The following is a 144,179-nucleotide window of genomic DNA, read 5'->3' as shown; positions in this document are numbered from 1 at the left end:
CACCTTTTCTTCTAAAAGGGCCACTAGTCTACACTTCTGACAGGTGAAATTTGATTCTTCTTCTGGTCGATCTGTGAACATGTAGCACATGCTGCAGCTCACCATGTAGGTTGTCACATCTGCCATGTTGCTCCTAGATCCTGCTGACTTGCTGTGTGTTTTCCTTCTTGTGTAATCTACTCAGCCAAGCTCTCTTGCAATAATGTCCTACAGGCAAAAATTTGCGCGCCGTAAGGCGCGTGGTTTGGTGATGCTTTCCAAGCAGCTGGTCCCGGCTGTACCCAACGATCTTCTAGCTTAGGGAGACTTTTCGCTTTTCCCAGAAGGCACCTGGAATATACAAATTAGCCTCCTCAAGCTTGAATCCCTGGCTCCCAGTCGCGCCCTTGAGTCTCAAGCAGCATGCGTAGCATCTGTTTGAGGGTACCATTGAAGCGTTCACACAAGCCATTTGTCTGTGGGTGATACGCACTCGATACCAGGTGCTTCACCTGCATTCTCTTACAGAGAGCCTCCATTAGGCGAGACATAAATTGGGTCCCTTGATCAGTAAGCATTTCCCTGGGAAATCCTACACGTGAAAAGATAGCCAACAGGGCATCCGCCACCTTATCTGCCCTAGTTGACGACAGAGCTACTGCTTCTGGGTACCGGGTAGCGTAGTCTACCACAGTAAGGATGTATTGCTTTCCAGAGCTGCTGGGGACGGCCAGCGGGCCTAAAATGTCCACCGCGATCCTCTGGAAAGGCTCCTCTATCACTGGCAATGGGATCAGGGGAGCCTTAATAGCAGGCCCCGCCTTCCCCACTCTTTGACAGGTGACACAGGAGCGGCAGTAGTTTGACACATCTGTCCCCATCTTAGGCCAATAGAAGTGTTGAGACAGCCGGGCCTTAGTTTTGCTGATCCCCAAGTGTCCAGCTAGCGGGATCTCATGGGCAATCCGCAACAACTCACCCCGGAATTGCTGCGGGACAACCAGCTGTCTTTCCCTCAACCACTCCTTTTGCGATTCTCCGGGTACTGTCTCCCGGTACAACCTTCCTCGTTCCCAGAACACCCTCTCCTTATCAGTCTCGGAGGTGGGCGTCTCGGCGAGTTGCCTCAAACTCTCTAGGCTCGCATCTGTGTGCAGAGTGGCCTGAAACTCCTGGCTAGGGGAAGCCAAAAGCGACGTCAGGGTCCCTTCCCCATGGGAACCCTCTTGGATCTGCTCTGGGTCTACCTCTGGTTCAGTCACAGTGATGACTGAGGAGGGTCCGGAAGGCAGACAGTTATCTGCGTTCCGGGCACTCTGACTGCGGGTGACAGCAGCTACGTAGTCTGTCTCCCCGGGAGTTTCTACAGGCCCATCAGCCGGCGCTGCTATGGGCTCTACCTCCCCATCCACCCCCAACACTCCAGGGGCAGTGCTACTTATGGGCTAGTTACCTTCCTCGGTGGCACTGGTCACTTTCATGGCGTCACCTTCCTCACGGTTCCCATGCATCTCCCCATTTCCTGTAGCACCGACACTTGCCCCTGTTAGGGGTTCCTCAGCCGTCTCACTCCGCAGAGCGACGTGGCTGGGCACGCCTGTACCTATGGACACATTAACCTTCACAGAAAAATCATTATCAGGTTCAGCTAGCACAGGTACACCATTTTCACCATCAATCCTAGGAAAAAAATGGTTATTAGATGCATCATTAGAAGATAAAGCATGGTCAGGTAACACATGCGATTTCCCATCATCATCATCATCATCATCATCAGGGTTAACGTTACCCTTATTAGTAGATTGGGGAGGGGTGTCAGGGACGTAGTGTGCAAGCAACCTCCCCAAATCAGTTCCCAACAAAACATCAGTGGGCAAATTATCAGACAGCCCCACTTCCTTCACCGCACTCCCGGCACCCCAATCAATAAAAACCCGGGCCATCGGTAAGGGACAGCTGATGCCCCCAATCCCAGTGACAGTTAGGGTTTTCCCTGGAATGATTTCTTCAGGGGCCGCCAGTTCGGGTCGGATGAGGGTTCGTTCAGCCCCGGTGTCTTTGAGGCCTGTAGCAACATGGCCTCCCACAGTGACGTGCTGTACGTTGTCACACACCCTCCCAACCACACCACCCACCAAAAGAACTGCTGCATTAGGCCCTGGGGCCTTGGCTGGGGTGTTCTTCTGCTTGGTTGGGTAGGAGGGACTGAGATGACCAGTCTGATTGCAGGTGTAACACTTGCGAGGTTCGGTGGTAGGTCTGGTGCTGTTGGCCACGGGGCCAGGACCTCTGGTGTGTTGGCTGGCAGGGATACTGGCGTTGGTTGCAGGCTTACCCCCTCTCCAGCTGGTGGTGACTGGCTTCCGCACTTCCGATCTACGGTTGGCCTCATAGGCATCGGCAATCTGCGCTGCTTTCGTCACATCTTTGGGTTCTCTGTCCATCACAAACTGTCGCACCTCAGCTGGGCAAAGATGAAAGAACTGATCTTTGATCATCAGGTCTCGCAGCTGTGCAAAGGTTGTCACTGACAGGCCTTGGGTCCACTGGTCAAAGTGGGTCCCCAGTCCATGCACCACATCACTGTAACTGTCGTGTGGGCCACGTTGGAGGGTCCGTAACTTTCTACGGTACACCTCGGGTGTAAGCTGGTACTTGGCTATCAGAGCCTGCTTGATGGCCTCATAGTCACCATCTTGTTCTTGAGGGAGGGCAGCAAACGCCTCCAGAGCTTTGCCTCTCAGCCCTGGTGTCAGGTACGGGCCCATTCATCTGTAGGCAGCCGGTACTGTCTGCAGGCTTTCTCAAAGGCCCGCAGAAAAGTGTCAAAGTCTCCGTCCTTCTCCATAACAGGAAAGTGATCGGGCCGGAGCTTAGGTATCTGAGCGCTGCTGGGCTCACGTCTCTGGGCGGTGGAGGGCATCTGTTGTGAATTCTGTTGTCGAACTCCCTCCTGTGGTCGTGAATGGTACTTTGGCGAGTTCTGTCCATGGACTCCCTCTGGTGGCTGTGAGTGAAGCTGCTGCTTCTGAGGTTCCTTACACAGGTGACGTGGTTTATCCTTTGGTTGGCTGCTCTTTTTAACTCCACTCAGATCGTTACTCCATGCCAGCTGTCAATGTTCCTGCATTGGTTCAGTTCGCTCTTGGATCTTTCTGGTGACCTGTCTTCTCCAGCAGAAGCTAAGTTCCTGATAGTTATTATTTGTTCATTGTTTCCTTGTCCAGCTGGTTATCATGATTTTGTCTTGCTAGCTGGAAGCTCTGGGATGCAGAGTGGCATCTCCGCACCGTTAGTCGGTGCGGAGGTCTTTTTGCACACTCTGCGTGGTCTTTTGTAGTTTTTTGTGCTGACCACAAAGATACCTTTCCTATCCTCTGTCTGTTTAGTAAGTCTGGCCTCCCTTTGCTGAAACCTGTTTCATTTCTGCGTTTGTGACTTTCATTTTTCCTCACAGTCAATATATGTGGGGGGCTGCCTTTTCCTTTGGGGAATTTCTCTGAAGCAAGGTAGGCTTTATTTTCTATCCCTAGGGCTAGCTAGCTCTTAGGCTGTGAAGAGGCGTCAAGGGAGAGTCAGGAACGCTCCACGGCTATTTCTAGTTCTTGTGATAGGATTAGGGCCTGCGGTCAGCAGAGCTCCCACATCCCAGAGTTTGTCCTGTGTGAGTTTAACTATCAGGTCATGCTGGGTGCTCCTAACCACCAGGTCATAACAGTACAGCTGGCCCAAAGTATTAATGCATCTCAATAGAGGGATAAGAGAAGCTCTGAGACCATTTTTTTTTCTTTGCACTGTGTTTTGTCTTTCTTTTCCTCTAAACCTTTGGGTGGTTCAGGACACAGGTGTAGATATGAACATTCAAGGTCTGTCCTCTTGTGTGGATCATCTCACTGCAAGGGTACAGGGTACAAAACATTCAAGATTTTGTGGTTCAGAATCCTTTGTTAGAGCCTAGAATTCCTATTCCTGATTTATTTTCTGGGGATAGATCTAAGTTTCTGAATTTCAAAAATAATTGTAAACTGTTTCTAGCTTTGAAACCCCGCTCCTCTGGTGACCCCGTTCAACAAGTAAAAATCATTATTTCTTTGTTGCGTGGTGACCCTCAAGACTGGGCATTTTCCCTTGCGCCAGGAGATCCTGCATTACGTGATGTTGATGCGTTTTTTCTGGCGCTTGGTTTGCTTTATGATGAACCAAATTCAGTGCATCAGGCAGAGAAAATCTTGCTGGCTTTGTGTCAGGGTCAGGATGAAGCGGAGGTGTACTGTCAGAAGTTTAGAAAGTGGTCTGTGCTTACTCAGTGGAATGAGTGTGCACTGGCGGCAATTTTCAGAAAGGGTCTTTCTGAAGCCCTTAAGGATGTCATGGTGGGATTTCCCACGCCTGCTGGTCTGAATGAGTCTATGTCCTTGGCCATTCAGATCGATCGGCGCTTGCGTGAGCGCAAAGCTGTGCACCATCTGGCGGTATTCTCTGAGCATAGGCCTGAGCCTATGCAGTGTGATAGGACTTTGACCTGAGCTGAACGGCAAGAACACAGACGTCGGAATGGGCTGTGTTTTTACTGTGGTGAATCCACTCATGCTATCTCCGATTGTCCTAAGCGCACTAAGCGGTTCGTTAGGTCTGCCACCATTGGTACGGTACAGTCTAAATTTCTTTTGTCCGTTACTCTGATTTGCTCTCTGTCGTCCTATTCTGTTATGGCATTTGTGGATTCAGGCGCTGCCCTGAATTTGATGGACTTTGAGTTCCCCAGGCGCTGTGGTTTTTTCTTGGAGCCCTTGCAGTATCCTATTCCATTGAGAGGAATTGATGCTTTGCCTTTGGCCAAGAATAAGCCTCAGTACTGGACTCAATTGACCACGTGCATGGCTCCTGCACATCAGGAGGATATTCGCTTCTTGGTGTTGCATAATCTGCATGATGTGGTCGTTTTGAGGTTGCCATGGCTACAGGTCCATAATCCAGTGTTAGATTGGAAATCTATGTCTGTGTCCGGCTGGGGTTGTCAGGGGGTACATGGTGATGTTCCATTGTTGTCAATTTCGCCTTCCACTCCTTCTGAAGTCCCTGAGTTTTTATCAGATTACCGGGATGTATTTGAAGAGCCCAAATCCGGTGCCCTACCTCCTCATAGGGATTGCGATTGTGCTATTAATTTGATTCCTGGTAGTAAGTTTCCTAAGGGCCGTCTGTTTAATTTATCTGTGCCAGAGCACGCCGCTATGCGGAGTTATATAAAGGAATCCTTGGAGAAGGGTCATATTCGCCCGTCGTCGTCACCATTGGGAGCAGGGTTCTTTTTTGTGGCCAAGAAGGATGGCTCTTTGAGACCTTGAATTGATTACCGCCTTCTTAATAAGATCACAGTCAAATTTCAGTATCCTTTGCCGCTGCTGTCTGATTTTAAAAAAATTAAAAAAAAAAATAAAAATTAATTAACTGGTTCATGCAGCTTTACATGAACACCCAAGCCTTACACTATGGCTGGTCCGAATAACTATAGCAATTGTTACCATCCACCTCTCGTGTCTCCCCTTTTCCTCATAGTTTGTAAGCTTACGAGCAGGGCCCTCACTCCTCTTGGTATCTGTTTTGAACTGTATTTCTGTTATGCTGTAATGTCTATTGTATGTACAAGTCCCCTCTATAATTTGTAAAGCGCTGCGGAATATGTTGGCGCTATATAAATAAAAATTATTATATTATTATTATTATTATTATTTGTTTGCTCGGAATAAGGGGGCTAGTTGGTTCACCAAGATAGATCTTCGAGGGGCGTATAATCTTGTGCGAATTAAACAGGGCGATGAATGGAAAACAGCATTTAATACGCTCGAGGGCCATTTTGAGTACCTGGTTATGCCATTCGGGCTTTCTAATGCTCCATCTGTATTTCAGTCCTTTATGCATGACATCTTTCGAGAGTACCTGGATAGATTCATGATTGTATATTTGGATGACATTTTGGTCTTTTCGGATGATTGGGAGTCTCATGTGAAGCAGGTCAGAATGGTGTTCCAGGTCCTTCGTGCGAATTCCTTGTTTGTGAAGTGGTCAAAGTGTCTCTTTGGAGTTCAGAAGGTTTCATTTTTGGGTTTCATTTTTTCCCCTTCTACTATCGAGATGGACCCTGTTAAAGTTCAGGCCATTTATGATTGGACTCAGCCGACATCTGTGAAGAGCCTGCAGAAGTTCCTGGGCTTTGCTAATTTTTACCGTCGCTTCATCGCTAATTTTTCTAGTATTGCTAAACCGTTGACTGATTTGACCAAGAAAGGTGCTGATGTGGTCAATTGGTCCTCTGCGGCTGTAGAGGCTTTTCAGGAGTTGAAGCGTCGTTTTTCTTCTGCCCCTGTGTTGTGCCAGCCAGATGTTTCGCTCCCGTTTCAGGTCGAGGTTGATGCTTCTGAGATTGGAACAGGGGCTGTTTTGTCGCAAAGAAGTTCTGATGGCTCGGTGATGAAACCATGTGCCTTCTTTTCTAGAAAATTCTCGCCTGCTGAGCGCAATTATGATGTTGGCAATCGAGAGTTGTTGGCCATGAAGTGGGCATTCGAGGAGTGGCAACATTGGCTTGAAGGAGCTAAACATCACGTGGTGGTCTTGACGGATCACAAGAATTTGACTTATCTCGAGTCTGCCAAACGGTTGAATCCTAGACAGGCTCGATGGTCGCTCTTTTTCTCCCGTTTTGATTTTGTGGTTTCATACCTTCCGGGATCTAAGAATGTGAAGGCTGATGCTCCTGTCAAGGAGTTTTGTGCCTGACTCTCCGGGTGTTCCGGAGCCGGCGGGTATTCTTAAAGAGGGGGTAATTTTGTCTGCCATCTCCCCTGATTTGCGGCGCGTGCTGCAGAAGTTTCAGGCTGATAGACCTGACCGTTGTCCAGCGGAGAGACTGTTTGTCCCTGATAGATGGACTAGTAGAGTTATCTCTGAGGTTCATTGTTCGGTGTTGGCTGGTCATCCTGGAATCTTTGGTACCAGAGATTTGGTGGCTAGATCCTTTTGGTGGCCTTCTTTGTCACGGGATGTGCGTTCTTTTGTGCAGTCCTGTGGGACTTGTGCTCGGGCTAAGCCCTGCTGTTCTCGTGCCAGTGGGTTGCTTTTGCCCTTGCTGGTCCCGAAGAGGCCCTGGACGCATATTTCCATGGATTTTATCTCTGATCTCCCTGTTTCTCAAGGATGTCGGTCATTTGGGTGGTTTGTGATCGCTTCTCTAAGATGGTCCATTTGGTACCCTTGTCTAAATTGCCTTCCTCCTCTGATTTGGTGCCATTGTTTTTCCAGCATGTGGTTTGTTTGCATGGCATTCCAGAGAACATCGTCTCGGACAGAGGTTCCCAGTTTGTTTCGAGGTTTTGGCGGTCCTTTTGTGCTAAGATGGGCATTGATTTGTCTTTTTCTTCGGCTTTCCATCCTCAGACTAATGGCCAAACCGAACGAACTAATCAGACTTTGGAAACATATCTGAGATGCTTTGTTTCTGCTGATCAGGATGATTGGGTGTCCTTCTTGCCTTTGGCTGAGTTCGCCCTTAATAATCGGGCCAGCTCGGCTACTTTAGTTTCTCCTTTTTTCTGTAATTCTGGTGTCCATCCTCGTTTCTCTTCAGGGCAGGTTGAGCCTTCGGACTGTCCTGGTGTGGATACGGTGGTGGACAGGTTGCAGCAGATTTGGACTCATGTGGTGGACAATTTGACATTGTCCCAGGAGAAGGCTCAATGTTTCGCTAACCGCCGGCGCTGTGTTGGTCCCCGACTTCGTGTTGGGGATTTGGTTTGGTTGTCATCTCGTCATGTTCCTATGAAGGTTTCCTCTCCTAAGTTTAAGCCTCGTTTCATTGGGCCATATAAGATTTCTGAAGTTCTTAATCCTGTGTCATTTCGTTTGGACCTTCCAGCTTCTTTTGCCATCCATAATGTGTTCCATAGGTCGTTGTTGCGGAGATACGTGGCGCCTATGGTTCCCTCCGTTGATCCTCCTGCCCCGGTGTTGGTCGAGGGGGAGTTGGAGTATGTGGTGGAGAAGATTTTGGATTCTCGTGTTTCGAGACGGAAACTCCAGTACCTGGTCAAGTGGAAGGGTTATGGTCAGGAAGATAATTCCTGGGTTTTTGCCTCTGATGTTCATGCTGCCGATCTAGTTCGTGCCTTTCATTTGGCTCATCCTGATCGGCCTGGGGGCTCTGGTGAGGGTTCGGTGACCCCTCCTCAAGGGGAGGGTACTGTTGTGAATTCTGTTGTCGAACTCCCTCCTGTGGTCGTGAATGGTACTTCGGCGATTTCTGTCCATGGACTCCCTCTGGTGGCTGCGAGTGAAGCTGCTGCTTCTGAGGTTCCTTACACAGGTGACGTGGGTTATCCTTTGGTTGGCTGCTCTATTTAACTCCACTCAGATCGTTACTCCATGCCAGCTGTCAATGTTCCTGCATTGGTTCAGTTCGCTCTTGGATCTTTCTGGTGACCTGTCTTCTCCAGCAGAAGCTAAGTTCCTGATAGTTATTATTTGTTCATTGTTTCCTTGTCCAGCTGGTTATCATGATTTTGTCTTGCTAGCTGGAAGCTCTGGGATGCAGAGTGGCATCTCCGCACCGTTAGTCGGTGCGGAGGTCTTTTTGCACACTCTGCGTGGTCTTTTGTAGTTTTTTGTGCTGACCGCAAAGATACCTTTCCTATCCTCTGTCTGTTTAGTAAGTCTGGCCTCCCTTTGCTGAAACCTGTTTCATTTCTGCGTTTGTGACTTTCATCTTTACTCACAGTCAATATATGTGGGGGGCTGCCTTTTCCTTTGGGGAATTTCTCTGAGGCAAGGTAGGCTTTATTTTCTATCTCTAGGGCTAGCTAGCTCTTAGGCTGTGAAGAGGCGTCTAGGGAGAGTCAGGAACGCTCCACGGCTATTTCTAGTTGTTGTGATAGGATTAGGGCCTGCGGTCAGCAGAGCTCCCACATCCCAGAGTTTGTCCTGAGTGAGTTTAATTATCAGGTCGTGCTGGGTGCTCCTAACCACCAGGTCATAACAGGCATCCCCCCCTGCCGGAACATCTCCAGTTCATGTGCTCGCTGGGCTTGGCGCTCGGCTCTCTCAGCCTCCCGCTCGGCTCTCTCAGCCTCCCGCTCGGCTCGGGCCTCTCTCTTGGCTTGCTGGGCCTCCTGCCGGTATTGCTGAATCAGCTGCCGACGTCCCTCTAGGTCATCTGCGGTGCATTGTTGCAGAGCCAGCTGCAGGAGGAGGTCTGCACCCCCCTGGTTGCCAATAGGGCCCGTATTCAGTGGTTGGACCTCTGCTGCAGCACCATGTTCGCTGGTGCTGGCTTCTGTGGCCTCTGAGCTCTGAGAGTGGTCTAGAGTGGCTTCCCATTGCACCAGATCTGTGACCAGTTGGGCTTTGTTTTTGCTTGCAAAGTCAATGTGCTGTGACTTGCATAAGGCAACAAGGGTGTCTCTGGTCTGCTTCTTATAAAAGACTTCTCCCAGCACAACCAAGATAGGACAGAAAAACGAAGAGAAAGGGAGGGGACAATTACCAGTACGCAATTGTCTCAAGACTAATAAAACACTGAGTTCCTTCTCCAAACTTATTTGCACAGAGTCCTCGCAAGAACTCTGCAAGTTTTTAGTGAGAGGAATGATTGCTCAAACCAAATCACTAATGCTCTAATATCCCACCACCTTGCCACCAATTTGTCAGGAATCCCCTGACCGCTGCCACCAATTTGTCACGATTCACACCGTGACCGTCACCCCTACGTCACGGGTCGGGGTGACTTTGGGCCAACAGACGGCTATCACATGTGCAGGGGGGCTTATCTTAGTTATCCCTCCACTGCTAACAATGTGATGAGAAAAGACACTCAAGGCTATTGACCTCTTAGTTTACAGCAGGGGCTTATTGTAGGTATCCCACTGCTTTTCAATATACCACGAACTGCAGGGATTTATGTATATCCCGCTTACAGTTCCACTTAAAACTTGCAGCTCTCTGGCGCCCCCCTTACTCTCAGGTCAGATTAGGTACTGCATCCTGGGTAATTAGTTGCCAGAAAGGCTGCCTGCTATGTACTGGCTATTGGGCACGCTGCAGCGACGCGATAAACTACTCCCACTTAGGCAGGATCAATAATTATCAACGCCGCAGTCGCTACAACACCACTCAACTACCCAGTACAGAATGTATGCTGCCACCAGCTTCGATTAAACGGGTCCAAAGCTAACCCAACACAGTAGCGTATTTCCCTTCAGAAGACTTAGGGTACGTTTAGGGCATGGAGAATGAACTAATATTAAATATTATATCCCATAAAAATAAGGCAGTGCTTTATCAAAAATATTTTATAAAGATGTTACAAATGAGACAATTGCAAATATGTACAAGGGTAATTATAAAATAAACAGGGATTAAATGAGAAAAGGTAACACATGTTCTCAGTTCATTACATGGCAGGCAACCATACGTCCCAGCTCATTGGACGTGCTCAGGGCTTCAGGAGAAGACACGAAGTCAAGAAGAAGACTGAGCTGGGGATCGTGGCAGACAGTTATAGCTTCAGCCTGTGACATCCCAGAAAGGGGTTGGATCACCTCGTCCCTCCTACCTCTTCAGTTAACTAATTTTATCCTAATCCATATCTAATTTCAGTAACTCCGCTACAAAACATGTCATAGTCATAACAAACCCATCATTCATCTCGGATTAACATGAACATTCTAATGAGATCAAATATGTCCTATCTGGGATACATATTTGCAGAGAAATCCCTACTTCTTTACCAGATGGAGTTAGAAGCCCGTGTTTCGAGGGATGGGTAGGTCCACCGCGTGAGATTAAGAATATATATTTTCGTGTTCGTAACGTAAACGGTTTGCATAATATCTTACAAAAACAAAACAAAGAACTTCCATGTGTTCAGAGACTTAGAAACCAGTTCTAGCTGGAGGAAGATTCTCACCTGGTCGTAAATACCTTTCGGCCATAAAACTCTTCTTCCCCCATACCTTGGAAAAGACAGCTCTTGACTGAGAGAAAGGGAAGGGGGGCTTTTTAGCCCGCCCTGCTAACAAGAGAAACTACTTATATGATATTTCATACCATATCGTGACACTGGACAATATACTACGTGGCTGGACAATATACTACGTGGCTGGGCAATATACTACGTGGCTGGACAATATACTACGTGGCTCTGTGCTGTATAATATGTCGCTGTGCAATATACTACATGGCTCTGTGCTGTATACTATGTCACTGGCCAATATACTACGTGGCTGGCCAATATACTACGTGGCTGGACAATATACTACGTGGCTGGGCTCTGTGCTTTATACTACGTCAATGGGCAATATACTACGTGGTTGGACAATATACTACGTGGCTGGGCAATATACTACGTGACTGGGCAATATACTACGTGGCTGGGCAATATACTACGTGGCTCTGTGCTGTATACTACGTCGCTGTGCAATATATTACGTGGCTCTGTGCTGTATACTACGTCACTGGGCAATATACTACGTGGCTGGGCAATATACTACGTGGCTGGGCAATATACTACGTCACTGGGCAATATACTACGTGGCTGAACAATATTCTACGTGGCTGGGCAATATACTACGTGGCTGGGAAATATATTATGTCACTGGGCAATATACTACGTGGCTCTGTGCTGTATACTACATCGCTGTGCAATATACTACGTGGCTCTGTGCTGTATACTACATCGCTGTGCAATATACTATGTGGCTCTGTGCTGTATACTACGTCACTGGGCAATATACTACGTCAATGGGCAATATACTACGTGACTCTGTGCTGTATATTACGTCGCTGTGCAATATGCTATGTGGCTCTGTGCTGTAAACTACGTCACTGGGAAATATACTACGTCAATGGGCAATATACTACGTGGCTCTGTGCTGTATACTACGTCGCTGTGCAATATGCTATGTGGCTCTGTGCTGTAAACTACGTGACTGGGCAATATACTACGTCGCTGTGCAATATACTACGTGGCTTTTTGTTGTATACTACATCGCTGTGCAATATACTATGTGGCTCTGTGCTGTATACTATGTCTCTGGGCAATATACTACGTCACTGGGCAATATACTACGTGGCTGGACAATATACTACGTGACTGGACAATATACTACGTGGCTGGGCTATATACTATGTGGCTGGGCAATATACTACGTCACTGGGCAATATACTACGTGGCTGGACAATATACTACGTGACTGGGCAATATACTACGTGACTGGGCTATATACTACATAGCTGGGCAATATACTACGTCTCTGGGCAATATACTACGTCGCTGTGCAATATGCTACGTGGCTCTGTGCTGTATACTACGTCGCTGTGCAATATACTATGTGGCTCTGTGCTGTATACTACGTGACTGGGCAATATACTACGTCACTGGGCAATATACTACGTGGCTGGACAATATACTACGTGACTGGGCAATATACTACGTGGCTGGGCTATATACTACGTGGCTGGGCAATATACTACGTCACTGGGCAATATACTATGTGGCTGGGCAATATACTATGTCGCTGGGCAATATAGTACGTGGCTCTGTGCTGTATACTACGTCACTGGGCAATATACTACGTGGCTGGACAATATACTACGTGGCTGGACAATATACTACGTGGCTGGGCAATATACTATGTGGCTGGGCAATATACTATGTCACTGGGCAATATACTACGTGGCTCTGTGCTGTATACTACGTCGCTGTGCAATATACTACGTGGCTCTGTGCTGTATACTACATCGCTGTGCAATATACTATGTGGCTCTGTGCTGTATACTACGTGACTGGGCAATATACTACGTCACTGGGCAATATACTACGTTGCTCTGTGCTGTATACTATGTCGCTGTGCAATATGCTATGTGGCTCTGTGCTGTATACTACGTGACTGGGCAATATACTACGTCGCTGTGCAATATACTACGTGGCTTTGTGCTGTATACTACGTCGCTGTGCAATATACTATGTGGCTCTGTGCTGTATACTACTTGACTGGGCAATATACTACGTCACTGGGCAATATACTACGTGGCTGGACAATATACTACGTGACTGGGCAATATACTACGTGGCTGGGCTATATACTACGTGGCTGGGCAATATACTACGTCACTGGGCAATATACTACGTGGCTGGACAATATACTACGTGACTGGGCAATATACTACGTGGCTTTGCTATATACTACGTGGCTGGGCAATATACTACGTCACTGGGCAATATACTACGTCGCTGTGCAATATACTACGTGGCTCTGTGCTGTATACTACGTCGCTGTGCAATATACTATGTGGCTCTGTGCTGTATACTACGTGACTGGGCAATATACTACGTCACTGGGCAATATACTACGTGACTGGACAATATACTACGTGACTGGACAATATACTACGTGACTGGGCAATATACTGTGTGGATGGGCTATATACTACGTGGCTGGGCAATATACTACGTCACTGGGCAATATACTACGTCGCTGGGCAATATACTACGTCGCTGGGCAATATAGTACGTCGCTGGGCAATATACTACGTGGCTGGGCAATATACTACGTGGCTCTGTGTTGTATACTACGTCGCTGGGCAATATACTACGTGACTGGGCAATATACTACGTGGCTGGGCAATATACTACGTGACTGGGCAATATACTACGTGGCTGGGCAATATACTACGTGACTGGGCAATATACTACGTGACTGGGCAATATACTACGTGACTGGGCAATATACTACGTGGCTGGCCAATATACTACGTGACTGGGCAATATACTATGTGACTGGGCAATATACTATGTGGCTCTGTGCTGTATACTACATAGCTGTGCAATAGACTACGTGACTGGGCAATATACTACGTAGCTGGGCAATATACTACATGACTGGGCAATATACTACGTGGCTGGGCAATATACTACGTAGCTGGGCAATATACTACGTGACTGGGCAATATACTACGTGACTGGGCAATATACTACGTGGCTGGGCAATATACTACGTGACTGGGCAATATACTACGTGGCTGGGCAATATACTACGTGACTGGGCAATATACTACGTGACTGGGCAATATACTACGTGACTGGGCAATATACTACGTGGTTGGGCAATATACTACGTGGTTGGGCAATATACTACGTGACTGGGCAATATACTACGTGGCTGTGCAATATACTACGTGGACATGCATATTCTAGAATACCCGATGCGTTAGAATCGGGCCCTCATCTAGTTTATATATATATATATATATATATATATATTGTGGGAATATAGCTCATCAGGGATCTCTGCTTTGGCCCAAGCAGGTGGCTATGGAGTCACAACGAACAATAGCAGGCTAGCGAGTTCCACACAGGTATGTGTCAGGTGTATTTATTGTACACATTTGCCGTACAATGTTACATGTGCCAAACATGAAATAAAATGTCTAAGGCCGTCTGGCCACTAACTAACAACAAGATACTAACTGCAAAATACACCTATACAACAAGAAAGAAGTTTGTGCAACCTTACTGTGTCAGCTCCCAGACCAGCAGATGAGAGACTGAGATCCCAGCAGTTCCTTGATTATATCAGCTGAAGCAAAAGCTGGATCGTATGTGTGGAAGGGAAGCACCAGAGCTTTCAGGCTGATCACTAAAGAAACCAGGACCGGATTACAGAGAAATAAACAGCTTCACAATCAATACCGTGATACATATGAAATGAAACGGGGAGAAACATATCTGTTTTCTAGTACTTCTCCCCTTGGCACCTCACATACCCCCTTCCTTTGTTCGAGCCTGTAGGGTCGGACACGATGAGTCACTAAGCAGTGTGTTCTGGATAACGCATCTGCATTCCCGTGCGCTGCGCCTGCCCTGTGCTCAACGGAAAAGTTAAAAGGTTGTAATGCCAAGAACCAGCGTGTCACCCTCGCATCGCCCTCTTTTGCGCGGGACATCCATGTTAGGGGTGAATGGTCCGTTACTAGCCTAAATTGGCGACCTAGTAAATAATAGCGTAAGGTGAATAGGGCCCATTTCACAGCCAGGGCATCGCGCTCAACCACGCTATAATTCTTTTCTGCCCTGGTAAGCTTCCTACTCAGATAGCTTACTGGGTGTTCCTCGCCATTCACTTCCTGTGACAACACTGCACCGAGGCCGACACCAGAGGCGTCCGTTTGGACAATAAACTCCCGTTTAAAGTCAGGGGCAACCAACACTGGTTGGTCACAGAGGACCGTTTTCAAATACTGAAAGGCCTTCTCTGCTTCTGTATTCCACTTTATTGTGATACATTTTGAGCCCTTGGTAAGCTCTGTGAGAGGGGCCGCGATGGTGGCAAAATTTTTAATGAAGCGCCTATAATAGCCAGCGATCCCTAAAAAGGCTCCGACCTGTTTTTTGTTGACCGGTCGTGGCCAATTCTGAATAGCGTCCACTTTATTGGTCTGTGGCTTTACGACTCCTCGCCCTATGCTATATCCCAGATAGCGAGCCTCTTCCAATCCCAAAGTACATTTCTTAGGATTGGCAGTTAACCCAGCAGTTTTTATCGAGTCTAAGACGGCTTGTACTTTTGACAAATGTGTGTCCCAGTCATCACTAAAGACAATGATATCGTCCAAGTATGCGGACGCATACCGGACGTGGGGTTTAAGGACAATATCTATTAGACGTTGGAAGGTGGCTGCAGCACCATGCAACCCAAATGGCATATCACGGTACTGGAACAGTCCCTGGGGCGTTACAAAGGCCGTTTTCTCTTTGGCTGAATCCGTGAGGGGAATCTGCCAATAACCTTTTGTTAAGTCGATAGTAGATATGTACCTGGCCGAACCCAGTCTCTCTATAAGTTCATCAACTCTCGGCATCGGGTAGGCATCGAATTTTGATACCTCATTTAATTTCCGAAAATCATTACAAAACCTAATAGTCCCATCGGGTTTGGGGACTAGCACGATTGGGCTAGCCCAATCACTCCGGGACTCTTCAATGACTCCAAGTTCTAACATTTTCTCGACTTCCTGGGCAATGGCTTGTCTCCGAGCCTCCGGAATTCGATATGGTTTTAGTCGTACACGGACCTGTGGATCAGTAACAATGTCGTGTTTAATTAAGTGAGTACGACCAGGAAGCTCTGAAAAAAACTCTGCGTTTTTCTGTATAAATTCCTTAGTCTCTCGTTTCTGACTTTCGGATAGTGTCTCTGCAATACCCACCTCTGGCAATGCTACCTGGGGGTCATTTACCACAGATGGGGGTGCCCTACGAGGTCCATCATTAAGGGTGGCTTTTGTCATTAGACTCTCCCTATCCCGCCAGGCCTTAAGCAAGTTTATGTGGTAGATTTGTTCGGTTTTCCTCTTGTCTGGTTGATATATCTTATAATTCACTTCACCTATTCTCTCCAACACCTCGTATGGGCCCTGCCACTTCGCAAGAAATTTATTTTCTACAGTGGGTACTAATACTAACACCCTGTCTCCGGGTTGAAAGACTCGTGTTTTAGCCGCTCGGTTATATACCGTGCTTTGGGCCTGTTGCGCACGTTCTAAACATTCTTTAACTATTGGCATGACCGCCTCAATTCTATCTTGCATAAGCATTACGTGTTCAATTACACTGCGATAAGGAGTCACCTCTTGTTCCCAAGTCTCTTTAGCAATATCTAACAGGCCTCTAGGACATCGCCCGTAAACTAACTCAAAAGGCGAAAAGCCTGTGGAGGATTGGGGTACTTCCCGTATAGCGAACAGGAGATATGGTAGGAGAGCATCCCAATCCCTCCCGTCCTTATCTACCACCCTTTTCAACATTCCCTTCAGGGTTTTATTAAATCGCTCCACCAACCCGTCAGTCTGAGGGTGATATACTGAAGTACGCAAGTGGGAGATTTTTAGTAGCTTACACAAGTCCTTAAGTATTCGAGACATAAAGGGGGTTCCCTGATCTGTTAGTATTTCTTTCGGAATGCCGGTGCGAGAAAACATATTAACAAGCTCCTTTGAAATTGCTTTCGCATTGGCATTCCGCAGAGGCACTGCTTCAGGGTAACGAGTGGCATAATCTAGTACTACCAAAATGTACTGATGTCCCCTGGCAGATTTAACTAATGGACCCATTATATCCATTGCTATCCTCTCGAAGGGCACCTCTATTATTGGTAAGGGCACAAGGGGGCTTCTAAAATGTGACATAGGTGTGGTCAATTGACACGTAGGACAGGACTGACAATACCGGGTCACGTCCCCCCCTAGACCCGGCCAAAAGAAACGCTGCAGAATACGGTGTTTTGTTTTTTCTCCGGCCAGGTGTCCCCCCAAGGGATGTTTATGTGCCAGTTCCAAAACTACCTGGCGAAAGGACTTGGGCACCACTAGTTGCTCTACCTCCACCCCCCGCACTTTGTCTATATGATACAGCATACCCTGTTGCACAGCTAGGTGTGGGAACTCATTTTGAGCCCCTGGGTACAATGGTCTTCCCTCAGAGACCTTAACATTTTCCCATGCCCTTGCCAGAGTAGGGTCCTGGTGTTGAGCGGTCCCGAACTTACCACGGGCCACCTCAAGACCTGGCATTTCTATAGCCTCCTCTAGTTCACTTGCGTCGCCTGCATATACAGCCAGAGGTGAGTCTACAGATTCTGGAGTTACCTCTGAGATGGACTCCCCCCCCTCTTGCTGCAATAGCTCAGGGGTTAGCCCCACGGCACCCTCCTCAACTAGAGTGCTCATGCCATTTTTAAGGTTCCACAAGTCCCAAAATAAGGGAAAGTCTCTCCCCAATATTACATCATGTCCCATAGACTTTAGGACTGCCGCTTGATGTCTTTTGGTTCCTACTGGCGTGGCAAGGGTGACCCAGGCAGTGGGGTAGTTTTTTATATCGCCATGGATGCAACTAATGCCCAGGGTTGAGTTCGTTAGGGCTCTAGGGTCCACCAAACTGGCATGTACCAGAGTTACTTGACTGCCGGAATCCAAGACGGCATTCACACTATGGCCGTCGACCTCGAGGCAACACACGTGTCGTTCATTTCCTGTGAGGACCTCTGCAACACAGACTGACTGTACATATAACGAAAGGCGTCTCATAGCGTTACAGTCCATTGGCTCTGTAGTCATTGGGCAGTTAGATGCTACATGGCCAAGCCCGCGACATCGCCAACATTGTATAGGTCCTTGCTTCCTCGCCGGAGGCGCCTGATAGGGTCTGCTGAATTGCTGTGAGACTGTACCGCCTCCATAGTTCTTTGTGGGTCTGCTACCCTTTATTGCAACGTTCTCTTCTTTTGAAGATGAAGTAGGTCTCGCAGTATTTTCTGGCGATTTCTTGGGAGCCCAGCGAGTTGATAACGTCCCATGGAGTAGGCTTTCGGAAGCATTGTAGCGTTCGACCATATTCACCAACTGGTCGGCTGTATATGGGTCACCTTGTCCAACCCACCTCTGTAACTTAGGGGGCAAGGACCGCAGGTACTTGTCTAGAACAACACGTTCCACCATCTCTGCAGATGTCAAAATCTCTGGTTGCAGCCATTTTTTTACTAGATGGATAAGATCATGCATTTGTGAGCGGGCTGGCTGATCTTCCACAAAAGTCCATAAATGTACCCTCTGTGCTCGTACATATGTGTTTACTCCCAGCCTTGCCAGGATTTCGCTTTTTAATTTGGTATAGTCCATAGCATCCACTCCACTTAAATCGTAATAGGCCTTTTGTGGATCTCCACTCACAAATGGCGCAACCACTTCAGCCCACGTGTCCACCGGTAAATGCTCACGTTCTGCAATACGTTCAAATACGGTGAGATACGCTTCTACATCATCGTCAGCAGTCATTTTAAGCAGGGTTTTTTGTACGGCTTTCCGTGCACCAGCAACACTTTGTGCATGATCCCTCTCATCTCGGGGCTGCCGAATCAAAGCCTGCTTTATTGCATTCAACTGCTCTTGCTGAATCTGGTTTTGCTGGTCCAGGGCTTGCTGGAAGTAAGTATTGGTCTGCTGTTGTTGCACATTTGCCTGCAATAACTGTTTCACTAGTTCCTCCATATTACTGGACTCTTGGCTCTTCAAAAGCACATGAGCTTTCAGCCAGGACATACACAGAGCACTTTATCTGCAGTCACAGTCCAACAGCCACTATGCCCGCATTCTCCACCATTTGTGGGAATATAGCTCATCAGGGATCTCTGCTTTGGCCCAAGCAGGTGGCTATGGAGTCACAACGAACAATAGCAGGCTAGCGAGTTCCACACAGGTATGTGTCAGGTGTATTTATTGTACACATTTGCCGTACAATGTTACACGTGCCAAACATGAAATAAAATGTCTAAGGCCGTCTGGCCACTAACTAACAACAAGATACTAACTGCAAAATAAACCTATACAACAAGAAAGAAGTTTGTGCAACCTTACTGTGTCAGCTCCCAGACCAGCAGATGAGAGACTGAGATCCCAGCAGTTCCTTGATTATATCAGCTGAAGCAAAAGCTGGATCGTATGTGTGGAAGGGAAGCACCAGAGCTTTCAGGCTGATCACTAAAGAAACCAGGACCGGATTACAGAGAAATAAACAGCTTCACAATCAATACCGTGATACATATGAAATGAAACGGGGAGAAACATATCTGTTTTCTAGTACTTCTCCCCTTGGCACCTCACAATATGTATATATATATATATAGTCTCGAAAAAAATCCGGCACACTGTTTTTCCAAACACGGTGAAATTTATTAGAAATGTAAATTTATTTCATTTCGTATTCAAGCAAAATGAGCACAAAAAGGACCAAAAAGGTACATAAAGTAGGTATCAAGATCCACATGAGGTAGGTATCATATTTCTCGGCCTCGACCAATCAGCGACGGGCACAGTATCGACGTAGAAATCCCGCGCCTCTGATTGGTCGAGGCCACCAGGCCTCGACCAATCAGCGACGGGCACAGCGACGATGATGTCATAAAGGACGTAGAAATCCCACGTTTCTGATTTAGCAACGGGCACAGTATCGACGTAGATGTCATAATAGTTACCATGGCGACGATGATGTCATAAAGGTTGCGTCGACCAATCAGCGACGGGCACAGTCTGCCGCGAATTCTGGAATCATCATTGTCCATATACTACGGGGACATGCATATTCTAGAATACCCGATGCGTTAGAATCGGGCCACAATCTAGTATTAATATATATATATATATATTGTGATGCAGTGACCCCTGTAACAGGTAGGGGGCGCTGCATAGTCTTCCCAGTATGCGCACAGAGGTGTATTGAGGCCGTGAGAGTGCTTGCGAATCACAGGCATGGATGTGATGATGTGACAAAATCCGGCATTGTGGTGAATGGCCGATATATGTGTCGCAGAGGAGGGGACTCTGCGCTGCCAGTCTGAAGTTTGGTTGGTGTGCTGGGACCTGTAGTCCCACAAGTAAATATGTAAGTTCTAATGGGAGATTGGCAGGGCTAGTCGTGAGAGATGGGAGGGTCAGACTAGACACACACACCCACACTCCCACCCAGGGGAGTTGTTTAAGGTATATAATGTGACCAGGGTGTGGGTCACATGGTCCCTGTGTATGAGCCTGTGTATGGTCGCTGTGAGTGACCTGCGTGGTTCCAGTGGAAGGTCCTGGAGAGCCTGTGTGTTGGGAGGTCTTGGGAGTAGGACCGGATCCCTGAATAGCACACTGAACCACCTGTGTTGGACGAGGTCCTGAATAGCACATGGTGGGGCTTTGGACCTGGTGAGCCGGGTGTGTTGAATTTCCTGGGAGTAGGAGTTCTGAAGAGCACATGGTGGGCTTTGGACTTGCTGGTGGCCTGGGGTGTTGGACGAGGTCCCGAATAGCACCTGGACAGGTCACATGTGCGGTTCATGTGGAGAAGCAACCGTCCTTCGGTGGGTCTGGACTGACTAAGATATGCCGCCAGGCAAGTTGGTGATTCCCGTGAGGCAGCTTTCCCAGAGGACTGACAAGGAGTCAGCAGGTGGAGCAGGAGCTCCCGTCAGGTACTTGTACAGACTTCTGGTACTTGTGAAATGAACTGTGTGGTAACCCACGGCAACTGGTCAGGGGAGGACCAGCGTGTTTAGTTGCTGCAAACCTGTAATGTTGTATGTTGGTGCCTGTTGTGCTCAATGGACATTGGTGAAGTGTACGGCATACGGACACCCATGATACTGGGTGAAGTGAGAGGCCCAGCATGTTTCGTGTCTGTGAAACAAAGCCGTAAAAGAAGTGTTTAAGTCAAAGCTGCAAGTTAATATCACCAGTTGGTGCCTATTGTGTTTGATGAATCTATAACATGAACTGTGCATAACCCGGTTTATGACCCTTTAATAAACCGTATGGACTGTTTTGTGTTCAAAAATCGTGCCTGACTACGTCAATCCCGTGCCAAGAGAGTGTCCCCCAATACACTTAGTGAGAGCAATCTTACTCTCTCTCTCTCTCTCTCTCTCTCTCTCTCTCTCTCTCTATATATATATATATATATACAGTACAGACCAAAAGTTTTGACACACCTTCTCATTTAAAGATTTTTCTTTATTTTCATGACTATGAAAATTGTACATTCACACTGAAGGCATCAAAACTATGAATTAACACATGTGGAATTATATATTTAACAAAAAAGTGTGAAACAACTGAAAATATGTCTTATATTCTAGGTTCTTCAAAGTAGCCACCTTTTGCTTTGATGACTGCTTTGCACACTCTTGGCATTTTCTTGATGAGCTTCAAGAGGTAGTCAACAGAAATGATCTTCACTTCACAGGTGTGCCTTGTCAAGTTTAATAAGTATTATTTCTTGCCTTATAAATGGGATTGGGACCATCAGTTGTGTTGAGCAGAAGTCTGGTGGATACACAGCTGATCGTCCTACTGAATAGACTGTTAGAATTTGTATTATGGCAAGAAAAAAGCAGCCAAGTAAAGAAAAATGAGTGGCCATCATTATTTTAAGAAATGAAGGTCAGTCAGTCCGAAAAATTGGGAAAACTTTGAAAGTGTCCCCAAGTGCAGTTGCAAAAACCATCAAGCGCTACAAAGAAACTGGATCACATGAGGACTGCCCCAGGAAAGGAAGACCAAGAGTCACCTCTGCTTCTGAGGATAAGTTGATCCGAGTCACCAGCCTCAGAAATCGCAGGTTAACAGCAGCTCAGAATAGAGACCAGGTCAATGCCACACAGCGTTCTAGCAGCAGACACATCTCTACAACAACTGTTAAGAGGAGAGTTTGTGCAGCAGGCCTTCATGGTAAAATAGCTGCTAGGAAACCTGTTATGATCTGGTGGTTTAGGAGCAACATGGAACGAGCTCTGAAGGAAGTGGTATCTGTACTGACCGCAGTCCCTAAGCTCAACACAACACTAGAAGTAGCCGTGGGATGCTCCTAACTCTCCCTAGGCACCTCGTCACAGCCTAAGATCTAACTACCCCTAAAGATAGAAACAGGAAAACTATCTTGCCTCAGAGAAAATCCCCAAAGGATAGATTAGCCCCCCACAAATAATGACTGGGAGTGGAGAGGGAAAAGACATACACAGAATGAAACCAGGATGAGCACAGGAGGCCAGTCTAGCTAGATAGATAGGACAGGATGGAATACTGTGAGGTCAGTATTAAACACTACAAAAATCCACGCAGAGATTACAAAAATCTCCACACCTGACTAAAGGTGTGGAGGGTAAATCTGCTTCCCAGAGCTTTCAGCAACACAGAGATAATTCATACTGATAAGCTGGACAAACATAGAAAGCACAGAACGGATAAGTCCACTATCTGTGGACAGAAAAGAGCAAGCAAGGACTAAGCTTTGCTGAACTGGTCAGGATAACAGGGAAATCCAAATGTGAATCCAACCAGGAACCATTTACAAGTGGCACTGGCTGAAGGAAAGAGCCAGGCATAAATAGCCGAGCAGAAAAGACAATCAGAAGAAGCAGCTGCTGACAGCTAAATCCAAGGAGCAGCCATACCACTTGAAACCACAAGAGGGAGCCCAAGAGCAGAACTCACAAAAGTGCCACTTACAACCACCGGAGGGAGCCCAAGAGCGGAATTCACAACAGAAACCTCTGCTAAGAACAGGCAACAAGCAGAAGAGACTTGCTTGGGCTAAAGAACACAAGGAATGGACATTAGACCAGTGGAAATCTGTGCTTTGGTCTGAGGAGTCCAAATTTAAGATCTTTGGTTCCAACCACCATGTCTTTGTGTGACGCAGAAAAGGTGAACAGATGGACTCTACATGCCTGGTTCCCACCGTGAAGCATGGAGGAGGAGGTGTAATGTTGTGGGGGTGCTTTGCTGGTGACACTGTTGGGGATTTATTCAAAATTGAAGGCATTCTGAACCAGCATGGCTACCACAGCATCTTGCAGCGGCATGCTATTCCATCCGGTTTGCATTTAGTTGGAGCATCATTTATTTTTCAACAGGACAATGACCCCAAACACACCTCCAGGCTGTGTAAGGGCTATTTGTCCAAGAAGTAGAGTAATGGGGTGCTATGCCAGATGACCTGGCTTCCACAGTGACCAGACCTGAACCCAATCGAGATGGTTTAGGGTGAGCTGGACCACAGAGTGAAGGCAAAAGGGCCAACAAGTGCTAAGCATCTCTGGGAACTCCTTCAAGATTGTTGGAAGACCATTTCCGGTGACTACCTCTTGAAGCTCATCAAGAGAATGCCAAGAGTGTGCAAAGCAGTCATCAAAGCAAAAGGAGGCTACTTTGAAGAACCTAGAATATAAGACATATTTTCAGCTGTTTCACACTTTTTTGTTAAGTATATAATTCCACATGTGTTAATTCATAGTTTTGATGCCTTCAGTGTGAATTTACAATTTTCATAGTCATGAAAATACAGAAAAATCTTTAAATGAGAAGGTGTGTCCAAACTTTTGGTCTGTGCTGTATATGTATATATATATACAGTGCCTTGCAAAAGTATTCGGCCCCCTTGAACTTTTCAACCTTTTCCCACATATCATGCTCCAAACATAAGGATGCCAAATGTAAATTTTTGGTGAAGAATCAACAACAAGTGAAACACAATTGTGAAGTTAAATGAAATTTATTGGCTATTTTAAATTTTTGTGGAATTCAAAAACTGAAAAGTGGGGCGTGCAATAATATTCGGCCCCTTTACTTTCAGTGCAGCAAACTCACTCCAGAAGATCATTGTGGATCTCTGAGTGATCCAATGTTGTCCTAAATGCCTAATGATGATAAATATAATCCACCTGTGTGTAATCAAGTCTCCGTATAAATGCACCTGCTCTGTGATAGTCTCAGGGTTCTGTTTGAAGCACAGAGAGCATCATGAAGACCAAGGAGCACAACAGGCAGGTTCGTGATACTGTTGTTGATAAGTTTAAAGCCGGATTTGGATACAAAATGATTTCCAAAACTTTAAACATCCCTAGGAGCACTGTGCAAGCGATCATATTGAAATGGAAGGAGTATCATACCACTGCAAATCTACCAAGACCAGGCCGTCCCTCTAAACTTTCATCTCAAACAAGGAGAAGACGGATCAGAGATGCAGCTAAGAGGCCCATGATCACTCTGGATGAACTGCAGAGATCTACAGCTGAGGTGGGACAGTCTGTCCATTGGACAACAATCAGTCGTACACTGCACAAATCTGGCCTTTATGGAAGAGTGGCAAGAAAAAAGCCATTTCTTAAAAGGTATCCATAAGAAGTGTTGTTTAAAGTTTGCAACAAGCCACCTGGGAGACACACCAAACATGTGAAAGAAGGTGATCTGGTCAGATGAAACCAAAATCAAAGTTTTTGACAACAATACCAAACGATATGTTTGGCGTAAAGGCAACACAGCTCATCACCCTAAACACACCATCCCCACTGTCAAACATGGTGGTGGCAGCATCATGGTTTGGGCCTGCTTTTCTTGAGCAGGGACAGGGAAGATGGTTAAAATTGATGAGAAGATGGATGGAGCCAAATACAGGACCATTCTTGAAGAAAATCTGTTGGAGTCTGCAAAAGACCTGAGACTGGGATGGAGATTTGTCTTCCAACAAGACAATGATCCCAAACATAAAGCAAAATCTACAATGGAATGGTTCACAAATAAACATATCCAGGTATTAGAATGGCCACATCAAAGTCCAGACCTCAATCCAATCGACAATCTGTGGAAAGAGCTGAAAACTGCTTTTCACAAACGATCTCCATCAAACCTCACTGAGCTCGAGCTGTTTGCCAAGGAAGAATGGGCAAGAATTTCAGTCTCTCGATGTACAAAACTGATAGAAACATACCCCAAGTGACTTGCAGCTTTAATCGCAGCAAAAGGTGGCGCAACAAAGTATTAAGTTATAAGGGCCGAATAATATTGCACGCCCCAATTTTCAGTTTTTGAATTTCCTCAAAACTTTAAAATCACCAATAAATTTCGTTCAACTTCACAATTGTGTTCCACTTGTTGTTGATTTCTTCACCAAACCATTACATTTGATATTTTTATGCTTGAAGCATGATATGTGGCAAAAAGGTTGAAAAGTTCTATAATATATATATTTCATACAGAGCTTGATAGCAGAATAGCCGATAATTCATTTGTCGGCTTTTGCCTAATCATTACACAACCCAACAGTATATGAGACATGGTTTACATACTGTAAACCATTACATATCCATTAGGTTTATATATGTCCCTGACTAATAATGTTAGTAGTGTGTGTGTGTGTGTGTGTGTGTGTGTGTGTAAAATTTTGGAGCTGTAGGTGTTAAAATAAAGGATTAACTCATGGAAAAAACTGGCGTGGGCTCCCGCGCAATTTTCTCCGCCAGAGAGGGAAAGCCAGTGACTGAGGGCAGATATTAATAGCCTAGAGAGAGACAATGGTTATTGCCCCCACCCCACCCCCACCCGGCTAAAAAAAAATCTGCCCCCAGCCACCCCAGAAAAGGCACATCTGAAAGATGCGCCTATTCCGGCACTTAGTCTCTCTCTCTTCCCATTGCCCTGTGGCAGTGGCATATGGGGTAATAAGGGGTTATTGCTATTGTAAGGTGACATTAAACCTGGGTAATAATAGAGAGGTGTGAATAAGACACCTATGCATTATTAATCAAATAGTATGAAAGGGTTAAACACACACACACATTAAGAATAAAGTCTTATAATGAAATAATGAAACACAGAGGTTTAACATCTTTATTATCCAAGCGAAGCCCTTGTTGTTCTGTAAAAAAAATCCAAAATAAAAAAGCAACAATATCCTGTACCTGTCCACTGTACAGTCAAGTCCCACACTGCAATCCATCTCAAGAGGTTAAATAGTTTACAACCCAGAGCGGTGCTAATGCTACCGGCCATGCTGTAAACCACAGAGGAATGAATGAAAAGCTGCCTGCGCAGCCTCCCCGCATGACCGGACATGAACTCATTAGCGTGGGAAAGTTTCTGAACATTTTACCACGCTGTCAAGTTCACCGGGTCATCCACTCCAAAATGGTAACAATAAAAACGTCAGCTCAGCATGCAAAAAATAAGTCCTCACCCAGCTCTAGACCCTGAAAAATAGAAATTCTACAGGTCTTGGAAAATGGTGCAATTTTTTTCTTACTAACTTTGGAGTTTTTTTCACCACTTAAATAAAAAGAACCTATACATGTTTGGTGTCTCCATACTCATAATGACCTGGAGTTAGTGAGTTGTTAGTGAGCAGGCGAAAAGATAGGTCACCCTCAGAGCAAGGTGATCATCACCAGGTGTGTGTGTGTGGGAAGAGACCAGGAGAAGGGAGCAAGTTTCAGAAAGAGAGCTTCAGTAGCGGCCGTGTTCTTCCATAAGCAGGCAAGTCGTGGCACCTACTTTCAGGAACTTTGTTAGTGCTAGCCAGACCTGGAATCTGCCATGAAATAAGGCAAAGTCAGCTAGGCTGAGAGCATGTTACGTAAGGTGGAAGCCGGCGGAACTCCCTTACACTGCTCTCAGTAAGTGTAGTTAGGGTGCAGTGGTCACAGCAAAACACATTGACCCATGTGGCTCTGCACCAGAAAGATGGTTACCCAATTTGTCCTGTTATTCATCTGTAACATTCACCAAAAGTATTCTGCTGCCGTACATGAGCACCAAGAATGTGCCTTTGTATTGTGCAGAAGAAAACAACAAGCCTATTCCCTGCTACCCTTCGTAAGGTTTACTGTCAGCAAAAAGGACTTTACGAAATTCCCTAATGCAATGGTTAAAGGGGTGTAAAGAAAGTCACCATGTATTTCACATGATGGATAGCCCCATTAGAGAAGTCTCTAATAATGTTATACTAATTCCCATCCAGCACAACATCTTCTCCATTGATAGCTGGGACAGAAGGTCCTAGTGGCCCAACCCCTATCTGTAAGACCCTACATGATATATGATATTTTCCCAAAGGGTTAAACAGCAACCAATTTGTTTCCAGCTGTGTCCCTTTTTTTCCCTTTTTTGTTTCTTCTGATCGATGAGAATCCTGGAGATCAGACCATCACTGATCTTACACTGGTCGTGTTTCCTAAGGGTAGGCCATCCATTAGAAACCTTGAAACCCAATCTAAGGAGTATTTTCACTATAAATAAATAAAAAAGTGTATGTAAGACAGTGGGGAAGGCCTCTATCAACCCGATTAGGCCCCAGAGACCTTATTCTGGGAACCTGATGGGATGTTCAATGGCTACGAAGGACCCATGGGTGCGAGGGCCCAATGTTGAGGACAATTTAGAGTTTCACAATGGAGCACCTCTGGATTTTTAAATATACCCCTATCTCCCAAAGTCTTCCAGAGAGCAGCAGCTTGTCCGTGACACACATATAGAGCGTTGAAGAGTCTAGCTTGAAAAGGATCATGGCTAATGGAAAACATTTTTATTATTGTTATTATACACTTTTATAGTGCCATTTATTCCATGGCGCTTTACATGTGGAAAGGGGGCAAATATAGACAAGTACAATAAACATGAGCAAAAACAAGGCACTAACAGGTACAGAAGGAGAAAGCTCTTTTAGAAGAGTATTAAAATATGTGTACAAGTGCTTCCTCCTAAGGTGTTAATAGTGTTGCATATAAGCGCACTTTTGCCAACGTGAGCAGATAAACTAAATTAATGAGCAAAAAGGAGGTTTATATGCTCTACAATTAACTGGTGCGTATATATGTCCGAGATCTATCATGCTCTCCTGGGTTTCTCCCAAGGATAGGGAGATGAGACGATTTTGGCTTGTCCTGGAGATCTGGCGTGTTCTCCTGGTTTTCTCTCAAGGATAGGGAGATGAGGCGATTTTGGCTTGTCCTGGAGATCTGGCGTGTTCTCCTGGTTTTCTCTCAAGGATAGGGAGATGAGACAATTTTTGCTTGTCCTGGAGATCTGGCGTGTTCTCCTGGTTTTCTCTCAAGGATAGGGAGATGAGACAATTTTTGCTTGTCCTGGAGATCTGGCGTGCTCTCCTGGTTTTCTCTCAAGGATAGGGAGATGAGACGAATTTGCTAGTCCTGGATCCACCCAAGGTGATGAATCAGCTGTAATTGATCCATGCTTGATCTTCCACTAATTTGTGTAGGCAGCGTGCCGGCCGGTCATGTCTGTCCTCACACTAGTTTGCAAGAGTCTGCCGTCCTGTGTTTGTGTGACGTCACTGAAGCCGCAAGCTTTCCTTCACGCAAATGTTGAGAAAGTCCAACTGTTCCTCCAACTCGTTTCAGAGGTTACGACCTCCTTCACCAGGGATTACATGCACAGGAACCAGCAGGTCTTATATAGATCAGTATGTCTATTTATTGATGTGATATGAAAATTACATTTATAGAAGGCAAATAGTTCTATTTCACTATTCAGACCATATGGTCTTAATGTATTTAATAAAAAAATCCATTCACCTTATTTTCTCGACATTGTGTGAATAAAATTTCCCCTTTTTTTTTTAACATTTTCTATCCAGCATGGGTCCAGGACAGCTGATTCACCGCCTTGTGTGGATCCAGGACAAGCCAAATTGTCTCGTCTCCCTATCCTTGGGATAAAGCCAGGAGAGCACATCAGATCTCGGACATATAGAAGCACAGGTAGGCTCCCATAGGCATCAGTTAATTGTAGCACATATAAACCTCCTTTTACGCATTTTTAGAAGAGTGCCTTCACACTGCCATCAATGTCCTCCCAAAAAGTATCCCAAAAAGTTTGCAAGCGCTATTTATTGGGACATGAGATAAGAAAAACATCAGCCATGTTTTCCTATCCACAACATCCCCTTTAACCTCTTCATGACCTTGGGATTTTTCGTTTTCCGTGTTCGTTTTTCACTCCCCTCCTTCCCAGAGCCATAACTTTTTTATTTTTCCATCAATTTGGCCATGTGAGGGCTTATTTTTTGCGGGACGAGTTGTACTTTTGAACAACATCATTGGTTTTAGCATGTCGTGTACTAGAAAACGGGAAAAAAATTCCAAGTGCGGTGAAATTGCAAAAAAAGTGCAATCCCACACTTGTTTTTTGTTTGGCTTTTTTGCAAGGTTCACTAAATGCTAAAACTGACCTGCCATTATGATCCTCCAGGTCAGTACGAGTTCATAGACACCTAACATGACTAGGTTATTTTTTACCTAAGTGGTGGAAAAAAATTCCAAACTTTGCTAAAAAAAAAAAACTGCGCCATTTCCGATACTCGTAGCGTTTCCATTTTTCATGATCTGGGGTCGGTTGAGGGCTTATTTTTTGCGTGCCGAGATGACGTTTTTAATGATAGCATTTTGGTGCAGATACGTTCTTTTGATCGCCCGTTATTGCATTTTAATGCAATGTCGCGGCGACCAAAAAAACGTAATTCTGGCATTTCAAATTTTTTTCTCGCTACGCTGTTTAGCGATCAGGTTAATGCTTTTTTTTAATTGATAGATCGGGCGATTCTGAGTGCGGCGATACCAAATATGTGTAGATTTGATTTTTTTTTTATTGATTTATATTGATTGGGGCGAAAGGGGAGTGATTTAAACTTTTATTTTTTTTTATTTTTTTCACATAACTATCCCGTCCGAGGTCAGAAAGGGGTTAAAAACTTGAATGTGTGATTTATGCTTCATTGTAGTGAATTTTGCTACATGCGGAGATTGGGTGTGGTAGTTTCCTGCAGTCATATGGGAAAATATCCCATCAGTCATAGAGGTGTCAGTCTGTTTGTAGCTATTTATAACATGGCAGCAGCGGGACTGATAGGGAAGCGATTGTATTGCTCATCCTACTTATAAAACCTCTCATTTGTTAATGAGCTGGAGACATGACATCCGTGTGTGACGGGACATTCTGAGATAAATTAAGGCTGAACAATTAGCTGGGATTGTTTCAGAGACTGTATGATAATGGTATTTGTCAGGTATGATTTGCCTCTCCTCTTCCTTTAGTTGTGCAGCCTCCATATTTAAAAAGAAGCTATCATCAGAAAATCACCTATTGTTTAAATAAATGTTTTTCTTTGTTATTTTTGTTGATTTGTATTTTTGTAATTTCTTTTCTCACAATCTGTATTTAAAATAAAAAATAGAAATCTAGCAATTTTCTCAGTGACCACTGGGGCTTTTTTAGACTCTAACTTTCTGTTGTTTCAGGAAACAACACATGTATATAGCTATAATGTTTAGACTCTGATCCTATCTTTTATATTAAAGCATCTAATGAATGCGTAAAAAATGTCATTGTGAAGTTGGAAAGAGCAGAATCGGCTGAGATATCACATATTGTGATTGGTGGATCCTGTGTTATCTACTATATATAGAGGTGTTATCAGTCATTGTACAGGAGGAGCAGGAGGGGAGCTGTGACATCACCTATTGTGTATGGTGGATCCTGTGTTATCTGCTGTATATAGAGGGGTTATCAGTCATTGTACAGGAGGAGGAGGTGAGCTGTGACATCACCTATTGTGTATGGTGGATCATGTGTTATCTACTGTATATAGAGGTGTTATCAGTCATTGTACAGGAGGAAGAGGTGAGCTGTGACACCAACTATTGTGAATGGTGGATCCTGTGTTATGTACTGTATATAGAGGTGTTATCAGTCATACAGGAGGAGGAGGTGACCTGTGACATCACCTATTGTGTATGGTGGATCCTGTGTTATCTACTGTATATAGAGGTGTTATCAGTCATTGTACAGGAGGGGGAAGATGAGCTGTGACATCACCTATTGTGAATGGTGGATCCTGTATTATCTACTGTATATAGAGGTGTTATCAGTCATTGTACAGGAGGAAGAGGTGAGCTGTGACATCATCTATTGTGAATGGTGGATCCTGTGTTATGTACTGTATATAGAGGTGTTATCAGTCTTACAGGAGGAGGAGGTAACCTGTGGCATCACCTATTGTGGATGGTGGATCCTGTGTTACCTACGGTATATAGAGGTGTTATCAGTCATTGTACAGGAGGAGGAGGAAGTGAGCTGTGACATCACTTATCGTGAATGTGGATCTTGCATTAGCTACTGTATATATATAAGGTATCATTCATTGTACAGGAGGAGGAGGTGAGCTGTGACATCACCTATTGTGAATGGTGCATCCTGTGCTATCTACTGTATATAGAGGTGTTATCAGTCATTGTACAGGAGAAGGTGAGCTGTGATATCACCTATTGTGATTGGGGGATCCTGTGTTCTCTACTGTATGTAGAGGTGTTATCAGTCATTGTACAGGAGGAGGACGTGAGCTGCGACATCACCTATTGTCATTGGTGGATTCTGTGTTATCAGCTGTGTATAGAGGCTTTGTCATTCTAATCATGTCTCTGCTGATAATGAGCTACCTGAAAACTCATCCGACAGCACAGAAAATTGAAAGATTACTCATTCATTTTGTTTTTGTTGTTGTTTTTTTTTTAAAGTAAATATTGTGATTTGAAAAAAGCAGAAGACACCTGATTTAACAAGAAGTCATTATTTATAATAGCTTCCTTGGGGGCAGCACGGTGGCGCAGTGGTTAGCACAGTCCTGGGTTCAAGCCCCACTAAGGACAACATCTGCAAAGAGTTTGTATGTTCTCTCCGTGTTTGCGTGGGTTTCCTCCGGGCACTCTGGTTTCCTCCCACATTCCAAAGACATACTGACAGGGAATTTAGATTGTGAGCCCCAATGGGGACAGCAATGATAATGTGTGTAAAGCCCTGCGGAATATGTTAGCGCTATATAAAAATAAAGATTATTATTATTATTTTAAGGAGTTTTTATGTTCTACTTAGGTTTTTTCAAGTTCCCTATTTTTTATTGCACCCGCTGAATGACAGCATAATTGGTGATTGAGATGTACAGTGCAGACCAAAAGTTTGGACACACCTTCTCATTTAACCCCTTCATGACCTTGGGATTTTTCGTTTTTCCGTGTTCGTTTTTCACTCCTCTCCTTCCCAGAGCCATAACTTTTTTATTTTTCCGTCACTTTGGCCATGTGAGGGCTTATTTTTTTGCGGGACGAGTTGTACTTTTGAACGACATCATTGGTTTTAGCATGTCGTGTACTAGAAAACGGGAAAAAAATTCAAAGTGCGGTGAAATTGCAAAAAAAGTGCAATCCCACACTTGTTTTTTGTTTGGCTTTTTTGCTAGGTTCACTAAATGCTAAAACTGACCTGCCATTATGATTCTCCAGGTCAGTACGAGTTCATAGACACCTAACATGACTAGGTTATTTTTTACCTAAGTAGTGAAAAAAATTCCAAACTTTGCTAAAAAAAAAAAAATTTCGCCATTTTCCGATACCCGTAGCGTCTCCATTTTTCATGATCTGGGGTCGGTTGAAGGCTTATTTTTTGCGTGCCGAGATGACGTTTTTAATGATAGCATTTTGGTGCAGATACGTACTTTTGATCGTCCGTTATTGCATTTTAATGCAATGTCGCGGCGACCAAAAAAAACGTAATTCTGGCGTTTCGAATTTTTTTCTCGCTACACTGTTTAGCGATCAGGTTAATGCTTTTTTTTAGTTGATAGATTGGGCGATTCTGAGCGCGGCGATACCAAATATGTGTAGATTTGATTTTTTTTATTGATTTATTTTGATTGGGGCGAAAGGGGGGTGATTTAAACTTTTATATTTTTTTTATTTTTTTCACATTTTTTTTAAACTTTTTTTTTTACTTTTGCCATGCTTCAATAGCCTCCCATGGGAAACATGCAGTGATTATTGGGGTCTATACTACCTGCTCAAACAGTGTGGACGGGTTGATGTGCGGCCAGAATCATAGGCCCCCCCCTCTGTATGCTGTTACCACGGGAACTCTCACCCACATTACAGGAAATTCCGAGGTGAGATCGTTCCAATTATTTTGGCACTTGTTCGCATTTACTGCATCTCCATATGACAGGTGGGGGCAGCTGACATGCGATAGGTCACAGATATATGAACCTTGTGATTTATGTTTGTGTTCAAATACTCCCACACAGGAGTGTATACTATACCCCCTGGTTTGCTGACACACTAAGGTGTGTTTAGAAACTTTGGGGGTTGGATTTTGATACTATTGGGAATCCTTTTTTTTTTTGTGGAGTCTTCTATGTTTTTTACTCAGTTGGACATACCAACTTTTTAGTATATATGGATTAAAAGTTAATTTTTATACTATTGGTCACACCCTGCTTCCGACATTATATTAGACTGGTGCATATTATATATTTTTTTTGAGGCTAGAAGCAGGCACAACGCGATCGGCTCTGCTACATAGCAGCGATCTGCTGTTCGCTGCTATGTAGCTGAAAATCAGGTGTGCTGTGAGCGCTGACCACAGGGTGGCGCTCACAGCTGCCGGCGATCAGTAACCATAGAGGTCTCAAGGACCTCTATGGTTACAATTCTGAAGCATCGCCGACCCCCGATCATGTGACGGGGGTCGGCGATGACGTCATTTCCGGCCGCCCGGCCGGAAGCGGTAGTTAAATGCCGCTGTCTGCGTTTGACAGCGGCATTTAACTAGTTAATAGGCGCGGGCAGATCGCGATTCTGCTCGCGCCTATTACGGGTACATGTCAGCTGTTCAAAACAGCTGACATGTCCCGGCTTTGATGCGGGCTCACCGCAGGGGATCTGACAAAGCAGGGGATCTGACCTCGGACGTACTATCCCGTCCGAGGTCAGAAAGGGGTTAAAGATATTTCTGTATTTTCACGACTATGAAAATTGTACATTCACACTGAAGGCATCAAAACTATGAATTAACACATGTACATACATGCACATATACTTAACAAAAAAATGTGAAACAACTGAAATTATGTCTTATATTCTAGGTTCTTCAAAGTAGCCACCTTTTGCTTTGATGACTGCTTTGTACACTCTTGGCATTCTCTTGATGAGCTTCAAGAGGTAGTCACCGGGAATGGTTTACACAGGTGTGCCCTGTCAGGTTTAATAAGTGGGATTTCTTGCCTTATAAATGGGGTTGGGACCATCAGTTGTGTTGTGCAGAAGTCTGGTGGATACACAGCTGATAGTCCTACTGAATAGACTGTTAGAATTTGTATTATGGCAAGAAAAAAGCAGCTAAGTAAAGAAAAACGAGTGGCCATCATTACGTTAAGAAATGAAGGTCAGTCAGTCCGAAAAATTGGGAAAACTTTGAAAGTGTCCCCAAGTGCAGTGGCAAAAACCATCAAGTGCTACAAAGAAACTGGCTCACATGAGGACCGCCCCAGGAAAGGAAGACCTAGAGTCACCTCTGCTTCTGAGGATAAGTTTATCAGAGTCACCAGCCTCAGAAATCGCAGGTTAACAGCAGCTCAGATTTGATACCAGGTCAATGCCACACAGAGTTCTAACAGCAGACACATCTCTACAACAACTGTTAAGAGGAGACTTTGTGCAGCAGGCCTTCATGGTAAAATAGCTGCTAGGAAACCACTGCTAAAGACAGGCAACAAGCAGAAGAGACTTGTTTGGGCTAAAGAACACAAGGAATGGACATTAGACCAGTGGAAATCTGTGCTTTGGTCTGATAAGTCCAAATTTGAGATCTTTGGTTCCAACCACCATGTCTTTGTGCGACGCAGAAAAGGTGAACGGATGGACTCTACATGCCTGGTTCCCACCGTGAAGCATGGAGGAGGAGGTGTGATGGTGTGGGGGTCCTTTGCTGGTGACACTGTTGGGGATTTATTCAAAATTGAAGGCATACTGAACCAGCATGGCTACCACAGCATCTTGCAGCGGCATGCTATTCCATCCGGTTTGCGTTTAGTTGGACCATCATTTATTTTTCAACAGGACAATGATCCTAAACACACCTCCAGGCTGTGTAAGGGCTATTTGACCAAGAAGGAGAGTGATGGGATGCTACGCCAGATGACCTGGTCTCCACAGTCACCAGACCTGAACCCAATCGAGATGCTTTGGGGTGAGCTAGATGGCAGAGTGAAGGCAAAAGGGCCAACAAGTGCTAAGCATCTCTGAGAACTCCTTCAAGATTGTTGGAAGACCATTCCCGGTGACTACCTCTTAAAGCTCATCAAGAGAATGCCAAGAGTGTACAAAGCAGTCATCAAAGCAAAAGGTGGCTACTTTGAAGAACCTAAAATATAAGGCATATTTTCAGTTGTTTCACACTTTTTTGTTAAGTATATTATTCCACATGTGTTAATTCATAGTTTTTATGCATTCAGTGTGAATGTACAATTTTACATAGTCATGAAAATACAGAAAAATCTTTAAATGAGAAGGTGTGTCCAAACTTTTGGTCTGTACTGTATCTTGAGTTCACAGCCATGACACGTATTCTAGAGGATTTATGGCCACACGATGCCTTTTATTAATTCGAGCCAAGCGAACAAAATAAAAAAATGCCCATAACTCACATTTGAAAGCCACCACTACAGGGATCCTTGTTGGTCTTTATGTACTTTGGTGTAGCAGTGCTGTGCTGTATGTGTGCTGTGCATGCGACCACCGCAACCAATCACTGGCCTTGGTGGTGTTGCCTACATGTAATAAAACCAGTGATAGGTTACATCAAGCATGTGGATGAATGTGACATCATCACTGCAGGACAACCGACAAAGACCGTTAAGCACCACTGGAGCAGTGGTGGATTTTTAGGAATAATATATATATTTTTTCATTCTTAGTAAATACTAGTTGGCCCGTGCAAAATTTTCGCACATTGGTTGTCGGGGCGCAGGCAATTTCAGGAAAATCAAGCTGGTCAAATGTTAATGTATTTAATGAGATGATGAACACAGAGAGGTATTTATATATGTAGATTGATAATACAATAAATTGGTTTGATAAGTAGAGGCTACAAAAAGTCTTGAGGTTGTGGTGCCACCTGCAGGTTATTGTTTTTTTCTACAGGCTTCTGAAAATGAATGTTTAAACTGTATTTATTGATACAATCGTGAATGTGTGGTTTGTTTGTGTCTTTTCTTGCTGAATGGGGCAAGTTTACCTTTCAAATGGCGTATTATTTGTGTGTGGGACGAAGTAATCACCAAAAAAGCAGTACATGTTTACAAATGTGTTTGCATATGTGACTCACCGTTTGTGTGTGTGGGGCGAAGTAATCACTGGAAAAGCAGTGCATGTTTACAAATGTGTTTGCATATGTGACTCACCTGCAGTGAAGTGTGCAATCCTCGAATTTGCCTGAAAAAGGCTGGGCAAGCTCTTCGGTAAGCTGGAAAGACCCCAAGGCAAATGCCACCTGCAGGTAATTTGACCTTTGAAATGGTGTATCATTTGGGTGTGTGGTGGAGTATAAACTGGGCAAGTGTGCAATTGAATAGGCAGTGCATGTTTACAAATGTGTTTGCATATGTGACTCACCTGCAGTGAAGTGTGCAATTCTCCAAGTTCGGCAAGCTGGAAAGCCCCCAAGGCAAATGTTAGGATTTGTTTGTGATGTCTGTAAGCAGCTTTGTGGTAGTGTGCTTTTGGGTAGTGTGGTGCCACCTGCAGGTCATTTTTCCTTACTGCAGGTATATGAAAATTAATGTTTAAACTGTATTTTGTGATCACATGGTGGATGTGTGGTTTATTTGGCTATTTTCTTGCTGAAGGGGGCAAGTTTATCATTCAAATGGTGTATCATTTGTATGTGTGAGTGTAGTATGTACGGAGATACTAAGTAGTCACCGAAAAAGAGTGTTTAGAAATAATATAGAAGGATAATATTAAAGTACATTCTTTGAATTCATGACCACTTCTTTAAATTAGCAACCAAACATAATAATACTTGGGGTTGTCCAGGACTGACATATTGATGACCTACCCTTAGGATAGGTAATCTGGGATTGATGGGGTTCCAGGACATGGCACCCCTACTTATTTACACCAGCCACTAAGTAGATTTCCAATCAGTATAGATATCAGTAGAGAAGAACTAGCTGGGTAGAAAGGCAAAATGAGCAATTGTAAGTACACAGTGCTGTATGATATGATGACTTCAATATATTAAGATCATAAAAACTTTGATGGAAGGAGGATAATGAAGAGGAGTGCTTCTTTTATAAATACTTGGCCTTTTAGTTCTGCTATTTTCCTGTTTACCTTGTTGCAAATGTCGTGTCCCATATATCCAATGTGTAGTGTACCCAGTGGCGTAACTTGAAGCTCATGGGCCTCATTGCAAAAGGTCTAACGTGGCCCATATTTATTGCAAGTCTTTAAAAGCATTAGTCTTTTTATATAGAATATAGGGACTTTTTGGACCCCTTCGGCTCTAGGGCCCAGATGTGATTGCAACTCCTGCACCTATTGCAGTTATGCCCCTGCGTGTACCACTGTAGGCCAATGACTGTCTGCAGAGGTCACATATACAGAAAACCTGCAGAGACAATTGGAGAACAGAGAAAAAGGCTGAATATATAGTATAAAATACTCATTTCTTTCACCGTTATTGCTGTCAGTGTGCAGATTTTTAATTATCTTTGACAACCCCTTTAATATAATGATGTATAACTTGATGAATGCGATGCTGATGTCAATAAAAAAAAGTTATACACACAGGGTCAGCATCAGCACCCGGGCAAGTTACGGGGCCCCAGGTGGAGGGACACCAGCGTGCTATGGGAGTCCGGTGCCTGTGCCAGGCCCGGCGCCCGCCAATGGGCCATCCCCCCGCTTGCTCAGGGCTCCGGTACTTGAAATACTTACCTCTCCTCGTTCCTCCGCTATGGTGTCTTCCGCGTCTTCTGACTATGACATTCAGGTCAGGGGGCTCGATAACGTGACTAGTGTGCACCCTCTGCCTGGACAGTCGCAGAGCAGAGAGCAGGAAGACACCGATGCTGAGTTCACCGTAGAGCAGATGCCAGCGAGGAGAGTAGAGTATTTCATTTTATTTTTCTATGTTTGGAGAAATATATGGGGACCATCAAATAGGGCCCATTATATGGGTCTCATCATATATTGGACCATCTTATATGGGGCCCATTATACACTGGAGCATCATATATAGCCCATTATATATGGAGAATTATATGGGCCCATTATATAGAGAGCATCATATGGGAATATTATATATGGAGCATCATATTGGGTCATGATATATGGAGCATCTTATGCGGCCAATTATATATGGAGCATTAGATATGGGGCCCATTATATGTGGAGCATCATATGGGGTCATTATATATGGAGCATCTTATGGGGCCAATTGTATATGGAGCATTATATATGGGGCCCATTATATATGGAGCATAATATGGGGCCCATTATATATGGAGTATCATATGGGATAATTATATATGGAGCATCTTATGGGGCCCATCATATAATGTATGGAACATTACTTGGGGTCCATTATGTATGGAGCAATATATGGAGCTCATTTTACTGTATAGAGCAATATATGGGTTCATTAATCTTTATGGAGCATTATATGGGACCCAATATACTGTATGGAGCAATATATGGGGCTCATTATATACTACTAGATTGTGGCCCGATTCTAACGCATTGGGTATTCTAGAATATGCATGTCCCCGTAGTATATGGACAATGATGATTCCAGAATTCGTGGCAGACTGTGCCCGTCGCTGATTGGTCGAGGCAACCTTTATGACATCATCGTCGCCATGGCAACCATCATGACATCTACGTCGATACTGTGCCCGTTGCTGATTGGTCGAGGCCTGGCGGCATCGATCAATCAGGCGCGGGATGTCTACGTCCATTATGACATCATCGTCGCTGTGCCTGTCGCTGATTGGTCGAGGCCTGGCAGCCTCGACCAATCAGAGACGCGGGATTTCCAGGACAGACAGACAGACAGAAAGACAGACAGACGGAAAAACCCTTAGGCAATTATATATATAGATATGGAGCAATATATGGGGCTCATTATACTGTATGGAGCAATATATGGGGCTCATTATACTGTATGGAGCAATGTATGGGGCTCATTATTCTGTATGGGGTATTATATGGGACTCCTTATTCTGTATGGAGCACTATGTGGTGCCCATAATATGTATGGAGCAATATATGGGGGGGGGGGAGGGGGGGCAGATTCTGTATGGAGCAATATATGGGGCTCATCATACTGTATGGAGTAACATATGGGGCTCATTATTCTGTATGGAGTAATATATGGGGCTCATTATTCTGTATGGAGTAGTATATGGGGCTCATTATTCTGTATGGAGTAGTATATGGGGCTCATTATTCTGTAATAGATGGTGGCCCGATTCTAACGCATCAGGTATTCTAGAATATGCATGTCCACGTAGTATATTGCCCAGCCCACGTAGTATATTGCCCAGCCCACGTAGTATATTGCCCAGCCAGGTAGTATATTGCCCAGCCACATAGTATATTGCCCATACACGTAGTATATTGCCCTGCCACATAGTATACAGCACAGAGCCACGTAGTATATTGCACAGCGACGTAGTGTACAGCACAGAGCCACGTAGTATATTGCCCAGCGACATAGTATATTGCCCAGCCACGTAGTATATTGTCCAGCCACGTAGTATACAGCACAGAGCCACGTAGCATATTGCACAGCAATGTAGTATATTGCCCAGTGACGTAGTATATTGCCCAGTTACGTAGTATACAGCACAGAGCCACGTAGTATATTGCCCAGTGACGTAGTATACAGCACAGAGCCACGTAGTATACAGCAGAGCCACGTAGTATATTGCCCAGTGACGTAGTATATTGCCCAGTTACGTAGTATACAGCACAGAGCCACGTAGTATATTGCCCGCTGACGTAGTATATTGCCCAGTTACGTAGTATACAGCACAGAGCCATGTAGTATACAGCACAGAGCCACGTAGTATGTTGCCCAGTGACGTAGTATATTGCCCAGTTACGTAGTATACAGCACAGAGACACGTAGTATATTGGCCAGCCACGTAGTTTACAACACAGAGCCACGTAGTATATTGCCCAGTGACGTAGTATACAGCACAGAGCCACGTAGTATACAGCACAGAGCCACGTAGTATACAGCACAGAGCCACGTAGTATACAGCACAGAGCCACGTAGTATGTTGCCCAGTGACGTAGTATATTGCCCAGTTACGTAGTATACAGCACAGAGCCACGTAGTATATTGGCCAGCCACGTAGTTTACAGCACAGAGCCACGTAGTTTACAGCACAGAGCCACGTAGTATATTGCCCAGTTACGTAGTATACAGCACAGAGCCACGTATTATATTGGCCAGCCACGTAGTATACAGCACAGAGCCACATAGTATACAGCACAGAACCACGTAGTATATTGCCCAGTGACGTAGTATATTACCCAGCCACGTATGTCACAGGTTTAAAAATAAAAAATAAACATACTCACCTAACGATCCGAGGGCCCTTTGTAGTTCTAACATACTCACCATTCTGGTCGCTGCTCCTCAGCGTCCTGTCTCTGCGCCTCCTGGGATCCAACGATGCTGTGCCGATGGGGGCGCGGCTGCCGCAATCTTGCGTTCCCAGGATGCCTTGCGAAATTACCCAGATGACTTAGCGGTCTCGCACTCTGTATGGAGTGCTATGTGGAGCACATTATTCTGTATGGAGCGCTATGTGGAGCACATTATTCTGTATGGAGTGCTATGTGGAGCACATTATTCTGTATGGAGCGCTATGTGGAGCACATTATTCTGTATGGAGCGCTATGTGGAGCACATTATTCTGTATGGAGTGCTATGTGGAGCACATTATTCTGTATGGAGCGCTATGTGGAGCACATTATTCTGTATGGAGCGCTATGTGGAGCACATTATTCTGTATGGAGCGCTATGTGGAGCACATTATTCTGTATGGAGCGCTATGTGGAGCACATTATTCTGTATGGAGCGCTATGTGGAGCACATTATTCTGTATGGAGCGCTATGTGGAGCACATTATTCTGTATGGAGCGCTATGTGGAGCACATTATTCTGTATGGAGCGCTATGTGGAGCACATTATTCTGTATGGAGCGCTATGTGGAGCACATTATTCTGTATGGAGCGCTATGTGGAGCACATTATTCTGTATGGAGCGCTATGTGGAGCACATTATTCTGTATGGAGCGCTATGTGGAGCACATTATTCTGTATGGAGCGCTATGTGGAGCACATTATTCTGTATGGAGCGCTATGTGGAGCACATTATTCTGTATGGAGCGCTATGTGGAGCACATTATTCTGTATGGAGCGCTATGTGGAGCACATTATTCTGTATGGAGCCATACACCATTTTATTTTCTTTGTCATTTTATTTCCTGCTCAAATTTAAAGGAGCCTTGTCTTTAAAAAAAACAAAAAAAAGACAATGTCTATTTCTCCCAGGCTTCAGGTAGAGGGTGACAGCTTTCTGCAACACCCAGCAGATGGCGTCTGCAGTCTCCATTACAGAGGGGGGAAAAAAAAATGTCACCTCTCGTGGATTTCCAAGGCGGAGGGGGAGGGAGGCTTGGCTGCTGGTGATGTCATGAACCTGTCGTGCAAGTGCAGGCGGAGAAGGGTGTCTGCAGGAGGGGAGAGGGTGTGGAGCTGTGTGCACCCATCACCTGCCTCCGTACACCCTCAGGTCTGCAGCTGAGGACGAAGCCTCTGCTCCTGGAGCCCCCAGATCACAGAGCCGGAGACAGGTAGGTGCCCGGCCAACGGGTGGCATTACCCTGGCAGCAGCTGATCGCCCCGATCATGGCCTGCAGCTGAGCTCAGCCCTTGCTCCAATGTTGCAGCCCTATTGACATTCTGCATGGATACATTGTATGTTGTATCTTCCTATTCTTGCAGCATCTTCCCATCCATTCTGTCAACTGTGCGTGTGTTAACCCCTACAGGCCTGGCAATGCTGCTACTGCTGTGGTGGTGGTGATCAACCTCCCCTCCCCCCCTTCATCCCTTTTCCACTGTTCTTCAGCAGCAGAGAAGGAAAAAAAAAAAAAAAGGATTAATGATTACATTCTGACAGGAGAGATCCAGGCGGGGAGCGGTTTCCCTTTTTTATAGGAATATTATTATTATTATTATAGGGATAGAAAAAAAAATGCCAGCTGTAGGGACGTCCATGCTGTAGATTGTGTCTGTGGCTCTGAATAATAGATGATATCGCCGGGTTCGCTCACTGCAGGGTCCTGGGCTTTTTTTTTAATTCTCACTGGGGGAGATGAGCCGCTTTGATTTGTGTTTGGCAGCTGCCTCTCGCCAAGCTCGGTCTTGATTTTCCCACCCACACCTGGGGAAAAACGCTGGTTTCTACCGGTGCCAGATCCGGCATTTGTGTTTCCATCACACTTGCTCTGTTGTCACTTTGCTTTTTTTTTTCTAGTAGAGTAGGTTCACCCTTGGTGAGTCAAAGATGGACGTACGCCTGCGCAGTAGAGAAATGCTCACCCGGCAGTTCCCTATGATAAACCTAAGGCTATGTTCACACTAGCAGTATTTGGTCAGTATTTTACCTCAGTATTTGTAATCCAAAACCAGGAGTGGAACAATCAGAGGAAAAGTATAATAGAAACGCGTCACCACTTCTGTATTTATCACCCACTCCTGGTTTTGGCCATCAAATACTGAGGTAAAATACTTAAATACTGAACGTGTGAACGTGGCCTTATTGTCTGTGTCATGTATCCCTAGGTCATACTGAGGAAAGTTGCTTGTTTTCTAAAGGGCTGCACCTTCGTAGGCCTCATTTTTTCCACATATGATTGTGTTTGTCACTCATAGCACTTGTACCTGTGACCATTCACATGAGATTTTATTTTTCTTTCCTTTTGGACCAATAGGCCAGTGGAAAATATCACGGACACGTCCAATTTTGATCCGAGGGTCAGATCAAAATAAGTAAAAAAAAAAAAAATCAGACCACACTCAGATGTCATCCGAGAGATTTTCATGACCTGTCAGAATGGAGAAGGTGGAGAATTTTTTAAAAAAATTCTCCATGTACGAGAAAATCAGATGTCACTCGTACCACGGTCTGATCAGAATAATCGGTCCGATTTTCTCGTACGTGAACAAAATCCAATGTTTGAATGAGGCCTAAGGCCGGCGTCACACTAGAGAGTTTTACGGACGTATGAGAGGCGCAAAAACAACGCTTTGCACACGGACCAATGATTCTCTACGGGGCAGCTCCTATCTGCCGTATATTTCTCGGCCGTATTTTACAGGCGTAGAAAATCGCAGCATGCTGCGTTTGTCAGCGTATTGAGCAAAAAATCCGCCAATGAAAGTCTATGTGTCTGCAAAAAAAAAAAAAAAATCAAACACCATGTTAGTTTTGATTGGAGTCATGGATCAAAATACAAGTCTTTGGTTTGTGAAAATCACTGACAACACATGGATGGCGTCACTGTGATGTCAGTAACTGATAATGAAATGCTGTAGGTAAAAAGTGCTGAAACACTGATAAAACTAGGATTGAAAACAATGGTATGTGACTGTGAATAATGCTTTTCAGGGGTAGTCCAGGACTTTGTTTAAGATTTATCCTTAGGTGCTACAGCTCAGCTCCTCACTTCAGTGGGGCCGGGAACGGCTGCTAAGCGGTGTACGGGGCCCAGGAACGGAAGCTAAATGGTGTACGGCAGGGGTGTCAAACTGCATTCCTCGAGGGCTGCAAACAGGTCATGTTTTCAGGATTTTCTTGTACTGCACAGGTGATAATTTAATCACCTACACAAATAATGAATTGGTGATTAAAATTATCACCTGTGCAGTACAAGGAAATCCTGAAAACATGACCTGTTTGCAGCCCTCCAGGAATGCAGTTTGACACCCCTGGTGTACGGGGCCCGGGAACGGCCGCTAACTGGTGTACATGGCCCGGGAACGGCCGCTAACTGGTGTACATGGCCCGGGAACGGCCGCTAACTGGTGTACATGGCCCGGGAACGGCCGCTAACCGGTGTATGGGGCCCGGGAACGGCCGCTAACTGGTGTACAGGGCACGGGAACAGCCACTAAATGGTGTACGAGGCCCGGGAACAGCCGCAAAGCGGTGTACGGGGGTCCGGGACTGGCCGCTAAACAAGCAATCCCTGCATGTGCTGTCTGGGCAAGAGACATGCAGCTGCGAGGACTCTAACATATTTTTCGAGCACACCGAAGACACTCGGTTAGCACCCGAGCATGCTCAGATAACACCTTATCCAAACATGTTTGCTCATTACTAAATAGCATACAAAGCACGGGGTGCGTTTATAAGCAAAAACCATGACATTGGTATTGTCGATACCCAGGTAATAAGCACCCTCTCATGGGTCTCTGACCCTCTCCCCCAACCCAAAATAACGACATGACTCCCAAATTGGATAAACAAACAAAACATATAACAGTATAATAATAAGCTGGGGAGGGGTCCTTGAAGCTAAAAATCTGGTGTTAACCATAGGATAAACTAGTGGACAGAAACCCAACCATAGTTTACTCTCAGCCGTTACCCCCCTGGCTCGAGAGCACCAAAATACCCCGGAGGGTTACCAATTGTCTACTTCCAACTTAGGAATGTGGCCCACCGTTGCCAAGATTCCCCCAAACCACCAGACACCGAAACCAAAACTTATACCAACTGAAGAATCCATATCCCAACGGATCCCCCAGGCCAATTTAGCACCAACTCCAAGGACCCCTCCCCCTCCGCCTATGGCCACTATGACCCAAAGGATTGAATAAACCCGACTTAAGAACAACAACAGGAAAAGAAAGCGGGTGTCCGGGACTGCTCAACTGCCTCCTGAGCGGGAAGTGACAGGCTCCACCCCACACCACCACTATAGCCCCATTTCCTCAAGTAATTCCCTCCCCCTTACTGAATTAACCCCCGCTTCACCTATCCCTGGCTCCAAACCCCCTTTCATGATGGCTTCCTCGTACGCCGCCCATGGGCTGGAGTGGAACAAATAGAGGAAAAGTATAATAGAAACATATGCACCACTTCTGTAGTTATCACCCACTCCTGGTTTTGGCTAAGGCTAGGGTCACATTGCGTTAGTGCAATCCGTTTAGCGCTAGTGCTAGCGGATTGCGTTAACGCAATGTTTTCTATGGGGCTGCGGTCGGGGTCGCGGTAACGTCCCCGCTCTCGCAGATCCCCAATCTGCGAGAGCGGGGAACGGACCGCGGGCGCGCCTCGGACACTGCAAGCAGCGTCCGCGGCGCGCCAGGAATCACCGGCGCGTCGCTAGCGCGTGCCGAACATGGCACGCGCTAGTGAAGCGCGTTCCCATTAGCGTGAATGGGCGCGTTAACGGCCGCGTTGCACGGCGTTAATTTCGCCGTGCAACGCTGTCCGTTTAACACGGTCCCATAACGCAATGGGAACCCAGCCTTACAAATACTGATGTAAAAAACTGACCAAATACTGCTAGTGTGACGGCAGCCTTAGAGGAAAAGTATAATAGAAACATGTCACCACTTCTGTATTTATCACCCACTCCTGGTGTTGGCTTACAAATACTGAGGTAAAATACTGACCAAATACTAAACGTGGACTAAAACTGTATCTCAGTCTGTTAGTTGAAGTTCGCCTGAGCGTAAAAAAAAAAAAATCGTCCAAGTTTCATCCAGAAAACTCAAACAAGTTTTTTTTTTTTTTCTCATTTGTCATCCGTGTGCAGAACTCCTTTTTAAATGCATTAAATTGACAGTAATTTAAAGGGTATTTCTGCTTTTATAAAATAGTATTGGGGAGGTGTCCATGATCTATGATCCCCACAAACAAAGTTTTTACAACTTCTCCATGCAGTCAGTCTGTGAAAAATTGATCCTCACTTGGATGTCATCCGAGTGCGGTTTGAGTTTTTTCACTCACTGACCCATAGACATGAATGGGCGAGTGCCATCTGAATCTCGGAGGAAAATCGTGCATGTACATGTCCACAGCCCCATAGAATAATATGGATTGAGTCCTGTCCATGAAAATCACGGATAGCACTAGTCTGATTTATACGGTTGTGTGCACAAACCCTTATGGAAGTAGTGAGTTCCACTCATTTCTTTTGGGCCATGTTAAATATATGACCTCTATGAGATGAATATTAATAGGTCATAATATTTCATATTATATCCCCCCTTTCCTTTTGTCTGAGTCTGTGTTGGTTTGTTCATGACCTTTTACTCTTTATATACTTGAAAATGTTTAACCAAATGTTAAAAGTATTATTATAGAATAAGATTGGTTGACCACCTATAAATGAGAGTGAAAAAAGTAAAATGGCTACTTTTTTATTTTCCTGTAAAAATGTAAAATGTATTTCAATAAAAATTACAATAAAAAACAAACAAGTTCTACCAGTGAATAATGGACTTCTGATTGAGTCTTTAGAAAAGTCATCTGAATCAACTGATTTCAGCAGGAGTAACTGACCATCTAAAGGTAGCGTTACACTAAACGACTTACCAACGATCACGACCAGCGATACGACCTGGCCGTGATCGTTGGTAAGTCGTTGTGTGGTCGCTGGGGTGACGTCACCGCTGTGCTCTGCTTTACGGCCGGCTGGCGCTGACACAGCCAGTGCAGGGAAGCTGACGCCGGGGGACGTGACAGACAACGGAATGTGAGTATGTACTGTTTTTTTTTTTTTATACTTTTACAATGGTAACCAGGGTAAATATCGGGATACTAAGCGCGGCCCTGCGCTTAGTAACCCGATATTTACCCTGGTTACCAGTGAACACATCGCTGGATCGGCGTCACATACGCCGATTCAGCGATGACAGCGGGTGATCAGCGACCAAAAAAAGGTCCTGATCACTCCCAGCGACCAACGATCTCCCAGCAGGGGCCTGATCATTGGTCACTGTCACGCATAACGATTTCGTTAACGATATCGTTGCTATGTCACAAAAAGCAACGATATCGTTATGTGTGAAGGTACCTTTAGGCTACATTCCCATGGTCAGTAATCGGCAGCCCTTTGGATGCAGCACATGTCCGCTCTGTCCAAAGTGCTGCCACCTTTTCAACGCAGGTGAATCCACATTTGTTCATTGAACCGTGCCGAATCACAGCGTCCAATACATTGCACGGGTGATATTTCTCTTGCAGAGACTCAAGTCTCTGCAAGATAAATATACATACTGCGGTCTGGAAAGACGAGCCGCATATCCGTCTCTGCAGGTGATCCACAGCTGTCGGTGCACACATAGTGGACATGGAATTTCTTGAAAACCCATCCACTATGCTGTAACATCTGGACGCTGCAGATGTACGCAGCGTTCAACCCGCAGCGTTTACCGACCGTGGGAACATACTCTTAAGGTACCGTCACACTAAGCGATGCTGCAGCGATACCGACAACGATCCGGATCGCTGCAGCGTCGCTGTTTGGTCGCTGGAGAGCTGTCACACAGACAGCTCTCCAGCGACCAACTATGCCGGTAACCAGGGTAAACATCGGGTTACTAAGCGCAGGGCCGCGCTTAGTAACCCGATGTTTACCCTGGTTACCAGCGTAAAAGTAAAAAAAAAAAAAAAACACTACATACTTACCTTCAGCTGTCTGTCCCTCGGCGCTCTGCTTCTCTGCCCTGTGTAAGCACAGCGGCCGGAAAGCAGAGCGGTGACGTCACCGCTCTGCTTTCCGGCTGGCCGACGCTGACACAGGGCAGAGAAGCAGAGCGCCAAGGGACAGACAGCTGAAGGTAAGTTTGTAGTGTTTTTTTTTTTTTTTTTACTTTTACGCTGGTAACCAGGGTAAACATCGGGTTACTAAGCGCGGCCCTGCGCTTAGTAACCCGATGTTTACCCTGGTTACCAGCGAAGACATCGCTGAATCGGCGTCACACATGCCGATTCAGCGATGTCTGCAGGGAGTCCAGCGACGAAATAAAGTGCTGGACTTTCTGCCGCGACCAACGACATCACAGCAGGATTCTGATCGCTGCTGCCTGTCACACTGGACGATATCGCTAGCCAGGACGCTGCAACGTCACGGAGCGCTAGTGATATCGTTTAGTGTGACGGTACCTTTACATACTGTATATAGGACTTCTCAACTTTCCACCAATAGATGATACTGGGGGAGTGATGGATGCCCTATTCTTTTTCTTTGTTTCTCTCCATGGAGCTTTGGCTTACTCCAGTCCACCCATTGAACACACATACAGTGGGTATGGAAAGTATTCAGACCCCTTTAAATTTTTCACTCTGTTTCATTCCATCCATAAGTAAATAAAAAAAAAAGTTCTTTTTTTTCTCATTAATGTACACTCTGCACCCCATCTTGACTGACAAAAAAAAGGTAGTAATGTTTGCAAATTTATTAAAAAAGAAAAACTGAAATATCACATGGTCATAAGTATTCAGACCCTTTGCTCAGTATTTAGAAGCATCCTTTTGGCTAGTACAGCCATGAGTCTTCTTGAAAATGATGAGACAAATTTTTCACATCTAGATTTGGGTATCCTCCTCTATTCTTCCTTGCAGATCTTCTCCCATTCCGTCAGGTTGGATGATGAACGTTGGTGGACAGCTATTTTCAGGTGTCTCCAGAGATGCTCAATTGGGTTTAGGTCAGGGTTCTGGCTGGGCCAGTCAAGAATGGTCACAGAGTTGTTATGAAGCCACTCCTTTGTTATTTTAGCTCTCACCAAGGCTCCTCTCCCACAACTCCTCAGTTTGGCTGGATGGCCAGGTCTAGGAAGACTTCTGGTGGTCCCAAACTTCTTCCATTTAAGATTTAAGGATTATGAAGGCCACTGTGCTCTTATGAACCTGGAGCACTGTAAAAATTCTGTTGTAACCTTGGCCAGATCTGTGCCTTACCACAATTCTGTCTCTGAGCTCCTTGTCCAGTTCCTTTGACCTCATGATTCTCATTTGGTCTGACATGCATTGTGAGCTGTGAGGTCTTATATAGACAGGTGTGCGTCTTTCCAAATCAAGTCCTATCAGTTTAATTAAACACAGCTGGACTCCAATGAAGGAGTAGAACCATCTCAAGGAGGATCACAAGGAAATGGACAGCATGTGACTTAAAGATGCTTGAAAAATATAATCTAGATTGAAACGTCGCCACACAAAGGGCAGAATAAAAGAACTGCGATTTTTCACCAACATATGAGGCGCTATTTTCTATTTGAATGTTTAAATATGAGAGTCTGATCAAAAGGTTTGAATACTTATGACCATATGATATTTCAGTTTTTCTTTTTATTAAATTTGCAAACATTTCTAAAGGGGTCTGAATACTTTCCGTGCCCACTGTATATGCTTAGCCAAGCCTTGTGTTTGTGTGGGTAGGAACTTGGGAGACCGAGCTGCCTGCTGGCGGGTATATTGGCGCTAATAACTTGTGCTTAGGAGATGCTGAAGGACATGCCCTACTGGTCCCTTTAGTGATCACTAAAGGGACCAGTAGGGCATGTCCTTCAGCATCTCCTAAGCAGATCCTTGTAGATCTTCCGTTTTTTTTTTGTGCATGTCGGGCCGGCTGTACACGTTAGAGGAGCACTGGAAGAAGACATTGTCCCTAACTTTGTATTTCAGTTCTGGATACAAAATGATGGACTTATCTGGCAGGAAAAAAGTTAAAAGCTGCCACTGATATATAATCTCCATGGACCTCCGATTTCCAACCTCCCACTGGCTGCCGGTGCCCAGTCAATGCCTCAGGAATTCCAGCACATGCTTGGTGTGTTGTGGTTGTTAGGAAGATTATGGATTGTTTATGCCGAGAGTCCTAGCAGCGGTTTCCAAAATGATCGTAGACTCCGGCCTGTTAATATCAGAATGAGACATGTATTATGGGATAATCATAGCTTTATACTGGCAGGGACAAGTAAAAATGTAACGTCTGCATTTTGCTGTGTGTAGCATATGTATATGTGGACTACGGTACTTTTGTTTTTTCCTATATTATGGAACTGGATGTTCTATCACGTCATGCCAATGTAAGGTTCAGGCTATCTTACCGTAATTCTGCTCTTGCACTCCCCAAGTTGTACAGAGCTATATTATGATGCTCATTGACAACTATAAGGCCATACTGTTCATCTGTATGCCTCCAATTTCATATGTGGACCCCCTTGTTATGAAGATGTTCTTCTGTCCCCTAGAAGCATTGCTATGTACAGGCTATGCTATGTATTAAAGGCCTAACGATGGAGCCAGTTGTGCATTTCTCCTATATAAAATAGTCCCAGATCTGCACTATGCAACACATGGATGTATGGAAGTATTGTCGTACAAGCTCATTCCTCTAGGACCCTCATCCTAGCATAGGAGGTCAAAGCAAACATTCAAACCCCGTTCTCCTTTATTCTCAAAGGGGCCAAAAGTGATGTCAAAATGAATTTACTTCCCACCAACATACACTAATGTGGTTAGCCATGTTTTTTGTATATGTCAGAAAAAGGCGAATATGCCAGGATGGAGGCCATACTGTGACTCCATCGGCTTTGTCCAATTAAATGGCTCTATTGAGGAAAACAGTTTTTCAGGGATTCCGACGTAAAGAGTGTGATCAGAGTGTGATTTTTATTTTTTCCCCTCCTCGGTCCCAGGAAAAGATCCGACATGTGCCCTGCTGCTGCATTGCCGTTGTGGCGGTGGTCGGCGCACGGCTCCACTCCTTGGGGGCGATGGGGACTCCTTTCATTTGCCGTTGGTGCTGTGTGGCGACCATTGCTGCTGTGGTTTTTTACTTTGGGAGCAGAGCGATCTGGAAACTCTGGGCTGTCTGCTCTGCCGATGCATGGCTGCTGTGGCGGTAGTCGCCGCACGGCTCCGCTTCGTCAGGGGGGTAGGACCCACTACGAGGTTTGCCATGACGTGGCAGTGGGCTTCACACTGTTTGATCAGAATATTAAACTAAGAACCTTCATGTTCAGCTATATATATTTTTGCCGAGAGGCATTAGACTATTGTATGATTTTTGGAGGTGCTGTCCTCTCTCTTTTTTTTTTTTTTTTTCAGCATATTGCTGGTCAGGCTCTGCTCCTAAGGTCTATGGGGGTCTATATAAAACAGGAGACCTGTAGAAGACAGATTTTGTACTTCGAAGGTCCATCCAACTTTTATCAGTCAATGGCTAAAAAAAAGTTCTGACAGTTTACCTGCTTCAGGAAAAAAAAAGTATGAGGTAAAAAAAAAACAGAAGCAGCTAGGATGGCACCTGAGAATTCTCGCTGAGGGAGAGTACTAGCTTTTTTTTCTCAGTGTGGGCGATTTACCTGTGTGTATTATGTTCTGTTTTTCTTCTCCACCCTTGTTTGTTGGAACACAATGAAGCTTTATGTTGAATATATCAATACATAATAATGAAGCCGTAAGCTCTCTGGTTTGCACACATACAAGTAATGTTATCACAATTATTTCCACTTCTAGATATATCGTACACACGTATAGATACATGCTGTATATGTTACATGCTATAAATGCCTGTTAATAACCCCCCTCTCAATCACTATTACTATAAAAGGTTATTCCTGACTTGGTAAGTCATCGCTTATTCCCCGTTAGAATGGTTCATGTGCTAATTTCCATTTTAAAAATGGCATTTCGGAACCTCATTATCCAAATCATTGGAGTCCCATTGGGCTGACCCTTGGCCACTTATTTCCCATCCCACAGATAGGTGATACTTTGCCAAAATGGGAATAACCCTTTAAGGATGGAGAGGGGATACGAGTAGTGTGAGGCAATGGCCGGGGTCATATGCGAGGTTCGCTATCTGTCTCCCAGGATGTGCAAAGCCGCATATTGAGGCTGCGGGAGTGCATTGCAGTCACAGGCATAGCTGTGATTGCAATACAGAGTAAGGCCGGAGTCACACTAGTGTACAATACGGACGAGTGCTATGCGAGAAAACATAGCGTACTACTCAGACCAGTGTTAATCTATGAGGCAGCTCTCATCAGTTTTTTTTTCTCGGGTGTATTCAGCGTGCGAGTGAAATCACAGCATTCTGCGATTGTACGCGTATATCGCCCAAGTCTCACCAATGCAAGTCTATGGGTGCGAGAAAAACTCGGACACCACACGAACCATCAATGTGACTTGTGAGAAATACGCACATATTTTTCTAATTTCAGCCCACTGTGCCATTAAATTCAATGAGGAAAAGCAGTGGGAAAAGTAAAGCCATGCGCATGTCATGCGGAAACATAGGTGCGAGAAAATCGCATTGCAAACTGATTACACATGTATGACCATACGGAGAACACTTGTGCATCTCTAGGCCGAGAAAATCGAACCAATTTTTTTTCATACGTTAAGTGTGACTCCGGCCTAAAAGTGAGGCGTGGTCTTGGGCAAGCTATTTGTCCAAAGCAGATTTAGGCCACGTGCACACATTGCTGATTCCTCTGTGGATTTTTCCGGTCTGATTTTGGTAAATCCGCAGGTAACCCGCACTGTGGAATTACCGCAGATTTACAGAAATTTTTTTGCAGATTTCGTGCGGTTTCCACCTGCGGTTTTACACCTGCGGATTCCTATTATGGAGCTGGTGTAAACCACTGCAGAATCCGCACAAAGAATTGACATGCTGCGGAATAAACAACGCTACGTTTCCGCGCAGTTTGTTCCGCAGCATATGCACTGTGGATTTAGTTTTCCATAGGTTTACATGGTACTGTAAATTCAGGGAAAGCTGCTGTGAATCTGCAGCAAAATCCACAACGTGTGCACATTCCCTTAGGAAAACCAGCCATTGGCTTTTAGTTTTTAAACGGACTACAGGAAGGTAGAGGGGTGGTCCGTTTCTTCCCCGGCCAGGGTTTTCCATGTGGCCAAGGCCATAGGTTCTTTGGTGAAAACCCCTGCAGCAGAGGGTTGGGTGTGTCAGTGTGGAGTTTGCAAGGTGCAGAGCAGACGGCTCTGCAAACTCTCAGCCTGGGTGAAGGAACACAGAACCAAGCAGAGCAAACTCCTGGCACCACACAGCATAAGGCTGGTTTCACACGTCAGTGGCTCCGGTACGTGAGGTGACAGTTTCCTCACGTACCGGAGACACTGACTCACGTAGACACATTAAAATCAATGTGTCTCTGCACATGTCAGCGTGTTTTCACGGACCGTGTGTCCGTTTGAAAAACACCGAGACATGTCAGTGTTTGTGGGAGCGTGTTGTGAATTCTGTGGCTGAATTCACTCCTGTGGTCACAAGTGGTACTGCAGCTTCTGAGCTTCCTCCCTCAGGTGTTCTGGTGAGCTCGTTGGCTGCTTTGTTATTTAACTCCGCCTGATTCTGTCTTCCTTGCTCCTTGTCAATGTTCCAGTGTTGGATCTGAGCTTCTGGATCTTTCCTGTGGCCTGCTGCTCTGCTTAGATAAGTGCTTCTTTGCTTTTGTTGCTACTTTTTCTGTCCAGCTTGTCAATTCGTTTTGCTGGAAGCTCTGAGACGCAAAGGGTGTACCGCCGTGCCGTTAGTTCGGCACGGTGGGTCTTTTGCCCCCTTTGCGTGGTTTTTTGCTTTAGGGTTTTTTGTAGACTGCAAAGTTCTCTTTGCTATCCTCACTCTATCTAGAATATCGGGCCTCACTTTGCTGAATCTATTTCATCCCTACGTTTGTCTTTTCATCTTGCTAACAGTCATTATATGTGGGGGGCTGCCTTTTCCTTTGGGGTATTTCTCTGAGGCAAGTCAGGCTTGTTTTTCTATCTTCAGGCTAGTCAGCTCCTCAGGCTGTGCCGAGTTGCATAGGTAGTGACAGGCGCAATCCACAGCTGCCTTTAGTTGTGTTTAGGATAGGTTCAGGTATTGCGGTCTACAGAGATTCCACGTCTCAGAGCTCGTTCTATTGTTTTTGGGTTATTGTCAGATCACTGTGTGTGCTCTGATTGCTGGCACACTGTGTCACTGGATTGCCTACATAACAGGAGCGCACCTATTACACGGACCCATTAAAGTCAATGGGTCCATGTAAAACACGTACCGCACACGGACGCTGTCCGTGTGCAATCCGTGTGCCATGCAGGAGACAGCGCTACAGTAAGCCCTGTCCCCCCAGCGGGGTGCTGAAGCCACCATTCATTTCTTCTCTCCAGCAGCGTTCGCTGGAGAGAAGATATGAAATTTTTTTTTTTTTTTTGGGTGTTTAAAAAAATATCACTGTCCCCAACTCCCTCCCACCCCCTGTGCGCCCCCCCCGCTGTTAATAAAATACTTACCCGGCTCCCTCGCTGCTTCTTCTCTTCACCGCAGCTTCTCCTGTATGAGCGGTCAAGTGGTGCCGCCCATTACAGTGATGAATATGCGGCTCCACCTCCCGATTTTTCCGGTACCGGAATTATCTGGACGTGTGAGACTGGCCTAATACGGCAGTGCAGTCGCCCTTGGCAACCGGACACATTTACGGACTGTCTTGTTTCCTGGCCGCGATCTGGAGGCTACCATTTGTTTTGTTTTTAAGTTTTGGACATTAAAACAATGTTTATTTTGAATTTTACTGGCTCACTGCCTCATCACTACACAGTCAGGGCACCGCTGCACTACAGTAGTTATACTATTCTCATGGACATTAAAACACCAAGTGGTTAGTGATTGCCCAAGTTCTCTTTTGGTGGAAGAAGTATAAGATGTTTTGCTTTGGGAAGATCTGCCATATATAGGAATTCAATATGGTAATTTATAACTGTTCATTGCTATAGCTTTTTGTTTTCATAAGGGAAAGGGAAGTTCTTATTCTAGTTTGGATATATAGTTAAAGTAGAAAGCATGGTAACATAGTAACATAGTTAGTAAGGCCGAAAAAAGACATTTGTCCATCCAGTTCAGCCTATATTCCATCATAATAAATCCCCAGATCTACGTCCTTCTACAGAACCTAATTGTATGATACAATATTGTTCTGCTCCAGGAAGACATCCAGGCCTCTCTTGAACCCCTCGACTGAGTTCGCCATCACCACCTCCTCAGGCAAGCAATTCCAGATTCTCACTGCCCTAACAGTAAAGAATCCTCTTCTATGTTGGTGGAAAAACCTTCTCTCCTCCAGACGCAAAGAATGCCCCCTTGTGCCCGTCACCTTCCTTGGTATAAACAGATCCTCAGCGAGATATTTGTATTGTCCCCTTATATACTTATACATGGTTATTAGATCGCCCCTCAGTCGTCTTTTTTCTAGACTAAATAATCCTAATTTCGCTAATCTATCTGGGTATTGTAGTTCTCCCATCCCCTTCATTAATTTTGTTGCCCTCCTTTATACTCTCTCTAGTTCCATTATATCCTTCCTGAGCACCGGTGACCAAAACTGGACACAGTACTCCATGTGCGGTCTAACTAGGGATTTGTACAGAGGCAGTATAATGCTCTCATCATGTGTATCCAGACCTCTTTTAATGCACCCCATGATCCTGTTTGCCTTGGCAGCTGCTGCCTGGCACTGGCCGCTCCAGGTAAGTTTATCATTAACTAGGATCCCCAAGTCCTTCTCCCTGTCAGATTTACCCAGTGGTTTCCCATTCAGTGTGTAATGGTGATATTGATTCCTTCTTCCCATGTGTATAACCTTACATTTATCATTGTTAAACCTCATCTGCCACCTTTCAGCCCAAGTTTCCAACTTATTCAGATCCATCTGTAGCAGAATACTATCTTCTCTTGTATTAACTGCTTTACATAGTTTTGTATCATCTGCAAATATCGATATTTTACTGTGTAAACCTTCTACCAGATCATTAATGAATATGTTGAAGAGAACAGGTCCCAATACTGACCCCTGCGGTACCCCACTGGTCACAGCGACCCAGTTAGAGACTATACCATTTATAACCACCCTCTGCTTTCTATCACTAAGCCAGTTACTAACCCATTTACACACATTTTCCCCCAGACCAAGCATTCTCATTTTGTGTACCAACCTCTTGTGCGGCACGGTATCAAACGCTTTGGAAAAATCGAGATATACCACGTCCAATGACTCACCGTGGTCCAGCCTATAGCTTACCTCTTCATAAAAACTGATTAGATTGGTTTGACAGGAGCGCTTTCTCATAAACCCATGCTGATATGGAGTTAAACAGTTATTCTCATTGAGATAATCCAGAATAACATCCCTCAGAAACCCTTCAAATATTTTACCAACAATAGAGGTTAGACTTACTGGCCTATAATTTCCAGGTTCACTTTTAGAGCCCTTTTTGAATATTGGCACCACATTTGCTATGCGCCAGTCCTGCGGAACAGACCCTGTCGCTATAGAGTCCCTAAAAATAAGAAATAATGGTTTATCTATTACATTACTTAGTTCTCTTAGTACTCGTGGGTGTATGCCATCCGGACCCGGAGATTTATCTATTTTAATCTTATTTAGCCGGTTTCGCACCTCTTCTTGGGTTAGATTGGTGACCCTTAATATAGGGTTTTCATTGTTTCTTGGGATTTCACCTAGCATTTCATTTTCCACCGTGAATACCGTGGAGAAGAAGGTGTTTAATATGTTAGCTTTTTCCTCGTCATCTACAACCATTCTTTCCTCACTATTTTTTAAGGGGCCTACATTTTCAGTTTTTATTCTTTTACTATTGATATAGTTGAAGAACAGTTTGGGATTAGTTTTACTCTCCTTAGCAATGTGCTTCTCTGTTTCCTTTTTGGCAGCTTTAATTAGTTTTTTAGATAAAGTATTTTTCTCCCTATAGTTTTTTAGAGCTTCAATGGTGCCATCCTGCTTTAGTAGTGCAAATGCTTTCTTTTTACTGTTAATTGCCTGTCTTACTTCTTTGTTTAGCCACATTGGGTTTTTCCTATTTCTAGTCCTTTTATTCCCACAAGGTATAAACCGCTTACACTGCCTATTTAGGATGTTCTTAAACATTTCCCATTTATTATCTGTATTCTTATTTCTGAGGATATTGTCCCAGTCTACCAGATTAAGGGCATCTCTAAGCTGGTCAAACTTTGCCTTCCTAAAGTTCAGTGTTTTTGTGACTCCCTGACAAGTCCCTCTAGTGAAAGACAGGTGAAACTGTACAATATTGTGGTCGCTATTTCCTAGATGCCCGACCACCTGCAGATTTGTTATTCTGTCAGGTCTATTAGATAGTATTAGGTCTAAAAGTGCTGCTCCTCTGGTTGGATTCTGCACCAATTGTGAAAGATAATTTTTCTTGGTTATTAGCAGAAACCTGTTGCCTTTATGGGTTTCACAGGTTTCTGTTTCCCAGTTAATATCCGGGTAGTTAAAGTCCCCCATAACCAGGACCTCATTATGGGTTGCAGCTTCATCTATCTGCTTTAGAAGTAGACTTTCCATGGTTTCTGTTATATTTGGGGGTTTGTAACAGACCCCAATGAGAATTTTGTTACCATTTTTCCCTCCATGAATTTCGACCCATATGGACTCGACATCCTCATTTCCTTCGCTAATATCCTCCCTTAAAGTGGACTTTAGACAAGACTTTACATAGAGACAAACCCCTCCTCCTCTCCAATTTTTACGATCCTTTCTAAACAGACTGTAACCCTGTAAGTTAACTGCCCAGTCATAGCTTTCATCTAACCATGTCTCGGTTATTCCCACTATGTCAAAGTTACCTGTAGATATTTCTGCTTCTAGTTCTTCCATCTTGTTTGTCAGGCTTCTGGCGTTTGCGAGCATGCAGTTTAGAGGATTTTGTTTTGTTCCAATCTCCTCACTGTTAATTGTTTTAGAAATGTTCTTACCTCCCTTCTGAGTATGTTTTCCTGGATCTTCTTTGTTCAAGTCTAATGTTTTTCTTCCCGTCCCCTCTTCTTCTAGTTTAACGCCCTCCTGATGAGTGTAGCGAGTCTTCTGGCGAATGTGTGTTTCCCAGGTTTGTTGAAGTGTAGTCCGTCTCTGGCGAGGAGTCCATCGTACAAGTAATTCACACCGTGGTCCAGGAATCCGAATCCTTGTTGTCTGCACCATCGTCTTAGCCAGTTGTTTGCATCAAGGATCCTGTTCCATCTCCTGGTGCCATGCCCGTCTACTGGAAGGATAGAAGAAAAAACTACCTGTGCATCCAGTTCCTTTACTTTCTTCCCCAACTCTTCAAAGTCTTTGCAGATTGTCGGTAGGTCCTTCCTTGCCGTGTCATTGGTGCCAACATGTATCAGAAGAAATGGGTGGACGTCCTTGGAGCTAAAGAGCTTTGGTATCCTATCGGTCACATCCTTGATCATCGCACCTGGAAGGCAGCATACGTCTATTGCAGTTATGTCCGGTCTGCAGATGGCTGTTTCTGTGCCTCTCAGTAGTGAGTCTCCCACCACCACCACTCTTCGTTGCTTCTTGGCTGTACTTTTTGCTGTCACTTGTTGCTGTGTGCCCTTTTCTTTTTTGCTTGCTGGTATTGCTTCATCCTTAGGTGTGCCATCTTCATCCTCTACAAAGATTTGATATCAGTTCTTTAGTTGTGTGGTTGGTGATTTCTCCATGGTCTTCTTGCTTCTTTTGGTCACATGCTTCCACTCATCTGCTTTTGGAGGTTCTCTGACACTTTTTTCACCTTCTGTGACCAGTAGAGATGCTTCTGTTCTGTCTAGAAAGTCTTCATTCTCTTTGATGAGTTTCAAAGTTGCTATTCTTTCTTCCAGACCCCGCACCTTTTCTTCTAAAAGGGCCACTAGTCTACACTTCTGACAGGTGAAATTTGATTCTTCTTCTGGTCGATCTGTGAACATGTAGCACATGCTGCAGCTCACCATGTAGGTTGTCACATCTGCCATGTTGCTCCTAGATCCTGCTGACTTGCTGTGTGTTTTCCTTCTTGTGTAATCTACTCAGCCAAGCTCTCTTGCAATAATGTCCTACAGGCAAAAATTTGCGCGCCGTAAGGCGCGTGGTTTGGTGATGCTTTCCAAGCAGCTGGTCCCGGCTGTACCCAACGATCTTCTAGCTTAGGGAGACTTTTCGCTTTTCCCAGAAGGCACCTGGAATATGCAAATTAGCCTCCTCAAGCTTGAATCCCTGGTTTGGTGATGCTTTCCAATCAGCTGGTCCCGGCTGTACCCAACGATCTTCTAGCTTAGGGAGACTTCGCTTTTCCCAGAAGGCACCTGGAATATGCAAATTAGCCTCCTCAAGCTTGAATCCCTGGTTTGGTGATGCTTTCCAATCAGCTGGTCCCGGCTGTACCCAACGATCTTCTAGCTTAGGGAGACTTTTCGCTTTTCCCAGAAGGCACCTGGAATATGCAAATTAGCCTCCTCAAGCTTGGATCCCTGGTTTGGTGATGCTTTCCAATCAGCTGGTCCCGGCTGTACCCAACGATCTTCTAGCTTAGGGAGACTTTTCGCTTTTCCCAGAAGGCACCTGGAATATGCAAATTAGCCTCCTCAAGCTTGAATCCCTGGTTTTGGTGCTACGTACCTAGCTAGACTCCAGGGTTAGGCTCTGCTCCCTTCCTCCATGGCTACCACCCTTTGCCTTTGCTGTGTTCCTTGTTGGGTTCACTACTTGCCATGTCTATTTATCATCATCAGCAGCAGCATTATCAGGCAAAGGCTTTTGAGGTCCTTTTAAACACACCTACAACTTGCGTCTACTGCTCCTTGGACCTTCTGGTCAACCCATTGTTTGCTATAAGCATCACAAACTGTTATTTAGACACTATTCACATTACACTGTAAACATCTGTGCATTCTTCTGTGGTTTCCGGTGTGTCCTGCTCCGCTTGCTTGCTGTCCAGCAGCATAGCCTGTAGTCCTGGTCCTCGCCAATGCCGTCAGTCCGTCTGTACAGTCCGTCCTCCAGCTTAGTGGATCTATCTCGCCGAGTGAACCTTAAGCATAGATGCAAAAGCTGGAGTGATGGTAGACTTTATAGGTTCAAGGAGGGGTAAGGAGAAGTAGGCTGCCTAATTTTGGACAAGCATTTTTTTTTTTTTTTTATCATTTTAAGGCCAAAGCTTTGTTTGTTTGTCTCCAATGTTGTAAAGTAGTAAATTAATCTAGTTGTAAGAACTTCATGACTCTATTTTGCTTATGAAGGGTCGTTTCCAACAAATACATCTAAAATAAGGATAGTTTGTCTAAGAAAACATGTAGGATGGTTGTAGAGTAGTTGATTGAGTACAGAAGAATATTTTTACTATTTATCTGTTGCTGCTATATGGAGTTGGGGTGGTAGGCAAAAAACAAAACAAAACGACATTATTGGGACAATAGCTGTTAAGGTTTTCTGCTGGAATCCCATTAATTCTCTTCTGAAGATAGTGTAGAAGGTATGTATGTAGGAGGCACACTTGGGACATGAGTGGTCTGTTGCATTGCCTATCAAATATCCTCTGTGTGGGTAGATAAGAGCTCCATGGAAGAAATCAAAAGCCATTATGTCCACAGTGAGATTGTTGAGATGATCGGTGTACAGAATGTGATTATTACATTCATGTTGGTTGACAGTCATACGTCATTTGAGGAGATTTGGAAGAGTCATTCCAGTCCTTCATTTTCGCTTTGTGCTACAGTGGATATTTGTAACTCCAAGGTTTGAGGTAGAAAAACAATCGGTATACATAAGAGATGGGGCCACATGGCAGTGACTAAATGGACCCCCATTACGGTGCCAGCTTTTTTCAACCAGGACAGAAAATCCAGTGGTGTTTCTTTTCTCCATTGCTTTTTTATGGCCAGTTGTCTACACTCTTTCTGGCTCGTAAAGCGATTCCTCTGTAAGGCCTCATTCAGATGTCCAATATCCGTGTACAAGTGCTATTCGTGTTTTTCACTGATCAAAGCTTGTATCTGTGATAGTCTATGGGAACATTCACATGAATATATATATATATATATATATATATATATATATATATATATATATATATATATATAATAATTTTTTTTTTCCTTTGCACCGAGTGGCCGTGGAAAATATTAGAGACATGACTGCAGTAATGTAATTCTATGGGTCTGTGAAAAATCAAACTGCACTCAGATGACATCCAAGTGTGGTTCAACTTTCATGGCTTGTCAGAATGAAGAATGGGAGATTATTATTATTATATATTTTATTTAATCTCTCCATCGAATGACACTCGTACGACACTCTTATCTAAATCAGATGTCTGAATGTGGCCTCAGAGGCAAGTTCTATACCAGGTCACACTATCGAGTAACAAAGGGCATATGGCTTACCAGTTTTCAGCCCTTCTCTATAAAGCATCTATACCAGCCACATCATCGGCCCACATGATATGTAGGTTTCCACAAGCAAAACATGTGATTGGGGTTTTTATGGCTCTTTTAAATGCCTTAGGAAAATAATTGCTGAAAGGCTGCAAATTACCTCCTCTGAACTTCAATAGAAGTAATCTGTGCACCAATCTCAGTTTCAGCTGTAGATTTCATTTGCGGGTTATCTTCAAAACCCACAGTAGATATGCCTAGAGCAAATCTTAGGCCTCTTTCACACTTCAGTTGTTTGGCGTCAGTCTAAAACTGCCATTTTCCTCAAATAACGGATCCGTCTTTTTTTTTTTACGGATCCGTTATTTTCCCATAGACTTGCATTAGCGACGGATTGTGACGGATGGTCGTCCGTTCCATCCGCCATGCGACGGATCCGTCGAAATTTGGCGGACGTTTTCTGGACATCGACGGACATTGAAACGTTTTTTGTCAACGCCGAAATGGCGGATCGCGACGGATCCGTCGCCTCCGCCATTCCATAGAATGGCCGCCTATGGGCGACTGATCCGTCGCAACCGTCATTTTGGCGGATCCGTCGCCCCAATCCGTTATTTCAATTGCGCATGCTCCAAAAAGTAGATACTTTTCCCAGACAACCCCCAAGTAACTGATCCGTCAAAAAAACGGATCCGTTAGAACCGTTTTCTCAACAATTATGACGTATCCGTCAATCCGTCACTATGTTGGTAGTGACTGACGCCAAACAACTGAAGTGTGAAAGAGGCCTTAATTGTGTGAACACAGCCTTAAATATATTATTACTTTGCTATGTTTGCTTCATGTTCTTGCTTTGAAAGATTCAAGAATTTCTTGTAGTTCTTTGCTGTTTATGGGAATTTTTCGATAATCAATTGTATTGCAAATGTAAACTAATAATGAAGTTTTTGAATCAAGGATCATCTATCCTGCAAAATTATTCTTCAGTATCCCCTGGATTTTTTTCCACCCCAGCATAACAACTCTATGGTGGTGTCATAATCATCACAAGGTGCAGTTGTAAATGGAAATGTAACCCCATATACCAGTAATTTAAAATAATGTCTGTCCATATAACTTGTGCGAGGTTTGCCAAGCCAGGAGCCACTCTTACATAATGGATTTCTAGAGACCCTACTCTGACGTCCATATGCCATAATAGGGCAAATGAGTAGGGGTTATTATTAGTTTTAGATTACACACGGTGGTTTCTCTCTATGAATGAGGTAATGTCAGAACAAAAATGAATCCTGCCATCTTCATAAAACCAAAACTTTATGGGAGAGTTTGGTTTTTTATGACCTTCAGCTCGAACTCGAGCCATGGCAACTTGATGGATGAACGATCTGTAGGAAGATCGATCTTGAGGTAGCCTAAATAGGTCCACCAGCGTCTTCTCTGCCATTATCTTTATAGTATTAAGCCATCCAACAGGTCTTCCTCTTCGCCTTGTTCCTTCTATTCTTCTGACCATGCTGTCCTTCTCCATTGATATCTCTGTAGGTATGATGTGAACTGTTTTAGATCCATTGAAAAACCGCTTACCGTACATTTTCCTGCCTGATCTAGGTCCTAAGACATAGCTAGCCTCTCTATTACTAAGGACCTGGATTAGGTTCATAACTTGTAAACAGCTTTTCCATGCATTTTTAGTGTGTTTCAACAAGTTCTGGTTTTATGAAAATTGCATTGTTGGATTTTTCCATTCTGATGTGTCCTTGCACATGATTTGGTCCATGTGATCTTCTGTCTATCAAGTTATGTTGTTGGAGCACTGAACTGGAGCTGGCCTTAGATGTGCAGAAGGAGACCATGTATAGTAGGGAACTACTAGGCATTTGTGCGTCTCGTGCCATATGGTATTCTAGAGATTATACTAGAATGCCACTTGCTATCAGCATAATGACAGGTAATGATTACTCACCCAGTCATCTGTAGGCTCGGTATCATAAAGGTGACAGTGACCTCATTTAGAAGAGTTTCTTCCCACACTGGATATTTGCATAAAACTCTCCAGGTCGCCTTTCTGGTTGCTCCTCATATCTGACTCCTTCTTTCCTTTTGACTACAATCATTTACATAGACTGTTTCAAAGGAGGTGCCAAGGATTAGTAAACCTGGTTGCTTTCTTCCAATAACGGCCTCATAGCCATCCATGGGTTTTGTATGTTATTGCAGATCAGCTCCATTAACATAAAAGAGGCTGAGCAGGAATGGAATGCCCTAAGCAACCTATGGACAGGTGTGGCACTAAGAAAAGCCATATTTATTAGCCTGTACATTCCCTATTAAAAAAGCAAAAAGCCATCATGGTGTCCATTGCTTCGATGACTCGCATAGAGGTGCACCCTGCCAAGAGCCGTCCGATAGCCAATTGTATAAATTATTCAAGACACATATGTCTCACTCACTCCACCGGTTCCTGTATTGATCCTGAATACAATGTGTGTTTGTTGGCAAGTTCTTCAGCTTCTAATGTTGTAATATAATTTCAGAACACTTGGCATGCATATATTTTTTTTTAACCAGTAAAAGACTTTAATAAGGAGGTTGAACAGTCCCCTGGCATATATTTTCACGGAGAACTAAATGCAAATTCATAGCCACCACTCCAGCGAAATTTATTTTTTTGTCTGCCTGCTATCAAGCTCTTGTTCCTTGAGACTTATAGAACCTGAAGAGTTTGGTTGGGACCCATTGGCTTCATCATTGCCATATAATAATTGTCACCTTTACAGTATGTAGAGCGCTAATTAATGCCTAACTTACTTGAGTGTAGTTATCCTTGCGTGGGAACCATGCCAGTTATGTTCAGAGGGTTTTTTTGGGAGATCCTTTCTAGAATTCTTCTAAAAAACTTGGAAAACACCTTATTTATTTTGTATGGGAAATCCACTTTGCTGTTCATATCAGTAGCTTAAATAAATAATGTTTTTTAAATGTCTCAAACTGTGTATGAACATAGCCTGAGAGACTAAGTAAGACCTTATCAATGGGATGGTTCAGAAATGTTATTGTTCCTATGCAAGGATTTTGTGGTTGCTGCTTATATCTGACAGTATTTGAGCTTACCTTGACACAGCGACTCAAAGATGACTACAGAACCATCTCTAACCACTAAACATCATGAAAATATTAAAAGCTCTTACATGACCTATTCACACTCAATGGAATATAAGATTTCCGTCTCACGTCAGAGCACTTCAGAGGGCTTAAGCAGGCATAACGCTTGACATTTATCACCATGAACCTCTTCCTATCTGTCTGGAAAACTATTTTTTTCACCATTAGGAGCTCTTAAAATTTTGTTAAACATCTTTGTGAAATTTCTAAAGCTCAAGTTGCCGCCTAAGGCTACTTTCACACTGGCGTTTTTTGGAATACGTTGCAATGCGTTGTTTAGGGGAAAAAAGCATCCTGCAAAGTTGTTTGCAGGATGCGTTTTTGCCCCATAGAGTAACATTACCGACGCATTGCGACGTATTGTCACATATCGCAACCGTCGTGCGACGGTTGCGCCGTGTTGTGGTGGACCGCCGGGAGCAAAAAACGTTAAATGTAACGTTTTTTGCTGCCGATGGACCGCTTTTTCCGACTGCGCATGCTCTACCGGAACTCCGCCCCCACCTCCCCGCACCTCACAATGGGGCAGCGGATGCGCTGGAGAAATGCATCCGCTGTACCCGTTGTGCGGCGCATCAAACGCTAGTGTGAAAGTAGCCTAAGCTCTTGTACCCCATGTATAATCTATACAAGGGCCTCAACTAGAAAATCTAGATAATTATTTGTAGAGATAAAAAAGATAACTGCTGAATTTGGTAGGGGATTTTATATCACACATCTGCCCTTGAATCCCTTAAGAACTAGTGCAAAGTACCATCTTAGACTTATGATGTGGGCTCCAATGTAAGATCAGTAAGATGGTGGGTCACAATCTACCATGGGCCACTTTATAATAATGGTGTCTTTTATGGTAGAAGGGTTTTCAGACAGCTCAACACCTTTGGCCTCTAGCTGCAGTTTGCTTCTGTGTTTACATTAGACAAAATGAGTATGCGTACCTCCTCAAGTCTTCACCAACTTGGCCTTTCTAACCCCTTCCCACCCTAGGATAGCCCCATTTTGTGCTCCCCTCATTCTCCCTGGACAGCATAACTTTTGTTGTTAGTCATCCTAAGTACAGTCTTATTTGAAGTTTTATCTCCCAAGGGCAGCACAATTGTAGCTTTCTTTTCTGCCAAGACGAGATCCATTTTGGGCTCCTATCTTCAAAACACCAGACCTATTTTGGGCCTCCTATCCTTTTCCTGCCTCCAAGATAGGCACTATTTTGTTTGTTTTTTTTCTCCCAAGAATGTCCCCATTTTATTCTTTCACTTCCTGATGGACTGCTTCATTTTGAGCTTTCCACGACCCCATTTTTGGCTTTTCTTTTCCTTATAATTGACCCTGATCAAAAAAGTTTTTGTTTGTCCAATTTTTCAATATTGTAATATCAGACATAACATTATGATCAACTGAGTTGTCATTTCCAGTTGTACCCCAATGCTATTTTCTTTATCATTGCCATTCATCTGAACTTTGTAGTCAACTATTCAACTCTACGAACATGAAAATAATGTTGGCAACCACAATAGTTATGCGTGAATGATAAATCTTTAGATTGATGGCGAAAATTACCAATTTCACTCTGGCATTGCAATGCCACATGACAGAATAATACTATTGCTTGGCATTACTGAAATATTATAAGCATCAGCTATGCTAGCCCTAGCTGTGATGACTACCAGTAATTATAAGTTCCGCAATTTTTTAAAATTGCAAATTAGCGGAGGCAATCAGTTCCAGCATTCCAGTTTTCCACTCTATGAAAAGCTGATGGCTTCAAATTTATACATAATTTTTTTTAAATAATTGAAACCCACCAATTGTGCATTCCGCCCAGTGGGGAAAAAGTCTAATGGATCAAAGTAAAAGTAGACTACAAATCAATCTTTTGCAAGCCTTCTCCAAAAGCAGAAGAGGCCCCAACATCACTAAGACTCTGAGTCAAAAAGGCCGAGGACCAGTACCATAGTTGAGCAAAAAGATTTGTGCTACCCTTGTGTGGCATTCATTCTAGTCCTCCATGGCTGATCCGAAGATGTTTGCTTTAGAAGAAACCTTTGAAACCTCATGGATACTTCCTGGGCCATAGGGTAAAGGTACCGTCACACATAACGATTTCTTTAACGATATCGTTGCTTTTTGTGACGTAGCAACGATATCGTTAACGAAATCGTTCTGTGTGACAGCGACCAACGATCAGGATCCTGCTGGGAGATCATTGGTCGCTGGGAATGATCAGGACCTCTTTTTTGGTCACTGATCACCCGCTGTCATCGCTGAATCGGCGTGTGTGACGCCGATCCAGCGATGTGTTCACTGGTAACCAGGGTAAATATCGGGTTACTAAGCGCAGGGCCACGCTTAGTAACCCGATATTTACCCTGGTTACCATTGTAAAAGTAAAAAAAAACCAGTGCATACTCACATACCGGTGTCTGTCACATCCCCCACCTTCAGCTTCCCGCATTGACTGTGAGTGCCGGCCGTTAAGCAAAGCGGTGATGTCACCGCTGTGCTCTGCTTTATGGCCGGCTGGCGCTGACACAGTGAGTGCGGGAAGCTGACGGCGGGGGACGTGACAGACACCGGAATGTAAGTATGTACTGTTTTTTTTTTTTTTTACATTTACAATGGTAACCAGGGTAAACATCGGGTTACTAAGCACGGCCCTGCGCTTAGTAACCCGATGCTTACCCTGGTTACCCGGGGACTTCGGCATCGTTGGTCGCTGGAGAGCTGTCTGTGTGACAGCTCCCCAGCGACCACACAACGACTTACCAACGATCACAGCCAGGTCGTATCACTGGTCGTGATCGTTGGTAAATCGTTAAGTGTAACGGTACCTTAAGCCTGGATGCCTCCCAATCTTCTTTCTCCAGATCCCAATATTACAAAGGGATCAACCCTAGTGACAGAAACTAATTGTCAAAAAGGTAAATCGTCCTCTCTATTCATTACTGTTTGTCTACAGTATCTTAGTGTTTTAGATTGTGACCTCCACTGACTAAATTAGTGTTGGACCAACCAAGTTAATGTCAAGCTTATGGGCCGAAATACTTTAGCGAGATATCACCCTGCATTCTCAAATACTTTCACAATGAATTGTGTGAAAAGCCGGTTCTTTCCACACCTACACATCTGTATTGCAATGAAGCGGTCAAGTTTCACATGACATTAACCATGGGAATGTTGGTAGAACAGGTGTGATTTGTGGATTAGCATATGAAAGAGAAGAGGCTTGGTTCTTGTGGTTTGTCCAAACTGCAAGGAATTTGCAGGTTGCGGTGCCACACAAATATCCAACTCCCCTTGCTGTTGGGCGTAACTCAAATTTCCAGGCTGCAAAGCAAAATCTGTGCCCCTTATCCCGTCCAGATCCCAATTACCATGTTTCAGTTCTAATATTGGTGTCTTCTTGTAAAGCTGTTGCCACCATCGCAACCCATGTAGCTTTGACTCTGCTGTATAGAGAATTGTGATATATGACCCTGGTGAAAGTGCAATACTGATGAGGCTGGAATTCAGCTAAAGGCGGATATAATGTCTCAACTAATCCTGAAAAATGCCCTACAAAGTAATGAAGAAACCCTGATTAAGACATGTCTGCTCTGGCCTACTTTCTTAATTCTGCTTGGCATACTGCCTTGTAAATTTGCTTCTTCCAAACCTGGACAAGCATAGGGAATTTGAGTTTGCTTGTTGAGTTTTTGTACTTACTGGTAAATGCCTTTTCATTGATTATAAGCAAAGAGGTGACCTGTCTTTTTTTTTTTTTTGTCCTTAAATAGTGTAATAGTGCCTGTTTTGTCAATCAGCTGAGCCAGGTATTGCAGCTCAGCTCCATTCCTACAGTTTCACAACTAATCCATGTGTTATGACTAGTGCCAAGTCTTTAAATAGGTTGTCTATTAAAAAAAAAACAACAAACAAACATTTTTGCACCATTATTAAATGGTGCAAAAATATCACAGGCTTGAGTGGTTCAATAACATCTGAGAGGAGCAGTCATTGCTAATCACTGGTGCAACCTGCATGGGGGTTGAGGAGGATCCCTGCCTAATCCACATCTAATTTTATTTAATTTTTTTTCCGGACAAAGCCTTTTAAGGGGACGGAGCATGTCACCCTGGCATTCTCTTTTTGCAGTTATTAATACATACGGTATCCAGACCTGTGCTGGCATAACTGTGTATCAGTTGGGTATTTTTTATAACTGGCTCACCATTTGTGCCCCCATCTTGCACACAACAACTCACCTTTATTAATTGTCCTATACTTAGCTTGTGTTTTCTTTTATTTTTGTGCAGGATGTTTATATGGTAGCTGCTTATTGAAGAAACAAGATGAGTGTCACATCATGGTTCCTGGTGAGCAGCACCGGCACTCGCCACCGGCTGCCTCGAGAGATGATCTTTGTTGGTCGAGAAGATTGCGAGCTCATGCTTCAGGTAAGTGCTAAATTATCTAGAATTTTAATTGATTTTAAAATTGATTTACATCTTGATAATTGATCAGAATTGAACTCTGTTCACATTAGTATCATGGCTCCTGTTTATAAGTTATCTCGTTTCACACTCCGGAAACTTTATGTCAACTTTTTAACACATTTATTCAAAACGCATTCTTCCCTGGCCAATCCAAGAATGCAAGGGAATGGAGATGTCAAACGTGATGGCCGTTAGCCCAGTGAGGATTCTGCCAGCAGCTCTCTGATGTGCACGGCCAACTTTACTCCAGACTAAGCAAGTCGGTTCAAGAACAGTAGCAGCCATTGTATATTTTGCCCCCCCCCATTATGTTTATACAGATGATGATATTTATTTATTTGATAGGGTGGAGCTGGGATTGAGTCATGTTGATTATTTTAATAACACCTACGTTGCGAGCGATTGAGAGAAATGTCACGGCATGTGCAGCTCCTCCGGCATTGTACTTATTTGAACACATATCTTGAAGTTGTCGTTAAAAATGATCACGGAAAAAGTTGGTGATGAAAAATTATTATAAAATCAACCTCCTCAAGTGCAATATCTATTTCCCAAATACGCTGTGCTACTCAGTAAACTTAGAGGGGTGGGGGTAAATATCTTGAGAGCAGGGAATTCACGAGCTCTTGATTAAATGCGGAAGATGGGACGTCAAGTAGAGGTTTAGTAGAGACCACCATGGAAGCCAACCTCAATCGTGAGGATTTTAGTCTTTCAAAATCACAGGGTAATTTCGATTGCAGGGATTTAACACCAAGCTTATATGGTTGTGGAACCTATATCATGGGTAGATGTAAAGGAAAAAGCTATGGGTAACAAGGAAGAAAGCCACCCCTTCAGGTAGAACGTTTGAGGGAGAACATGGCACTACACCGATATGTCAGACTAGTAGGGGGCACTCAGATCTTGGGGGATCTATAGATTTTAGTTTTTTTTTAGTCTATCCCACATGCAATATTACAGACAATAGATTTATTATGTGAGTTAGTGACTAAGTACACTAACTAGTTGTTGTTCTACGTAGATTGAGCCAATCATTAACTCAGTGCAAACAATAATTTACTCATTATTCTCATCCTGGTCAAGCAGATGTCCATACAATGTGTGCAAATGATAAATTAAACTAATGTAACCAATTTAATTCATCACAAATCGCCCAACCAGTTCAATGGGACTTAAAATTCTTCAGGTAAACAGAACCTACCATCAGATTCATGCTGCCCAAACCCCAAGATCTGGTTTTTCTCTGAAACACTACGGCGTATAGTTCTCCCAGCTTCTAGAGGTGGTTGACAGGTCTGTGGCTATAGGAGAGACCTGTCAGTCACCACTAGAAGTGCTGTGAAAAGCCGGCCTGAGGCGGAGCCGGACTAGTCTCCTCTCTGGCTATGCTCCGGCCAGATCTTCTAGCTATATTTTCTCTTAAGCAAATACACCTGGCTACAGTTGTACAGCCAGGCTCTGATTTGATGCCGCTCGTGGTTACGACTGACCGGTTGCCTTTAAATTGATGGAGGTCCTGAAAGAGTGAATTTTGCTTTCTTAATGGTTAATTCATATGGCCGTATAGCAGCCCTACTGTCTTATAATTTTTCTGTAAATCCAGGTTGGCCACTGGTCTCATGATATGAACTAACAGCACTTTAGTAGTGATGAGCGAATGTGCTCAGATAACGTCTTATCCGAGCATGCTCGGCTGTTATCGGAGTATCTTGGGAGTGCGCGTATATTATATGGTGCAGTTAGTTTGGGTCAGGAGACCTGTCATGCCGTTTGGCTCATAGACTTATCCCATAGTTGAAAAGAGGATTTGTAAAGCAAACATCCCCTTTAAGTAATATGACTTTGTGGTGTTGCGTTTTGTGTTATATCGACCTATCAGGTTTGGCTTGTGTCTCTTGCATTCCTCTGGTCTTGAGATCTAGGAGGCTGAGTCACAGAAGTCTATTATAAGTCGCATAGAAACCATCAGATTACATGGTTATATTGTTGTAATAGCATATATTGTGAGATGGATTGCTCACAGACTGCTCGTGCCTGCCTCAGATTTCCATGTATTAGGTTAATCGTCCTTTGTGACAAAGGCCAGTGAGGTTATTTATTAACCATGGTGAGAACATACACTCTGCTAAAAAAGATGACCGCCTATAGTAGTAATCTCCTGTGGTTGCCATAGAATACTCTGTTGTCAGAATCTTAACTTTGGGAATCATTTATCAAAACTGTCCTATTTGCCATAAATTTAGTTTTTTCTTAACCTGGTGTAAATGCCACTCGTCTCCAAAATCTGGCATTGTTTTTCTTTTGTTCCTACGTTGCTCCTTTCCTGAGATATGGCCCTCCTATTTTTTGTATATTTTTTGTATATAAATCCAGTCTTGTTAGTGAAGTGGGATGCTCACCACCTCTTTTCTGTGGGCGTGTTCTTTAAGACCACACCCTGTTTGATAAAAAAATGACGTGTGTGTGTATATACATACATACATATACATACATATATATCTATCTATATCGTCTAAGGGGTACTTCCGTCTGTCTGTCTGTAACGGAAATTCCAAGTCGCTGATTGGTCGCGGCCAGCATAGTACCCCCTCCCTACTCCCCTCCAGTCAGTGCCCCCTGTGTGCGTCACTGCTGACACATGACCCGCACACGGTGCACGAGGTTATAATGGGGAGGAAGCAGCAAGCGCTCACAATGCGGGACACGGAAATACAACTGGGAGATCACAGCAGCCGCCATCATCTGACCTGTGCCCAGGGCTCTGCACACTCCCAGGAGCAGCCACGATGTCCTCTGCTAGCAGCGGCCTCCGTGCCGCACTACAGGAAGGGCGGACTATCACCCCGCACGTGAACAGCTCTTCGGAGCCAGCCCATGTGCCGGCACTGTGAAATCCCACAGGGCTCCCCATGTGAGCCACACTCCTGGCCGGGCCCTCGGCTTCTCCGTCATCTACACACGTGTCTTGTTATTGTTATGCGCGGACCGTGTGCTGTTCCTGCACTGCCGAAGATGGTGCCTCCGCCGCTCTCACCACTGCCCGTACATCTGCTCCTCTCATGGATGGACGGCTGGGGACGGTCTCCAGAAAGCTGCCTCCACCGCCCCCTCCACTCTCCCCCCAAAGTGTTATATACGTCTCTGTGCTATATACTTTGTGGGCTGTGTTGTCTACTACGTGGGCTGTGTTATCTACTACGTGGCTGTGCTATATACTACGTGGCCTGTGCTATATACTGCGTGGACTGTGCTATATACTGGGTGGCTTGTGTTATATCCTGCGTGGGCTGTGTTATATCCTGCGTGGGCTGTGTTATATCCTGCGTGGGCTGTGTTATATCCTGCGTGGGCTGTGTTATATCCTGCGTGGGCTGTGTTATATCCTGCGTGGGCTGTGTTATATACTGCATGGGCTGTGTTATATACCATGTGGGCTGTTATATACTGTGTGGGCTGTGTTTTATACTACATGGTTGTGCTATATACTATGTGGCTGTGTTATATACCACGTGGGCTGTGTTATATGCTACGTGGGCTGTGTTATATGCTACGTGGGCTGTGTTATATGCTACGTGGGCTGTGCTATATGTATATATATATATATACATATACATGCATACAGTTGGGTCCGTATATATTTGGACAGAGACAACATTTTTCTAATTTTGGTTGTAGACATTACCACAATGAATTTTAAACAAAACAATTCAGATGCAGTTGAAGTTCAGACTTCATTTGAGAGTATCCACATCAAAATTGGAGGAAGGGTTTAGGAGTTTCAGCTCCTTAACATGTGCCACCCTGTTTTTAAAGGGACCAAACGTAATTGGACAGATTCAATAATTTTAAATAAAATGTTCATTTTTAGTACTTGGTTGAAAACCCTTTGTTGGCAATGACTGCCTGTTATCTTGAACTCATGGACATCACCAGACGCTCTGTTTCCACCTTTTTGATGCTCTGCCAGGCCTTCACTGCGGTGGTTTTCAGTTGCTGTTTGTTTGTGAGCCTTTCTGTCTGAAGTTTAGTCTTTAAAGGGACACTGTCACCTGAATTTGGAGGGAACAATCTTCAGCCATGGAGGCGGGGTTTTTGGGTTTTTGATTCACCCTTTCCTTACCCGCTGGCTGCATGCTGGCTGCAATATTGGATTGAAGTTCATTCACTGTCCTCCGTAGTACACGCCTGGGCAAGGTAAGATTGCCTTGTGCAGGCATGTACTACGGAGGACAGAGAATGAACTTCAATCCAATATTGCAGCCAGCATGCAGCCAGCGGGTAAGGAAAGGGTGAATCAAAAACCCCAAAACCCCGCCTCCAAGGCTGAAGATTGTTCCCTCCAAATTCAGGTGACAGTGTCCCTTTAACAAGTGAAATCCATGCTCAATTGGGTTGAGATCAGGTGACTGACTTGGCCATTCAAGAATATTCCACTTCTTTGCTTTAGTAAACTCCTGGGTTGCTTTGGCTTTATGTTTTGGTCATTGTCTATCTGTAGTATGAAACGACGACCAATCAGTTTGGCTGCATTTGGCTGGATCTGAGCACACAGTATGGCTCTGAATACCTCAGAATTCATTCGGCTGCTTCTGTCCTGTGTCACATCATCAATAAACACTAGTGACCCAGTGCCACTGGCAGCCATTCATGCCCAAGCCATCACACTGCCTCCGCCGTGTTTTACAGACGATGTGGTAGGCTTTGGATCATGAGCTGTACCACGCCTTCGCCATACTTTTCTCTTTCCATCATTCTGGTAGAGGTTGATGTTGGTTTCATTTGTCCAAAGAATATTCTTTCAGAACTGTGCTGGCTGTTTTAGATTTTTTTTTAGCAAAGTCCAGTCTAGCCTTTTTATTCTTGATGCTTATGAGTGGCTTGCACCGTGCAGCGAACCCTCTGTATTTACTTTCATGCAGTCTTCTCTTTATGGTAGATTTGGATATTGATACGCCGACCTCCTGGAGAGTATTGTTCACTTGGTTGGTTGTTGTGAAGGGGTTTCTCTTCACCATGGAGATTATTCTGCGATCATCCACCACTGTTGTCTTCCGTGGGCACCCAGGTCTTTTTGCATTGATGAGTTCACCAGTGCTTTCTTTCTTTCTCAGGATGTACCAAACAGTAGATTTTGCCACTCCTAATATTGCAGCAATGGGTTTTTTCTGTTTTCGCGGCTTAAGGATGGCTTGTTTCACCTGCATGGAGAGCTCCTTTGACCGCATGTTTACTTCACAACAAAACCTTCCAAATGCAAGCACCAAACCTCAAATCAACTCCAGGCCTTTTATCTGCTTAATTGAGAATGACATAACGAAGGGATTGCCCACACCTGTCCATGAAATAGCCTTGGAGTCAATTGTCCAATTACTTTTGGTCCCTTTAAAAACAGGGTGGCACATGTTAAGGAGCTGAAACTCCTAAACCCTTCATCCAATTTTAATGTGGATACCCTCAAATGAAAGCTGAACGTCTGAACTTCAACTGCATCTGAATTGTTTTGTTTAAAATTCATTGTGGTAATGTCTATAACCAAAATTAGAAAATGTTGTCTCTGTCCAAATATTTATGGACCTAACTGTGTGTGTGTGTGTGTATGTATAATATATATATAAAATATATGCCATATCTCAGGAATGGAGAGGCGCAGAAAGAGAAGAAAAACAACCCCATATTCAGGAGAACAGCAGCATTTACATCCCGTAAAAAATTACATAGTATGGCAAGCGACGCGTCCTCTTCAAAAGTAAAATTTGAGACATTTAATCCTCACCTGAGAACGAACATTTACCTTTAGGTATGATTCACTTAAACTCCATCCTTTTTTGGATAGTCTTCAGGGGTCTGAACCATGAAAGATCAGGACTGTGTACAGTTCATATCCGCCAAATCTATTGTCCTGTATTAAGGAGCTCAGGTTCTCCTCTAGGTTTACACTTATGACAAAACTTGCCTAAACATATCATCTAAAGTGTGAAAATCTAGTTTAGCAACAGATTTGGAGTTATTAGGATTAACACAAGCAATGGGATACCTTTAACCCCTTAATGCCCTATTCCCATTCGTATAGCACAGTTTACAGTGTGGGACTGGCTCCACAGAGCACTAAGGACCTTATTGTGACTGTGTAAATTATAAAGTGCCGTATCTTTCACTGCTCCTTATAAATGAGCTCATGTTAATAATCGTATACTGAAGAAAGATAATATCGAAGGTTTTCAGCTTTTGTACCAGCTTGCCGTTCCCCTTGCAGGTATAGCAATTATTGTAGTAATCCACAGGATAAATGACCTCACCACTGCCATTGTACCCTGCCCTTTGTATACGTTCCAGGACATTACAGCCGCCAGGTTCTTATTTGCATCATTGCCCTGACAAGGCCGGTGATGTCATCAGTAAGAGTCTGGATAAACAAGAATGTGCAGCCAAGAGAACTTAAAGATTAACCACTGAGTGTCAGCGACAGGCCTGATCAGTCAGGGCCCGACCTGTAGCAATAAGCGGATATAGCCAGAGCCATAGGACGGAACACTATTACCCTCCATTACCATGTATTCCTGAAAAGACCCTTTAAGCAGGACCTGTCAGCTCTCCTCATTGGTCTTTCGCTAAAAAATATTAAATATTATGAAATATAACTTAGTTGTTTTTATATGTTAGAAATTCAGCGTTGTACCAGTCCTCTGTTATTGCTTCATGAATGTCCCCCCCCCCAAAAAAAAAAAAAAAAAAATATTCTAGCAGATGTCACAATACAAAGTGCATCTGGACCTGATGAGGCTGGTGTACTTATTTTGAAAATTCATGTCAGATTGGCTATATATATATATATATATATATATATATATATATATATATATATATAGCCAATCTGACATATATATGTATATATATATAATATATATATTATACCAAAGAGGGTGGCTGCTCTTTGTTCCGCTTGCCGTTCTGTTCTGCTCTCGCTCTGGGATTCTGTTCTGCTCTCGCTCTGCGATTTGCAGTTCTGCCCTGCTCTGCTCCTTGCGGTTCTGCTCCGCTCTAGTTCTGCACCTTGCGGGTCTTTGTTCTGCAGTCTGAACAGGTCCCTACCAGTTCCGATATATCTCTCATATCTGTCCGTGTTCCTGTCCTCCTTCAATCTGTCCCTTTTCCTCCTGTGTGAACAGGTTCCTACCTGTCTCCATATACTACGTATACCTGTCTATGTTCCTGTCTTTCCCATACTGGTTCCAGTCCCGTTAGCTGTGGCTGTCTGCCAGTGTCTCAGCCGTGCCTGCCTTTCCTGCCAGAGTGCCAGCTGTGCCCACCCGTCTGCCAGTGTCTCAGCCGTGCTCAAGTGTCTGCCAGTGCCTCAGCCGTGCCCGCCTATATGCCAGTGCCTCAGCTGTGCCCGCCTGCCTGTCAGTGTCTCAACCATGCCCGCCTGCCTGTCAGTGTCTCAGCCGTGCCCTCCTGCCTGTCAGTGTCTCAGCCGTGCCCGCCTGTCTGCCAGTGTCTCAGCCGTGCCCACCTGTCTGCCAGTGTCTCAGCCGTGGCCGCCTGTCTGCCAGTGTCTCAGCCGTGCCCGCCTGTCTGCCAGTATCTCAGCTGTGCCCGCCTGTCTGCCAGTGTCTCAGCCATGCCCTCCTGTCTGCCAGTGCCTCAGCTGTGCCCGCCTGCCTGTCAGTGTTCCATCCCCCTGTGGGATCAGCAGCCACAGCCTGACACCACCCTGGAGAGGTACCTGGCAGCTACCTGCCGCACAAGCCTGACCTCACCATCAGAGGCTCCAGTGAACACCAAGGAAGCTACTTGGTCACACCCCTTCCAGGGTAGTCTGATTTGTGGCACAGTGGGACCACACACCTCACGCTCGCGCCATCCAGTCAGGGCGTGAGCGTTACGCACATAAGGACTAGCATCTATTTAATGTATGCAGTTCACATTGTACATTTTAAGGACAGATCCCCCTTTCATTGAGGTGTTTCCCTACGTTGTCTAAAACTGTTGGCACCGAATGGACATTATATAGGGTCGCACGCTGTTGACAAGAGTGATAGAAACACTCAGTTGTTTCTCTGCCTTGAGATGTATGAATAGACACGCAGGAATAAAATAATACTGTTTCTCAGAATTGTTGTTTTACAGGAATTTAAAGTATGTCCTAAGACAGTCACAACAAGGGAGCTGACAGTAATTGTGTCATATTCCAAGTCTGTTAGAATTCAGTGCCCAAACAACGATCACGGGGTCTGCAACTTAAAGGGGACCTGTCATCAGGTGTAAGGTGTCCTTTTTTTAAAATTGTATTTTATTCCCACTGCTTCCCTGATTAATCTGATTTTTGTCTTTTAAAAATCCTCTGTACAGTTCCAGAGATATGAACTTTTCTGTTTAGTGCTAGTTTGTAATTCTTTGCCAGAGGGGCGTGGCTCACAGGATCCTCTGGGGCGTGTCTTTAAGCTGCTCTGCATATTTACTGTGAGCCTTGCCTCCTAGCAATTAGCACTTAATACAAAGGCCCATATCTCTGGAACTGTACGGCGGATTTTAAAGTAGCAAAAAACGGCATACTCTGAGGAGAACCGGGAATAAAATAAGAGCAAAAATGGCCATTTTTCACCTGGTCACCGATCCTCTTAATCTAGATCATCCCCAAGTACAAGATTTTAAATGACACATCTAATGGTAATTTCTACGTTTCAGAGCAGCGAGGGATCAAGACTTCCTCTTTAGGGGCTGATTCAGACATCGGCTCTTCTTGTATAGCCCTCGTACCTCTAATGGTCAATGGGGTTGTATATAGGTCCTTGACTTTTCTCTGAACCATGCAAAATCACAGTGACGTGTTTGATATTGTTCCGAGGGTCAGACTATGCATCTCTATGGCTATCTTCTTTTTCAGCGTTTTTTGCTCTGTTTTTATAATGCAAATTCTTACCTGCGTCTTACGGTACCAGCAAACTCTGAGATTTCAGAAACCTGCATAAATGCAGCACGTCCCTTCTTTCAGCTTATTTGCAGAGTTTTTCACCCATAGGAAACAATGGGTAAGTGCAAAAAAACACTGGTATCAGTTTTTTGCTGCGTTTTTGGTGCAAAAACCTAGAGAAGATAAATCATGATTTTTTGGGTAAGCACTAAACTTTATCAACATGCACAAGAGGCGCAGCAGCACAAATTCAGCAAAACCTGCTTTTTGTAAGCAACTTCTTTATTTTTCCGCAGGCAAAACCTGCTCTTGACAGTAATCAGCAAAAATACAGCGTGTGAACATAGCCTATGGGTCCATGAAAAAATTGGGCAGCACTCCGATGACATTTGGGTGTGGTCTGATTTTCACAGACTGCTACATAGGAAAATAATAGATTTTCACGTACAGGAAAAACTGATGACATGAGGACCAAATTCTGACAATCGAGTAAAAAATAAATCCTCTGTTTATCTCATACAAAAAAAAAAACAAAAACGGATGTTTGAATGAGGTCTAAGGCTATGTTCACACGTTGCGTTTTTACTGCGTCTTTCCCCGCAGGCAAAATCTGCTCACTTGGTGTTTTGTTGTCTCTGGTGCATGTTGATAAAGTTTAGTGGGCCCCCCAAAAAAGCATGATTTAACTTCCTTAGGTCTTTGCACCAAAAAAAGCAGCAAAACCTGATACTTTTTTTTTTTTTTGCTACCTTTTTGCTCTTACTCATTGATTGCTGTTGGCAAAAAAAATGCTGCAAATATGCAGAAAAAGCGCTGAAAGAAATCATATGCACAAGATTTCTGAAATCTCATAGACTTTTCTACAGGAAAGTCTTGGTACCGTGATAGCCAATAGATAGAAAAATATTTAGAATTGAGAGTCCTCAGTGGTTGATATCTTTTAATGGCTAACTGAAAAGATGGTAACAAATTGCAAGCTTTCGAGACTACACAGGTCTCTTCATCAGGCAAAGACTAAAACAAATTCTGAAGAATCACATTATACACAGCACAGAACTGTTATTATGGGAGAGTGATAAGTGATAAACAGCTGTGTTCATAAATATTGGAAAGTTCCTAGATAAGGAGTGAATGTTTTATTGTCCTCTGATTGGGATCTGGTTCTGTTATGATGCCCCACATGGTCTGAAGTGCAAATTCCTTAATTGATGTAAAAAGACATAAATCCATGTGACACATTCATTCCTGCACTAAGTGTGTCAAAGGTCGTCATAAGTTTATACTTCCAGATTCTCCTGTCTCTCTGAGATTTGAAGCTACCTTTCAATACAAGTAATTTCATGTCCATGGTGCTGTGATCAGGCATACAAAAATGTTTGGCCACAGGTAGATCCATTTTTTTTCTTATTATTGCGTGGCGGTGAGAATTTATCCTTGTTCTCAGTTTCTGCCCTGTCTCCCCCACATACAGACCCCCAGTTGGACATTTAGTACAAATAATTAGGTACACCACATTAAAAGTGATGCAGCTGAAAGTACCTGGGATCTTGTAGTCTGATGTGAGTTGGTGATCTTTATCTTGTCCGTGGTCATTATAAATGGACAGGTTTTACATTTTTTCTGGTTGCAAGGAAAGGTTCCTGCGGCAGTTGGAGAGGACAGGGAGCTTCTGACAATGATGCTTCTTAGATTTGGGGGCTGCCTAAAACACGGTAGTGGGGGGTCTGGAAAAATGGATTGTAAGCGGGCATCTTTTTGTAGTAAAGGTTGTAATTTCCGTGCAGCTTCCCTTATAGCACCTCCATATTTGGATTGTAAGTGACTACTAGAGGTACCCGGTTATTTTCTTCTTTAACTTTGTAATGTAGCAGGTGATTCCTTGATATTCTGATGGCTCTTGTAATCTGGTTTTCAATTGTTCTTGGATGGTAGCCCTGATTCAAAAAGGTCTTTCTGAGGCGACCAAGGTGTTCATCCCTATCCATTGGGTTGGAACATATACAATTGTATCTGATGGCTGGGCGGTAGACAATAGAGTTACTTATGTGTTTTGGATGGAAACTGTCCCATTTAAGGGATGTTGGCCGATCGATTGGCCTCTGAAACAGGTATCTCTCTCTCTCTCTCTATCTATCTATCTATCTATCTATCTATCTATCTATCTATCTATATATATATATATATATATATATATATATATATATATATATACTAGATTGTGGCCCGATTCTAACGCATCGGGTATTCTAAAATATGCATGTCCCCGTAGTATATGGACAATGATGATTCCAGAATTCGCGGCAGACTGTGCCCGTCGCTGATTGGTCAAGGCAACCTTTATGACATCATCGTCGCCATGGCAACCATTATGACATCTACGTCGACACTGTGCCCGTAGCTGAATCAGAAACTCGGGATGTCTACGTCCTTTATGACATCATCGTCGCTGATTGGTCGAGGCCTGGCGGCCTCGACCAATCAGAGACGCGGGATTTCTACATCGATACTGTGCCCGTCGCTGAATCTGAAACGTGGGATTTCTATGTCCTTTATGACATCATCGTCGCTGTGCCCGTTGCTGATTGGTCGAGGCCTGGCGACCTCGACCAATCAGAGACGCGGGATGTCTACGTCCTTTATGACTTCATCGTCGCTGTGCCCGTCGCTGATTGGTCCAATCAGAGACGCGGGATTTCCAGGACAGACAGACAGACAGACGGAAAAACCCTTAGACAAATATATATATATATAGATAAAAAAGGGGCAAATTACGCCCCAAAAAACTGCCAACATGCATGATTCATTTCCCCCATTGTTTCACGTTCACCAGTGCACAGTGAGCAGAAGTAGACTTGTGTCTTTACGCTTAGTTGGGCCTGCATTCTGTAGGTTAAGAACCTTTTTTGTTTGGTTTGCACCAGTGGGAATAATAGGATTCATTAGATTTTTCATTTTTCTACAAATCTTAGATTTGCCGAATGTTCGTTGTCTGCTGAGAATTATAGATCTGTGTCTTCTTAGTCCCGCAGTGTGGATAAACAGCACGCCGTCATCAACTATGACAGCGAAAAAGACGAGCATCGTGTGAAGGACCTCGGGAGCCTGAATGGGGTAAGTTCATGATGACATGCTAAATTGTGAACTTTTCACCAGATTATAAGGATCATACAAAACCATTGTTTTTCTAGAATATTTCACATTTTGTATTTATTTATTTTTTTATTATTAAAGTCCCCATATCCCATCCACTGTAAATCCTGCTGTAGCTGCCCCTTATTTTCTGATTTTATTAATAGGTTTTAATGTCCCTAAAAAAACCTATGGATTAAAACAATCCAGGGTCGACTTTTCTTCAATGATAGATTGGGTCAAAATGGGTGTACAAAGTTACATAAAAAAAAACAAAAACAACAAATTGTCTGGTATTACAACTTGGCTCCAATGAAGTGAGGCTGAGCTGCAATACCACACACAACCTGAGTGCAGATGTGGCGCTGTTTAAAAAAAATAAAAAATAAAAAAGGAGCAGAGTGTTTTCTAATCTTGTGCAAGCCTTTAACCAATTTGCTTTTTAAAGGGAACCAGTCGTTATGTTCATGCTGTTCAGGCCGCATGGAACCAGAGCCCGGTTTGATTGCAGCAGAATATGTTTTCTTCTGCTCTGCTGTGGTGTTTCTTAGCTCGAAAAGGTGGTCAGGGACAAAAGGGAGAGTTGTGACTAACGGTGTTGTCCCCATCTCCGCTCCAGTTGATTTGACAGGCCTCTCCCATGTGTGTAGATAGGGAGAGACTTACTAATCAACTGGATCGGAGCAGAAAGAAGTTGGCTGGGTTGGCACTTGATTAATCGGGTATCTCCCCATAGTCCCCCGCTAGCTTTACAAACTATAGGAAGTGACCAGACTAGTCCCATGCGCTTCCCCCGGCCAGGTTTTCCCCACTCCACTCTCATTGATGACAGATGGCACTCTCTCAACTGGAGCAAGGAAGGAGAACCTGGAAGGGAACTTCACCGGACTGCGTCCCCGGCCGCATCAAGCTCTGATTAGTGATAAGCGAGTATGCTCAGGTGCTAACCAAGTGACTTCGGCGTGCTCGAATAATGTTCGAGTCCCCGCGGCTGCATGTCTAGCGGCTCTTCAACATCTGCAACACATGCAGGGGGTTACCTGTTTGTTAGTCATTGCCCGCATGTGTTGCAGCAGTTGAAATGCCATGAGACATGCAGCTGCGGGGACTCGAATATATTATTCGAGCACGCCGAAGTCACTTGGTTAGCATCCAAGCATGCTCAGATAACACCTTATCCCAGCACGTTCGCTCATCACTAGCTCTGATTCATTCTGCCTGTGGTTCGAGCAGCACGACTCTAGAAGTAACAGGTTCCTTTTAACAGTACAAACAAAATTACATGCTTAGAGTTAAGTACAGAGTGGTTTTGCCGCAGCAAAAAATAGTCCCTGGTAAATGATATCCCGACTTGGAGATTGGGTATAAATGTACAAATCTGCAATGTTGTGAACAAAAATAGTAGCCTTAATCTGTGTCTTGTAATGGAAAAGTCTCTGCCATGGTATTAATGTCTGGCCAGGCGTATTAAAACTCCAAACAGCTGCGCGAGGTGTGGACAGTCATATTCACTAGTGCAGTGCCTGGTACCAATGTTTTTAACTCCTTCCCATCAGCAGCCAATTTTTGATTTTATAGTTTAGTTTTTATTTTCCCTTCCCCTTCTTCCAAGGGCAGTAACTTAGTGTATTGCAGTATATAGTAAAATCACAATCTCCTGTGAAGCCCAGCCTGTGACTTGGCTTCACAAGAGTTGGTGCTCCTCAAGAGCGCCACACCTTAAATGCCGCAGTCAGAGATGGACAGCGGCATTTACAGGGTTAGAGGCAGATACTGTCTGTGTAATACAGCTGGCACCTGCTGGGTGTGGTGTGGACTCCGTTCTTGTGTTCCAGTTCCCATCTTGCTCTATGTACGTTGGTTGTCAGGAAGAGGGTAAAGAGAATCTGTCACCAGGTTTACACCACATTAGGGCAGCTTAAAGGGGTTTTCACACAAACAAATTACATTTTAATTGATAAATCTTGGTATAATAAGTTCCACAATTGGATGTGTATAAATAAAATGTTCCTGTGCTGAGATAATCTTATAAATGTGCCCCTGCTGTGTACTGTGTAATGGCCGTGTCTGACCGTACAGGAACATGGTCTGATCATACCACAGCTCCTGGGCAGGGAGGGAAGCAAAATAATATACATACAGGACAGCAGGGGATCACGGCTTATTCTTTTTGTGAGGCAAAACATTTCTTTGCCTGTTTTGAAGCAATGTTTTGTCTCACAGAATCAGCTGCAAACCGATGCTGTAATGTCTGTATACTCTCTTTTGCGTCCTCCTCTGCCCAGGAGCAGTGTTATGATCAGACCATGTTCCTGTACGGTCAGACACAGCCATTACACAGTACACAGCAGGGGCACATTTATAAGATTATCTCAGCACAGGATCATTTTATTTATACACATCCAATTGTGGAAATTATTGTTATACCAAGACCTATTGATTAATATGTTGATTAAAAGTAACTTTGTTATAGGGAAACCCCTTTAAAATTGGGCCCGATACGCTGATTTTAGCAGTAACTAACTGGGCTTTTTGCTAAAGTTTTCATAAAATCCCGGTTTTATCTGCTGCAGCTCTTCTAGTCTTCTCAGTGTTTAGATTTCTCTAACCTCACCGGCAAAATTGATTGGCAGCTTTTCCTGCATAAAGAAGACTAGAAGAGCTGCAGCATGTAAGTTATTTTATCAAAACTTTAGCAAGAAGTGCAGTTAGTGACTGCTAAGATCAGCGCAGAAGGAGAAAGCTGACACTCAAGGGTGGGAAGGTGGAATAGCCAGAGCTCATGACTTTCAAGGATGTGATGTCAGCGCTACAGACTGTTTGTCTTTTTAAAACAAGCTGTCTGAGGACCAAGGTTTTCTGAAAGCAGAAAATCTCTTTAAGTATGGATAAGACAGATAACCCTGAGATGGCTTATTGTTTTATTTGCTACCAATATTTCATTAATAAAGCCATTCCTTCTCTTTACAGACATTTGTGAATGACGTGAGGATACCGGACCAGAAATACATAACTCTTAAACTCAACGATGTCATTCGCTTTGGCTACGATATCCTTTAGTAAATTCTTTCACTAACAGCTGGGTTTATGGCTCCGTTCTTACTGTTGGCAGGCGGTTTGTGCAAGGTCACAGTAAAGCAGATTAGAGACTCCGCAGCCACGTGAGTCAGGAGAATTTCTCAGAGCTTTTCTAATTTCTGCGGGAATGCATTAAGATCAGGATGGAGTCCTAGATACAGAATGAACCTACATTACCATAAATAGGGGGCTATATCGATCTAATGCATCTAGTACTATTGATAACGCAATGACTAGTGTATTGTCTACAGCTCCTAGGCAGACCTATGTGTCTCCATGATAAAGGACTACAAACTCTAGGTAAGAAACAAAATATAATCATAAACCCTGCTGTAGCTAAATAAGTAAAAAGCAAGAGTGCATTTAAATAACTCAGGGTTCTCAGTAAACACTGTTTTTGATCAAAATGGCATAAAAGCCAGCCTAACATCAGCAAGGTGACCTTGTTCGGAATGGTCCTACACTGTCTAATATTAAAAACCTTACCATGTGTAGAGTTGACCTCAATGTGTATAAGGGCAGACAAAGGACCGGGTCCCAAACGGTGGACACCAGCCATGGGAAGCTATTTAAATGTAATATCCAGCTCGAAGGGAGGCAATAACCTGGCTTGCACAAAATGCAAGCATGCAAAAAGGAAACACAAAAAAATTGAGCTTGGCTTTAAGTTGTTGTACACGCATGTTCACATGGTAAGGTTTTTAATATTAGACCGTGTAGGACCATCCCGAACAAGGTCACCTTGGCGATGGTGGGATGGCTTTTATGCATTTTTTTTTTAATCAAAAGCAGTATTACTAAGAACCCTGTGTTATTTAAATGCACTTTTGCTTTTTTACTTATTTAGTTACAGCAGGGTATATGATCAATTTGTTTCTTGAAGGTTTTGTCTGTTTCAGGGCCAATGTGAACATGCGTCTATGTGCTGCACGTATACTATGTTAGACCCAAGCTCATTTTTTTTTTTAAATATTTTTACAAACTCTTATGTAGTATGATCCTTCAGTCATGTAACTGTTTTATAACTTCAGTGGGTTTTCAAGAAATATGAGGTGGATGAAATGGAGTATAACTGCAGGATCAGACTACACAGGGTTTATTTGTAGTCTGTAATCATGGAGACACACAGATATGCTTAGGATCTTTAGGTGAAAGGTAATGAATATTTTTTACAAAGCGGCTTCACTTTTTTTTCCACTAAGATATTTCATTTCTTCTCGGGGGAGTACTGTAACATACAGAGGGACAATACGATAGCGCCTATGGCTTCTTTATATTGAACTTTAGCAGGACGTTGTGTGCTGCCATACCTGCTCTGTGCACATGACTTTACCTTGTGCAAGAGATATAACATGATGGCAGATGCACTTTTACCAGCAATGCTTCCAAGGTGTGACAGCAGGTAGGTTCTTACCTATCCCATGTACATTGATTTACATCTATGTATAGACTCCACAACGGTGAAAGAAAGAGGCCTAAATTGTAGGAATACGGACTGGTATTAATTCACTGCCTCTTACAATGTGACCAATTGAGTATGCTGGAAATGGCAAAGACAATGCCCAGATTAGGGAAAGAGAGATTGATCCATGCTTCAGTGTCTCCTTCCAGTGTTTTTCTGTATGTTGGTTTCTGGGGTGTTGGCCATTCATCATTAATGGATGAGTCCTGGTGTTGACGGTTTTTCCTTATCTATCTCAATACATTTTAATATGTATGTGTTGGAACAGATTCAGCATAAGGTCCCAGAGGAGGCATTAAAGGTCAGTAATTACATAAGTAATCTTAGTATGGAAGAACTTAACCAAGTCTGAAAACTTTTTCTCTCAACTGGTTAGATTGGGATAAGAAAACTAGTGCTGAACTATGTAAATCTGACGAGTTATGAAACCAATGCATAGAGTCCTCCATAACTGTTAGATAGCTGTTGGTTGAACCGTTATCACTCCCGTCTCCTCTGTACACGGGAACATTTGGCTCAGTCGAGCGCTACTGTGTTCTGGTTTTTTTATGAGACAGGGGAATCTGGCAGGGGCTTATGTCCAGGAGAAGTAAAGGATAAGCCATTGGAAATCGAACATGGTGGATCCTTCTCTCCTCTGACATCATCTGTTGGGGAAGAGTCTGTAGCCCCCCATGCACATTAGACTGTTGGCCGATTCTGCCAATAACAGCAGGTTAACTTGACTTTAGTTTAATGTGTATGGGGGTCATGTAAATTGATGAAGGACTGATAATCATTAGGAAAGACCTATTCTTGGCCATCTTCACCCAACATCTTACAGACTGATAGTTTTATAAATGATTAGAAAGATGTAATATCTTTTATCTCCAGCACGAAAAATACACCAGCCAACTTCAGATGAGTTTAAAGTCGGCAGTATCATCAAGACCAGAGCATGTCAAGGAACAACTACCCCAAGTGGATTCAACGCCAGGGAAACAGGAGAAGGCTGACAAGAAAGCGCCACAGAGTGGTACGTCTTATGTCTTCACTTATGTTTGCCCTTTCGGGTAGTTTGTGCACCTAACGTGTATCTCCTAACATATACACTAATCTACACAGACAATATCACCATAATCTGCACTAGGGTTGTATTTACACTGGCCGACAATCGGGAACAAATGCTCCTAGAAACACTCGCTTTCAAAAATCGTGCAGTGTAAACAGGCTCGATCATTGGGTGAAACCATCTTTTGACTTGCTTAAAAATTATCATTCTTAGCAGCACATCATCCTGTATAAACAGCACATGTGCTGCTGAGGACAATGATGATCCATGTGCACAGAACGATTATTAACAATCGTTTTGTGTGCTGGAAAGTGCGGTCAACCTGTGTCAACAGGCTATTAAATGACTTGTGTGTGAATCTCTTCTATGTAGCTGATCTATGGTCAATTAATGGCTGCTGACCGCAAACCTAAATATACACACACACACACACACACACACACACACACACACACACACACACTATATCCGGGAGTTAGCTAAAAATATTACAGCGTACATCCATAAAAAGCTAAATATGCTTTAATTTCCTCATATACTCTAAAATTAAAATCTTCCAAGATAGTAGATGCATGGGAGGAAGGGCAAGGGGTTGTTGTGGTTATGTGTCTTCGCCAAATGGGATCGTAGATAAAAACCCCTATGGATATGCCCTACATCTGTTAACAAAATTATTATAACATGTGACATCTATGTAGCCATAGCCTTTGCTGTTCCTACCCCAACCCACTTACCTTTAAAGAGGTCAAAGGAGACAGGTCTGGCTCTAATTTTATTCCTGCCGCTCACCTGAATATTCAGCTTTATGTTTCAATTAAATCCGCCATACAGTTCCAGAGATAGGGACATTATTATTTAGAGCTAATTTTTTTATCGTCTTTACCAAGTAGGCATGGCTCACAGGATAATGATGCAAAGTAGCCTAAGGACACACCTGTTATGAACAGGTAATTCAGAACCACAATGGACCTTGAAGTTCAGAGCACACAAGGTGACCTGACATTTACCAAAAACATAGGACAAGCTCTGAGACGTGGAAACTCTGCTGACCGCAATCCCTAATCCTAACACACCACACTAGAGGTAGCCGTGGATTGCGCCTAACGCTCCCTATGCAACTCGGCACAGCCTGAGAAACTAACTAGCCCTGAAGATAGAAAAATAAGCCTACCTTGCCTCAGAGAAATTCCCCAAAGGAAAAGGCAGCCCCCCACATATAATGACTGTGAGTAAAGATGAAAATACAAACACAGATATGAAATAGATTTAGCAAAGTGAGGCCTGACTTACTGAATAGACCGAGGATAGGAAAGATAGCTTTGCGGTCAACACAAAAACCTACAAACAACCACGCAGAGGGGCAAAAAGACCCTCCGCACCGACTAACGGTACGGAGGTGCTCCCTCTGCGTCTCAGAGCTTCCAGCAAGCAAGAAAAAACCAATATAGCAAGCTGGACAGAAAATATAGCAAACAAAAATAACACAAGCAGAACTTAGCTTATGCAGGATAGAGAGGCCACAGGAACGATCCAGGAGGAAGCAAGACCAGTACTAGAACATTGACTGGAGGCCAGGATCAAAGCACCAGGTGGAGTTAAATAGAGCAGCACCTAACGACTTAACCTCATCACCTGAGGAAGGAAACTCAGAAGCCGCAGTACCACTCTCATCCACCAAAGGAAGCTTATAGACAGAACCAGCCGCAGTACCACTCACGACCACAGGAGGGAGCTTGGCCACAGAATTCACAACACACACCCCAGAGGAACCTGTGAGCCATACCACCTTGTAAAGCCCATAAAACGTAGCACTAAATAAAAAGTCCTGTATCTAAGGAACCGTATGGTTTATTTTTTAAAACAAAGGGGATCAGCAGTAATTCAATAAGTCCAAAAAAAAGCAAACTTATGAGCCGTGAAAGGTCCTTTTTAAGCTGCAGACACCATTATTGTTGTTTGGGCACTGAGATTGACCAGACTGGAAGGTAAAGGGGGTTAAGTTTTGACTGCCATTGCAGTTCAGCTTGAAATGGAGCTGAGCTGCAATACTGCACACAACCTATGGTTAGGCGTGTCGTGCTGTTTTTGGAAGAAGGCAGCCATGTTTTTGTAATCCTTTAACGTGTTTGAAAAATTTGACAACATCTATGTGGAATATCTGCAAGATAATACCACTGTTACTTTTTGGCATAGTCTAGCATATGCACTACAATTTGGGATGCTGGGAATACGATAACTTAACCATCATCTTGGCTGATGCAAGAAGGGTGTTTAATAACTCCCTCAGTACAGCCCATCCTGAACTAAAACACCCATTTTTTGGTGGGTATTACAAAAATACATCCCTTTTTTGAAAAGTGATAAGCCTAAACTTCGCAAATTCTGGACAGTCCTGCAAATTTGTGACTGTTGGCAACTATGTGATGGATTGTCTTTAGATTTTTGAGGTGTTATCATAGTTGAGGATACATATACAAAAAAAATCTTTTGGCACAGACTTTAATTTTTCCATCATTGAATGGTAAGCAGCCACTATCAGGAGATCACACCAAAATGTTTCTTAGGTGGCCCAAAGTGAACTCCTACATTCTATATAGTGGTCCAGTATCAGATTGTGTCCATGCGAGTCTTTATAATATATGTGTATGCAGGTGACAGACATAACAGAACAATCTGACCATATTACGTAACCTGATGACTTTATTTCCTTAGAATCTTCTATCTATCGCACACCTCTTTATGGTCAGCCATCTTGGTGGGGAGATGATGATGATAATAACATGCATGAGCAACATGAAGGTCGGAGGCCAGAAGATCAGTATTCTGGTAAGGAAGTCTTTTATAACAGTTGGCATAGCATGAGTTGCCAGTGTCGGGCAAGGCAAGTATTGTGTCCTCTAACCCAATAATAGACTGAGTGACAAAGTCTCCTGAGTGATCCCTTTAGAAAGTACTATTGCTTTCTCAGAGTCCAAATAAGCCGTAATGATGCTCCTGACTGCCCTTTCTAAGAATAACATCACCTTTTTGAACCCCCCCTCACAAAACAATAAAGCGTACAGTTGCCTAATCTGAATGACCTCCTGCTCACATTTACTGTCTTAATGTCAGGGCAACAGGGGGATTGAGTCAAATATCACTGGCCACGCATCAAAGATGGACCCTCTTACGTGCTATAGCATTGATGGATGTGGTTTAATAATTGCGTTGGACTGTTAACTCTCCTACTTCTTGCTTTTTTTACATGACCACTTTTCTTAATCCGTGCTTTGTAAATAACTGCATAGCTTGTTATCTTGAGTCATGAAAGGTTTTATATTTTACGTATTGGGTTGTTTCCAAAATATACCGTAGCTGGGTGCTTTCCACACCCTCAGTCCTTCTGTAGCAGAAAACTCATTCATCAGACAGATTATATTGAAGGGGACTTCCAATAGGAAATTCCTCTTTCATATCAATCAATACGTCACGTGTGGTAATTGCAGCATTAGAATCAGTTGCCAAAAAGCAGAGGAATCTACAGAGGAGATCCATTTCCTCTGGCCGCATAAATGTGCACTGGATCAAGAGCCCTGAGCTAGTCCTGTTTCATTTATGCACAGAGCAGATGCACACCTCAACACCTGATGGGCATAATGAAACTGTGGAGTTCAAGTCAGGAGTTCCGCGGAAATCATTTAATTGACTTAGTTCATCTGCTGCAGAACATCTTTCTATAAAACAAAGGACCGTCTGCATGACAATTACTGATTAGTTGCTTGAAGCCCTGAGGTTCTGCAACAGTGGCACTCAAAGTATCTACTAGCTAATAGTCAGCTGATTGTTCCCGTTGTTGGGATCGTTGTTGGTTTCAGCCAATAGTTATATTTTATGCCTAGGTTCACATTTATTACACTGGTTCACCTTGGTGTATGTTCTCATATACAGTCTTTTTGCTTCTCAGCAATATGTTCTTTTGATCTGTGAAATTTGCTTTGTAAAACCAAAGTTTCTTTCTCCCATTTACTGCAGGTGACTAGGAAAGAAATCCAATAAACAAAAGCTTTGTTGTCTGCCCATAACACCAGGCTTCCTTTATTTTATTTGTTGGGAGGATTACTGCTGTTTGGTCCTACTTAATACATGGCATAATTTGAGGTTGCTATGCCCCTTTAGGTGGTCAGCACACTGTCGAATGTGCTTTCGGGTGTCCTGACTTTCCTGACAGCACATGTTAGGGAAAACAATGATTTTGCAAGTTGAATTTCAATATCTTAACATGTCCTAGTCTGAAAAGAGATAAGCCCCCACCAGAGGCTGTAAACGAGGGAGTAGGGGTTGGAGAGGTACCAGACTCATGCTTAAACTTGGTGCCCAAAGACCTCTCTGCCAGATAAGAAAGCACTAGTATTATACATGCCCTGTTACAGATTTTGTATCGGGCTCAGGAATTTCATGTCACATCTCTGTGTGATGTTTAGTGATTCAGGCCTCCAATTGGGCAAAAATGGCATTCTATGTATTTTTCTGACAATTTGCAAATATGCGTTAGATGTAAGATAGCCTACACCATACCCCTCTTATTTCACATGGAACCATTGGAAGTCCAGCAGACTGGAGATATTTTTCTCTAGATGCATTGCATTGTACCTCCTCACCAGTTCCCATTCCCAGTTCCTTGAAAGTAGTTTTTTCAGCATCATTTATGACTAAAATTGCAAATTGCTTGTAGAAACCTAAAAAGTTGTAATTTGTTTTTCTGTAAAAATCCTCTTTGTTCTCTATAACAAAGGGAATTTTAAGGTTATTGTTTCTTGCTCCTTGACCAGGTAACCTCTTCAGTGTATCAGCAGTGGCTGGTTTCCTAGGCAAGGAGGGCAGCTCTTTAATAATGCTCTTTACAGAAGACCTAAAGAGCTTGTAACCTGGTGAGATCGCTGAATCTGGTCAGCTACCGTCTCCTTGTGCTTTTCTGATACTGCAGAGGCAAAGTTAGGTGTGTTTTTAGCATCTGAGAGCACATGGTTCCGACCAGTGATTCAACCATGCCACTGGTCCAAACTGTCAATCAGTCAGAAGAGCCCTGCTCTTTCCTGGAAGCCAGAAAAATCTGGGAGATTGTACGCTCCTGAAGATCAATGTTTTATATAATCTTTAAAACTAACCATAGTCCTATGATGCATTTTGACTTTATCATCTAACAGAAAAAATTTCCTTCTTATATGAGCAAATGTTGGAAATGCTTTTTTTATTTGCATACCGTTACTTTTCTATTACGTTTTAGATCGGCCAAAAGAATTATCTCAACATGAAGAAGAAATGAACGACAGCTTAGGATACAGAGATCCTACTGACCAATCGCTCTACTCATTCCGAAGAGAACCCAGCTACTTTGAAATTCCTACAAAAGACTTTCAGCAACCAGCCAAATCTCCAGAGACCCAAGTCCATGAAATCCCTACTAAAGATACAGATACCATTACACCCCCTGTTATGCAGAGCCATGCCTCTTTCACCATTGAGTTTGATGACTGTCGACCTGGGAGGATAAAGATTAAGGACCATGTCACTAAGTTCTCTATGAGACAGAGGAAGGCAGGAGGGAAAGAAATGGGCCCAAATGAAATGATATCTGTTGAAAATAAAGTAGCTGACTGGTTGGTTCAAAATGATCCAAGCTTAATAAGAAGGCCGTCTCCTGGGGAAGATGTCTACAGTACGAAAAGTGACCTTCCCATTCACAATAGGATTCTCAAAGGTAAGTTATATAACTGAAATGATGTGACTGTAGGGTATTTGGGCACGGTTCTTTTCCATATGGATTTTTTATTTAGTTTGTGTCTACAGGTTAAAGCTGGTCCTCACCCAAGAATGAAGATTCGGATCACCTTCCTAGTCCTGTCTCTAAATATCATGGCTATGGCAGAGTGTCCTGTTGGTTAATGCATTTGACTTCAGACAAGGGGCATGTGACCTGGCAGCCACTCCCTAGCTACTCCTAATCTTATTGAGTCACCTCTGTGACTTCACTGTGCCACTTACCTTGAAAACAGATTTTTGTAAGCTCATGCGGCTTGACCTCTTAGCTCCGCCAGTCCAGCTGGTAGATGACGTAGTAGCTAGTACAGTAGGGGGAAATAAGTATTTGAACCCTTGCTGATTTTGTAAGTTTGCCCACTGACAAAGACCTGAACAGTCTATAATTTTAAGGGTAGGTTAATTTTAACATTGAGAGATAGAATATCAAAAATAAAATCCAGAAAATCAGATTGTTTAAATTATATAAATTTATTTGCATTTTGCAGTGAGAAATAAGTATTTGATCCCCTACCAACCATTAAGAGTTCTGGCTCCTACAGACCAGTTAGATGCTCCTAATCACCTCGTTACCTGCATTAAAGACAGCTGTCTTACATGGTCACCTTTATAAAAGACTCCTGTCCACAGACTCAATTAATCAGTCAGACTCTAACCTCTACTACATGAGCAAAACCAAAGAGCTTTATAATGATGTCAGGGACAAGATCATAGACCTGCACAAAGCTGGAATGGCCTACAAAACCATAAGTAAGATGCTGGGTGACAAGGAGACAACTGTTGGTACAAAAGTAAGAAAATTAAAGAAATACAAAATGACTATCAATTGACATCGATCTGGGGCACCATACCCCACGAGGTGATATTTTGTATCCTTGATCGTGAGGATGGTTATAGGTCAGCCTAAAACTACACAGGGGGAACTTCTTAATGATCTCAAGGCAGCTGGGACCACAGTCACCAAGAAAATCATTGGTAACACATTACGCCGTAAAGGTTTAAAATCCTGCAGTGCCCGAAAGGTCCCCCTGCTCAAGAATGCACATGTGCAGGCCTGTCTGAAGTTTGCCAATGAACACCTGGATGTTTCTTGATTCTGTGAGTGATCGGGAGAAGAAGCTGTGGTCAGATGAGACAAAAAATGAGATCGTTGGCATTCGCTCAACTTGCCGTGTTTCAAGGAAGATAAATGCTGCCTATGACCCAAAGAACACAGTCCTTACTGTCAAACATGGAAGTGGAAACATTATGTTTTGAGGGTGTTTCTCTGCTAAGGGCACAGGACTACTTCAACGCATCAATGGGAGAATGGAAGGAGCCATGTACCGTAAAATCCTGAGTGACAACCTCCTTCCCTCCACCAGGACATTAAAAATGGGTTGTGGCTGAGTCTTCCAGCAAGATAATTACCCAAAACATACAGCCAAGGCAACAAAGGAGTGTCTCAAAAAGAAGCACACTGAAGGTACCGTCACACTCAGCAACTTTCCAACGATCACGACCAGCGATACGACCTGGCCGTGATCGTTGGAAAGTCCTTGTGTGGTCGCTGGAGAGCTGTCACACAGACAGCTCTCCAGCGACCAACGATGCCGAAGTCTCTGGGTAACCAGGGTAAACATGGGGTTACTAAGCGCAGGGCCGCGCTTAGTAACCCGATGTTTACCCTGGTTACCATTGTAAATGTAAAAAAAACAAACACATACTCACATTCCAGTGCCTGTCGCGTCCCCGGCGTCCGCTTCCCTGCACTCTTCCTGCATCCTGTGTAAGCGCCGGCCGTAAAGCAGAGCGGTGACGTCACCACTGTGCTCTGCTTTACGGCCAGCCGGCGCTGACACAGGATGCAGGAGGAATGCAAGGAAGCGGATGCCGGGGACGCGACAGGCACCGGAATGTGAGTATGTGTGTTTTTTTTTTTAACGTTTACAATGGTAACCAGGGTAAACATCGGGTTAATAAGCGCGGCCTTGCGCTTAGTAACCCGATATTTACCCTGGTTACCAGTGAACACATCGCTGGATCGGCGTCACACACGCCGATTCAGCGATGTCAGCGGGTGATCCAGCGATGAAATAAAGTTCTGGCCTTCGACCAGCTCCGACCAGCGATGTCACAGCAGGATCCAGATCGCTGCTGCGTGTCAAGCACAACGATATCGCTATCCAGGACGCTGCAACGTCACGGATTGCTATCGTTATCGTTGTATTGTTGTTCAGTGTGAAGGTACCTTAAGGTCATGGAGTGGCCTATCCAGTCTCCAGACCTTAATCCCATAGAAAACGTATGGAGGGAGTTGAAGCTCAGAGTAGCCAAATGACAGCCTCAAAATCTTAATGATTTAGAGATGATCTGCAAAGAGGAGTGGACCAAAATTCCTCCTGACATGTGTGCAAACCTCATCATCAACTACAAACAACATCTGATTGCTGTACTTGCCAACAAGGGTTTTGCCACCAAGTATTAAGTCTTGTTTTCCAGTGGGATCAAATACTTATATCTCACTGCAAAATGCAAATAAATTTATATAATTTATACAATGGGATTTTCTGGATTTTATTTTTGATATTCTCTCTCCATTTTAAAATTAACCTACCCTTAAAGTTATAGACTGTTCATGTCTTTGTCAGTGGGAAAACTTACAAAATCATCAAGGGATCAAATACTTAGTTCCCCGGCTGTAGATGGAAACAAAACTAATAAGCTCAGTCTTGTAGAGCTCATATAAGACAACTCTATCTACATGTTGGAAGTCATAGATCCACTACTTGGAACCCATCTAAGAAGAAAGACTCTGTATGTTTATACTCACACAGGCTTTTTTAGGAGTTTTTTTTGGGAGCGAATCACCTAAAAAAATCCTCCTTAAAGACCACTTAAAAACATATGGAAACTCTTTCTGTTTTATGGGAAATCCACTTTGCTCTTCATACAAAAGTCTTTTCTCTTAAGTGTTTTTCTTTTCCTGAATACTGGTGTTTAATAGAAAAAATAAATATAAATTAAAAATGTATATCACTTGATAGCAACTGGTCCAATATAAGCACAAAGTCAAATTAATTGTAACAAAAAAGCTTTAGGAAAAAAACATTCATAACTAAAAATTTCAAAATTCCCGCCAAATGTAAACATTTTCTGAGGTGGTTTCCACTTAAAAAAAACTTGTAATTTGTGAACAGTGCAAACAAGTCTGTGTGAACATTGCCTTAAGGTACCGTCACATTAAGCGACGCTGCAGCGATCTAGACAACGATCCCGATGGCTGCAGCGTCGCTGTGTGGTCGCTGGAGAGCTGTCACACAGACAGCTCTCCAGCGACCAACTATGCGAAGTCCCCTGGTAACCAGGGTAAACATCGGGTTACTAAGCACAGGGCCGCGCTTAGTAACCCGATGTTTACCCTGGTTACCAGCGTAAACGTCCAGCGTAGTCCTCTCCGGCGCTCTGCTTCTCTGCACTAAGCGCCGGCCGGAAAGCAGAGCACAGCGGTGACGTCACCGCTGTGCTTTCCGGCCGCTGCGCTTACACAGTGCAGAGAAGCAGAGCGCCGGAGAGGACAGACACCGGAATGTAAGTATGTAGTGTTTGTTTTTTTTTACATTTACACTGGTAACCAGGGTAAACATCGGGTTACTAAGCGCGGCCCTGCGCTCAGTAACCTGATGTTTACCCTGGTTACCAGTGAAGACATCGCTGAATCGGCGTCACACACGCCGATTCAGCGATGTCTGCGGGAGTCCAGCGACGAAATAAAGTTCTGGACTTTCTGCGCCGACCAACGATGGCACAGCAGGATCCTGATCGCTGCTGCCTGTCAAACTGAACGATATCGCTAGCCAAGACGCTGCAACGTCACGGATCGCTAGCGATATCGTTCAGTGTGAAGGTACCTTTAATGTAGCTCCCATTGTGAAGGGCTTGAGCCATCCTTGCATTACCTGCACAGCCTCTCATTTGAATAACCACTGCACAATGCAAGGGAAAATTAACAATCTCTGATTAAACAATCCCTTAAATCTGGTGATTGTATTATGTATTCTATCCATTGTTTCAGGTAATCGACATGAAGATGGTACGCAGAGTGATTCAGAAGATCCACCAGGACCTGTTCCTGAGAAGGAGAATGTACAGTCTGACCAGATCAAGCTTCAACGCCAGATAAAGAGGGAGCCTGAAGACTTGCTGCACAATCAGCAAGCATTCGTTATAGAATTCTTTGACGACGATGCACCTCGGAAAAAGAGGTCTCAGTCATTCACACACAGTGCAAACTCTTCACAAAATGAAGCTGACCCTGCCATCAAAGGCAAAAATGACAAAAGGAAAGGGGTTCTAGTTGCTGAAAAGCTGACCACTAATGGAACAACCACAGTCCCTGTAGTTCCAAAACCACTGGCAAATTCTTCTTTCCCACAGAGATCCAATTCATTCAGGAGAGAAAAGACTGAGGATCGAATAAGCACTGCAGGCCCTGTAACGGCTAAACCTCCAGTGAAAAGCTTTGGTAGCATTGGAAAGAAATCCAAGCTTGCTCAAGAGTTTGTGGCGGAGTATCTGCGGGAGCAAGCGGAGGTTTCAAGAGACTCGGTAGAAAAACCTATGACTTTGGCGTTATCATCAGTAGTCGCACCACCAGCAAGCCAACAAGTACAATCCTCCATAATGGGGCCGTCTGCTCCTCGATGTGTAACACCACCTCCTGAATGTAGACCAATGAGGGTAAAGAAAGCCGAAGAGGAAGACAGCCTAAGTGATGCTGGGACGTATACTATTGAAACAGAGAATCAAGATAAGGAGGTTGAGGAGGCTCGGAAAATGATAGACCAGGTAAAAGTGAAGATTCATCTTTTTTTCTTACCTTCTTAGACAAGAGAAAATTAGATCTGTTCAGATGTTTTCCTATCTTTTCAAATAAATATTCCTGACATACTAAAATATAGTCCCTGTAATATTCCAATTTGGGGAGCCATATTGAGATATAACATCCCCATTCAAACAAATCTACTGCTTCTCTCCAGTATTGGGGAAGCAACGGTTAGTCTAAATCTGCCCATTCACATGTATTCTCCACTCCATCTATCTCTATGGGGAGAGGGTGGCATCCTTTCTTCTATCGGAGCAAAAGATCAGTCATATTGGAATCCAACATTTTTAATCCATCTTTTCCCTGACTTTTTCCATTGGGAAGAGTTGAGTTGTCCCTATGCATATTAGATCGTGGGTCAATCCCACTAGGATTAGCAGGTCTAGCATATTTTCCTTTGATGTGTATGATGCACAGGCTTGGTAAGTGGAGCAAGGAGACACATTGAGCAATGTTAGAGACACAGAGTTCACCAGCTAAATCTACTTGGCAATAATTAATCCTGTTAGGCTCACAATACAAAGACAATGGACAGAAGACTCCAGCTGGTTTGGATTAAAACTTCACTGTTTTTATTTAAAACCACTTAAAATTCAGGTATACTGTAAGTGAAGGTGCGTTCAAGGGATCACCGGCGCATTTTGGACATGGCACTGTCCTCAGTCATGGCATGAATTTTAAGCTATTTAAATAAGAATAGTGACATTTTAATCCAAACTGGTTGGGTTTGTGCTTACCATAGTAATGTCCCTTGCCAGACTCTGCCAAGGCACTCCATTTTAAAGCGGGAGGTGAGGGAGGAAAAACTATGTGGATTCCAAAAACTATATCCTCCCTCCTTATTTACCTGTGTGCCTTGTTTTTTTGCTCATGTTTAATGTATTTGTCTATATTTGCCCCCTTTTCACATGTAAAGCGTCATGGAATAAATGGTGCTATAAAAATGTATAAGGCTAGGTTCACATTGCGTTAGTGCAGTCCGTTCAACGCATACATTAAACGGACTGCGCTAACGCAAGTGCTGACTTTGGCATAACGCTAGCGCAGATGGAGCATCTGCTAGCTCCATCTGCGCTAGCAGTGACGGACCCGGAAACGCTGCAGCCCGCGTCTCAGGTCCGTCACTCAATGACGGCACATCGCTAGAGCACGCCCATTGTGGGCGTGCGCTAGCGGTGCATTTGACATTGCATTCAATGGCGGCATTAACAGACTACATTACACCGCGTTATGCCGCGGTGTAACGTAGTCCGTTTAACGGAGACACTGAACGGAGTGTGAACCTAGCCTAATAATAATAATATGTGCTGATGGTAGTTCTCTTAAAAAAATAAATACAGTAAATATATATATATATATGATAAAAAAAAAACAAATCATCATTTCTACTGATTGTCATTCATGTTTGATAAGACTACTTTATGATCTATGTAGGGCTGGTGCTTGACCATCGAGGACCTTAAAATAGTCGTACAGTAGTCATAATTAGAAAATATGGCGTCTTTCTTTTAAAAAAAAAAGACTACACCTTTCCACAGGTTGCGTGTAGTACAGCTCATGCCTATTCACTTTACCTGGAATTCCAGGTACAACTTTTAAAGGAAGAGATACAACATTTTTCAAGTTGATGATCATACAAAATGTTTATTCATTTATACTTTCAGATCTTCGAGTTTCTACTAAAATGTAAAAAGGTATAACTTAAAAGTGGTAAATTGTGTAAATTCGATTTTCATAATAAGTATAGTTACTAAACTCTGTGTAACCATGAGGATCAGGATAAAACAAGCGTAAAACATACCGTAATTAAGATAATGGTAAATAATTATCCTATTGTCACATGTAGGTATTTGGCGTCTTTGAACCCGAGGAGTATTCCAAAATTTCTTCATCAATTTACAGACCAGTCATCAAATTAGAAACGGAAGATAACTCATTAAATGAGAACCTAATGAATCACAAGGCTGCAATTCTGTCTACAAATCACCCTGTCAAAATGAATAGTGAACCTCTGGCTGATGTCCAGGTAAGTACAAGTATCGCCCTTCCTTGACCCGTTCTTGTACTTATTTGTGCAGCTAGTTCTTCTTCTAACTCCAGTTGTAAATGTTTGCAGGCTGAAAAATCATCTGCCTCTGGTAGAGGTGGACAAAAATGGGTTTCCAGATGGGCAAGTCTTGCTGACAGTTATCCTGATGCCTCGCCAACTTCTCCGCTAGATGGGCAAAAATCTGGACTACTGGTAAATGATGGTAAGTTAGCTCAGACCTTTAGGTCAAGAGTGTACAGGGAGGGCCTTTTATATGGATACACCTAAATAAAATGGGAATGGTTGGTGATATCAACTTCCTGTTTGTGGCACATTAGAATATGGGAGGAGGAAAACTTTTCAAGATGGGTGGTGACAAGTGCGGCCATTTTGAAGTCAGCCATTTTGGATCCAACTTCATTTTTTTCAATGAGAAGAGGGTCATATGACACATCAAACGTATTGAGAATTTCACAAGAAAAACAATGGTGTGCTTGGTTTTAGCGTAACTTTATTCTTTGATAAGTTATTTACAAGTTTATGACCACTTATAACGTGTTCAAAGTGCTGCCCATTGTGTTGGATTGCCAATGCAACCCTCTTCTTCCACTCTTGACACACTGATGGCAACACCGCAGAAGAAATGCTAGCACAGGCTTCCAGTATCCGTTATTTCAGATGCTGCACATCTTGTATCTTCACAGCATAGACAATTGCATTCAGATGACCCCAAAGATAAAAGTCTAAGGGGGTCAGATTGGGAGACCTTGGTGGCCATTGAACTGGCCCACGATGACCAATCCACTTTCCAAAAAGCTGTTCATGTAGGAATGCTCGGACCTGACACCCAAGATGGTGCATCACCACATTATGGGTGTCCGGTCCGAGCATTCCTACACCCTGTAGTTTAGGTTGGGAACACGTACTAAGTCCATGTAGCTAAAGACCTGTCTGCCACATTAGAAAATGCTATTTTTATACATTTCACAAAATACATTGAGGGCGCCATTATAGATTTTGCTTAGGGTTTTTCAACATCATAAATGCTTATAAGAAGAAAAATGCTTGTACACACAAGATTCTTTACAGTTAGCTTGTATGGAGGAATTTTTAATTTGATTGCCTACTGCTTATCGCCTATCAGTGGTGGCCGATCTCCTAGGCAAGTAGAGTAGCACTTCCAAGCTCTTGCTAGAGCTGGCCTTGTCGATTGAGTCGCCAGCTTCAGTGTCTCTGTGCTGCTATTATTATTATACATTTTTATAGCGCCACTTATTCCATGGCACTTTACATGTGATTACGGGGCAAATATAGACAAATACATTAAACATGAGCAAAAATCAAGGCACACAGGTACATAAGGAGGGCGGACCCTGCTTGTGAGGGCTCACAGTCTGCAGGGGATGGGTGAGGATACACTAGGAGAGGGTAGAGCTGGTTGTGCAGCGGTTCAATAGGTTGAGGATCACTGCAGGTTGTAGGCTTGTCGGAAGAGGTGAGTCTTCAGGTTCTTTTTGAATTTTTCTATGGTAGGTGAGAGTCTGATATGTTGGGGTAGAGAGTTCCAGAGTATGGGGGAAGCACAGGAGAAGTCTTGGATGCGGTTGTGGGAAGAAGAGATGAGAGGGGAGTGGAGAAGGAGGTCCTGAGCGTATCGGAGGTTGCGTGTAGCTGTCACAGATGTATGGAGGAGATATGTTTTGGATGGCTTTGTATGTCATTGTGAGGGTTTTGAACTGGAGTCTCTGGGCGATAGGAAGCCAGTGAAGGGCTTGGCATAGGGGAGAGGCTGGGGAATAGCGGGGAGACATGTAGATTAGTCTCGCAGCAGAGTATAGGATGGATTGGAGTGGTGCTAGAGGGGAGTCCAGAGAGTAGGAGGTTGCAGTAGTCAAGGCAGAAGATAAGGGCATGCACTAGTGTTTGTATGGTGTCACGGTCAAGGAATGCGCGGATCCGTGAAATAATTTTGAGTTTGAGACAGCAGGAGGAGGCAAGGGCTTGGATATGTGGTTGAAAAAGAGGGCAGAATCGAGGATCACCCCGAGGCACCGGGCATGTGGGACTGGGGAAAGTGAGCAGCCATTGACATTGATGTATAGGTCTGGTCAGGTATGGACTGGGGATGAAATTCAGCCCTGGCATTCGAAATCACACTGGCCCATGCTGTCACTGTCCCCAAGCACCAGATGGGAATATATTCAGATGGGGATATATAACTAATATTACCCTGAATGGAGGAAAGCAAGATAAACTAAACTACAAGACCAATATTTCTAATGATACCCGTTGCCTGCTGGGGTAAGTTATGTAGTCAGCCACTTGTGCTCTGTCACAACTCTTAACAGTATGGGTGTCTTCAGAGCATGGATTCTCTTAACAACGCAGCAGACAAGGCAGTCCACGATCAGTCAGGCCCTTCTGGCATTTGCCAGAATTGCCAGATGGCCAGTCCGGCCCTGGGTCTGGTGGAGGGGTAGAGTGAGATGGGGGAAAGATGATGAATTCTGTTTTATCCATGTTCAGTTTTAGAAAGCAAGCAGAAAAGAAGGCTGAAATAGCAGACAGACAGTGCGGGATTTTGGTAAGTAAGGAGCTGAGGTCTGGTCCGGATAGGTAGATCTGTGTGTCATCGGCGTAGAGATGGTACTGCACACCGTGGGATTCTATAAGCTGTCCAAGGCCGAAGGTTTAGATAGAGAAGAGTAGGGGTCCTAGAACAGAGCCTTGAGGAACACCGACTGACAGGGGCGAAGTGAGGAGGTGGTGTGGGGGAGGGAGACACTGAATGTTCGGTCTGTCAGATATGACAAGATCCAGGATAGGGCCAAGTCTGTGATGCCAAGAGATGAGAGGATCTGTAGCAGAAGGGAGTGGTCCACAGTGGCAAAGGCAATAGAGTAGTGTCGCTTGCTCCTGGCAGTTAGTAGGTCGTTGGTGACTTTAGTTAGAGAAGTTTCAGTTGAGTGATGGGGTTGGAAGCCAGATTGTAACCGTTCAAAGAGGGAGCAGGAGGAGAGGTGGGAGGACAGTTCAAGATGGACGTGTTGCTCCAGTAATTTGGAGGCATAATGGAGAAGAGATATCGGGCGATAGCTAGACACAGAGGATGGGTTGAGGGAGGGATTTTTGAAGATGGGTGTGATCTTGGCATGCTTGAAAGATGAGGGGAAGACACCAGTTGTGAGTGAGAGGTTGAAGAGGTGTGTTAGGGTTGGGATGAAGACCGTGGAAAGGTTAGGGATGAGGTGTGACGGCAGCGGGTCGAGCGTGCAGGTGGTGAGGTGTGATCTTGACAGGAGGGTGGAGAGCTGATCTTCTGTCATGGTGGAGAAGCTGATTTTGGAGGAGCAGGGTTGAGCAGCTAAGAGGGGCATTGGGCGCTGTGGGACAAAGCTTTCTCTGATCGTATCGATCTTCTGTTTAAAGAAAGACGCAGTCTTCAGCAGAAATCAGAGGGGAGGGAGGGGGTGCAGGAGGACGGAGTAGAGAATTGAAAAAGTTGAAAAGCTGTTTAGGGTTGTGAGACAGGGAGGATATGAGGGATGAGAAGTAAGTTTGTTTTGCGGCAGTGGGCGTGGAATTGAAGCTGGCGAAGGACTGCTTGTATGCAGTGAAGTGGTCGGCAGAGCGGGATCGCTTCCATCTCCGCTCAGCGATCCTGGAAGCCCGTCTCAGTTCTTTGGTCAGGCTGGTCAGCCAGGGCTGCCTGTTGAGTGTACAAGTTTTGTTATGCATGAACGGGGTGGCCGAATCGTGTTGCTGTTATGGTGGTGTTATAAAAAGTAGCAGCATCTGTGTCATGGAAGGAAGTTATGTCTGTAAGAGGGAGAAGGGACTCGGAGAGTGATTGTTAATTGAGGTCTTTGAGATTTCTGCGAGGGTGAGTGAGTTTGTGGAGTGGGGGTTGCACACTAGGAGAGGGAAGAGAATGCCAGTAGGTCGTGGTCAGACAGGGGGAGGGGTGTGTTAATGAGATTAGTAAGGCAGCAGAGGCAGAGTGAAGATGAGGTCCAGTGTGTGGCCATCTTTGTGGGTGGCCTCAGAGGACCATTGAGTGAGGCCAAAGGAGGCAGTGAGGGATAAAAGTTTAGAGGCAGCTGAGGTGGAAGTGTCAATGGGGGATATTGAAATCACCCATGATGATAGTGGGGATGTCAGCAGAGAGGAAATGAAGTAGCCAGGTGGTGAAGTGGTCGAGAAAAGTGGAGATGGCTAGTTGTGGGGGGCGGTAGATGACAGCCAGCTGGAGGTTGGAGGGGGAATAGATGTGGATGGAGTGCACCTCAAGCGAGGGAAGAGTAGCTAAGGGTGGTAGTGGGATTGAAGTAAAGGAGTAGGTGTCGGACAGGGGCAAGCCATCCCCTCCACCACGTTTGTTGCTGGTTCGAGGGGTGTGAGAGAGGTGGAATCCGCCATAGGTAAGTGCAGCCGGAGAGGCTGAGTCAGAGAAGGGTGAGCCAGGTTTCAGTGATGCCGAGGAAGGAGAGTTTGTTGGTGATGAAGAGGTCATGGAGAAAATGTAGTTTGTTGCAGATGGAGCATGCGTTCCATAGTGTTCCAGGTAAGGGGACCAAGGGAGTGGGGGCTGGATGATTGGGTATGAGGTTGGGAAAACGTGCAGAGAATCGTGGCAGGGGGTTAGAAATGAGTGTGGGGATGTGTCGAGGAGGGCCGGGATTTGGGGATACGTCACCAGAGATGAGGAGTAGCAGACAGAGCGTTAGAAGGTGGGAGCTGGATAGGACATGATGTGGCCATGTGTGTCTGGAGAAAAAGGATTGTACGTGGAGGAACAGTTCTGAGGAGAAGGTGAGATGACGGGAATATTGAGGGAGAAATGACTAGTTCTTTGCTGGGTGGAGGGATTGCAGGAGATTGTAAGAAGGAAAGTAGTATGGGGGTGAAAGAGAAAAAAAAACGAAACATTGTAGTGGTTTGGTATTCTGTTACCTCCCAGTCAGTTCCTGTCCAATTCAGTCTAATTCAACGTAATTAAAAAGATGTAATTTAAAAGATGGAAGTTAAAAGATGAATGGAGCAGACACCTGCATGGGAATTTATCTCCAGTTAAGGGCAATCAGGTGCTCCAAATTGTCAATTACTCAGGAGCACACTGCTCCCCTGGCAAGAAGGAAGCTGGGAGGCAGGAGGGCGGTACAAGGTCAATGATGAGGAAAAACCACTTTAAGTTTCACCTCTTCTTTAGGAAGGTCTACACTGTTTTTTTTTTTGTTTGTGTTTTTAGAAGAATTTTTATCAGTCTAGCCTTAAGAAACTATTGTGGACAATGCTGATTGTGACAGTTCCCCTAAATGTTCCTGAAAGTTTAAATATCACACGGTCTATTCTAAGTTTATATAACCTATCTTACAAACTTTTTTCATCATCATTAACTTCGGAAATCATATTGACCAACTTATTGACTTCCTTCTGGTTTTAGACTATGACCATGTGGAAAACACTGCTGAGGCAGATCTTGCATTCCCTTCAAGAACAAGACGACTTCTCCCTCAACTACCACCAAACGACAAATCTGAAAGTCCAACACCAGTTATTTTGGTCTGTACTGAGTCTTACTCAGAAATTCCTCAAAAAACTTTAAGCATAGAAAACGAGGTGAAAATAATGCCCTCTGATCCGAACAGTCTACTCTTTATACAAGAGGATTTGGATCCAGATAGTCTTAGTGATGCAAGCAAATCTGATGATGGTGTCCTGTCCAGCAAAAAATCTAACCAACTTCCAACAGTTTCTACAAGTAAATGGAGGAGAGAGGATACCGGTAGCAAAGAACAAAGTATCCAAAGACCAAATAAGCTTTCTAATGAACCAAAGTCTACTAGCTTTTATGTTGGAAACAACAGTGAGAATGAAGGTTTCTCCCACGTAAATTCCATTTTACCTAATGTAGATATTCCAAAACCATACAAAGGTCACGATATCCAGGTAAAACCAAAAGGAAACCAACAAACAGTGCAAGAAACCTTAATGATTGCAAAAATAGATAACCAGCTATTGAAAAAAGAAAATGGACAATCCAGAGATTCATTCGTTAGGCAGGAAAGTTTTACCAAAGAAAAATCCAGCTGCAACATCTCTCCCAACAAACTTCCAAACATCTCAACTCATCCTTTGCTTAAAGATATGAATGTTACAAAATCAAATACGGACTACAGTCGAGAGACACAGCAGATCCTTAAAGAGACTGAAAATGCCTTAGCTGCTCTCGAAGCTAAGCTCTTTTCTCAGAATCATATAGATGATATAGAAAATACTCCATGTCCACCAGATGATTCCTTATCTGGAGATTCTGACGTGGATACAGCCAGCACTGTTAGTCTTGTTAGCGATAAGAATGTACCAAGTCATCCTCAAAAGAGCAGAGTTGTGGGTCTTCATAAAGAAAAGTCCTCTTCTACATCTTCAATTCAGGATCATTACAACCAACCCAGTGCCCGAGAAAGACTCTCTGAAAAGCGAAGAGCTGGTCCTGCTGATGGAGGTAGCAGGAGAGAAGTTTCCAAAAAGTTTGAAATGAAGCGCAGCTCTGGAACACGTGGTTCCATGGATTTCACAGATGAAGAAAGAAGTACTAGTCTTCCCTACATATCAGTTGCTGATACTGTGTCCTCAGATTATGAAAATTCTTCCTCAAGAAATCTTTCAAGAAGAAGACCCTTTGCTCAGTCAACCAAGGAAGATACCAACAGGATATCATTAAATGCACAGAAAGTCCAGCAAGCTCTTACCCGCTCAAATAGCCTATCGACACCCCGGCCTACAAGGGCGTCTAAATTACGTCGGGCTCGTCTCGGAGAAGCATCTGATAATGAGAGTGTTGATGCTGACAGGGTGAATATTAGTTCAGAAGCTTCTTCATCAGCTAAAAGTAGCAGTGAATCAAAAAAGCTCTCCCGGCTTGATATTTTGGCAATGCCAAGAAAGAGGACTGGGTCATTCAATGTACCAAGCGACTCTGAGGCTTCTTCTACACGTACTGGGTTTTCTGGACGTAGTGTTGATCACAGCTATACAAGTCGAAAACCAGTCATGGCCGAAGTTAAACAGCCTATGAAAAAGCAAATGGCCCCTACAACCAAACAACCACTAACTAGGGCGCGACCTGGTAGTGTAAAGTACTCCTCTTCTTCCTGTAAGTTTTTCCTTTTTTTGCCTACATATACATGTCACATGGATCAGACTTGTGTTTATTACTTCATATAGTGATATTTTACTTATTGACTACATTTATGAAAACTTAGGCAAAGGTGAGGACTTGACCCACAGCATTCAGTGAAATCCCTGTCCTTTAAAATGGGTTTACAATTTCAGAAAGTGATGGCTCATTACTACAATAAGCTATGACTTTCTGATTGCAAGCACCAGTACTGATAATGAAGGTGAAGGGGATGGAGATTTGTTCTCGCCCCGAGCATCTTCAAATGGTTCCCTACACAGAAAGAAGTGCATTGCTATACCACCTCTATGGCTCTTCCATTCTTCTGATCATTGGGCGCCGCATCTTAGCAATAATACTTGTTAATCAGAAAAAGAACACCTGGAACTTGACTCACTTCTATGACCACAGAAACGTTTTTTTTTTTTATAAAGGAGTGCTCCAGTTATACAGGCTAGTTGAAAGCTGTTAAATCTGTACATGATCTACTGCTGAGACTCCCACCTATTGCTTGATTCAAAGTTTATGGGACTGAGGGAGAAATTTGATTACAGTTCTGTGGCAGTCTTATAGAGATAGGGTGCAAGTCCTCCGTTCTGCGATCAGTATGAATTGCGGCAGTTGAATCCCACTGTGGAGAGGTGATAACTGGAATACCCTTTAATAATAATGAAGCCCAATATACTGGAATTTAAAATACAATACAGTTCCTTGCAAAAGTATTAGGCTCCCTGGAACTTTTCAACCTTTCCCACATATCATGCTTCAAACATAAAGATACCAAATGTAAATTTTTGGTGAAGAATCAACAACAAGTGGAACACAATTGTGAAGTTGAACGAAATTTATTGGTTGTTTAAAATTTTTGTGGAAAATCAAAAACTGAAAAGTAGGGCGTGCAATATTATTCGGCCCCTTCAACTTAATACTTTGTTGCGCCACCTTTTGCTGCGATTACAGCTGCAAGTCTCTTGGGGTATGTGTCTATCAGTTTTGTACATCGAGAGACTGAAATTCTTGCCCATTCTTCCATGGCAAACAGCTCGAGCTCAGTGAGGTTTGATGGAGATCGTTTGTGAAAAGCAGTTTTCAGCTCTTTCCACAGATTCTCGATTGGATTGAGGTCTGGACTTCGACTTGGCCATTCTAATACCTGGATACGTTTATTTGTGAACCATTCCACTGTAGATTTTGCTTTGTTTGGGATCATTGTCTTGTTGGAAGACAAATCTTCATCCCAGTCTCAAGTCTTTTGCAGACTCCAACAGGTTTTGTTCAAGAATGGTCCTGTATTTGGCTCCATCCATCAATTTTAACCATCTTCATTGTCCCTGCTGAAGAAAAGCAGGCCCAAACCATGATGCTGCCACCACCATGTTTGACAGTGGGGATGGTGTGTTCAGGGTGATGAGCTGTATTGCGCTTAGGCCAAACATATCGTTTGGCATTGTTGCCAAAAACTTCGATTTTGGTTTCATCTGACCAGAGCACCTTCTTCCACATGTTTGGTGTGTCTCCCAGGTGGCTTATTGCAAACTTTAAACAACACTTTTTATGGATATCTTTGAGAAATGGGTTTCTTCTTGCCACTAATCCATAAAGGCCAGATTTGTGCAATGTACGACTGATTGTTGTCCTATGGACAGACTGTCTCCCCTCAGCTGTAGATCTCTGCAGTTCATCCAGGGTGATCATGGGCCTCTTGGCTGCATCTCTGATCAGTCTTCTCCTTGTTTGAGATGAAAGTTTAGCGAGACGGCCGGGTCTTGGTAGATTTGCAGTGGTATGATACTCCTTCCATTTCAATATGATCGCTTGCTTAGTGCTCCTTGGGATGTTTAAAGTTTTGGAAATCATTTTGTATCTAAATCCGGCTTTAAACTTCTTCACAACAGTATCCCGGACCTGCCTGTTGTGTTCCTTGGTCTTCATGATGCTCTCTGTGCTTCAAACAGAACCCTGAGACTATCACAGAGCAGGTGCATTTATACATAGAATTGTATCATACAATTATTAGGTTCTGTAGAAGGACGTAGATCTGGGGATTTATTATGATGGAATATAGGCTGAACTGGATGGACAAATGTCTTTTTTCGGCCTTACTAACTATGTTACTATGTTACTATGATTACACACAGGTGGATTATATTTATCATCATTAGGCATTTAGGACAACATTGGATCATTCAGAGATCCACAATGAACTTCTGGAGTGAGTTTGCTGCACTGAAAGTAAAGGGGCCAAATAATATTGCACGCCCCACTTTTCAGGTTTTGAATTTTCACAAAAATGTAAAATAACCAATAAATTTCGTTCAACTTCACAATTGTGTTCCACTTGTTGTTGATTCTTCACCAAAAATTTACCTTTGGTATCATTATGTTTGAAGCATGATATGTGCGAAAAGGTTAAAAAGTTCCAGGGAGCCAAATACTTTTGCAAGGTACTGTGTTTAAAGGATTTGTCGTATCTGGACTTCCGCTTTACTAACCCTTGTTATCACCAGGGGAAGCTCTATGCAGGCTTTCTAGGAGTAATGTATTGCGTACAAGATCTCCAGAATGGGAGCTGCATATTGTCATGATTTTCTAGTTTGGCTCATATGGAAAAATCTCAAGCTAGTGACAGCCTTTTATAGCTTGTATATCCAATAGGCCCATTGGAACAAGTCCTTTAATTTAAGAGGGCCTGCCAGCTCTCCTGATATGCTTGTTTTTGGTAAATACTTGTATTCTCTAGAAAAAAGCACTTTTAAAGCTTACTTTTTCATATAGCTCTTAATTATTCCTATTGTCTTCCTCATGGAAATCTATTACTAAATGGGCAACTTGCGTTACCATTCCGCTAGTCAATAAGGTGTGACCCAGCGGTAAGGCCGGAGTCACACTACAGCGAGATACGGCCGAGTCTCGCAGGTTAAAACCAAGCTCTGGCACCGGCACTCAGGAGCGGAGCATGCGGCTCCATGTATTGCTTTGCGGCTGCACGCTCTGCTCTGGAGTGTCGGTGCCAGAGCTTGGTTTTAACCTGCGAGACTCTGCCGTATCTTGCTGTGTGTGATCCCAGCCTAAGGGTAATGTCCGACAGCCATATAAATCGTACCGAGATCAGACGGCAATGCACGGATTGGCCGGCGGCTCTCCTGACCCAAGCATCATGGCTGCATAGAAAAATATGAAGCTTGGGTCAAGAGAGCCGCCTGCCAGTCCATGCATTTTGGTCTGATTTTGGTCCGATTTATGCAGCCGTCTGACTAAACAATAACACTGCCCAATTAGTATGATCAAAGTTAAGTATGTAGGCAGGTTCCCTTTGTCCAGAGAAATGGTAACACTCAATTGTAGAGTTGAGCAAAAGTCTGAGCAGGACAATCGTCGGTAGCCTGTCTCCACCGCACCAAAGCACTGTGAAACACCTACTACCTGCGATAAACCCTGCTCCTCTTCTGATTAGAAGACCACTGCGATGTCATTACATTACGGTGAGATGCTTGCATAACGTCTCGGCGGTCTACCAATCAGATGTTTCAGATAGTGAGAGGTTGGCAGTGCTCTGGTTTGATGTCTGCTGACAATAGACATGGCCCCTGGACTGGAGTCCTGATATTATTTCTGGACAATTCTACTCTGTTGTAGATGTATTCATATATTTTTAGGAGGAAAAACAGAGAAACAGACCCGTTCTATGAGAAGATGCTCCAAAAATGTTACGTTGATGGAGAACACAAGCATTTACTAGAATTAACTTGCCAGAGAAGTGTCAAACAGTACAAGGACATTTGTGATGCATTTTTTAGAATGTTGTGTAAATTTCTTTGTTCCTTTTTGAGAATACTATTAAGGAGACTCGCTATTAATATTTGTGGAAAATGTTGGCTCTGTCTGGATGAAAAATGGTTGAAAACAAGAAGTATTGTGAATACAGAGAATAATTGTATTCAGATGAATTGGTTTTTCCTTCCCTCTGGGTAACTCACTAACCATTTTATTCCAAAGTCTGTACTTATAGCACTGATATTTAATAACTTTCCTATCAGAACCTTGTTAATTTTTTAACCCTTAGGGAAACTACCAGAAGATGCACTATTGCCCGACTAGTGTTTAGTCTTGTCTTATCAGAGGCTGAATTCACAGATCTCCAATGGGAAGTGCGTCTCCGTTGGGATCTCGTGTTCTTTGTTTTCCTCTATCTTGGAACTTGGTATTCTCATAGAGCCTCTAGATCTGGTTCCACTTTTCTAATAGAGAAAAAATGTATGCAGCAAAAGAACTTCCCCACCAAACAGAGTGTGTATATGTATATATGTATGTGTGTGTATGTGTATATATATATATATACGGTAAATTAAAAAATTAAAACAATAATAATATAGGAAGAAGACAACTGCTACACAAAGAATTGAATGGCTGACCACTCGGAGTACTAATGAGGTAAAAAAACAGGACTGGAAATCAGGTTGATGACAAACATAATAATATGCCATATAGAATCAATTAAGGCCAAAAACGGATACATTGTGTGTTTTTTTTCCTTGGTTTTATTCACATTTGAATTGTATTATGATTTGATTTTTTCACCTAGCACTTTATTATATATGATATACTTCAAACTTCATAATTTTTGTGCACTACATATGTAGTATATAGGTATATGTCCTACATCTTTCCATCTTCATTGGACAGCTTCCAGTCTGAATATTGCGGTTTTTCTTTGGCCTTATTCACACCTCAATTGTATTATGAACGAATTCTTTTATTCACTATGCACATAATCCTTTAGTGATTCTTATACATACACATTCATATATCTCTTTGTTGTAGGTTTACATCCCTTTTTGCACATTTGCACATCGTTTTTTCTACAAGATTGTGTACTTATAGACATAGTTATATTTTTTTGAGGGTATTCCATGCTTTCCATTCCAAGTTCTACATTACCTTGAATTTTGAATTTTTTATCTTTGTCCGTCCTATTATTTACTTATTGTTAAAGTATTTATATATTTTTAAATGTTCCAAGTACAGGCACATTTTACAGTGCCATTTGCCAAAAAATGAATAAAGGTAATTTTATATATATCCGTTTTGGCCTTAATTGATTCTATATGGCAGGGGTGTCAAACTGCATTCCTTGAGGGCTGCAAACAGGTCATGTTTTCAGGATTTCCTTGTATTGCACAGGTGATAATTTAATCACCAACTCATTATTTGTGTAGGTGATTATCACCTGTGCAGTACAAGGAAATCCTGAAAACATGACCTGTTTGCAGCCCTCGAGGAATGCAGTTTGACACCCCTGCTATATGGTATATTATTATTGTTTTTGTCATCTACCTGATTTCCAGTCCTGTTTTTTTTTACCTCATTTTTTAATAGAGGTAACATCTTAAAAACATGATCTGATTGATTTCTATGTGTAACACTGAGCAGAAAGACAAAGGACAGAAACTAGAATTGGCGTCAAAGGGACATAAGCTCTTCTCATAGATGAACTGTAATAACAACTTCTGATAACACAAGACGTGCGATAAGATCATTTCATTGTGCATTGAGGGCTGTCAAATGCATCTCTTGGTACATCTTCTTTAAGTCAATGATCAATATACGTATAATGATTTCCCAGAGTACCTACGTATTGATGAGGGAGATACTGCCAATAGTTTAATCTAAAAGGTCTTCTACCACAAAAAGTGATCATCCTTCCACTGGATAGATAATGTTTGGTCACGACCACCATCAATGCTTCTTCACAAACTGCCTAACAACAATGAGGTGGAATGTGAATGGAGCGCTATGGGAGTTACAAAAAATCCAAATACCGGAAGAAAAACTTCCCAATTATCTTATCCATTGGGTAGATCGTAAGCGTTTGTGGCTGAACCCCCCCCCCCCCCCCCCCCTTTAACAATATGTTTTTGGATTTTTTTTTTTTGTATTCTACAACTGAATTATTGCGGTTCTCCACCATTTTACATAGATCCTCTATTGACTTTTGCGTACCTGTAAATGTTTCTATTGTTATTTGAGAAACCCTGTCCATCTCTCTGCTGAAGCATAACTGCGCCCCCTCTAAATCATTGCCAATTCATAACTAGTGCCTTTATAGTTAATAAATTGAAGTTGCCAGTACTTTGCATTGGTATTCCATATACGGTACTTAAAATGCAACTAGATGAGCTGAGGTTCCAGTGGAAAACAGGACCATGTGCCAATTATAATGCTTTTGAAACAGCTATGGGGCTATGGGTCACATCAAGCAATGAGACCCAAGATTGACTCTACAGCTATGCCACTGCAAACAATGAGAATAACAGTAGAAACACATATACGGTCTGCAAATAATTACTTAATCTGTTTGTCAATTGTCTACTGATTTTATGCCAATATACAAGTTGCAATACAAGTGTAGACAACCATGCATCAAACCCGATCTCAAGAAAGATCAATGGCCTTAACTTCAAATATTAAGTTTTAGCCAAACTTTAAGATCATTTTAGAGTAACGGTTTGAAATATATTCTTTTTTTTTTATTTTTTTTTTATAGTTATTCCATTTACCGCATTTTGTTGTTACCACTCCAGATTAATGCATCATCATGGTTACAGACCACAAGCGAGCACTGCGTATTTAGTCTGATCCTGTGGTCAGGGCTGGCGACTGCTTTTTGGAGTTAGGGCCAATGCTGCTTTCTGCCCTTTATTTTAGTCCTTTGTAGTTTATTTTGCACACGGCAGTAGGAAACTGCACTGGACTAAAATTTTTAAAACAAATGTAATAGAGGCAGAAACACTATCAGTGAGCCACAGGCTGTACTGCCTTCACAGGCTGAGTGTACTGCATCGTATATTGATGTGCCAGTACATTATCTTTAAAAGAAAAGAAGAAAAAGATTGTCTGCGAGGTCTCTGTTTATTCAGTATAGCTAAGGCTGCTAAAAAAAAAAACTATTAGTGTAAAAATAAATGTAAATGAATGCTTTTTTTTCTTTTTGTTAAATAAAATGTACAAGAAGACAAACTACAGGAAAATATAATGATATTTTTGTTATTTTTTTACAAAGAAACGGCCAAAGACTCACATAGGCATGAAGCTAGCCCTGCCAGAAGTGTTGGGGTATATTCACACGTGACCTTTTTGGTGCATTATTGGTGTTTTTCAGCAGTAACCTAATCAATGAGGTTTCTGAAATCTCTTGCACAGGCTGCTTTTTTCTAGCAAATTTTTGAGCCCTGCTGCGTTTTTGTCAAGATGAAGACCATCAATTCTTTTGGCTTTTTTGTAGCATTTTTTTCTTTTTTTTTAATGGGTTAAAAATGCGAGTAAAAACGCTGCAAAAATAATGCACGGAAATGCATTTACTTCTTCGTAGCATATATTTTTTTTAGGATAGGAAATAGAAGAATGGGAAACTGTATAACTTCAGGATCAGACTACATGGGGTTTATTTTGTAGTCTGTTACCATAGAGATACATAGGCCTAGATAGGACACTTTAGATCAAGAAGACTTGCAGCATTGCTTTTTTTTATTTAGTTTAGTTGCATCAAGACAATAGAACAATGTTGCAAAAGTGTTTTAAAATTATTGCGCTCATCATCAATACTTGGGTCTATCAGCCAAAAAAAGTCCCTACTCTGGGTAAAGCTTCTGCTTCCCAAAGTAGGAGAGCTCTGTAAGATAACCAATGATACATAAGAGACCGAGCAGCAGTCATTTTGATATTCTTAATTTGATGATACAATATCCATGAACACCATCTAAAGCAATTTATGACCAAAATATTGGCAGTCAAATGTAAAAAATGAGCGTTGTTGCTCTCATAACATCAAGCAACTTGTATACTGGCCTTCATAAATCCTACCTGACAATCTCACCGGTGTTAGGAAAGTATTGATCTTTTTGACTTTCTCTTTCTCCAAAACCAATTCATAATATAAGCTTCAAGACGGAGACAGCAGGGTTCAGATTATATTTCTACATCTGAGGAGGAATATGGCTCTAATCACAGTACTCCTAAACACAAACGATCCCATACTTCAACAGCCACACAGACTCCTAGGACACATAATGTGTCGGTCCGCCAGAAGCAGAGCACTCTTCCTGATGATGATGATGACGATGACCAAGAGGTCTACAGTAACTTCATGGCCCAGTCAGAAGAAATAGCTGAAATTGCCAGGTGAGTAATACATTTACAATATAAACTCTGGAAGCCCAATGTTCTTCTAAGACAAGACATACAGGATCTATAGAATTGTCTGGTCAAGTGATCTTCTGCCACAGGTAAGATGACCATACTCACTAGATGTAAGTAGGCCAAAAATTAGCAAAGGTGTCTTCATTCTTTCCCAACCACAGATAGAAGAAAAATCTGTCATGTTGGGTTTCTACCTGTAGGAGATTAGCTACTGAAAAAAATTGGCAGTGGCTCATTTCCATTTTGAGTATTCGGCAAACTACTATCCATAGCTTTTTTCATATCTTCATCAAAGGGTCTGTTTTGTCGCAGAGATCTAGGACAAACACTAGACAAAATAGTGCGACACCGTGACGGAAACCAGATGGACAACATCATAGTCAGTACTGTTTATTTGGTGCCACTGGTATCCATAATTTACAGTATCAGGTAGTTCCTCTTATTTCCATTCTTCTACAATCTATGACAGAACAGCAGAATTGGGAGACACTGACGTGAACACAGCCTATAGGTCCCCATGCACATTAGACTAACATTGGCCAAAGCTGCCCGATGACCGATATAGCTGACTGTCTAATGTGTACGGGCCCCTGACAGATTATGTAGAGTGAGATGAGATCTGGCATGTCCAATATCGGATCACCAATCCTTTTGTTCTCTATGAGAGAGTTTGCCATCAGTGATGTCTGTCAGCTACTTTCGGAGAGATCACAGGAGTTCTCGGCAGAGTGAGTGCTCCAGTGTATGGGAGAATCGGGGAAGAGAACTGGGGCTTAATGTTTGGCCAGACCCTCCTTTGGCTGACGGCTACATCTAAAGTGTGTCAGGCAACTTAAGGCATGTAAGCAGCTTTTAGATTTGGCTGGAATTACATAGCAACATTTATCAGCTGAATAGTAATTTGCCATAAAGCCTGAGTCATAGATGAGGCCACATGATCCTTTTCTGTGAATCACTAGAGGGGTTACTGCTCTTTGCATAAAGAGCGGGGTACCTTTTAGAACCTAGCTTTGACATCCTACAGATACTTGGTAAAACCAGTTCTAATTTCATTGAAATCATTATCATGTACAATAGACATGTTACTAATGTAAAAAATCTACCCTAAATTGGGTGGAATTCAGGCATCAGTGAAACGCCGTAAGAATCCAGAGTATGATGGCGATCACATGACATACTGTAAATAAGGCTGTTGAGGTCAGATCTGGAGACCTTGCACCAGTTTGGACATCATGGCCCGTACTCGGACTGTTTGGCACAGACATCTGAATATTGTGCTTAGCAGTGCACATAGTCCTCTTTTTTTTTTTTTTCTATCTCTTAGTTGATAGTAAATACAAACTGGAAGACTTTTCTGATATGTTTTATTTGATGTCACAGATTGAGTCAAACCCTGGTAAATGATGTGGCCAGCTTAGCTAAGGAGATACATGATGTGGCCGGAGATGGGGATTCTCAGAGTTCTTCAGGGACAGGACACAGTACCTCTATAAGTTCTATACCAAACACACCAGCGTCCATCATATCTGCGAGAGAAGAGGTGAGAGTTTTCCTGCTCAGTATTTTTTGCTGCTGTCCCTCATTTGGTTAATTCATCACATGTGTGAGGATTAAGGTATGGAATCTTGGGAATTCACTTTGGATCTGCATTGGATTCTGCCATGACAGATGCTTTTATAATAGATCTCAAAAGTTGTGCTTTGCAAAGGCAACTAACTGAATGCAGGATCAGAAGGGTATGAAAATTAGATGTTATGGTGAACAGTGATCGTGGCATCTAAGTGGTTTGACGGTGGTAGCCGAAAGTCCCATAAAGGTACTTTTGCTAACCTCAGAATTTTAGCCAGCCCCATTTTCAGATGTATAAGGAAGGGGGCTTAGTGATTAAAGTGGGCCAGGCAGTAAACAGGCACACACTGCTCTATACACATGCTGACACCAGATACCTCATGAGCCAAATACCCAGGACTAGACCCGAGGTGGCCTGACCTGAGTAGGAGCAGCTAACGGAATAACAGGGTACCTGAGCTACTACAACTATGTATTAATGAGTTAAATAACATACGGTACTATTCAAAGATCATGGGTAGGTTAATGCAAACAAGAAAATTATTAAACTGTTGGGAAAATAATTTGGAAACAAAATTTGGAACATGATGGATAAAACAACATTTTATGCATAGATGATGTAGAAATTGCTTTTTGAATATATGAACACATCAGCTATGCTGATGACCCTCATATCCTCCATGGTCCCCTTCCACCACAATATTGCACATAGAGAGTGCTACTTTTGCCATGACTTGTAATTACTGGTGCACTGGCACAGCGGTATGAGTTTCTTGAGTCATGATGGTGGCCAGCCTACTGTCGCCATATCCGAATGCCCATACACTCATCCATCGCAGGTCTAATTGCTGTCCCTCTTGAGCTTCGTGGTACCCTAAATATGCCTACCTAAAGCAATAGATAGATAGATAGATAATATAAATATAGACACATACCATTGAGATGTAAGAGAGGGCTGCTTATTACTATGTGACATCGTTGAAATTCTTGTTTAATCAGAGCGGGGGGCTCAGGCTCAGAAATCTCTAATTGTTCCACCTTGCCAAGCTGTGCTCACTAATGAGGTTAATAAGAATTAAGTTCCGCCATTTCATAAAAGAAAATGAATGGGAAAAAAATGTTGAATGCTTCCCATAGTAAAATGTAACTGGCCCGGAGACAAGTCATAGGCACAGTGGTGCGTTCATGCACGCTGGAATTATAGCTTACCGTTCCCATGCGCGGACAACACCCAGCATGTAATGGCTATTTTAATTCTGTGTTGTGCCTAGTAAAACCAAAAATGCCATGTGACGTGCAGAATGACATGCAAATCATAGATCTTATTTAAAGGTCCTGTAAAGTGGATTAAACATTGTGTAAAAATATATTTAGATTCAAGCAATGGCTTTCATTATACTGCAATTACCTCCTCTTTTTGCTTGTATATGGAGATCTTTAGTTTTTAATGTCACATAAAGGCTCATACAGCTGCAAAGCCATCTCAACTGACCCTGTGGGGACCCAGCGTGCCACCAAATAATTACTCCTTGGGCATCCATAATCTCTAGAACCAATGCTCTTATTGGAGAGCAGCATTGTTCTTCATGGGCTTCTTATAGATCTATGGGAATTAAGCCTTATGTACTTCTATATAAGGTAGAAACATGGAGGTACAGTATTGACCCAGGATATGGACACCGAAATTTAGCCATGTACAACACTTATCTATATTGTGGAACCAGAAACACATGGGCTACTTGCACAATGAACAAGTCTGTAGGAACCTGTTCACACACCACCAAGAAACTCGAAGACACAAAAGAGCACAGTGAGGTCAAAAATACTCTGTTGTAAAAAAAATCACAGTAATAAGCAAGTGCTAGTCAAAAGATGGAAAAAACAGTATTTAGTTTATACTTTTTTTGCAAAAAAAATGTATACGAAGCTGCTCCACCAATCGTCAAGGTATACCCATATAGAGCAGTCCTACCTAATGTATATAATCCCTATCTGATGTATTTAAAAACCTGATCATCTGTATAGTACCTGTATAAGCAGGGTTCAGAGAGGGAATTTTCATGTGGACATGCTGCATGGAACAGCTTTGATGCAAATGACCCATAAGGAGTGGTGGACTCCTCAGTCTTGTAGAAACAAGAGAACAATTACAGAACCAGAAACACATGGGCTACTTGCACAATGAACAAGTCTGTAGGGACCTGTTCACACACCACCAAGAAACTCGAAGACACAAAAGAGCACAGTGAGGTCAAAAATAAAAAAAATCATAGTAATAAGCAAGTGCTAGTCAAAAGATGGAAAAAACAGGGTATTTGTATATACTCGAGTATAAGCCGACCCGAGTATAAGCCGACCCCCCTAATTTTGCCACAAAAAACTGGGAAAACTTATTGACTCGAGTATAAGCCTAGGGTAGAAAATGCAGCATTTACCGGTGAATTTCAAAAATAAAAATAGATGCTCCATACCGTTCATTATTGCCCCATAGATGCTCCATATACAACTGTGCTATATAGAATGCTCTGCACCGTTTATTATGGCCCCATAGATGCTCCTTATAATGCTGTGCCATATATGCTCTGCACCGTTGATTATGGCCCCATAGGTGCTCCTTATAATGCTGTGCCCCTTATATGCTCTGCACCTTTATGGCCCCATAGGTGCTCCTTATAATGCTGTGCCCCATATATGCTCTGCACCTTTATGGCCCCATAGGTGCTCCTTATAATGCTGTGCCCCTTATATGCTCTGCACCTTTATGGCCCCATAGGTGCTCCTTAGAATGCTGTGCCCCATATATGCTCTGCACCTTTATGGCCCCATAGATGCTCCTTATAATGCTGTGCCCCATATATGCTCTGCACCTTTATGGCCCCATAGGTGCTCCTTAGAATGCTGTGCCCCATATATGCTCTGCACCTTTATGGCCCCATAGGTGCTCCTTATAATGCTGTGCCCCTTATATGCTCTGCACCTTTATGGCCCCATAGGTGCTCCTTATAATGCTGTGCCCCATATATGCTCTGCACCTTTATGGCCCCATAGGTGCTCCTTATAATGCTGTGCCCCATATATGCTCTGCACCTTTATGGCCCCATAGGTGCTCCTTATAATGCTGTGCCCCATATATGCTCTGCACCTTTATGGCCCCATAGGTGCTCCTTATAATGCTGTGCCCCATATATGCTCTGCACCTTTATGGCCCCATAGGTGCTCCTTAGAATGCTGCTGGTGCTGCCATAAAAAAAAAAAAAAAATCACATACTCACCTCTCTTCTCAGGACGCCGGCGCTTTCAATAATTACCTGCTCCTCGTGCGGCTCCGTCTCCAGCACTGACGCTCAGCAGAGGGCGCGCACTGACTACGTCACAGCGCCCTCTAACCTGAGCGTCACTGCTAGAGGACGCTGCAGACGGAGCCGGAGCGAGGAGCAGGTAATTATAGCGCTGCGCTCCCCTTACCTGCTGCGGCGCGGTCCCTGCAGTCCCTGGCTTCTCCGGCGCTGCAGCTTCTTCCTGTAATTGAGCGGTCACATGGCACCGATCATTTACAGCAATGAATATGCGGCTCCTCCCCTATGGGGGTGGAGCTGCCTATTCATTTCTGTAATGAGCGGTGCCATGTGACCGCTCAGTGCAGGAAGAATCTGCAGCGCCGGAGAAGCCAGGGACTGCAGGGACCGCGCTGGGAGCAGGTAAGTATGACTACACAGCCCCCGCTCCCCCTCCCCTGCTGACACCCGGGTATATGACTCGAGTATAAGCCGAGAGGGGGACTTTCAGCCCAAAAAAATGGGCTGAAAATCTCGGCTTATACTCGAGTATATACGGTAGTTGATGTGTTTTTTTTTTTTTGCAAAAAAATGTATACTAAGCTGCTCCACCAATCGTCAAGGTATACATGGTAATATAAGGTAGAAACATGGAGGTACAGTATTGACCCAGGATATGGACACCGAAATTTAGCCATGTACAACACTTATCTATATTGTGGTAGGGTGCAATACACTTGGTCTTCTTTCACACAACCATAATATCAAAACTTCCCGATCACTTCCACTGAACAGGACATAGATTATCATAAAACTCTATGATGATCTAAAAGTGTTCATACACATTAAATGGGTTTTCCGGTTTCAGAAAGATCCCCTTCTTTCCTGCTGCAGTTTGTTTTTAAAAGGGCTGATTCTGGTGTCTGTTATTGTCTGCCGTGCTGATGTCACGTCAACAGCGCTGCAGCCAAGTAGTGAGTTCAGCGGCTCTGCCCAAGTTAATTGCACAAGCCACTCCGTGCCACCGAGCTCATTGCTTGGCTGCAGCGCTGTTGATGTTACATTAGCTCTGCAGACAATAACACTAGCAGCAGCGGAGGGCACTTCACTAAACAAAACAAACGGCAGTTACTGGACAAGGGTTTTCAAAAATCAGGAAAACTGCTTTGACGTAGGTATCTGCAGCCAGGTCTTCATCCTTACAGGCCCTCATAGCCATTCTATACTATATATATATTCTATTATTCTATAATGATTAGATAGAAGTCGAACCCGCCATTTTTGACGGGATTGATGAGCATCTAATACCTTTTGGTGGCCTTTCATGAAGTTTGCGTTCAGTTGCCTGAACCTCTTTGGTCGGTAGTGTTTCTCTGCTCTTCATGGCAGTACCTGTCTTTTAGAGAACACAGGAATGATTAGCTGGGCCAAGCATTCCTGTGAATAGGAGAGTTTGGAGAGGTATATGGCTGCTGGGCCGTCAGGATGAATGTTGGTTGAATCGGTCAATTTTGGTAGAAAGGGCAATCTATATAGTATATATAAAGTATACTGTGGTGTCCCAAGTTTTGGATTTCAACATGTCTGATCACTTACTCTGAAGGGACATAAACCACCACCAGTCCTGTTTGGCAGGGTTTTACTCTACTTCCTTATTAAGAACTTGGCCAACAATTCCTGTTTGTCAGGGGGCCTGGAGGAATAGCTGATGGCCGAATAAATGTTTTCCGGACAGCTATTTAACATATATGACCGGTGCAAGTCTGGTTCAGTAGAACAGGGTAGGATTGAAGTATTGCGACTATATTGTGGACGTTAGAGTGGGCACTGGAATACAATCGGCCATACTGCACATATAATGTATGTATATACCAAATAGCATTGCTTGGAGATTTAGCTCATCAAGCCTCCAGTGACGTGGCAGTGACTCTCCTATATACTTGTGACTCTCCTACATACTTAAACAAGTCTTGGACAGTAACTTTAATTTCCCAGGTCACAATGCAATGTCTATAGTCGACCCTGACAGAGGATCCATGTATAGGACAGAGGGACATTTTAATCCCCATTTAGAAGTTATGGCCCACATCAATTATCAGCAATGGTATAACCTTGTGAAAAACCCCAGCATATTTTGATTTGAATGAACAATTGACCATTTTCATTGACTTTCATTTATTTTTACATCTATGATTTTATCTTTTTTTTTTTCTTATAACAGATTCTTAAAAGAACCTCACAAAGGCCATACCCATCACAGGTGCATGACTGTTTTTTTTTTTATTTCCTTTGTTTCTAGATTTATTTTTCCCATTGTTATGAATAAGGCTTAAAAAATATAGACATACAAATGCATGTTTGCGTTTCTAGTTGGAAAGGGCATCTAAGCTAATGTACAAAAATGTTACTGTCAGGCGGCATACCTGTATACAGTAGGCAGTATATCCTGGCAGTGTAAAATCCTCAATTATCTAATTGCTGGGAGCCGACTCTCAATCAGCATAAAGTTGGCAGTCACATACTGTCGACAGAGCAGCTCGGAAGAAGAGGAGCTGCTCTGTTGATGTGTAGCAGCTAAATCACTGGTGACATCTCTGAGTCGGCACTTAGTGGAACAGGCAGTTAGTTGCCTCCATTAGCAACTACCTGCCTGTTAGTTTTTAGGCCCATAGTTACAAAAAATAAAATAAAATAGTCATGGACAACCCGTTTAGTTTGCGCCTTTTTAAAGTCTGTATTATATGTGCTCGCCTGTTTGTTTGTTTTGTTTTTTTTGTTCGTCATTGTGAACGGGTTTTTGTTTTCCAGATATTCTCTACTGATTCATCATTTGCGGCTTTTCGAAAAGTCACAAAATGTGCTGCAAATATTGTGTAACTTTTTGCTCTACAGCCGTAAAAAAAAGTTAAAATCAAAAATAAAGATTTTGCACAAAGTTAAAAACTAACAAACGATTAACACAACAAAAGAAAAAGTAACATGACTTAAAAAACAAACAAAAATGCAAATGATTTTGGGATGTGTGTGTGTGTGTGTATGTATGTGTGTGTATGTGTATATATATATATATATATATATATATATATATATATATATATATATATATATATATATATATATATATATATATATATATATATATATATTACATATTCCACTGACTCACATTCAAGGTGGGGAGTGGGGTCGTGAGGTGGTGCTTATGTACCATGTTGCAAGAACCATCCAAATCATTAAAATATTTTGTACAATATTATAAGAAATTCAGTATATTTTGGCCCACAATGAGGATGGCGCCTGTATAAGAAGCCAATGACGAGATTCAGGGCTTCGAAGTATATAAACTCATATTCTAAGGATTTAGATTAGAGGACAATGCTCTATTACATTTTTACATCCTACGTTGTACGGCTCTTCATATTTTTCCCTATTTTCCAGTTGGTTCATCATATACCAGAGGCAAGCCTAAATTATCAGAAAGTTCCACCAGGCTCCATCGGATTGAAAGACTTTGACCAAAATATGAACGATAATCGCGATGATGATCCGATAAAGAGAAGGGCTAGAAATCGAGAGGAGGTAAGTATTCTGCATATGTGTACTTTTATTAGTAAAAAAAAAAGGAAATTATAAAGTGCAAGATATATGTATATATATTCCAGACCAAAAATTTGGACACACCATCTCATTTAAAGATTTTTCTGTATTTTCACGACTGTGAAAATTGTACATTCACATTGAAGGCATCGAAACTATGAATTATCACATGTGGAATTATATACTTAATTTCAGTTGTTTCACACTTTTTTGTTATGTCTTATATTCTAGGTTCTTCAAAGTAGCCACCTTTTTTGCTTTGATGACTGCTTTGAACACTCTTGGCATTCTCTTGATTAGCGTCTAGAGGTAGTCACCGGGAATGGTCTTCCAACAATCTTGAAGGAGTTCCCAGAGATGCTTAGCACTTGTTGGCTCTCTTGCCTTCACTCTGCGGTCCAGCTCACCCCAAACCATCTCGATTGGGTTCAGGTCTGGTGACTGTGGAGGCCAGGTCATCTGGCGTAGCACCCCATCACTCTCCTTCTTGGCCAAATAGCCCTTACACAGCCTAGAGGTGTGTTTGGGGTCATTGTCCTGTTGAAAAATAAATGATGGTCCAACTAAACGCAAACTGGATGGAATAGCATGGCGCTTCAAGATGCTGTGGTAGCCATGCTGGTTCAGTATGTCTTCAATTTTGAATAAATCCCCAATAGTGTCACCAGCAAAGCACCCCCACACCATCTCCTCCATGCTTCACGGTGGGAACCAGGCATGTAGAATCCATCCGTTCACCTTTTCTGCGTCGCACAAAGACACGGTGGTTGGAACCAAAGATCTCAAATTTAGACTCATCAGACCAAAGAACAGATTTCCACTGGTCTAATGTCAATTCCTTGTGTTCTGTAGCCCAAACTAGTCTCTTCTGCTTGTTGCCTGTCCTAAGCAGTGGTTCCCTAGCAGCTATTTTACCATGAAGGCCTGCTGCACAAAGTCTCCTCTTAACAGTTGTTGTAGAGATGTGTCTACTGTTAGAACTCTGTGTGGCATTGACCTGGTCTCTAATCTGAGCTGCTGTTAACCTGCGATTTCTGAGGCTGGTGACTCGGATAAACTTATCCTCAGAAGCAGAGGTGACTCTTGGTCTTCCTTTCCTGGGGCGGTCCTCATGTGAGCCAGTTTCTTTGTAGCGCTTGATGGTTTTTGCAACTGCACTTGGGGACACTTTCAAGGTTTTCCCAATTTTTTGGACTGACTGACCTTCATTTCTTAAAGTAATGATGGCCACTCGTTTTTCTTTACTTAGCTGCTTTTTTCTTGCCATAATACAAATTCTAACAGTCTATTCAGTAGGACTATCAGCTGTGTATCCTCCAGACTTCTGCTCACCACAACTGATGGCCCCAACCCCATTTATAAGGCAAGAAATCCCACTTATTAAACCTGACAGGGCACACCTGTGAAGTGAAAACCATTTCCGGTGACTACCTCTTGAAGCTCATCAAGAGAATGCCAAGAGTGTGCAAGGCAGTCATCAAAGCAAAAGGTGGCTACTTTGAAGAACCTAGAATATAAGACATATTTTCAGTTGTTTCACACTTTTTTAAGCATATAATTCCACATGTGTTAATTCATAGTTTTGATGCCTTCAGTGTGAATGCCCAATTTTCATGGTCATGAAAATACAGAAAAATCTTTAAATGAGAAGGTGTGTCCAAACTTTTGGTCTGCACTGTGTGTATAAATATGCGTATATATATATATTTCTGATGAAGAGACCTGTGTAGTCTCAAAAGCTTGCAATTTGTTACCATCTTTTCAGTTTATATATATATATATAATTTTTTTTTTTTTTCTTCAACAGGTTTGGAAACCCCCTATTATCTATGTGCAATGATCCATTCTACAGTACATAGCCTGTTGTGGAACGGATCACTGCACACCAACAAAGGGGGAAATCCAAATCAAGGGAGAGGCAATAAACACCATGTTACAAGACTTGAACCCTGCTTAATCTAATGGCTTAAGCAAAGTTTTAAAAGTCCCAAAATTTTTTTTATGTAACGTATGGACCAACATTACAGAGAAGTCAATATATAGACTGTTTTTAGGCATTGGCAAGGCTTTTAACCCTTTCCAAACGACTGACCGCCTCCAACAATATTATTTTTCTGCTTTGGTCCGAGGCCTGAAGACATCCGACTTGGTTTTCTGTTTAGCCAGCAGATAGTGCAGGTTGTAGTTGTGTTTTTTTTTTTCTGTTTCCCATCAGGCAATGTGTTTATAAAAATCATAAAATATGCAAATTGTCTCTTCAGAGAGGAAGAGGACAAGGACTCTAGTGCCACCTACTGGAAACAGCGATCCTAAAAGTCAATATTGACTCTAAAAGGAATCTGTCAGCAGGATTGTGCACAGTAACCTACACACAGTGTCAGGTTGGTGCTGTTCTACTGATTACAGTGATTCCTTGAGTGATGAAATCCGTCTTGTGGTTGTTGTGTAATTTTTATTTTCAGTTTTGTATTAATGATATGCCCATGCCCCGGGGTGGCCTGTGGGGGGTCTTCATGTGCTTCTCTGATTAGGTATTCATAATGTAGACTGCTGACAGGTCACTGATCCCTCACTGACCTGCCCCCTAGTTTACATAATGAAATTAAATATACATACTAAACAAAACAAAAAAAACCTTCTGCAGGCGGTGCCAGCCATGACACCTACACAGCAGTATAATCGCATGTTTAGTGTGTGAATAATAAATATGGATGAGGTTATCCTGATATTTAAAAAAAAATAATAATCCATTTGAAAATGGCGCCCTAGGCAGCAGCTATCGGTGTATATAGAGGCGATCCGATAGCTGCTACTGCGCAGGCGCCTTCTTGGAGGAGGAAATTTTTTTGGTTTTACTGTCTAGCAAGATGGCGCCGCCGGTGCATGCGCAGTAACAGCTATCGGATCGCCTCTATATACACCGATGGTTACTGTTGTTCAGGTGCTGCAGGAGCCATTTTTAAATGGATATTTTTTTTTTTAAATATCAGGATAACCTCAACCATATTAATTATATGCACATTACACATACGATTATCCTGCAGCGCAGGTGTCATGGCTGGCGCTGCCTGCAGAAGGTTTTTTTTTTTAAATATGTATAGATAATATTCATTATGTAAACTAGGGGGCAGGTCAGTGAGGGATTGGTGACCTGTCAGCCTTCTGCATTATTAATAGCTAATCAGAGCACCACATGAAGACCCCCACAGGCCGCCCCGGAGCACGAGCATATCATTGACTCAAAACTGAAATAAAGATTATACAACAACCACAAGACGGATTTCATCACCAGGTACCATTGTAATCAGTATGACAGCACCGACCTAACACTGTGTGTATGTTCCTGTGCACAATCCTGCTGACAGGGGAACTTTAACGAGCCTTGCAATATGACTTAGGATAAAAAACAACTTTAAATCTAAATTTGTAGACACTGTGTTTCGGGGTGTTGCCCCTCGTCAGTACAAACACAGAGTCTGCAAATTGAGATTCTTATTTGGCCTTTATCCTAAGTCATATGGCAAAGCTCGTTAAAGAGTCTATATTAACTTTTCGGATCGCTGCTTCCAGTAGGTGGCTCTAGAGTTCTAGTCCTCTTCCTCTATGAAGAAACCATTTGCATATTTAATTTCCCAGACGAGCTTGCATGACTTATAAGTCTCCTCACTCTGACATGCCAGGCATGGCTTGTCGTTCTCCACAAGGGAAACGTTACCCTTTACAAAAAATCATAAAAAAAATGGATTTGAAAAGGGGTCAGTGTCAACTTGTAAGATTACTATTTCCAGTAGGTGATTCTAGAGACAAGTTCTTTTTCCAATACGTGGCATGAGACCCCCATTCTCTTTCTCCAATAGACGGCACTGGAGACCCCCTTTCTTTTTCTTCAGTAGATCACTATAGAGACCCCTATTCTTTCTCCAGTAGGTGGCAGTGGAGGACTCCCTGTTCTGTCAGCAATAGGTGGCACTTGAGAAGATCTGTCTTTCTCCAATAAGTGGTGCCAGAGACCCCCTGTCTTTCTTCAGTAGGTGGTGCTAGAGACCACCTCTTGTTTGTTCTATGGGCGGTACTGGAGACTCTGTTCTCTTTCTCCAATAGGCAGCGACCCCTTGTCTTTTTCCAATAGGTGGCACTAGAGATCCTTTTCTCTTTCTCCAATAGGCAGCACAGGAGATTCTTGCTTTCTTTCTCCACCTAAAGTGTAAATTAGTGCTAGCCAGTGTCACCACAAATGCCAGCAACAAGGCTCCAAAAACATATTTGTGAACAGTACCAATTTTGCCAGGACAGTCCTGGAAACTAGAGCACAAAAATGTTGGGGTTTAGGCAAGCCTCACCAACAAACTGACCATTCTTCCTCACTTTTAGGGATGTACCAGGCGTTCTCAGGTTGGGGCCTACATGTTCCAGTATTGCCTGGAAAAAAACATAACAATATTTTACCTCCCATAACAGAGACCACAATATTAAATAGACGGATTGGCTAAGAACCCCTTTCCAAAAATGTCTATGGTCATTTAGTGTCTGTCTTCATAGACCAGTTCCTCCTCTTCCTTCTTCCTATCATTCTATGCATTGAATATTTGAAGATGACATCTTTAGATATTTGATATCTGTATTTTTTTGTAATCATCTGAAATTCTTATTTGTTGCAGGTCATATTCGACAACCTCATGTTGAATCCTGTATCACAGCTGTCGCACACGATATGCTCCAATACTGAAGTACTCACTGAAAAAATGAAGTAGGTTTTATTTTGTTTTTTTTTTTCCCATTACCATGCAGTATATACAGGGCATATTTGGGAGATAAAAAATGCATTATTATTTTTATTTTTTTTTATTTTAGAGTTTTATTTTTGAATAAAGAGAAAAGTTGGGAAGAAATAGAGGCAAAAATTCACTCTGAAAATGAAGTGCCAATACTTAAAACCTCTAACAAGGTAAGTTTCCTTCTCCTAAAGGAGGTTTCCCACTATTATAAGTGATGGTCTATTGCTAGGGTATAACATCACTCCTTGGCTGGTGGGGATCATGCTGCCGGGACCTCCACCATCATCAACAATGCCGACTGCAAGAAGATGTTGCCCCAAGTGATTCTGTTCCAACATCTCTTCCTCTCCATCTTCCATATTTTCAGCTGCCATTAGAAATTTTAGGGCCCCATTCAGTATAAGGGAATCTGTCAGCAGTTTTTGCTATGTAATCTGAGAATAACATGATGTAGGGGCCGAGAGCCTGATTCCAGAAATGGTACTTTAGTGGAGAGATCATGATAGCTGAGCTGCGTGTGCTGAAATTAAGGAACAAAATGACGGTTTTTATTATGCCAACACGTTTTGGTGCCGGACTAGTGCCTTTTTCATGATGGAAAACCTTTAACTAGCAAAAGGCGCCAAAAGGTGTTGGTGTAATAAAAATCTTCATTCTGTACCATCGAGGATTCTTCATTACCACAAACGCAGCCCAGGTACCATGTTTTCGCTACTAAAGTGCTAAAGTGAATGAATTGCTATCTGGAACAATTTTTCCTCCTACCACGGGGCCGCATACCCAGATTCTAAGGCTCTTATTGGTGTTATCCCCATACACAACGACCCCAGGTAAGCGCTACATTCAATCTCGCCCTCTTTTATTTCTCTTGCAGTATTGTCCTATTGTGCACAACCATTCCTAAGTGATTCCAGTGATGTGCACTTGCTAGGCTGTTTAGTTTTTTTTGCTGATTCAATAAAATCAGTGTTTTATCAGCAGGAGATTAGCACTGCAAGACTAGGTGTCTCGTGCCTCCTGGTCCAACCACACCCTCACCACTGATCAGCAGCTTTCTGCGTACGGTGTATATTGGCAGAAAATTGCTAATCAGTGGTATGGTTATACAGGGTTCTGCAAGATCAACCCCAGAAAAAACTGTTCACACGATCTGCATCCGATAAAATCACACATTGATGGAATCAGGTTCTCTGTAATCTGTTATCAGCATGATGCAGGGATAAAGACAAAACCTGCTGACAGATTCCCTTTAAATAGTCGGGGCGTACTGTATGCCTTTAACTGTTGCAAGGAATTCAAATGCAAAAACTCAATTAAAGGGCTATGAATCCTATATGACCTGAACCGGAAACTATTCGACTATTTCCCTAGCAGCAGTGCCTCCTTAACTGCCTGGATGGCAGCCATGTTTGACATATGAGCATGTTTTTTTTTGTCCACTTTTGCAACAGCCTGCATTAGCAGATAGCACCCAGATCTAGGATGAAAACCAATCCAGAGAAGGGGAACCAATGACATGCTTACCCTCCACTCCAGCGGTGCGCCCCCTCTGCTCCACGCCGGTATATTGTCTAAACTGGCTGCAGACGTCACAGCCTGTGTGACCTCTGCTGCCAATCACTTGCTTCAGCAGTATCGGCCCTATACCACTGAGGCCAGTGATTGGGGTGTACAGGCCATGTACAGGCTTACCATTGGGGAGCAGTGGGGATGTCATACCGGAACGGAGGGGGAGTAAATATTCTTTCCTTGTTTTATCGGTACTGCGGACTCTATGTTGCATTTTAGATATCTCATACAACCCCTTTAAGGGAAGTATTGTGCAGCAAGTAAAGCATACATCCCAATGTCTTCTGCCGCACCCAGGAGATTTGCCAACTCTTCCAAGAGTCCGGGAGGTCTCCTCTTTATGTTTTGTTTTGTTTTCTTGGAGCCTCCCGTAGAGTTGGCAAGTATGAAACAGGCTTTAGATCCATTTTAAGAGTCGAGAAATTTTTTTTTAATTCTCTCATTTTGTCTTTTGCTCAACTTATTTTATATATTTTTTCCTTAAGGAAATCAGTTCTATTCTGAAAGTTCTGCGGAGAGTTCAAAAACAACTGGAAGGTACGTCTCATCTCTTACTGTCTGAATGCTAATCACATCTTCTTGGAATCAATGATGGGGTTAACATTCTTTGTGTTTATTTATACAGGAATAATTAGGATTTTTGTAGTTCCCCTAGAGCAGGTGTTGTCACAAATGAGAAGCAATGTCTCATTACATGGCATGTCCACCGGAGATGCTACAGAAATGTGATAGCTGCAGGTCTCCCCGCTTCTATGTGAATAAAAGGGCTTCCTTGCTCACCACTGTCGGTGGAGAATATGCTTTATTTCTATGGGAGTTCGGAAAATTGTCAAGTGTTGCCCTGTGGATATGCCATAAATTGCTGCAGAGACAATCTCTTTAAATGTATTTACAATACTACTGAAAAAAAAATATTACAATGAAGAAAAGAGGTGTCACTCACCAGTGACGTGACCGGTAGTGTTTATTAGATCATGGGTGTCAGAGACACAAACTTAGGTAACGGTTGTTTCGCATGCATTCATGCTTCTTCCGGCTTCTACTGTGGCCAGAGGAAGCATGAATGCATGCGAAACAGCTGTTACCTAAGTTTGTGTCTCTGTAATACAATAGCAAGTCCAGCTCACCGTTGTCTATTTTCGCTGCAGTCCAGATCACAGACAAAAGAGAAGATAAATAAATCCAGCTCAATGGGCATGCGGTCTTCTTTTATTTAATAAAAAATGGATGACATACAATAAAATCTTCAAGCTAGTAACATCTACGCCTTTCAGGTGCTCATGGCTCCCTTCGTCACCTTTGACTAAGGGTGTTTTATACTTGTTTATTACATAAAATAAGATTGCCCATAGGTCAAGCTGGATTTATCGGTCTTTGTAATACCCAAGACTGAATAAACCTTACGGTCAGTGATGAGTGCCGCCTCTTTTCTTTATTGGAATGTACTACAAGTATCTATCGTCTTTACCTATCTGAGCATCACCGCTACTGACTCTGCAGTCTGATCATTGACTGTTTCCCCCATAGATTAATAACTGAAAAAAAATCCTTGTCAATCCAAACATGTGGTGTGAGCTACTGCCGAAAGGTTGTAGAGCAGGAAGAAGGGAGCAGATTTTTAGATTCGTTGTGTGAGAGAATATTTAGTATAATGTGTTCGAGTTTTTTTAAATTTTTTTTTACAAATTTGGGTGTAAGTCTAGTGGGCAACCCCCTCGTGGGAATGGTTGCAGGTCATTGAGCTACTCCACCCACAGGACTCCTAGACCAACCTTGAAAAGAAATGTATGAACTTTTACCTTCTGCGCTATGCTTTTATTTTTATAAGTCACTCGTACAATTATCCGGTTTTGGTAACCAGCTTTTATTTAGCCATTGGTGTGTGATTAAAAAGCTTTTTTCTACTGATATGAAGCCAACATCTGAGTTGTGCACAGAAATTTGACGTGTCCCGCAGAAATATCAATTATTTGTTTTTGTATTCTAATATAGATAGGTAGATATACTGTAGGTATATATATATATATATATATATATATATATATATATATATATATACATATATATATATATATATATATATATATATATATATGTATGTATGTATATCTGTAGATCCTACAGTGCTGAATCTTGGTGGTTTTGTATTCCTTTTTTTTTTTCTAGAACATGTCGAGATCGGTAGGTCCGAAAAGAGCCAAAACCCGGTTTAAAACCCTCCAAAGTGCCTGATTTTACCTTTGTCCCAAATGTAGTGCAGATAAGTCCAGTCCTTTGGTCATGCATAAAGAACAAACAGAAATTTTTATATATGTATAAAAATAAATATTTATAGCCCCAGATGACATGTATTGGGCTGATCGGGCTTCTCTGTAAGGTTTCCTTTTAATCGGAAAAAGAGTATTGCGCTCTACTCTATTATTACTATCACTAGTGATGGAAACACTGATGTAGTGGGCGAACACAGGGGTGAAAGGAAACTACGGTATCTTTTATCATTATTTATTCCTTTTGTTGGTAGGCCACTATTACATGCATGTGGTTATTATAATATCTTAATGATGTTTTTTTTTTTTCTCATCCCATAGTAATAAATGCAATTATCGACCCGGCCGGACACGTTGAGGTCATCCCTACTAACAAGAAAGCCTCTCCTGTCATTAAGACTTTGACAACTCAAGCTAGGACTCATAACTCTGTTTCAAGAACAGAATCCCATCAACCAGTCCGCATAAGAAACTACGTTCATAAGTCCAGCTCGGGCTCTTCGAGGTCACCTGAATCCAGCTTTGGTAGAGATGAGGAAGATGCCTATATTGTTTGATTTTATTTTTTTTTTTTCAATTCAAATATTTATTTCCTTTTTTAATTTTTGTTCTTGAGTTTTCTTAATATAAATATCCCTTAATGTAACTACATTTATGTGGCTTCTGGTCCGATATCCTTAAGTACATGTGCTTGTCTGCAGGGCTTGCTGTTCTCACTAATGCACAAAAGTCTGTGTTTTGCAAATGAATGTTGAGTTTACTCTTACAACTCGCACTGTTTACCAGCTCATCCTCGACACAGAAGCGAATTTACTTGAATATTATTTTTTTTTCAATATACAGTTTGACTTTGCTTAAAGAAAAAAAAATGTGCCATAAAATCAAGACCTGCATAGTGTAAATTTTCAAATTCTTGGGTCTGACACTTATAATATTCTCGTATGTAGATTGCACTTAATTACAGAATTGTTTTCCTAGTTTTGTTCTCTGTGATTTAAAAACAAAGTTATCGATGGGTCATACTAGTACTAAGAAACTCAAGTGACCTGCCTTTTGCCAAAACGCATTCCCATAAAACATATACGGTAGATTACATTTTTTATAATGTTTGAGGCCCAACATTTTGTTGTAAGATATATTTCACGTTTTTCTGTTTCTTCCAATGGCTATTAGATACATTTTAGACCTTTCAATTAGTGGTACTTCTACGCAAGGTCTGTCATTCACCCTTTCAAGACCTGTTAGGCTGAAAGCTTAAGACTTAGTCATTCCATAATTTCGAACACCATAATTGTAAATTGTTTAGACAGTACTAAACATTTTTTTCTTTCTTTCTTGTTCATAAAACCACTGGAACAACATATTGTTTAAATATTCGATCATAAGCTGGCCTTACATGTTGGGTTAGCCTCCAAAGGGTGGGTTTACACCACCCAACTTACGGCATTAAACAACCGCCAATCAGCTACTGGTAATAGATAGTTCTGTGTGCATAGAAAATCATTGTTCTCTGCAGCATGTGTTCTTTTTACACAGAGTAATGTGCTGATGAGAATGATCTTATTAGCAAGGCAAAAGATCATTTTATCTGAAGAACGACCATTTTTCTCGTTTAGCAGCTGATTGTCCGCCTGTTTACACTGCCAGATTATTAGGAAAGGAACACTCGTTCCCAATAATTATGCAGTGTAAATGTACCGTAACGCTCCTCCTACAGGTGATGATAGGGGAAAGAACCTCAATGCTCAGTTTTTTTGTTCCCTAGCTAAGGTGTTTGACTATGACTTAAACCTCCATACTCTTTAGATAGCTGTCAGTCAAACCATCGCTCAGCCAGCAACTTTCTCTTATACAAAAGCGCTCCCCTTAGACAACAAAAGGATTCTGAAATGCGGGCACATAAGGCTGGGTTAACATTGCGTTAGTGCAGTCCATTCAACGTATGTGTTAAACGGATTGCGTTAATGCAAGTGCCGAAAAAGATTGCGTTATGCGATCACGTTAGCGCAGATGCTCTATCTGCGCTAGCGGTCACGGACCCCGAAACGCTGCAGACCACGTCCGAGGGTCCGTCACAGAATGACAGCACATCACGAATGCTTGCCGATTATGGCATGTGTTGGCGATGCGCCCGATAGTAGGGGTTAATGGCACCGTTAACGGACTGCGTTACACCACGTAATGCCGCGGAGTAACGCAGTCCGTCTAACAGACTGCCATAATGCAGTGTGACCTCAGCCTTGGACTGTAAGCCAAATCTGTCAATGTCATTGTTTTCGGCGGGCATTAGTATAATATGTATGTGGGCCTTTACTTCACTGTCCCAATTAAAAACTTAAATATGCTCAACCAAACAGGGAGCATGTGTATGAACAAGGAGGTCAGGAGAGATAGCTGTTGGCAGAATGGTCATTTATTTGGATGACTGCTATCTGATGTATGGCCAGCTTAGGAACTAATAAAGAACAGTTATCACTTTAGCCGTTGTTTAGCACAGTATAAGAATTAAGATTCCTACAATTAAGGATACCAATTTTAAAGGCTTTAAAGGATATTCCCATGCCCCAACAAGGGGACCTATATTTGTCTTGGGAACTGGACCTAATGCGGGCAGCTGTCGGTGGTGAGGTGGTCAAATTCCCAATCATTTGTATGAGTATTCAACCCACCGATGGGGCCAAAGATGGGAATACCTCTTTAAGTAACAGACTTTGATATTTCGAAAACTACTATATTTGAAAGGGGTATTGAAAATTGTCATCTAAAAATGATAATTTTTTTCATTTTTAATTTTATTTTTATTTCTTTTTTAAACTTCCATCATTATTTTAGTATCTTAAAGAAACCCCCTTCCTTGATATTTGCTAAATAAGTATCTCCAGCTATGTTAGAACTGACCAGTCTATGCATTACATGGTCCACTATTTACTGGTATGGTGTAAGCAAGGGAGAAAATATAGAAATATATGGCTGAACGAAAATTGGTCGAGAACAATTGATCACTATGAGGTTCTATGAGTCGGTGTCACGGGTGACTGACTTTAGAGAAGGGTTTGTCTTCATGACACAACGCCTTTTGACTGTAAAAGATCCCTTTTGTCAGATTATATACGGTAGTTAACTTTGTAAGATTTTGGAACCCAATGTAGGTTCTTTGTAACTTTTAAAATCATTTAGTAAAGGTATAATATTTTTCTAACCTATTAAGCAGGGTCATAGAGAGTTATGTCTTATCTCCTCCATGTTGGGAAACTAATGTTAATTTGCCCAGCCATGAAAAATATTTTTGCCAACCTCATTATACAGAATTTAACTTTTTTTTTTAACTGATTTATCATATTTGCTGCTGTTTTAGGGGGTGGGTGAATCTCCTTCTGGGCCAACGAATTGTAAAATTTATGGGTTTGCAAATGTAATTTTTTTTTTGTTGCTGGTTGCACAAATCTTTGATTTTTTTAGGGGTTTCTTTATGTATGTTTTGTATTTATTTTGCACATAGCTGTATAATTAAATCTTTAATTTAAGAGTTAAAATCAAGATCTAATATTAATGCTTAACTTTTTTTTTCTTTTTACAAAATAAATATAATTTAAAGGTTCAGACGGCAAATATTTCTCAATATAGTCTTTGAAAATATTTGCTTTCAGTTGCAGGTTGCAAGAATTATCATCGTATGTGACAAGAAATCTTGTAAACCACAGCAAAGTTTGCTTTCATACAGATGTGTAGTTGTAGGGGATGTAGCAGTCACACCCATGTCCTGGTATCTAAGGGGGCATTGGAGCCTCGGAGCTTCAAGTTATGCCTGTGCTTCATTTGCCTTTGCTTTCATCATTTAAATTAGGCTGGAAAATACATGAGCTGATTGGATTCCATGATGTACGACCCATCGAAATACCTTGTACCACTCAGTAGGCACTTGACGAACTGAAAATGTATGTATTTTCTAAATTGCAGTGTCAGGTTGGTTATGTTTCATCTTTTTCAATCCTTTTGCTGGGAACTGGTGAATACACATTAACTTAGACATAAAGGGAATCTGTCATCAGATTTAACTCATCTAAACCATTTATATGGTCATGCAGGCCATAGAATGATGAAGAAAAGTGATACCTTTTATGTCTCATATCCAATGCGTTGTTGCAGTGAAATCCTCTTTTAGCTTGCTATGTAAATGACTCATTCCAAACTATAGGCAGGATATCGGCTGGTAGATAGGCCTGCCTCCACCCATCATATTCATATTTCGCTCTCATGCAGAAATCTCCTCTCCTTGCATCAGGCTTCAAGTGCCTTCTGCACAGGTGTCGATGCAAGATTTCCTAAGCAGCAGCTGACATCACAGGAACAGAGAAAGGATCATGAAGGCAGACTTATCTACCGGCCAGTGACCTTGCTGCCCATAGTTCAGGACAAGTCATTTACATAGCAAGATAAAAGAGGATTTATCTGCAACAACGCATCGGATGAAAGACCTAAAGGTATCACTTTGTTCATCATTTGATGACCTGTATGCCCATATAAATAGTTTAGATGGGTTAATTCTGATGAGTGATTTCCTTTTAAATGGGCAGATAAATCAGTGGGAAAAAACTATAAAGTACCAGGTACTTGAAGCAAAAGTGAAATAACTGTGTTCTGTGTATTTAACAAAAAATAAAATATAAAGTAAAGACTAGTGGCCATAGCATTCAATCAACCTTCATCTTTAAAGTTACATTGAAAAACTCCCAACACCTTATCGAATTTCATGGATAACTTCTTTCATACCCATCTTCTTAAAATCCCTATCAAATGAGGATAATTGCTGTCAAATGTGAGATTTTGCAATTGGAACTTGGAACCGATTTGAAACAGTTGGACTGATGTGCATTATGAATATGACTTGACATTGTTTTTCAATGTACCCATGACTGCGGTGAACACAGACCATGAGGTGCTCACCAATTATGCCCACTAAGCTAGCGATTGTGATGAGCATCTCATACCTGGCACCACTTTCTCCAAGGCATGTTAATATCTGTAAAGACCTAGGTCAATTAGAGCCAACATCATGTAACTGCCGTGGTACAGGTCTAACTTATAACTTATCTTAATTTCCAATAGGAAAAAATAAAAAAAACATGTAATTGGGAGGTAGACAACGAAACCTAGTCAGATACATTAGATCGTTATTGACCAAACGTTCGTTACTTATCTTGGCTCATTTGAGTGCTCATGTGTTTTCAATGGAGGGAATAGATAAAGTTGCTCTAAGACTCCTCTCTCCATCGCTTATATCTCCTTAAAAATAAAACCATCAACCATTGATATTCCAACAACCCCCCCGACCTTTCTTCCCCCTGACTCTTGTCGGAGAAAAGTCGAGAGGCCTCCATATACATCAAATGGTTGACTGGTCTTGCTGAAATTGAAGCATTCAGCCAACTTTCATATAATATGTATGTGGGTCTTAAATTTTAGGGCATTCACAAGATGTAAACTGAAAAGTGGCAGAATGCATTTGTGCTGAGTCCACCAGTCCACCATCTTGGCCATTAACAGTTTTGTTAACGCCTTAACTATTTTTCCTTTGTAGTCATGCAGTGCTCTGCCCAAAATAATTAATTTTCCAAACTGGTATTTGTAAAAGTATTGTGGTCAATAACTTTTTTGATACATTTTAAAACTTTCTTTCTTTAGATCTAAAACCAGTAACAGTATTCAAGACGTTTGAGTATTTTTTATTCAAGTGCCATACTTGTATTTTATATCTTTTTCATCCTTATATTGGTTTTGTCCTATCTATTTGGTCAGGTTAAAGGTTTGTTTTAGAAATGATTAGAAAAATATGGCTGATTTCTATTAGAAACACCGTGCATATGGCAATTACTGCTGGGCTCTATTTAACATTGGGCAGGGCTGCAATACCAAAATGCAAACTGCAGACAAGTTTGGCACTGTTTTGGTGCAAAAAAAGAAGCCATCTTTTTTTTTTCCCATCTTGGACAACAACATTTAATATTTTATTAATGCTAGATTCAGAAGGGCAAATTTCACGATCCGTAAAGGGACAGCAATGCCTGGACTGAGGGAGGGTTTCCTAACCTGGACTCGCTGTCTGCTAGACACATATTGTGGTCAGTGCGGGCATATTACTGTCTGTATACAGACTCACCAGTGCGAACCTGGGTAAAAGTATAATTATTTTACAAACTTTTCTTGATGGAAACTTAAAAATTCAAGACAATACCATAGAATTTCTATAAAGCACACATGTAATGGTCCAATTGTGTTTATCATAATGTTTAGTGTGAGATATACTGTATATAGCGTATGTTAACTGACAAGTGTGTGATTAAATATTCCAAATTCCCCTTCCTTTAATATCTGTAGAATCATGGTTGAGTTGCGCATCTTCCACTAACTCGAAAGTGTAATTACTGTGCATTGTGTTTATTCAGTGGAACTTAGCCAAAGACAAAATCTCAAGATTATATTTTAAGCTTCACTAGTTTCCAGCTATGAAACATCCTCAACGTCCTGTAATTTTCAGTTCTTTATTAACCGTGCAGCCTTCACCAACAGATCGACAGAAGCAAATATTGCATAAGCCTAAACCTGTTTAGTACTTTCCCAATTTGCACATTGCTAGTGACTTTGCTAAACCTTTGGCCGGTTTCACATGCCTGAGTTTGGGGCTGTTGAGTTTGGGTTAGGAGACCTGCGGCAATCTGGACATTGTGGTCTGTACTCACAATGAGAATGTTGGAAGTGTGAAACTGGCCTTATGGTATAAAGAACGGCAGTATGATATCAGGACCCATATACCCCATGCTTTAGCTAGGACATCAGAGGGGTGTGTTCATCTAGTGTGCATGGACTGTATGCTTCATTGAATTTGAGTCAGGAGTCCTGTGGCCGGTCTGGACATATGTCATAGGTCTGTTCAGCTAGTGCCCATGGATTGTATACTTCCTAGCACTTTCCTCAGCTGGAAAATAGTAAATGGTTGGGAACTATACGCCTTATATCAACACACAACTTCTTTTTTTTTGCCAATTTCACATAATTGGCTTTAGAGGCTCAAGTACAGACCCACTATAGTCGGCCACAATCAGGTCAGGTCACATGTCTGGCATCAGGAGTTTGAGTACAAACTGTAATTTGCAACACTAGTCGATTAGAGATTTTGAAGCTCATAATGCAGTTTATAAGGAATGTAGGACTTCTCTATTTTTCTGTGGCTAGGACAAATTCAAAGAGTATCAGGCTTTGTTTACTGTAAATGTTTTTTTGCTTGTTCTCACCAACATACGAGCCTTTGAGAATCACAGATCCAGCTTAAGCTGACCAGTAGAACCTAGGAGATGTTTGATTTAGGCCAACTCTTAAACGCATCCCTTATGTCTAATGCACACAACTATAGACCCTATATGGAGACAAAAATTGTGCCTATGGCTATAGACCGATTATCATTGGGGTGTTGACATATGTTGCTCTATATTCTTTCTTGAAAGTGATGCTTGTAGGACAATAGTCCACAGTAATATGGCATGCAATGGAGTGTGCCACCACTGTCCTATTCCTCCATGAGCCGGTACAGTATGGACCCATAGAATTCTAAGAGATTTGTCTTGCACATCGTGGATGCTTAATACCCTCTTGTTAATGAGACTCATCACTATAACTATATGAATGCCACTTTCCTGGAAATATTTAAAACTGTGAGGTCTAGTGATTGGCAACCTGCTAGACTTTGAAAAGTCAGAAAAAATGACTTCTACCCATAGATGAGCAAAAATGATTTGCAAGACCATAGTCCGTCAACCACATTGGTACTCCATGGCAGCCGGACCGGGCAGTGCGAACTATCGGCATTCTGGGTGTCTTTGGCGATTCCTAAACCCTGTGAAATCATGACACTGCGGCACAACACATTTCATGATGTTACATGAGGCCAAATGACTAGACCTTACGTGACATCACGATGTTAGCTGCTCCCAGAATGGCAGCATTTAAGTGCCTGCTGAGGAAGTCCGTGGTGTCCTAGTCCAAGTGCCACCGAGTACTGATGTGGATGCCGGACCAGAATCCTGTAAATTGTTTTGCTTATCTCTACTTCCTCTATATGCAGCAGTTCAACAATGCATTTTAACGATAAGATATGATGTGCTAATCGTCCTTGAACTGAATTCACTGACAAATCTCATCTCATGTGGCTTCATTATGAAAGCTTTTCTTAGTCTTTTGTCCTGTCTGTACTCTGTACTTATGCATCTGAGATGCCTTAAGACAAGTCCTTCTGATGTTGCTTTAATTTCCTCCTCTCATAACATTTTCTACTCTGATTCTTGCACTAATTCGAAAATGACTGTAATTTTTTTTATTTTTATTCTCTATTTTTAATTTTTTTTTTTGGGGGGGGGAGGGTGATTGTATTACACGTTGGGGTTTATTCTCATCCTGGGTACTTGAATATCAGTTAGAGTAATGTATGAAAACCTAAAAAAAAAAAGGAATGATTTGACTAATACTTAAAAAAAAAAAATCTATAAGAATGTGGTATTTTTGTTATTGCACAACAGTGGAAATTTGACAATTCTTTACAAGTGTTTTATGTAAATGAATAAATGTTTATGTTCATAATGCATGAGAGAATATTCTGCTTATGCATTCCGGTACTCTGTATATTGCCTTTTAGAAAATCTAAAACCTGTTGTTCTAATGGTATTGTGTAAAATTTAGAGAAAAAAAGTGACATTTAAAAAAAAAAAAAAAAATGTAGATGTGGCCCATGCTAAAAATATTGTGCCTCTATCTATACACACTTCAGTTAAGGAGGGCTTGCGATGCTATGCATTGCAGCATCATCTGGTTGTATTGTCTTGCTGCTGTATTTAATTTCAGAAATTATTCACCTGGTCATTCCATTTGCTGCATGGTACACAGATGCAACCTGACAGTAAATAAAATAAAAATAACAAAAAAAGAAAAATCTGTAAAACTTGAATTTCTTTTCTCTCAATTCACTGTAGCTAAACTTCATATTTGACATTTAAAAATTGTCATGATTCAATCCTTTGTTCATTTTGATTGGTAATTTATTTTCACTTTGTACACATTATGTTCATATGTGGTAATGTTTGTTTTTGAGACAAAATAGATTTACTATTTAATCTAATTTTCCATAAAATATGTAATAAATCATTCTTTTTCATGCAAAATAAATTGTATTTATTTACTTTGCCAATTGGTATGGAACTCAAAGAAGCCCCAAAACAAATAGTAGGGGTGTATTTTATACATTCACATTGAATATGTCCAGTGCAAATTTTCTGCAGCAGAAAAATCCACAACTGATTTACTACAGTTTTGAGGGCTCATTCCGAGGTCGGTGATCGGTGATTATCCTTGTATGCAAAAAAAAAAACAACAACAGTCTTTTATTGGTGTTCTTGATCAGAGTTTGGTCAATGTGTCAGGTTTTGTCCTGTCTGATTTGAGATTATATATATATTATAATATACACACACAGTGAGTGCGGAAAGTTTTCAGACCCCTTTAAATTTTTCACTCTTTCATTGCAGCCATTTGGTAAATTCAAAAAAGTTCATTTTTTTTCTCAATGTACACTCTGCACCCGACCTTGACTGAAAAAAAGAGAAATGTAGAAATTTTTGCAAATTTAATAAAGAAGAAAAACTGTAATATCACATGGTCACAAGTATTCAGACACTCATATTTAAGTCACATGTTAGGCGTCGGGATTCTCCCGCTGCATGGGATTGATCCCAAGCCTTATCTGCCTCTGCAGTCTCCCATTCAGGTTCTGCCACTGCGGCTGCTGCTGAGCATAGACATCGGTCCCAGCGTCTTGCTAAGGCTCGTAGTGTATGCTTGGTAGCTGCTGGCTTTCCAGCCAAGTCCTTAGTAACCAGTAGTGTTGAGCCACCTCCCTAGTGGTCGGGTTCGGTTCGGTTCGTCGAACAGGGACGTGTTCGATGAAATGTTCGTCGAACATTCGACGAACACCGTCGAACCCCATTGAAAACAATGGCAGGCAAACACATACAAACACATGGAAAACACAAAGAAACACCTTAAAAGGTGTCCAAAAGCTGACAAACTGCTCAGAAGACACAACAAACACATGGAAAAGTCATAACTACATATAGTCATGCGAAAAAAAAGAGGTGGAGGAGTAAAAGGAGGAGGAGACACAGATATAGGCATGTCATGCCCTTCTAAAATCAAGAAAGGCTAGAGTAAAAAATGTAAACTCACTCTACCAACACCCAGATGTCTTGACAAAAAAAATAAATATCTTTAGGTAGAATGGTGGCGGGTCCATTCAGAACACTTTCCTTAGAAGACGTAGTGGTACCCCCGTTGGGAGTTGTGCCAAAAAATGAACCCAATACATTCAGACTAATCCACCATTTGTCATATCCAAGGGGCAGGTCAGTAAGTGACAACATTGACGCGGAACCAAGTACAGTACTATGTACTGTACCTCCTTTGACGAGGCAATCAGGCGGGTCAAGAAGTTGGTGAGAGGCACCCTAATGGCCAAAACAGACATTGAGGGGGCTGTCCGGTTACTACCTGTGCCTCCGAATAGTGTCCTCCCATTGGGCTGCTTCTGTGAAGGAGCATACTACATAGATCGCTGTTTGCCCATGGGGTGCTCCATATCCTGCTCACTATTTGAGGCGTTTAGTTGCTTCCTCGAATGTGTCATCATGGACGTTTGTAAGGCGGCACATATTATCCATTACCTCGACGACTTCTTATGCCTGGGCCCAAAAGATTCGCCACAGTGTGAAAACACGCGGTAGTCCACCTGTGAGAAGGAGAGAGCTGGAGGGAGAGTGGACACCCCAGAGCCGAGGGGTTAGATTGAGAAAGAAAGAAGGCGGTGTAGCTTGCTTCATGGGTGGGGTACGCTGCTGAGTAGCACCAAATTCTACTAGGCCCAAAAGGATTTCCTGGGCTAGATGCCGTTACAAAATAGTACTTGGGTAAACAGGCGGTGTAGCTTGCTTCATGGGTGAAGTACGCTGCTGAGTAGCACCAAATTCTACTAGGCCCAAAAGGATTTCCTGGGCCAGATGCCGTTAAAAAGAGTACTTAGTTAAACAGGCGGTGGGTGGCTGGGCTACTCTGCTGACTAGCAGACACTGAAGCTTTGCAGCAGACCTCTGAATCCCAGGCCATAGTATGAGTAAACAACTCTGCAGACGACCCCACCCACCTGGAATTGACGATGGACACGTCATGTAAAACTCAGCAAGGGGACTAAAGAGTCTCCATTTTCTCCAAAAATTCAGCCACAGACACCACTTAAGTGGCATCAATTTCACCAGAGTTTTTTAAAACGGTTGGTGAGGTGATTTTCGAAAATCATCAAGCTTTTTGTCTCCCCAAGACGACACGGGGTAGAAAAGTCCTTGCGGATCCAGGATTTGTTCATCTTGATGAACGTTAGTCTGTCTACATTGTCACTGGACAGCCGCATGCTTATCTGTCAGCACACCACCAGCAGCGCTGAACACACGTTCAGAGAGAACGCTGGCTGCGGGGCACGACAAGATCTCCAAGGCGCCATTTTTCAAGATTGGAATCCTAAAATGAGCAAGGGTCCAGTTCCACAGTCATGGCATCGATGTTAACTTGGAGATACTCTTGTACCATCCTCTCTAGGCGTTTGCTGTGCGTCAGACTTCTTGTCTCCTGTGGCCTTGCAAAGGATGGTCTAAAAAAAATCTTGAAACGATTGGAAAAAATTGCTGTTACCACCAGATACGATGCTACTGTTACGGTTTGAGTGATGACTCGATAGTTCCATGCTTGGCAAGTTAGAACTCAGAGATTCACTACGTGCACCACTGGTGTTTTGTGGAAAAGCAGATGTTAGATTCTGTAACGATCTCTGCTGATACTCCTGCATGCGTGAATCCCTTTTTATGGCAGGAATTATTTAGCCAAATTTGCTTTTGTACCGGGGATCTAAGAGTGTGGCAACCCAGTAGTCAGCATTACTTCGGATTCTGACAATCTGAGGGTCATGTTGCAGGTAGTGCAGCAAGAAGGCACTCATGTGTCTTGCACATCCAGGAGGACCAAGTCCTTGTTGTCTTGGTGGTGGCGAGGTGAGAATCATGCTTCCTTCATCAGCCCTCTCCCCCCAACCTCGCACAGCAGAAATTTGATCAAGGTCTCCCTCATCTGATGAGTCTTCCATGCCCAGCGCCAGCTCATCCTCCATTTCTTCCTCGCCTCCTGCACCTTCCTCA

The 144,179-nt window shown here is 42.9% G+C and overlaps 1 protein-coding gene across 3 annotated transcripts; it reads left to right on the top strand.

Annotated features, from left to right (window-relative positions):
* The first annotated feature begins 41,974 nt into the window (after positions 1–41,974).
* Positions 41,975–132,803, top strand: CEP170B (centrosomal protein 170B). 3 transcript variants are annotated; one of them, XM_069734193.1, is made up of 20 exons: positions 41,975–42,115; positions 68,971–69,111; positions 81,086–81,175; positions 84,164–84,242; positions 85,976–86,034; positions 86,607–86,748; positions 89,497–89,610; positions 92,048–92,521; positions 96,635–97,407; positions 99,291–99,470; positions 99,561–99,696; positions 104,917–106,629; positions 114,696–114,831; positions 116,230–116,389; positions 121,915–121,953; positions 123,132–123,272; positions 127,949–128,037; positions 128,142–128,235; positions 130,120–130,171; positions 132,223–132,597. In XM_069734193.1, exons 2-20 carry the CDS (start codon positions 69,007–69,009, stop codon positions 132,456–132,458), a joined length of 4,812 nt encoding a protein of 1,603 aa, XP_069590294.1. In that variant the 5' UTR covers positions 41,975–42,115; positions 68,971–69,006; the 3' UTR covers positions 132,459–132,597. The 3 variants fall into 3 exon arrangements, with proteins under 3 accessions (XP_069590294.1, XP_069590278.1, XP_069590286.1); XM_069734177.1 differs by having other exon boundaries at positions 114,591–114,831; XM_069734185.1 differs by lacking the exon at positions 121,915–121,953 and having other exon boundaries at positions 114,591–114,831; positions 132,223–132,803.
* Positions 132,804–144,179: the final 11,376 nt, after the last annotated feature.

Source organism: Ranitomeya imitator, chromosome 1, assembly GCF_032444005.1.
Source record: "Ranitomeya imitator isolate aRanImi1 chromosome 1, aRanImi1.pri, whole genome shotgun sequence".
In the NCBI taxonomy this organism is placed as follows: domain Eukaryota; kingdom Metazoa; phylum Chordata; class Amphibia; order Anura; family Dendrobatidae; genus Ranitomeya; species Ranitomeya imitator.
This window is presented reverse-complemented; position numbering and strand designations above follow the sequence as displayed.

Coding starts and splice junctions, on each gene's coding strand:
- CEP170B (XM_069734177.1), top strand. CDS start 69,007: ATGAGTGTCACATCATGGTTCCTGGTGAGCAGCACCGGCACTCGCCAC. Junction 121,954..123,131: donor AAAGGCCATACCCATCACAG/GTGCATGACTGT, acceptor CCTATTTTCCAG/TTGGTTCATCATATACCAGA. Junction 123,273..127,948: donor GGGCTAGAAATCGAGAGGAG/GTAAGTATTCTG, acceptor TATTTGTTGCAG/GTCATATTCGACAACCTCAT.